General features: G+C 48.9%; 7 protein-coding genes across 12 annotated transcripts in view; 4 read left to right on the top strand and 3 right to left on the bottom strand.

The window, feature by feature from the left end:
- Positions 1-15,001, top strand: part of TIE1 (tyrosine kinase with immunoglobulin like and EGF like domains 1) — a 24,650-nt gene extending 9,649 nt beyond the window's left edge. For both annotated transcript variants that reach the window (XM_070404962.1, XM_070404963.1), the window contains 22 exons: positions 1-46; positions 124-234; positions 1,563-1,718; positions 1,863-1,994; positions 2,158-2,298; positions 2,519-2,647; positions 3,370-3,515; positions 3,993-4,137; positions 5,197-5,355; positions 5,503-5,640; positions 5,835-6,131; positions 6,574-6,864; positions 7,206-7,396; positions 9,912-10,122; positions 10,296-10,406; positions 10,622-10,812; positions 11,788-11,901; positions 12,006-12,076; positions 13,223-13,263; positions 13,349-13,445; positions 13,528-13,627; positions 14,545-15,001. The exon at positions 1-46 is cut by the window's left edge and continues 272 nt beyond it. In XM_070404962.1, the coding sequence (XP_070261063.1) occupies positions 1-46; positions 124-234; positions 1,563-1,718; positions 1,863-1,994; positions 2,158-2,298; positions 2,519-2,647; positions 3,370-3,515; positions 3,993-4,137; positions 5,197-5,355; positions 5,503-5,640; positions 5,835-6,131; positions 6,574-6,864; positions 7,206-7,396; positions 9,912-10,122; positions 10,296-10,406; positions 10,622-10,812; positions 11,788-11,901; positions 12,006-12,076; positions 13,223-13,263; positions 13,349-13,445; positions 13,528-13,627; positions 14,545-14,616 (3,090 nt within the window). In that variant the 3' untranslated portion in view covers positions 14,617-15,001. The remainder of the gene's footprint in view (positions 47-123; positions 235-1,562; positions 1,719-1,862; positions 1,995-2,157; positions 2,299-2,518; positions 2,648-3,369; positions 3,516-3,992; positions 4,138-5,196; positions 5,356-5,502; positions 5,641-5,834; positions 6,132-6,573; positions 6,865-7,205; positions 7,397-9,911; positions 10,123-10,295; positions 10,407-10,621; positions 10,813-11,787; positions 11,902-12,005; positions 12,077-13,222; positions 13,264-13,348; positions 13,446-13,527; positions 13,628-14,544) is intronic.
- Positions 15,002-24,820: 9,819 nt separating this feature from the next.
- MPL (MPL proto-oncogene, thrombopoietin receptor) lies at positions 24,821-39,802 on the top strand. Its single transcript, XM_070403270.1, has 12 exons — positions 24,821-24,899; positions 25,013-25,178; positions 25,484-25,662; positions 26,170-26,459; positions 26,869-27,031; positions 27,278-27,404; positions 32,246-32,427; positions 32,591-32,733; positions 36,305-36,464; positions 36,618-36,714; positions 39,222-39,309; positions 39,515-39,802. The coding sequence occupies exons 1-12, from the start codon at positions 24,821-24,823 to the stop codon at positions 39,800-39,802; spliced, it is 1,962 nt and encodes a 653-aa protein (XP_070259371.1).
- A 7,589-nt stretch (positions 39,803-47,391) lies between these two features.
- On the top strand, positions 47,392-51,575 carry CDC20 (cell division cycle 20). Its single transcript, XM_070404958.1, has 11 exons — positions 47,392-47,504; positions 47,603-47,823; positions 47,936-48,087; positions 48,181-48,277; positions 48,417-48,545; positions 48,644-48,840; positions 48,955-49,049; positions 49,196-49,424; positions 49,567-49,692; positions 50,817-50,934; positions 51,322-51,575. The coding sequence occupies exons 2-11, from the start codon at positions 47,643-47,645 to the stop codon at positions 51,498-51,500; spliced, it is 1,503 nt and encodes a 500-aa protein (XP_070261059.1). The 5' UTR covers positions 47,392-47,504; positions 47,603-47,642; the 3' UTR covers positions 51,501-51,575.
- Positions 51,576-51,720: 145 nt separating this feature from the next.
- On the bottom strand, positions 51,721-56,582 carry ELOVL1 (ELOVL fatty acid elongase 1). 3 transcript variants are annotated; one of them, XM_070404960.1, is made up of 8 exons: positions 56,498-56,582; positions 53,875-53,934; positions 53,502-53,692; positions 53,244-53,324; positions 53,030-53,086; positions 52,837-52,942; positions 52,610-52,746; positions 51,721-52,425 (listed from the first exon to the last, which is right to left on the bottom strand). In XM_070404960.1, exons 2-8 carry the CDS (start codon positions 53,918-53,920, stop codon positions 52,204-52,206), a joined length of 840 nt encoding a protein of 279 aa, XP_070261061.1. In that variant the 5' UTR covers positions 53,921-53,934; positions 56,498-56,582; the 3' UTR covers positions 51,721-52,203. The 3 variants fall into 3 exon arrangements, with proteins under 3 accessions (XP_070261061.1, XP_070261062.1, XP_070261060.1); XM_070404961.1 differs by lacking the exon at positions 56,498-56,582 and adding an exon at positions 54,945-55,038; XM_070404959.1 differs by lacking the exon at positions 56,498-56,582 and adding an exon at positions 54,644-54,753.
- Positions 56,583-57,402: 820 nt separating this feature from the next.
- On the bottom strand, positions 57,403-73,802 carry MED8 (mediator complex subunit 8). 2 transcript variants are annotated; one of them, XM_070404957.1, is made up of 8 exons: positions 73,761-73,802; positions 71,778-71,896; positions 70,963-71,107; positions 70,321-70,461; positions 70,048-70,129; positions 69,037-69,285; positions 68,151-68,211; positions 57,403-57,544 (listed from the first exon to the last, which is right to left on the bottom strand). In XM_070404957.1, the coding sequence occupies exons 1-8, from the start codon at positions 73,764-73,766 to the stop codon at positions 57,436-57,438; spliced, it is 912 nt and encodes a 303-aa protein (XP_070261058.1). In that variant the 5' UTR covers positions 73,767-73,802; the 3' UTR covers positions 57,403-57,435. The 2 variants fall into 2 exon arrangements, with proteins under 2 accessions (XP_070261058.1, XP_070261056.1); XM_070404955.1 differs by lacking the exon at positions 57,403-57,544 and having other exon boundaries at positions 67,886-68,211.
- Positions 73,803-73,920: 118 nt separating this feature from the next.
- On the top strand, positions 73,921-127,131 carry SZT2 (SZT2 subunit of KICSTOR complex). Of its 2 annotated transcripts, none has more exons than XM_070404953.1 (72): positions 73,921-73,998; positions 84,361-84,486; positions 84,777-84,950; positions 85,244-85,414; positions 89,715-89,846; positions 90,615-90,756; positions 91,167-91,273; positions 94,472-94,682; positions 94,900-95,070; positions 95,515-95,749; positions 95,934-96,063; positions 96,890-97,032; positions 97,265-97,417; positions 97,560-97,674; positions 97,855-98,072; positions 98,173-98,388; positions 98,779-98,857; positions 99,072-99,166; positions 99,440-99,608; positions 99,804-99,918; positions 100,022-100,135; positions 100,348-100,518; positions 100,683-100,777; positions 101,002-101,125; positions 101,230-101,394; positions 101,484-101,688; positions 101,967-102,082; positions 102,204-102,450; positions 102,940-103,081; positions 103,223-103,315; positions 103,676-103,754; positions 103,864-104,157; positions 104,316-104,457; positions 104,613-104,720; positions 104,807-104,870; positions 105,102-105,287; positions 105,594-105,761; positions 105,848-105,935; positions 106,075-106,146; positions 106,349-106,550; positions 107,443-107,542; positions 109,392-109,521; positions 111,538-111,690; positions 111,774-111,876; positions 111,966-112,071; positions 112,157-112,268; positions 112,908-113,026; positions 113,133-113,297; positions 113,571-113,655; positions 113,897-113,971; positions 114,058-114,225; positions 114,584-114,717; positions 115,140-115,306; positions 115,425-115,522; positions 115,631-115,763; positions 115,882-116,012; positions 116,141-116,241; positions 116,314-116,490; positions 116,681-116,948; positions 117,051-117,130; positions 117,217-117,342; positions 117,459-117,658; positions 119,523-119,613; positions 119,853-119,933; positions 120,016-120,090; positions 122,532-122,745; positions 123,136-123,289; positions 123,438-123,560; positions 123,664-124,069; positions 124,189-124,305; positions 125,314-125,382; positions 125,516-127,131. In XM_070404953.1, exons 1-72 carry the CDS (start codon positions 73,972-73,974, stop codon positions 125,657-125,659), a joined length of 10,209 nt encoding a protein of 3,402 aa, XP_070261054.1. In that variant the 5' UTR covers positions 73,921-73,971; the 3' UTR covers positions 125,660-127,131. The 2 variants fall into 2 exon arrangements, with proteins under 2 accessions (XP_070261054.1, XP_070261053.1); XM_070404952.1 differs by having other exon boundaries at positions 113,807-113,971.
- On the bottom strand, positions 126,333-129,050 carry HYI (hydroxypyruvate isomerase (putative)). Its single transcript, XM_070404954.1, has 8 exons — positions 128,823-129,050; positions 128,636-128,747; positions 127,505-127,619; positions 127,223-127,301; positions 127,074-127,123; positions 126,906-126,975; positions 126,617-126,751; positions 126,333-126,495 (listed from the first exon to the last, which is right to left on the bottom strand). Exons 1-8 carry the CDS (start codon positions 129,019-129,021, stop codon positions 126,422-126,424), a joined length of 834 nt encoding a protein of 277 aa, XP_070261055.1. The 5' UTR covers positions 129,022-129,050; the 3' UTR covers positions 126,333-126,421.
- Between the last annotated feature and the right edge of the window lie 9,353 nt (positions 129,051-138,403).

Genomic DNA, 138,403 nt, shown 5'->3' with positions numbered 1-138,403 from the left:
GGGGCCCGACGCACCAGCGTCCTTTACGTGCACAACAGCCCTGGGGGTGAGTCTGGCCCCCTGTCAGGAGGGAGAGGAGGGGCTGCCCTTGACCTCTGACCGCACCCTCCATCCACCCCGCAGCCCAGCTGCTCCCCGACAAAGTCACACACACGGTGAACAAAGGGGACACGGCTGTGCTTTCCGCGCGTGTGCTCAAGGAGAAGCAGACAGACGTGATCTGGAAGAGCAACGGTAAGGGGAGCATTTGAGCTGGTCGGGCAGGTACACCCATAGATCTGACACCCCAACACCTCCATGGCCACCCCTTACCTACCCGTCATTCCCATATACCTGTTACCCCCCCCCCGCCCCCCCCCCCCCCCAGGCCAATCTCCAAGGCCCCGGATATGTCCTGGACCAGGTCCATGAAAACACCTGCATCCACCTCTAGGTCCGAGCTGTCCTCCAGCACCCAGAGGACGGTGGCATCATGGTCACCTGCCTACTCCCCTGTCACCCCCAAATTAGCATTATGTTAAGCCCTCCCCTATGACTCTCCCCTAGGAGCTAGCAGGTACAGAGCCCAGATGGCGGGGAGCAGCAGCCCCATGAGGAAGAAGAGAACTGGTAACCAAGTCCTAGTACAGGGACAGTCTAGATCTGTCCAGATGTGTGCTGGGGCCTGGCCACACCTGGGGAGCTCAGCCATCCCATGGAGGAAGCTGTTTTCCCCTACGGTCCCAGAGACCCTCAGACCCACAGCCTTTTGACTGCCTTTTGGGTCCCTGGACCCCTGAAGTCAAGGGGTTTGCCTCCTGAGCTCCAAGCCCTCTGAAGTGATGTGGATAGTCAGGTAGACCTGGGCTCCCTGGAGTCTCCATTCAGTCCTAAGCAAAGAGCCAAGCAGGGCATGGGGCAGGCACAATTGTCTAATATTAGAGTGTGCAGGTCCTGGAGGGAGAGCTCCTGAGAGAAATCCCAGAGTAGGTAACACCTGAACTGTGCCCTAAAGAAGGAATGGGAATTGGCCAGACAAAGGAGGGAGAGCAAAGGCAGGAAGAGAAACCAGCAGTTCAGGAATTCAGGAATGTTAGGAGGCAGGCAGGCTGTGGAGAGGTATGGGGCCAGAGGGCTATGCAGTAGCCAGAGGGTGAAGAAAATGATGTGCTAGGGCATTACCCTGAGGGCAGTGGAGAACTACTGAGGAGGTTAAGCAGGGAGCTGCAGCGGGCTTTGTTGCAAAAAAATACACACTGGCTGCTGAGTAGAGGGCAGATGGGAAAGGGGGAGACAGGAAGCAGAGAGACAGACCACTTAGGAGGCTATGGAAAGTGGGGACCAGGGTGGCGGGTGGCAGTGGGCCTGGAGGTGAGAGGAGACAGACTGAGCAGGACTGTGCTTTACTGGCTGATGGATATAATGAGTGGATGCTCCCCAGCTTTCTGGCTTTTGGGTACCAACACTTTCTGTGCTTTGATGTGCATGATGCACATTGATTCGGCCCGAGCAGAGATGAGCAGAGGGAGGGGACACCAGCTCTCACATGGTACTGAGGCCCCTGACCTGCTTATGCCCCTCAGGATCCTACTTCTATACCCTGGACTGGCATGAGGCCCAGGATGGGCGATTCCTGCTGCAGCTCCCAAATGCACAGCCACCCATGAGCGGCATCTACAGTGCCACCTACCTGGAAGCCAGCCCCCTGGGCAGTGCCTTCTTTCGGCTCATCGTGCGCGGTTAGGGGCTAGGAGCACGGGTGGGGCTGGTGTGGGAGGTTGGGAGCCCTGTGGGTACTTCCTGTAGGTCCCCAGGGCTGCCCCACCGCTCGGCAGCAGCAGTCAGGTGGGTGAGGGTCATCCGCTGAAAGCACATTCCTCCAGGCTGTGGGCCAGGGCGCTGGGGACCAGGCTGTACCAAGGAATGCCCAGGCTGCCTGCATGGAGGTGTTTGCCATGACCAGGATGGCGAGTGTGTATGCCCCCCTGGATTCACTGGCACCCGCTGCGAGAAGGGTAAGGAGGAGGGGGAGCTAGGACCTAGGTAGGAGAGGTTGCCTGGCTGGGGGAAGAAAGACCCTTGAATCATGGGGATGGAGCTTGAAGGATGAGAGAGTACCAAGTAGGTCCCAGACCCTGGGACCTACAGAAACCTCTACACCACATGGCCTCTCCCCAGCCTGCAGAGAGGGCCATTTTGGGCAGAGCTGCCAGGAGCAGTGCCCAAGTACATCAGGCTGCCGAGGCCTCACCTTCTGCCTCCCAGACCCCTACGGCTGTTCTTGTGGATCTGGCTGGAGAGGAAGCCAGTGCCAGGAAGGTATGCACTAACCCACTCTCCGCAGTCCCTGACCCAAAGAACTGGCACGAGCTTGGCCTGAACCCTTTACTCTGGCCCTGACTTGCACACCAGGCCCTCCACAGTCCCCTGCTCACCGGACCAGTGCCCTCTCCACCTAGCCTGTCATTACTCAGGCCCCAGTCGTGCCTTTGTTGCCCCCCTGACCTGTGCCCCTCTAACATACCCTTTCTGTTTCCAGCCTGTGCCCCTGGCCATTTCGGGGCGGATTGCAGCCTCCAGTGCCAGTGTCAGAATGGCGGCACTTGTGACCGCTTCAGTGGCTGTGTCTGCCCCCCCGGATGGCATGGAGTGCACTGTGAGAAGTCAGGTATGAACACAGGGGTCTCAGGTCCTTCAAGATAAGCCAGCCTTCACCAGACGCATCTCCCTGTTAATGCTCTAAGTCCTGCCCTCAGGGAGCTCATGGTCTGGGAGCAGTTCTCACCATTCAGTCTGTACCATCCGTATAGAGAGGAGCAGAAGCCCAGAGTGAGTGGTAGCCCAGAGGAGGCCCTGAACACTCTGAGGCGGTCAGAGAGGGCTTCTTGGAAGAGATGAGATCTGAGATGGAATATGAAGGACAAAAGAGAGATGGCTGGGCAAAGAGCATGGACAAAAGCTTGGGGATCAAGAGAGTGGAGTAAGGGGACTTTGGATGGCAGGCAATAGTTTGCACTTAATATGATGGGGACAGGAAGGAATTGTCAAAGAGGTACAAGGTAGTCAGATTTGTGTTTAAGAAAGGATCCCAGCTGCCGGGAGACCCCAAATGATTGTGCAGGGCCCGTGTTCTAGTCATGAGGCTGAGGCTGTGAAGGCCCTGGTTTCAGTATGAAAGGATCTTAGGAGGTGGGGGTGCAAGAGATAGACTCTGCGGCTGATCACAGGGCCTTAGAGGACTCACAAGGGACCTGGCTTTCAGGCTTGAGTGAGTGACTAGGCAGACGGCAGTGCCTCCACTGAGATGCATGACACAGGATGAAGGGCACTTTGGCGGTCATGTGTCTGCCCCTGTGATGGCTCCAGGATAAGTGTCTTTCCTCTCCCCAGACCGGATCCCCCAGATCCTAGATGTGGCCTCAGAACTGGAGTTCAACTTTGGGACGATGCCCCGTATCAACTGTGCAGCTGCTGGAAACCCCTTCCCAGTACCAGGCAACATGGAGCTCCGCAAGCCAGACGGCACCGTCCTCCTGGTCAGCCCCGCATCCCAACCCAGGGCCCCTGACCGCCAGCCTTACAGTTGGTCCCTCAGACCTCTGACCCCTTAAGGCTTTCTGCCAGCTCTACCCACTGGCCTGAGGAAGGTTCAAATGGGGTCAAACTGACTGTTGAGGGGCTGCCTCCTGGCCTCTGTCCCCTCATCAGTCTAGACTAGTGGTTCTCAACCTTCCTAATGCTGCGACCCTTTAATACAGTTCCTCATGTTGTGGTGACCCCCAACCATAAAATTATTTTCGTTGCTACTTCATAACTGTAATTTTGCTACTGTTATGAATCGTAATGTAAATATCTGATATGCAGGATGTATTTAGGCGACCCCTGTGAAAGGGTCGTTCAACCCCCAAAGGGGTCGAGACCCACAGGTTGAGAACCACTGGTCTGGACAGATGTGTACCTGCCACATGGATATACATTGTCTTTGGTTTGCCCCCTACCCCTGTCTCTCTTAGTCTACCAAGGCCATTGTGGAGCCAGACAGGACTACAGCTGAGTTTGAGGTGCCGAGTTTGGCTCTTGGGGACAGTGGACTCTGGGAATGCCGCGTGTCCACATCTGGTGGTCAAGACAGCCGGCGCTTCAAGGTCAATGTCAAAGGTCAGTGATGTCCATGGAGGATGGACACTAGCTGGTGCTACTCAGACTGGGCATCGTAGCAGAAAGGGCAAGGGCATCTCAGGTCACAGCCCAGGCAAAGAAGAGGGCATATGGTCAACCAGAGATCTAGGCTGGACAGTGCCAGAGTGGGAGTACCGCTCAGTCCCATCTGGAAAAGACATCCTGTGCCCCCAAAATGGGACACCCCCTGGCCTCACCCAGCTTCCTGCCTGGCCATGCTTGCCCTCTCCACCTCCCACAGACACACAGTGGCCTTTACCTCTCTGCCTCTGGGATGCTACTTCACCCTCTGACCCACACCATAGGGCACTCGTGTCAGGAGAGGGTGACCCAGAGGTGAAATGAGGAGGGAGCTGCCAGTGCCCAGGACTGCTCAGAACAGAGCATGCCCACCTGGTCCAGGTGTCCCTTCACCTTCTCCAGCACCATAAGCCTTGGCCATTCACACTCCCTGCCACCTCTTGGTTCTTCTTTCCCTCTGGTCCCCGCACTCCCTCTTCCCCATGTAAGCCCCAGACTTCTCAGTTCCCCCTCTCACTCTTCCCACTTGCTCACCATGCCCCTTCCACCACTCTGCAGCTCCCAATCACCAGGAAATATTAGCATGGCCCTAGGGCTCCACCTCTAGCTTTTCTCTTCTCACTTCCCCCAGGCTTTGTACCCAGACAATTTAGGTTCTAATCCTCACTCTACAAATTCCTAGCTTCATCGCCTTAAGCAGGTTACTTACCCCTCATAGCTTGTTTCTCTCTGTAAAGTGAAGATATCAGCTCTCACTTGACAGGGTTGCTATGAAGAGTAAATTAGATGATGCACTTAAACATGTATCATAGTGCTACATCCTTGTGCCCATGCTGCCCAGGGGGGCATAACTCTTTCATCCTTGGGCCCTGGCCACTCTGGTCATCTGTTGAAGTTGGCCTCCCCAGTCCAGATCCAAACCGAGACCCACGGTGTCTTTGTTGGCCTGAGTCCTCTCATGTTTCTGAGGACTGGGTGGGCTTTCTGGGCCATGCCTTACCCTGAGTCTCCTGGCAGTACCCCCGGTGCCCCTGACTGCTCCTGGGCTCCTGGCCAAGCAGAGCCGCCAGCTTGTGGTGTCCCCGCTGGTCTCCTACTCTGGGGACGGACCCATTACCTCTGTCCGCCTGCACTACCGGCCCCAGGACAGCACCAGGGCCTGGTCCTCCATTGTGGGTGAGTGGGGAGAGAGCTGGGGTGGGATAGTGGTACTGGGTAAGAATGAGGGGAGGGAGAGTGGTGTAAGGGGAAGAAAGGGCTGAAGGGAGAATGGTGGCTTCTGGAAAAGACCGAATGATGTATGCTGTTGCACCCCACCCTCAGTGGACCCCAGTGAGAATGTGACCTTAATGAACCTGAGGCCGAAGACAGGATACAATGTCCGTGTGCAGCTGAGCCGACCAGGGGAAGGCGGGGAGGGGGCCTGGGGGCCTCCCACCCTCATGACCACAGACTGTCCTGGTGAGAAGCCAAGAGTCACTCTTTCCTGTCCCATAGGGATTACTATCCCGTGCACTCAGGGTTGTCAATCTTATCACCTCCCGGGCCCCTGCCTTTCCCACTTGAGGTTGTCCCACCTTGCCCCCTGAGGATCACTGCACTGTCCAGCCCCAAGGACTCACTGGACAGTTCTGACCCTTGACCTCTGGCCCCAGAGCCCTCGTTGCAGCCATGGCTGGAGGGCTGGCATGTGGAGGGCCCTGACCGGTTGCGAGTGAGCTGGTCCTTACCCTCGGTGCCTGGGCCACTGGTGGGCGATGGTTTCCTGCTGCGCCTGTGGGACGGGGCACGGGGACAGGAGCGGCGGGAGAACGTCTCGTCCCCCCAGGCCCGCACCACTCTCCTGACGGGACTCACGCCTGGCACCCACTACCAGCTGGATGTGCGGCTCTACCACTGCGCCCTCCTGGGCCCTGCCTCGCCCCCGGCACGCGTGCTTCTGCCCCTCAGCGGTATGCTCGAGAAGGGGAGAAGGGCTCAGAGTGAGGAGAGGACAGGGGACACATGAGACCCAAAGGGACATGGGAGGTTACAGGACACTGGATGGACGTGGAGAAAACTCAGGGCACATGGAAAACATGGCATAGGAGGACCTACAACATCAAGCATACATGGACATGGGAGGACATGGGACAGGGGCAACACAGGGCAAGGGGGACATGAGGAGGACCTAGGACTCCTGGGATGTAAGGAGAATAAAGGGAAGCAGGAGCTCAAGGGTGAAGGAGATCATGGGGAGAGGAAGTCAGCCCAAGAGGGAAGGAGGAGGTTGGCAGGGTAGCTCCCATTCTGGGGTCCTCAGAGGGGACACCACTAGAGCGGATGACCTAGCTGACCCACGGCTCCATAACTTGGTCCTGTCTGAGCCCTGCCTTTCCATCCTCATCTCTTCAGGACCCCCAGCACCCCAACACCTCCATGCTCGGGCCCTTTCGGACTCTGAGATCCAGCTCACGTGGCAGCGCCCAGAGGCTCCGGCTGGGCCTATATCCAAGTACATTGTGGAGGTGCAGGTGGCTGGAGGCTCAGGAGACCCTCTGTGGATGGATGTGGACAGGCCCGAGGAGACAAACACCATCGTCCGCGGCCTCAATGCCAGCACACGCTACCTCTTCCGTGTGCGGGCCAGTGTCCAGGGTCCCGGTGACTGGAGCAAAATGGTAGAAGAGTCTACCCTGGGCAACGGTGAGAGAGCCGGGTCCATGGGGACTTCTAGGCCCTGGGATCAGACTCAGCAATCCCTCCCTCCACATGATCCTCTGCCTTGGAGCTAGGGCATCCCAGGCCCTTCCCAACAAGTGACACAAGTCCTGGTACTGGGGACCCTGGCCCTTCCCTTCTTATGACCTTCTATCCTAGTGCTGGGAAAATCATGTCACCCCAGTCACCCATGGGCCCTAGGCCTGACATCCCGGATCCCTCCCTAGTACTGAGATCTCTGACCTCTCCCTCTGTGTGACCCCATGGTGGCCTCTGGGTTTCCTGACCCAGGGGTCCCCATGATCTGCCCATCTTATTATGTCCAGGGCTGCAGAGCGAGGGCCCAGTCCAAGAGGTCCGGGCAGCACAAGAGGGCCTAGATCAACAGCTGATCCTGGCTGTGGTGGGCTCCATGTCTGCCACATGCCTCACCATCCTGGCTGCCCTCTTAACCCTGGTGTGCATCCGCAGAAGCTGCCTGCACCGCAGACGCACCTTCACCTACCAGTCAGGATCGGTCAGTCACCTACCTGTCCCAGCCCTGGGGCACATGCATGCAGACCCTATGTATATATGTTTCTACCTATGTACAGACAAGTACTTGTACACCCGAGCATATGTGTGTGTGTGTGTGTGTGTGTGTGAGAGAGAGAGAGAGAGAGAGAGAGAGAGGGAGAGAGAGGGAGAATTTGTTGCAGGTATAAAACTACACCTAATGACACCTAAGGGCATAAAATACCCATTTCTTTATTTCTCTAAAACTGAACTCAGCTTATGAGCCCATTGCTATTAGTGGTGAAACATTTCATATTCCTAATTCAAAATAACTTGGTCATGTCTATATTTCACTATGGTCATTTCAGGAGTCGCCCCCTTCTCCATGGGGGTGATCTAAGCCTACATAGCATGGTGATATTGTGGAGGGGCACCCATGCTGGCCTCTGTCCTGACAAGCCCTCCCCAACTTGGGAGCCGGCTTCCATCTGCATACAGCCATGGCTGATGGCCTCAGCCCTTCTCTGGCCTCCTGCCAACAGACTACTCATTCTGTGAACTACTCATCCCATCCTCCATCCTTCCAATCCCAGGGCTTCCATGGGGAGACTTAAGGACTCTGGGTGCTTCCCTGTACCCTGCAGAGGACAGCATATCCTACGACCCTCAAACCCGTTGTTACTGCCCTTTATACAGCTGTTTCTACCACCATAGCCTTCTGCTGGGCCTGCAGCCTCACCCATCGCTCCTTGAGAAAGGAAACACAAACCTCCACTCTTCCTGGCTTCTCTGCACACCTGTCTGAGTTTTCTGTCCTCCTGTAGTCCTTAGAAGTGAGGGCGGGGTGCAGGCTCATCTTCCAGGACTGTGTCCGCTCATCTTGTCACCTCCATTTCTCACCTCCTCCCACCTCGCTCCCTCTCCTTGCTCCTGTCTCCTCTGAGATCTTTGCCACTGTTGCAACTTATGACCTGAACTCTGCCCTTTTTCCTCCACGCCTGGGCTCTTGATATTTACAACCAAGCTCTGGCATTTCAAAAAAAGACCCTCTTCTCTCTCAAGGGCTAATCCTTGTGATAGAAAGCCTAGTGTCCAGAGCTATTGTCTCTGCCATGCTTTAAAAACCCCTTTCAGAGATTCAATTGGCTTCTTTGTTCAGGCTGCATGGGCCCTTCCCCTTCGGTCAGTGTGTACCAAAAGCCGCCACTGCTATGGTGGGGAGGGTAATGGGTACAAGTTGGGAAAAGGAGGTAGGAAAGCAGCTTTTAACATATGTGTTATGCTAACTATACCAAGATATACCCCTGCTACATGTGCCTATGTGGGTGGGTGCCATGTGTGCATGCACGTGTATATCCCCATGAGCACTGCCATGTGTGTATGCCTCTGTCCCTCTGCTTGTGCTCCTCCATGTGCACATGTCCATGTGCACATGTCCATGTGGACCTCTACATGGATGCACCTGCATACAGTACCACTGCTAGAACATGCATGTGCACACTGGTGTGTGCCTTCAGCTGTTCCTGTCTCATGCAAATCAGTGTGACCCATGTCCCCACCCCTTCCCCATCAAGCTGGGAGCTCCCCATCATGGCTGTCTTAGCACCTCTTCCAGTTCTCATATTGGCAGCTAACCTTGTCCTGTTCTACGGTTTCCTTTTTCTGCTGTCAGCCTTGCCCAGGTGGTCCAGCTCCTACTCAGTTGGGGGCAATGACAAACATTCCTCTTTGTTATGGTCTTTCTATCTTTAGGCCCCAGGGTGGTTTTAGAGCTATGGGTGAATGCCAAGTGGGTGGATGGTGATAACTCGGCTTCTACTGCTACGGAGAAGAAAGCTCCTCCACTGGCTTAGAGCTAGGAATGTGCTCAATAAATGAAACCTAGTCCTGGCCAGGTGGCTCAGTTAGTTGGGGGGCACCAAAGGCTTGCTGATTTGATTCCCAGTCAGGGTACATGCTGGGGTTGGGGGCTCTGTCCCCAGTAGAGGGCATGCAGGAGGCAGATGATCGATGTTTCACTCTCACATTAATATTTCTCTCTCTCTCTAAGAATCAATGTAAAAAAATAATTAAATAAGAAAGAAAGAAAGAACCCTAGCCCACTGCCCTAGGCTGAAGTCCTCTCCAGAGCATCCTTGGTTATAAAAAAGCCTGGTTGTGGGATCAGCTCATTGCTTCCCATCATAACTCATTCCAATTCCTTTCTATTTCAAATGTTAGATACATCATCCTCCCATTGACTTAGATTGTGGCTTCTAGTGACTTTACCTATTCCTTGTTCTTTCCGTGCCCCACACACCTGACCCCCAGGCTATAGCCTCTCTCGGTGGACATCTGTCCACCCAACGGCCCACCCATGGCTCCATCTCCTATGGTTCTGCCTCAGCATGTTCTCTGCTGTGTGTGTGTCCCTAGCTGGCCACCAGATGCCCTCTGTCTGAGTCTCCATTATCTAACCACTCTTTGTCTGTGGATGCCTCTTGCTGACCACATGTCTCTTGCATGGACTGTCTGCCCACTTGTCCCATCCTATAAAGGGTGAGGAGACCATCCTGCAGTTCAGCTCAGGCACATTGACGCTGACCCGGCGACCAAAACCACAGCCTGAGCCGCTGAGTTACCCGGTGCTGGAGTGGGAGGACATCACCTTTGAGGACCTCATCGGGGAGGGGAACTTCGGCCAGGTCATCCGGGCCATGATCAAGAAGGACGGGCTCAAGATGAACGCAGCGATCAAGATGCTGAAAGGTCTGCTGGGAGTGATCTTTGACCCCACCCCACCCCACTCCTGACCCTCTCCTTTGTCCTACAGATCCCAGGCCCCATCTTGCTCCCTCCAGTAACTGACCTCAGCCCTTACCAGCTCATGTCCTTTCTCCAGAATTATTTCTGGCAAAAGTGATAATGGATTCTTTACACAGAATACGCCTCTGAAAATGACCATCGTGACTTTGCGGGAGAACTGGAAGTTCTGTGCAAATTGGGGCATCACCCCAATATCATCAACCTCTTAGGAGCCTGTGAGAACCGAGGTGAGCCCCCATCTTATCACCTACCCCTTTTTCGAAACCCCCATTATCAGCCATCACCTCCTCCACATTAGTACCTTGCTGGGAGCTTCAGGTTACCTAACCATCACTATTCATTCTCCTCCATGCCTTATGCTCCCTATCTACTATTGTTAGGTACTTGCTGCCACCAGCTTGCTTGTATATAAACTCCCACCATGTATCTCCCCACCTCCCAGGTTACTTGTATATTGCTATCGAATATGCCCCCTATGGAAACTTGCTAGATTTTCTTCGGAAAAGCCGGGTCCTGGAAACAGACCCAGTTTTTGCCCGAGAACATGGAACAGCCTCCACCCTCAGCTCCCGGCAGCTGCTACGTTTTGCCAGTGATGCTGCCAATGGCATGCAGTACCTGAGTGAGAAGCAGGTATGTGTGTGTGTGAGTGTGAGTGCAGGGAGGGAAGGTGTGTTAGAGGGAGGAGGGGGGCCAATGGGCCGACCTCAGGAGATAAAATAAGCAGGCTCTGGTTGGATGTGGGATTGAGGAATTGAGAAAAGGAAATGACCACAAGTGCTGGCCTGGGGAGTGGGTGAGAGGACAGGACGAGAAGCAGGTCTGGAGGAGGTATTGCATTTGAAGCATTTGAGGAACATCTTGATGGAGGTGTTGAGTTAGCAGTTGTAGATACCAGCCTAGAACTCAGGAGAGAGGCCTGGGCTGGAGACAACAATCTGGAAACTGTCACCATTAGGTGGTGATGCTAATAGTAAGGGAGGGAGGGAGACCCATCAGGAGAAGGTAAAGGAGGAGCAGAGAGTGGAGGCTGTAACACAAACCCAAGGATACCCTGCTTGAATGAAAGGAGAGAGGAACAGCAGTAGTAGGGAACATGAGACTGAGAGAAGGCATTTTAAACGTAGGAAAGTTTTGAGTATCTTTGAAAGCAGAGGGACACAGCACAGAGGGAGGAGTTGATGGAAAGAGATCTCTGAGGAAGGTGGAGGGTTGAGTGGAGACTTGGAACTCAAGAGAAAGGGTCAATTTGGGAAGAGAAGGGCCTTCCCCACCCTCATCAATTAAGGAAGAGAAAGGTAGAACCATGCAAAGGGGGGAAATACCCACCATGGCCCCAGGAAGAGGGATACACCTGAGCTTGGCCATAGACATATCACAGAAAGGAAGGGATGACAGCAAGGCGCACCATGATTTTTCTCAGGCAGGAGTTGATGTTCCAGGAGAAGACCTGGGTGGGTGGGAAGAAGGGTAAGGGCTACTAAAGGCTCTGAGGGTAAGGGCTACTAAAGGCCATGAAAATTGGCTATAGGGTAGGACCCTTCACTGGCCCAGGATTCCTGGGATTACTCATTCCCAGTCTTCCCTGACTTCTCACTGTGCCTCCAGTTCATCCACAGGGACCTGGCTGCCCGAAATGTGCTGGTCGGAGAGAACCTGGCCTCCAAGATTGCCGACTTCGGCCTTTCTCGTGGGGAGGAGGTCTATGTGAAGAAGACAATGGTAAATCTCAGTCCTCCCTCAGATTCCATGCCTGGTCCTGCTCCCCGAGCCCTCTAAACAGGCCCTTCCTCCTCACCCAACCCCTTAAACCCACTCTCTCCCAGGGGCGGCTCCCTGTGCGCTGGATGGCCATTGAGTCCCTGAACTACAGCGTCTATACCACCAAGAGTGATGTGTGAGTGTGGGGCAGGAAGGGGTAGGAGGGCTTGGTCTCCCAAGGTTGCACACAGGCATAACCTGGACACATTTCATACATGTCTCGGGTAGTCCAAGGCCCCTAGGCTGTGTTCCAGGCGTGGCACAGGTGTGATGCAGGTGTATCTTGAGTATACCTTGGTGATGCCCAGCATCTTAGTGGGAAGGTAGGGGACCTAGCTGGAAGGAAATTTTGTCTTAGAAGGTGTTTTAGGGGTAGGATTGGGGTAGGGTAGTTTAGGGCAGTGTTTGTGTAAGAGACTGGGAGATGTCTTAGAGAGTAGAGAGGTTTGGGGTGCTGGTGGATAATGCCCTGGTCAATGGGGAGAGACCACTCAGGAATGTTCTTACCTTCCTCTCTAAAGGGCAGGGTCATCCCCATATGAGGGCCTAACCAGAACATGACCCCAAAGACTCCTTCTCTGTGCTCCCTACCTCCAGACAATCATCTTGGCACACTCCTGCCCCTCTCTCTGGGAAAAGTAGCCTGCCCAGCCCTCCAGTCATGGCTCTGCCTATTTGCCCCAAGCCCTGGCCTGCCTGGCTCACTGTCCACCACATGATCACCCCTCTGACCATCACTTGCCTACTTCCTTCTTCTGCTTCCAAACGCCCTAGATTCCCTCCCCCCACTAAAACTCCTACCCTGGCCTCACTTGGCTCTCACATGCACGGGGGTTGTTACACTATAAGAGCCAGTTAAGAGCAAGGGCTTTGGAGTCAGATTACCAGGGTCTGAATCCCAGTTCTGCCACTTACTCTTTGTGTGACCTTGGGCAAGCCAGCTAGCCTCTCATTGCCTCAGTGTTGCCATCTATAAAATGGGGATAAGGACAGTACCTATGTCATAGGGTTGGTGTGAGTGTTAAATGTATGAACATATACATTAAATGATCAGTGCCAGGCCCATAGTAAATGTGCGATAAAAATGTTAGCTATGATTACATTGAGCCTGGGCGGAACCAAGAAGGAATTTCAATGGAGCAGAGACCACAACTGGCCACGGCCAATACTTACAGAATAGACACGTGCAGAGGCTGGGATGGGCTACAAACCTGGGGTAGGTAGACACTAAAATGCTGGCCCCAGGGCCTAAAGGTAACTAAGTGCATCCTCCTCGTTTCAGCTGGTCCTTTGGGGTCCTCCTCTGGGAGATCGTGAGCCTTGGTGAGTCCCATCCCCCCACCCCCCAGAGTGCCCCACCTTACCCTTCTGGGGCCCTGGGCTGAGGGAGCTTCATCCCCTCCTGCAGGGGGCACACCCTACTGTGGCATGACCTGTGCTGAGCTCTATGAGAAGCTGCCTCAGGGCTACCGCATGGAGCAGCCTCGGAACTGTGATGATGAAGTGTGAGTTGCCTCAGCCTTGAGCCTGGTGACCCCATCACCCCAGTTGGCCCAACCCCTCATCTCAGTAATGTCCCATCTGCAGGTACGAACTGATGCGTCAGTGCTGGCGAGACCGCCCAAACGAGCGACCCCCCTTTGCCCAGATTGCGCTGCAGCTGGGCCGAATGCTGGAAGCCAGGAAGGTGAGGAGGCGGGGTGATGAGGCTAGTGCTCACCAGGCTCACAGGACTGCCCTTGCATAGGAGCCAGCATCAGCCTCTGGGTGCCCATCCTCACCACTAGTTGCCACCACAGCTAGACCAGGCCCCCTTTCCAGCTCTCAATAGGTTGGACATTAGGTCCTTCTAAACTTTTCCAAGGCCACTACTAGCCCCAGCAGCAAATCCCTCTCCAGGTCCCAGGTCCCAGACTGCTTGCCTGTCCTCCTCTGCTGACGCCATCAGCCCTTTCTCATCTAGGACACCTCTCCTCACCTGTCACAGAGCCAGAGTGCAATGCATGGGTGGTCAGCTGAGAATATGGATGGATGAATGGATGAATGGTACAGGAAATGAATGAATAGAATTAGCAGATAGATGATATATTCACATGATATAATCATGAATAAACACAAAGTTAAATAACTGAATCTTATAACCATGTAAATAAATTATCAAGTAAATATAAATGAAGAAATATATCACAATTAATGTAATACTTTTGTAAACGCAAGGAGTTCCTCATATGAATTAATGACTAAATAGCAATAGGAATTAGTAAAGTATCTTAAGAATTAAGGAATGATCAAAATAACCATGTAGATAGGTAAATTGTCAAAAATAGCTTTATAAATAAAATAATAAGTGAATGAATGAATGAATTGAATGAATAAATGAGAAAAAAATCCATTGGATGAATGCATGAAAAAATGAACAACTGTGTCAAGGGCCTCTCACCTGAGCCTCCAACTGTGGTGCAATGCCCTGCTGTTTTGGGCTGGTGGAGGATTCTTGAGTCTCCAGGACAAACCAGTGTCTTTCAAGATACCCCAACCACATGGAAGTCAGGGACCTCCAGGCCCCCATCCCTGGCCCCCACTAAAGTTTGCTCTGCTCCCCAGGCTTATGTGAACATGTCACTGTTCGAGAACTTCACTTACGCGGGCATCGACGCTACAGCTGAGGAGGCCTGAGCTGCTGTCCAGGCAGAACCTGGCTCTGCTGGTCAGAGCAAACCGCTCTCCAACCTGTGACTTCTAATCTTTGTAGCCTCAAGGATTTTTTTTTTAACTTAAGGAAGACAAGAGGGGATCCAGGGAAGGGGTGGGCTTAGGGGAATTGGGTCCTCATCTTTTGAAGTTGCTCCCCTGACCCCTGCATTACTCTTACAGCTGCCTTCACATCCTTCCTCCTAGTTCGCCTGCTCCACATATGTGCTCCTCTCCTACTCCCCACACTCAAACCTCTGCTTCCGCTCCTCCACCCAAGCCAGCACTCAAATCGCTAATGTCCCCTATTCAGCTGCTCCCCACTCCTGGCCTTGTAATCAGAAAAAATAAATGCTCTGAGAAGCTCCAACCAATGTGTTCTTTTTACTGCTGGCCAATCCCAGGGAAAAGCTGAACCAAAGACAGAGAAACTAGACTTTTCAGGAAAAGAAACACTTTTGTAGACCTGGTCCCCCTGTTGGGATTGCTTCTCCATGATGAGAGGTGTTCTGGAAGAACTATTTCACACCTATACCACCCCTACATCTTGGCCATATGAGAAGTCCAGTTTTCCCCTGATCTCTTCGCTACTCTCCTGCTCTATCACCAACATGTCTCCCTGTATCTCTAGGTAGCTGCCAGCCTAGCATTCTTTGCTCTGTCCAAACAGTCCATGTCAGGGTCATCTGCAGCCCAGCCTCAGCTCAAACTGACATCTCAGCACCAGACAGATTCTGGCCTGTCTGGAGCTCCCATTTTTCTTTATGTCTCTAGGCAGCCTTTCCTGGCTTGGTAGCCACCTTACTGCCCAGCATATGGGCCCCAAAAGAGGAAGGCATTTTCAGCCAGCCATAGTAGAACTCCTATGCCTTTCTCGGGGTCTCCAAGTGTGTTGGGAGATGCTCCCTGTCCTGAAAGCTAGTCCCATGTCCTACTCCATGCCATGTGGCCTTCAGGCTTGCCTGTCCTTTTGGTTTCTCACTGCTGGCCTCTCACTGATGCTTAGGAAACAACACTTTTCTTGCTTCACACATTTTTTTCAGTGAATCAGATGAAATCAAAGAACGCATAACATGGTATGGTGTTATAATTAAGAGCACAGATTCTGGAATCACACAGACCCATGTCTAAGTCCTTGCTATATCATTATCTGTGGGAAATTGGTCAAGTCACTTAATCTCTCTGAAAAATGGGGTTAGTAATAGCTACCTGACTATTGTTAGCACTAAATGAGATCACACAGGCACAGTTTCCACAGCACTGGGCCCCGTTCATAGTGCTCAATATCAGCAGATAATACATACAAGTGCAGGAAGATAAATGGGGTGGGGTAGGGGTTATCAGCATCTGCATTCCAAAAAGACCTGAATGGCTGGCGTGTGGAGCTGAATTTAAGAAGAAGAAATTAACTGGAGTAAATGGAAAGCTATGCAGGATGAGAGAGATGGGATTTGCTAAAGTGAAATTTCATTTCAGATACACTGCAGGGATATTGCCAGGCCACGGATGTGGGCATTACAAAGTTGTCCCTGATGGGGACCAATAAACAAACAAAGATGCCCCTGTGGGGAGACAGATATGTAAACAAACAAAAAAATAGAAGAGTATGCTATAGAGAGGGAGGGTACCTGGGTAGCACATGTAGGACGGAGATGGAGTCAGGAAAGCTTCTCCAGAGAAAGTGACATTTTAATATGGGCCATGAAGAAGAAGCAGGGCTCACCCGAGAAAAAATCCTGGCAGGGGAAACAACACCTGTGCCATGTGCGTGTTCGGGAGCTGCAAAGAGTTCCATGTGGCTGTAATAAGGGGAGAACATAGCTCTGTGAGGTGAGGGTAATGAATCCAGAAAGGTGTCAGGGGCCAGCCTGTGCTGGACTCCATAGGCCTGATACCGGGTAGAGGGTGTGTGGGAGGCAGCCGATTGGTGTTTCTCTCACATCGATGTTTCCCTCTCTCCTCTCCCTCTCCCTTCCTCTCTCTCTAAAAATAAATGAAAACATTTAAATCCTAAAAAAAAAAAAAAAAAGCCCTAGCCGGTTTGGCTTAGTGGAAAGAGTATCAGTCTGCAGACTGAAAGGTCCCAGGTTCATTTCCAGTCAAGGGCACATGCCCAGGTTGCAGGCTCGATCCCCAGTAGGGGGTGTGCAGTAGGGGGCATGCAGAAGGCAGCCAATCAAGGATTCTCTCTCATCATTGATGTTTCTTTCTCTCCCTCTTCCTTCCTCTCTGAAATCAATTATATATATATATATATATATATATATATATATATATATATTATATATATACACACACACATACATATATTACCATGCTAAGTGAAAGAAGCTAGTAACAAATGACCACATATTATATTTGTATATAACTCATATGAAGTGTCCAGAATAGGTGAATCTGCTACTTTAGGGCTGGGACAAAGATGGGGTGCTAGGAGGGCAAGAGCTAAAAAACTATGGATTTCTTTTTGAGGTGATAAAAAAGTCTAAAATTGTTGCATACATATGTGAATATATTAAAAACTACTGAATTGTACACTTTAAATGAGTGAACTATCTATACTAATAAAAGGGTAATATGCTAATTAGACCAGACATCCATCTGGACGTCCTTCTAGACAAAGCCACTGTGGTGGAGGCCGAGTCAGAGGCCGTTAGGGGCAATCAGGCCAGCAGAGGAGGGCATTTAGGGGCGACCAGGTCAGCAGGGGAGCAGTTAGGCGTCGATCAGGCTGGCAGGGGAGTGGTTAGGGGTGATCAGGCTGGCAGGCAGGCAAGCGGTTGGGAGCCAGCAGTCCCAGATTGTGAGAGGGATGTCCGACTGCCGGCAGTCGAACATCACCCAAGGGGTCCCAGATTGGAGAAGGTTCAGGTTGGGCTGAGGGACACCCCCTCCCCTGTGCACGAATTTCATGCACCAGGCCTCTAGTCTATAATAAAAAAGCATAATATGCAAATTGACCAAACAGCCGAACAGCAGAATGACCATCTGGACAATCACGCTATGACATGCACTGGCACCAGGCCAGCCAAGGTGGGTGTGATTCGATTGGTGGAGGGGGGCGGGCCACCATTGCCCCACCATCTCCCCACAGAGGGAGGCCCAGGCCACTGGCCAGCAGGGCAATCAATCGGGGGATGAGGGGGGCTCCATGATTGGGGTCTCTGCAGAACCGGGGAACCAGGGGTGTGTGGCAGTGGACATGGGCAGCACCAGGCCAAGGCTGGTGCAGGTGGGGGGGTGGGGCCGCAAAGCCAGGGCCGTGAAGCTGGCAGCTGGGGGAAGGAAGGCCTACCCTTGCACAAATTTCATGCATTGGGCCTCTAGTATCTCAATAAAGCTGTTAAAGAAAGACAGAATGAAGGCAAGGAGTTTGAATCCCACTTACTACCTGAGCCAATTCTCAACAGTGCAGGTGAGAAATGATGGTGTGGTGGTGAACTGGAAGAAATACATGGGTAAAAAAAATGGACAGGGGTTGAATATGGGAATGGAAGGAAAGGGTAGAGTCTATCTAGGTTTACTGCCAAGCTTCTGTTTAGATAACTGGGTTGATGGAGATGCCAGTCACTAAAAGAGCAAAAACAGCCGAAACCGATTTGGCTCAGTGGATAGAGCGTCGGCCTGAGGACTGGAAGGTCCCAGGTTCGATTCCGGTCAGGGGCATGTACCTGGGTTGCGGGGCACATCCCCAGTAGGAGATGTGCAAGAAGCAGCTGATCGATGTTTCTCTCTCATCGATGTTTCTAACTATCTATCTCTCTGCCTTCCCCTCTGTAAAAAATCAATAAAATATATATTTAAAAAAAAACAAAAAAATAAAATAAAATAAAAAAATAAAAGAGCAAGAACAACTAATTCTTATATGACACTTAATTGCCAGGCACTGTTCCAAGCACTTAGCCTGCATTAATTCCTGCAATCTTCAACAGCATTAGGTAGGTACTATTATTAGGTAGGTACTATTATTATCATTCCCATTTTACAGAAGAGAAAATAAGCTGAGAGAGTGACTTAGCCAAAGTCTGACAACTAGTAAATGGCAGAGCTGGGATTCAAACCTGGATATTCTGACTTCAGAGTCCCTCTCTTAGCCATAGTGCTATGCTACTTCTCTGGTACAGTGAAAAGGGTTCAGATTGGGGTATAATACAACTCCCAAATTCAACACAAATACACTGATCTCATGCTGCACGCCAGGTCCTGGGCTAAGGGCAGGACCCAAGGGGCACCCTCTCCCAACAGAAGATCCCCACATTTCCACTGTAGCCCCATCGCACTCACTGCCTCACTACAAACAAGGCAGCAAACTGCAGGTACAGAGCTACATACTCAGCCTCACCTGCCCACACCTGCCTAGCTTCAGTTCTCACTGCTTCTCTCTACAGCTATATTTTCACAGGCAATGCTCTGGGTTGGGCAGGGGGCGTTGGAGCAATAGACCAGTCCAGCAGCACAAACTTGTTTCCAGAGAAATGATGGAAAAGAGGAGAAAAGGCCAAGACACATCTCTCCAAGGATCATTAGGCCGGCAGCTGGGGGAGGCGAACCTGAGCACGCTGTCCAAGGCGCCTCACTGCATCCAGTCCTGGCCCAAAAAAGGGAACTCCCACCAGTCAGCCCTGAGTCATTCTCTCTCAGCCCCCAAGGAAGGAGTGATTTCCTGCATGGCCCTCTGGGCAGCTCAGGCTCCTCCTATGGGCTGTGCATCCTCTTATCTCAGTCCCAGCCCTCTCCCTGGTGGGGCAGGCCAACCAGAGTTGGGCTGGAGTAGGCTGGTCCTCCTGTTTCCTCAACAGGAAACATGGATTCAGGGTTCAGAGAGAGCCTGGCGGCTCATAAAAGCAGCTCCGAAACCAGGAAGTCTCATGGAGAATGAAAGATGGAGGGCTGACCAAATTGAGTCCCCTGCAGCTCTCTCGCTTGGGGTCACTGCTAGGCATCTACTGGTCCTTTTCCCATTTACTTAAATTAAGTCTCTCTGGATGCCTATTTTGAATTTAGCCTCATACTGTGGGAGAGACTCACGCCAGGCCCTGTGCTAAGCACATAATGTTAAATCAATGCATAAAATGAGGAATCAGAGGTCCTAGTCAGGGCGTCTATGTAGTAATTAAAGAACAGACTTTGGAGTCAAACAGACCTTAATTCAAATCTCAGCTCTGCTCCTTAGTAATGACTTTAGACAACCCATTTAATTCATCACAGTCTCTATTTTCTCTTCTATAAAGTAAGGAAAAGGGCACCTAATAGAGTTATTGTGTGATGAAATGAGACATGCAAATGTTTATTAATGGTAGCTGGTAGGATAATGGTAGGATAGGAAATCAGGGAAGAAGAGCCTAACTTGGAGGAGTGAATTAAAATGACAATCCCCACTTGTTTAGCTAAGGTGGAGACAGCATGGCTGTTTATGTACGAAAGCACCTCAACAGAGGCACAAAAATTTTGAGGGGACACAGAGGAAGGACAGGTTGTAAGTATGCAACCCAAATGCCCTCAAGGCAGCCTTATATTCAGTTAGAACACTCAGTCCCTATTCCACATTCTCAGGGAAGTCCACACCCTCCCCTGTTTTTACTAGGACTCTGTAAGGGTCTGCATCCTCATAATCATCTCTCAACCTGAATCCCTGCTTTTGCTAAATTATTTTATTTTATTTTATTATTGGTTCCAGTACTACAGATGTCCCCTATTTCCCCCCTCCACCCAGCCCTAGCCTCACCCCAGGCCTTCCCCACACTATTGTTTCTGTCCATGTGCTATGCATCTATAATAATGAAAGCATAATATGCTAATTAGACCGGACAGCCGACCAACCTTCCGGACGTCCTTCCAGACGACCTTCCAAATGAAGCCTGGGCTGCGAAGGCCGAGGCAAGCTGCCGAGCCCCTTGCAAGAATTTTGTGCGTTAGGCCTCTAGATTGTACATATATGTTCCCCTCTAAGATCTCTCAGTCTGTTCCATGCATCCATGCCCCTTCCTAAATTCTTGATCACTAGGTTGCTCACTTTCAATGGCTGCCATCCTCTCTCAACTCCACAGGTATCAGAAAAAGTATTTTTCCCTGTTCCCAAATCATCATGAATATCAGGTATTGTGTATAGGACATTTTTACTGAATGTCTGGGGTATTCATGAGGAAGCTAAGCATTCACAGAAGAGGGTGTAAAGTTAAAACTGAATATTAGGCATCACTGGTGTAAAATTTCCCCCCGACAGTCCTCCTACTGGAATTTCTCTCTGGTGAAGCTTCTTCTTCTCCTCAGGTTGCTGTCATTTACTAGCCCTCCTCTTTCTCAGGAGTTAGCACAGAACATGCCAAAAGTCCCATCAACTTCATATTCAGCAAATGTAGTTCTATAACACCTTCCTATCGAGGTCATGCCCAAAGGCTCACCATGTTGCTTCTGATCACAAGAGAGCTACTGATGCCTCTGAAAGGAATGTGAAATTGCAGTTGTCTTTTTAAATTAGCCTTTTCCTCCAAAAGACTCTCTAAGAAGTAGTGACTTGGGGGCTGATCTTGAATCAGAAAGAAAGTTCTAGCAGGCTGAGATTGGAGGGTTGTGCCTGGGGAAGCAAGGAAACAAGGCTCTGTGGCAGGATGAGGGAGAGACTCCAAGAACTGGGAGATGAAAGGTCAAAGGGCTGTGTTCTAGCATCTCGAGATGAGTCTCGTGTGGATTCATGAAAGGATTTTAAGCAGAGAAAGAATAGAAGCAAGTTTGAGCTTCAGAAAAAGGACAGAGTAAGGAGATACCATTTGTTAACTATCAGAATGGCAGACTTAAAACAGCACTGAGAAAGGTGTGGGGAAAGTAGCATGCTTTGACACACTGCTAGAGGAGTAAATGGAACAAGCATTTTGGAGAGAAGTTGGGCAATTTTAGGAAAGCGATGGGGAGATGGAGACTCCAAGTGCCTGGAGCAACCTATCTCGGACTTTCCGACTGGATGAAAACACAGGTGTTGGAAATCTGGGGAAATGGTGAGACAAGGGCAACGGCTCGAGAGAGCCAATTCTCTTCTCAGTCACTGTTCAGTGACATTATGTTAGCAGCTTGAAATTAGCCATGGTTGGGTATTTACACTGCAAAAAGCAGCAAATGCTACAAAACAAGACTTCATCTCTTCCTGCCCCCAGAGAGCAGTTTAACAGCATTCCACTTACTGCCCGAGCCCATCCTCATCCAGCAACCCCTTGAGTTCTTTCAGCAATGGCTGCACTTTGACCTTACATGCCAACAGAAAGCCCAGGCCTGCTGCTCTGGGCTGGACCTTAAGAAGCCTACTGGACTCTAAGTGGTCTCCCTATGCCTAGTCCAGTTCCTGCTTGATATTCTAAAGAAGTAGAGGACTGGGGAAGGCACCTCTTTCCAGCTGTGTGGGAGCAGAGAAAAATGGGGAAATGACGGGACAGGTAGCTGGACCTCCTTCCATGCAGGAGCAGAAGCCCTCATCTCAACTCTGACAGTCACAGACAAGCCTCTTGTCTTGTGGGCTCTGCACCCTTAACCACTACTATACCAGCTTCCTGTAGAAGTCACCGGACTTGGTAAAAGCTGGATGCTGGAGTGGAGGGAGAATGAAGAATTGAAGATCATTGTCAGATTTCAGGCTTAAACGGCCAGGTAGGCTATGGTGAGATGTGAGCATAGGAAGAAGAAGAAAAGATCTGACAGGGTGTATTGGAGTTAGTAATCGTTTTGGGCGGGGGGGACTCGGTGAGTTGAAGTGCCTGTGGAACAACAAACAGAGATGTCTAAGAAGTAACTTGAGAATTTTAAGATCAAGAGAGTGATAAAGACTTGGGAATTACTGCTATATAGATGCACATGAAGCTATGAGATCACTCGGGCAATATAAAGGGCAAAGCAAGGCTATCTGGGGAACAGCAACATTTAAGAGAAAGAGCAAAGAAAGAAAGAAACGGGGTGGGGAGTAGGAGGAACTAGGAGAATGTGATACATCGCAGAACCCAAAGAAGGAGAAGAATATCAAATGTTGCGGAAAGGTTGAGTATGATAAGGATTAAGATGAGAGACACAATGAGGTTATTGTGGCTGAGCCAGAGTAAAGACAGTGGTAGGAGGTGAGATTTAAGTAGGCATGGACCAGGTCAGGCAGGATTTTGTGTGCCAGTAGGAGGTGTCTGGATTTTATTCTAAGTGCAGTAGGATCATTAGAGGAATTTAGCAGGGGAGCAAAGAAATACGATTTGCAGTCTAAACATAGCCCTACATTACGTGGAAGACAGATGAAAGGGGTGGAGTGGAGACAGTTAGGAAGCTATTGCAGTCATTCAGACTTGGACTAGGATGGTAGGAGAAGAGGTGGTAAAAAGTGTTCAGATTCAGGATACATTTTTAAAAGATATCTGGGTACTAATGAAAAAAATAAAAGATATCTGATTGAACTCAAGATAAGAGAAAGACAGAAACCAAAGAGTACTGAGATTTTGGGTTTGATCAACTGAGTAGTGTTGCCATTTATAGACATGGATAAGACTAGGAAAAAATAAAACAGGTTTAGGCATGGGAACCAGAATCAAGAGTTTTATTTTGGCCATCTTAAGAATAATACGCCCATTGGACATACAAGTGGAGATGCAATCTAAATCTGGAAGAAAGTTAGACATATTAATTTTGAAATCATCAGTATATACCTAGCATCAAAGCCACGGGCCTATATGAACATTAAAGCTGTCTTTCCTCTCTCACTTGACCTGACAGAGGTTGGATGGCCATTGGTTGGGGGCTGGGAGAGGCATCCAAAATCATCCACATTGGGCAAAGGCAGCTGGTCTTTGAACCTGAGAGCTGGACAGGAACCAGGACTAACATGGTTCAGAGACTTCGTGCAAAGAAATGATGCCAGAGAAACTAAGACCTCACAGGAAGGCTGAAGGATTTCCATTCCCCTCCTCTTCCTCCCCTCCCCTTAAGGTGCCATTCCATTCCCTGTGGACTTTACAAATGTTCTATGTTAAAAGCATTAATTTGGGAGGAAGAGAGAAAGGTGATATTAAGGACACTCAAACCTGTAGAGCCAGCAATGGGAGCTCCAACTCCCTGTGGGAGTTTATGTGGCATATTACCCCCCTCCCCTGCCCCAGCCTGCAAGAGTCAAAGCTTCTGAGAGTTGACATAAAAGCCACCCATAGTTACAGCCCTCCAGGAGGAGGCCTGGGCTTCATACAAGGGGTCATGCCCACTATTCTGCTGCTAATGTGAGGAAGATGAGCACGAGCTGAAGAGCTGAGACCAACCATCCCCTGATTTCAAGCCAACTAGATAAAAATACTGAAGACTAGTGCTTCTCTAACTTTAATGTGTATTCGAATCATCTGGCAATTTTGGTAAAATGCAGATTCTATTTTGGTACATCTCGAGTAGGGCCCAAGATTCTGCATTTCTAACAAGTTCCCAGGTAATGCTTTTGCTGCTGGTCTACTGACCACACTTTGAACAGCAAAGAATGAGAGGCAGCTGTGGAGCTACCCACAATGAAAGGGGCATGTCCAGTTCCAGGGAGAATGTGTTCACTTGTGCACAAAGTCACAGAACCTATTAAAATGGAAATAGCCACCATTTTGTTGTGGTTGTGTGGCAGGTGGTCATTTCTTGGCACTACACTTTCCAAGAGCATCACATGGTTGTTAAGCACTTGGTTTCTGAGCTTTACCTCTGAGTAGGCATATGATCTGAGGCAAGCCTTCAACTTCTCTTCATCTTAATTTGCTCACCTCTCTAATGGGAGTAATAAGACTATTGTGAGGATTAGCTAAGTCAATAGATATGAAGCACTTAAAACATGGCAGCACAGTAAGTGCTCACTGTTAGTAAATGTTACTATTTTTGTTGATAACACGCCCTTCTATAATAGTCAACTTAGACACACATGGACGCTGAGTCTCCTTTTGATACATGGTCAAATTATAACCCCCATCTCACTCCTACCAAAAAGCCTGTATCCTCTCTTTCAAGTCCCTCCTACCCGCTTGTCCCCTTCCCCCTCCCCTGGCCCCTGGCCCCAGTGTGGTCTGGATAGGCCCCAGAGGGGCAGGGACAGGGACAGGACGTGGGGCTGTATCTGACAGGAACCTGAGGGGCTGGCCCGGGAGGGGATTGGGGCCCGGCTTCCTGAGGGAGGATGGGCTAAGGCAGGCACACAGTGCCGGAGAAGATGCCCTCCTGGGCCCTCTTGGTGGTCACCTCCTGCCTCCTCCTGGCTCCCCAAAACCTGGCACAAGTCACCAGCCAAGGTGAGGTGTATGGAGGGTGGATCTCACCTATAGACAGGAAGAGGGAGCCCTGGGAGGGATGCAAGTTAGGAGGCTCCCACTGGTCCCCTATCTTTCTCAAACATGCCTGGAAGGACCCAGAGCCCAACTCACCAGCTGTTCCTCAGATGTTTCCTTGCTGGCCTTGGACTCAGAGCCTCTGAACTGTTTTTCTCGAACATTTGAGGACCTCACTTGCTTCTGGGATGAGGAAGAGGCAGCACCCAGTGGAACATACCAGCTGCTGTATGCCTACCCAGGGTATGTGCTGGGCTGTGCCCCACTCCCCTGCACCTGTCCTGTTCTTACCTCACCTGAGCCCTGCTCCAGTAGCTTCCCTGCCTTTGGCCCCATAAGAGAATTACTTCAAGTACATGCCTTCAGTAGCCACTTAATGAATTGATGTGCTTTGGATAGATCGAGCTCAAGCCTCTACATAACCCCTCATCCAACCTATCCCAGGCACTGAGAAAAAAGAGATAGTAATGGAAATAGAAGTAGGGCTTGGGGCCAGCCTGGGTCCTGAGGGTGGCTGGGTAGGTAGGATGGACTTCCTCTGCCCACAGGGAGGAGCCCCGTGCCTGCCCCCTGAGTCCCCAGCGTGTGTCTCCCTTTGGAATTCGATATGTGTGCCAGTTTCCAGCCCAGGATGAAGTTCGTCTCTTCTTCCCACTGCACCTCTGGGTGAAAAACGTGTTCTTGAACCAGAATCTGACCCAGCGGGTGCTCTTTGTGGACAGTGTGGGTAAGGGCCATCCTCCGTCACCTTGGCCCCTCTATTTGCTGCCCCCAGGCTAGATCATAGAGTCAGACCAGTTGGTGCTCTTTCAGGACAACATGCATGGCCTCCATTACTAGACCCCCAGAGACACCTCAAGACACCCTATCATTCCTCCCAGCCTTGGCATCGAGACCTAGACTTCGTTTCACATCAGAGATACTCTGGCCTTCCCATCATTAACCTATTCATTTACACACTCATTCAACAGTGCCAGGCACTGTGCTAGGTGACAAGTATACAGAGATCCCTGCTCTTGATGAAAAGAGATCCCCACTCTTGAGGAGCACTGAGTCTAACTAACTTGGAATGAGGTCACTGTTCTCATGAGGAAAGGAAAACAGGATAAGGAGTCTCCCTGCCCTGCCCTCCAAGAGAGCCAATCCAGCCTCTAGCACCCCTCTCTACAATCCATGGGTTAAACTGTAGACTGTGGCATTCAGACAGTTCTGATGTGCTCTATCTTGCCCTCAGGAGTACCAGCTCCCCCCAATATCATCAAGGCCATGGGCGGGATCCAACCAGGGGAACTTCAGATCAGCTGGACGGCCCCAGCTCCTGAAATCAGTGATTTCCTGAGGCATGAACTCCGCTATGGCCCCAAGGATCCCAGGAACTCCACTGGTCCCACAGTCATGCAGTTGCTGTCCACAGAAACCTGCTGCCCAGCTCAGTGGAGGCCAAACCCAGCCCCAGCTCTGGACCAGACTCCATGTGCACAGCCCCAACAGGATGGATTAGAGCAGACCTCCCTAACTAGAAAAGTATTCTGGTCTTCTTCCACTCCACTTCCTATCTCCTACCCCGAATTATTTTGCCCCAAGAAAGGACAGGCCATACTTTGGGGATACTAGATTGGGTTGGTCCTCGGGGAGTTAGTACAAACTCTGATTGGTCCTCAGGAACTGTGTCTATTTAGGGATCTTCCACTCTGGGTCATTCATACCAACAAAGTTGAGAGCTTCAGGCCTCCGAATTAATGAGGACTTCCCTAAAAAACCCTGACCACCACCTGAAAACCACTGACCTGGCCTCCAGTCTGTGTGCATATCTATCCAGTAAGGAACTGAGTATCTCCTCACAGGCATGCTGTGGGGCTTCAAATATAAGAGATGGAGGCTGTCTTGGCTGAGAGGCAGACCTAGATTCTGAGACTGGGATTCTTCTCTCAAGGCTCCGTCTCTGACAGTGATGAGTGGAAGCTGCCTCATCTCAGGGCTCCAGCCTGGGAATTCCTACTGGCTCCAGCTGCGCAGCCAACCTGATGGGGTCTCCCTCCATGGCTCTTGGGGACCCTGGTCCCACCCTGCGACTGTGGACCTGCCTGGAGATGCAGGTGAGTCATAAAGGAATAGGGAGATGAAGAGGAAATAAAAAGGTCTTTAGGGAGGCATGGGCTGGACATGGAAGCTCTGATAACCCTGGTCCTTCCTGATGACCTCAAACTTGCAACAGAGAACTATGTTCAGGGAGAAAACAAAGAATCGGAGTAAATGTTCCAAGTTATATATGTTAAGATGATCTGGATACCATATAGAGTAGAAGCCTGTGGGCCCTAATGTGACTTCCTTCTCTGATTCAGTGGAAATTGGACTACAATGCTTTACCCTGGACTTGAAGAATGTTACCTGTCAGTGGCAGCAACAGGACCATGCTAGCTCCCAAGGCTTCTTCTATCACAGCAGGCCATGGTGCTGTCCCAGAGACAGGTGAGAGTTAAATTGCTGGTTGAGCTTGATGTCATGGGAGAGAGGCACAATCTTGCCAAAAGAAGGGAGAAGTTGTTCTTGGTCCTCTTCACTCCCCTCCCTGTCCCAAAACCAAATGGCCTCCATGCTCTCATCCTCCAATGGGTGTTTTATCTTCTCAACCTCTCCCCATCCCCACTGGGAATGTCTTGGGTTAGTTCAGTTTTAATCATGTCACCTGGACCACTGCAACAGCCTATATTCTCATTCACCTCCAACTCATCCCCCATGCTGCTGACAGAGTGACCTTTGTCAATCTCAGATTTTGCCTGGCCTTCCCTTACTCAAATATGTACTGCAACTTTCACTATCAAATCCAATCAAAACTTTGCCTGGTCTTCAAGAAATTCCACCAAACATCTCATTGATTTGTCACCCCCACCATACCCAATCTATAATCAAGGCTTGTTGATCTTGCGTATTAAATATCCTAATACAGGCCACCATCAACTCTCACTTGGGTGCCTGAGAATATTCATTAACTGATCACCTCTTGAATCCTCCAATCATTCTCCACACAGGAGCTGCAGTGATCTTTTAAAAGTGAAAACCTGAACATAACACTTCCTACTTAAAAATCTTCAATTGATCTTAGGATAAAGAATTCTATCATGCCCTTAGAAAGTTCTAAAGACTCAGCCCTTACCTCAGCCTTAAGCCTCTGGTTATACTGTGCTGCCTTTTGCTCTCCATGCTCTGGTACTGGTCTTCTTGGGTTCCCTCTTATTTGCCATATTCCCTCCTGCCTCTGGGTCTTTGCCCATGCTGTTTACCCAGCTCTCCTGCCTTTACTTAACTTCCACTTATCCTTCATATAGACCTCAACTCAAATGTCACCTCCTCAGGGAACCTTCCCCTGACCTTCCAATAGCACTACTATACATCCTTGTTGTACCAGGTTCCTCTCCTTCTTAAGTACTTACCATAGTTACAATTTTACATTTATAATTTATGTGGTTATTTGGTTGATAATAAAATGTTCTCTCAGCCCTGGCGACGTAGTTCAGTTGGTTGGAGCATCATCCCACACACCAAAAAGGTAGCGGGTTTGATTCCCAGTCAGGACACATACCTAGGCTGCAGGTTTGATCCCCCATTGAGGCACATGTAGGAGGCAACTGATCAATGTTTCTCTCTTACAGCAGTGTTTCTCTCTCTCTCTCTCTCTCTCTCTCTCTCTCTCTCTCTCTCTTCTCTCTCTTCCTCTCTCTCTCAAATCAATAAACATATCTTCAGGTGAGGGTAAATTTTTTTTTTCGGACAGAATTCCAGTTGGAAAAGGCTGATCTTGACTATACAGGATCCATGAAGGCAAAGTCAGTGCCTGTTTACACTCACCAATGTATTTTCACCTATCACAGTACCTGGAATATAGTAGGTGTTCAGTAAAAAATTGTTGAATGAATGAATAATGAAACACTATTCACAGTTTTAATGTATTTTTCCAGTTTTTCTATACATTTATATATGTCTATACATAATCATTTTCAGCATAAATTGCACATATCTGTATGTGTATATATATATTATATATATTATATTTACTTTTTTACTTAAAAATATGCCTTGGAGATCACTGAAAAATGCAACTCATTGTTTTTAATAACTGCATAGATTTCCATGTATACAGGTGCCTTGAATGGATTCAAGGATGACAAAACTGAAGTTATCCTTTCCTCCACCAAAACCTGCTACTCCTCTTATTGTCCTCCATCCTACCACCAGCTCAATTTTTCAGGCCTGAAACATGAAAATTACCCTGGACTTCTGCCATTTCTATACCCTTAAAATCCAATCAGAAATACTTATTTCTACCTCTTCAGTATCTCTTGAATCCATCTACTTCCCTCAACCCCCATTGCCACAACCCTATTTTCAGATCCTCATCACTTTCCATGTGCAATGTCCTAATGGATTTCTCTCCTACTCTACCCTCACAAATCCTTTCCTACAAACTGCAGTTAGAATGATCTTCCTAAAGTATAAAGCCAATTGTGACAATTCCTGTTTAAAATCTTTTTAAAAACATTCATTTTATTGCTTTTTTTTACAGAGAGGAAGGGAGAGGGATAGAGAGTTAGAAACATCGATCAGCTGCCTCCTGCACACCTCCTACTGGGGATGTGCCCACAACCAAGGTACATGGCCTTGACCGGAATCGAACCTAGGACCTTTCAGTCCGCAGGCCAACGCTCTATCCACTGAGCCAAACCAGTTGGGCCCTATTTAAAATCTTTTAATGTCTCTGTAGTTACTACATGATTGAGTTCAAGCTCCTTAGAAAGGCCACAGGGCCATCCATGACCGTGGTCTGGCCTCTCACATTTACCACTCACCACCAGGGTGATAAAAGCATTCTACACCACTTCAAATTTCCCCCAAAGCATCATATCTCTTATCTGTGCCCAAGCATGTGCCTCAAATGCCTGTTTGTCCCCTTTGCCTCCTATTTATAGTCCAAGACTCAGTTTAAGCACTGCCTTGTCCAGGAAGTATTCTCTGACCCTCCCATTTTGGGGAAGATCATCTGCCTTGATACTCCCCAACCAGCCTGTGCACAGCACAGAAAAATACCATCTGTTTGTTTGTCTGCCTCTCCCACTGAAATGAGAGCTCCTTGAAGATTACTTCTCTATGTATTCATAGGGCCTAGCACAGTGCCAGGCACACAGTTTCAATAATTTGGTGAATGCATGAGTAAACATAAAATACATAAAATGATAAATAATTTTCGTAATAACTAGCCACTTACAGGTTAGCCACTTACAGGAAGTCGACATGACATGATTCATTTGTTTAATAAACAATTATCAAGCACTGTGCCAAGCACTGAGGATAGAATGACAAATAAAACAGAAAAGGTTCCAACATTTGGGGGACTTAAATTTTAGTGGGAGGAGGGGAGGGAGTGACAAACACGGTTATAGGATAGAGACTAAGTGGGAGGATGGGGCAGGGCTGCTAATTTAGACTGAGTGGTCAGAGAGTCTCACCAAGGTGACAGACAAATGAGCTAAAACCTAAACGGCAAGAAGGAATAAGTCAATGAAAATCTAGAGCCAGAGCAATCTAAGGCAAAGTGAAATGCAAAGACTGCGTTTGGCATAACTGTAGCAGAGAAAGAAGGCCTCTGTGAATGAAGGGTGGTAAACTGGTATGAGAATTATAGAACAAGAAAATGGTGCGGTAGGGAGGAGCTAAATCATATAGAGTACTGAAGGCCCTGGTATGTATGGAGTTTGGATTTTATTCCAAGTGGGATGGAAAGCCATTAAAGGATTTTAAGCGAAAGAGTGACATAATATGATTTACATTTTAAAAAGATATGCTTCTTGCTCTAGCTGGTTTTGATTCAGTGGCTAGAGCGTCAGCCTGCAGACTGAAGGGTCCTGGGTTCGATTCCAGTCAAGGGCACATGCCTGGGTTGTGGGTTCGATCCCAGAGGGTGGGGGAGGGGGGAATGTGCAGGAGGCAGCCGATCAATGATTCCTTCTCATCATTGATGTTTCTATCTCTCTCTCCCTCTCCTTTCCTCTTTGAAATCAATAAAAATATATTTTTTCAAAAAGATCTGCTTTTTAAAAAAATATTTTTATTGATTTCAGAGAGGAAGGGAGAGGGAGAGAGAGATAGAAACATCAATGATGAGTGAGAATCATTGATTGGCTGCCTCCTGCATGCCTCCTATTGAGGATCAAGCCCCCAACCTAGGCGTGTACCCTTGACCGGAATCGAACCCGGGACCCTTCAGTCCACAGACCAACGCTCTATCCACTGAGCCAAACTGGCTAGGGCAGATCTGCTTCTTTGTGAAATTATAAAGAGGTGAGAGTAGAAGTAGGATCACCAGTTAGACATATGCATTAATCCAGGCAAGAGATAATGGTGGTTGCATCTAATGTGGCAGTGGTCAAGATAAAAACAAATGGGCAGATTTGTGATATATCCTGGACATTATCAGATCAACATTTTGGAAGCAAATTCTGGTAGCTGTGTGGAGGACAAATTGAAGGGAGTGGCAAAAATGGAGGTGGAAAAGCCAGTGAGGAGGTTGTTGTAATAATCTAATAGGACAATAACATATAGAGGTGACTAAGAGAACTGCTGTATGAGAACAGATTTTTGTTGTTGTTGTTGTTGTTGTTGTTAATCCTCGCTGGAAGATATTTTTCCCATTATTTTAAAGAGTGGTAGGGAGGGGGAGAGAGGAGAGAGAGAGAGAAACATTGATGTGAGAGAGCCACATCAATTGGTTGCCTCCCACTGGTACCCCAAATGGGATGGGAAACCTGCATCCCAGGTATGTGCCCTTAAGTGGAATTGAACCTGTGACCCTTCGGTTCTCGGGCTGACACTCTAACCACTTAGCACACCATCCAGGGCTGAGAACAGGTTTAAAACATAGGATGTTTTTCTGCAGAATGATGACGGCTTTTTAACCTTTAAAACAATCCTGTGAAATAGGTATTATTAACCCGTTTTACAAATGGGGAAATTGGGACAAAGATAAACCAAATAATTTGCCCAGTTATACACCAATAAGCCAAGACCTGAACTCTAGATAGCCCATGCTATTTTCATGTATCATCTAGCTCCTTTCTTAAGAGGAAGAGGCTGGGGGGCACCAAAGCAAATGTCAGAAAACAAAACATTATGGCATGAAGACAGAGCAAGCCTGGGGCCCACCCAAGAGAGGAGTTAGATGATAATCCATGCAGGGCATCGCTCCTGTGGGATGGAGAATATCAGGATTGGTCTCTGAGACAGGCCTAATTCAATGATTCTACGTGGCTGATTCTTAGAGACCCCATCTGGGAGAAGTGTGAAGAGGAGGAGAAAAATCCAGGATTACAGCCCTCCCAGGTCTCCCACTGCCACTTCAAGTCACGAAATGACAGTGTTATTCACATCCTTGTGGAGGTGACCACAGCCCAGGGTGCTTTTCACAGCTACCTGGGCTCCCCTTTCTGGATCCACCATGCTGGTAAGAACTTTCTTCCTTTCTGCTCCCCCACAGCCCCTCTCCCAACTGCATCTGACCCTGTGCCCAGAAGCACCAACTCTTGACACTTTTGACCCATGGCCCCGGTGGCATGATGTCTCATGCACAGAAGGGCTTAGGCCAGTCCCTGATGACATCCCTGTAGTGCGCATCTCCACTCCAAACTTGCACTGGAGGGAGGTCTCCAGCGGGCAGCTGGAATTGAAATGGCAGCACCCATCATCCTGGGCCGCCCAAGAGACCTGCTATCAGCTCCGATACACAGGAGAAGGCCATCAGGATTGGAAGGTAAGACCAAGGAACAAATGCCCACAGACCTCACCACACAGGGTATTCCTGAGTTTCATCATGCCTGTTATCAGGGGTGAGGACGTCCGTGTGTCCATGTCTAGGCTTGCGTAACTGTGTTTATATGATTCAACTGATATCTTAACTTCTCTTTGGCATCTGATACTGTTGACTACTCCCATTTTATATTTTCTCTTCCCTTTGCTGCTGCGATACCTGTCTCTCCTGATTCTCATGCTCCCTCAGACCAAACCTCATTTTCCTTTCCTGGCTCTTCCTTTTCCACCCTTCCTTGATATGTTGTGCTTCCTACAGGCCCATCCTAGATTCTTTTCTAGATAAACATAGTATAGGCTTTCCTTAGGAGAGTGCTTCAACTCCATGGTTTTAACAACCTTATATTAACCATCCCAGACTTACCATATGGGAACAAACTTCTACCATAGGCAAATTACTTAAACATTTGAAGTCCCACTTTTCTTATTGGTGAAATGAGAATAAATATATCTACCTTCCAGAGTTACAGTAAAGATTAATTATATAAATGTCTAGCACACTGTCTGACAGATAGAAGGTACTCATGTACATTAGTTAAATCTTAGTTTCTTTCTCTACTTTTATTCTTATTTACCACCTACACAGTATATACGACTTCTTACCAGATAGATCTACCTAAAGCCCCCAGAGGCAGTTCAGACTCATACAGTAGTTTCCCCTTATCTGTGGGAGATATATTCAAAGACCCCTAGTAGAGGACTGAAACCATGGACAGTACCAAAGCATATATATATATATATATATATATATATATATATATATATATACATATACTATGTTTTTTCCTATAAATACATACATACACTTTATGGTTTCTCTTTGGCATATCCAAATTACCAGCATCACTACTCTTGCACTTTGGGGCTATTAAGTAAAATAAGGGTTACTTGAACACAAGCATTGCAATACTTTGACAACTACATAGGGACTATCAGGCAGGACACAGGGATGATTCGCATCTTGGGTGAGATGGAGCAGGATGGTGTGAGCACTCATCATGCTATTCAGAATGGCAGGCATTTAAAAACTTACAAATTAGCCCCAGCCAGTTTGGCTCAGCGGATAGAGCTTCGACCTTCAGACCAAAGGGTCCAAGGTTCGATTACAGTCAAGGGCATGTACCTTGGTTGCAGGCTCCTCCCCGGCCCGGGCCCTGGTCAGGGTTCATGCAGGAGGCAACCAATCAATATGTTTCTCTCACATCGATGTTTCTGTCTTTCTCTCTCTCTCCCACTCTCCCTAAAAATCAATGGAAAATATCCTCAGGTGAGGATTAACTGTAGTAGGGAAGCCACTACAGTTAGGTACATTTAAAAAAATAAAATAAAAACTTACAAATTATTTATTTCTGTAATTTTTTCATTTAATATTTTTAGAACATGATTGACTAGGTAACTGAAACCATACAGAGTGAGACCATGAATAAGGAGGGACTACTATATATTCAAAACTTAACTCATCTACAGTAAAGCACGCAAATATTTTTTAACTATGCGGTTGATTAATTTATACATGTGTATACACCAATGGTCGGCAAACCACGGCTTGCAAGCCACATGTGGCTCTTTGGCCCCTTGAGTGTGGCTCTTCCACAAAATACCACGTGCGGGCACGCACGTACAGTGCAAAGTTGACTTAAAACTTTAAGTAAAGTTTATTAAGTTAATTTTAGGGAACGTTGTGGAGTGAAAGAAGATGTAGTGTCGAGGATTGAGAAAGGTATGTTGAGATGGTTTGGACATATAGAGAGGATGAACGAAAGGAGATAGACAAAAGAAGTATACAAGACGAGTGTGTATGGGAGAGTTGGAAGGGGTTGACCTCAGCGAACGTACCTCAATCAGATTGAAGATGTTTTTAGTAAAGGCCAGCTTTAGGAGTACCTTAATTAAGTTAATAACAATGTACCTACCTATATAGTTTAAGTTTTAAAAATTTGGCTCTCAAAAGAAATTTCAATCATTGTACTGTTGATATTTGGCTCTGTTGACTAATGAGTTTGCCGACCACTGTATACACCCATGTAACCATTATCCAGACCACAATATGTTATTTCTAGCACCCTGGAAACTCCTCATACCCTTATAGTCATAGGACCTCCCTTCCAAGGTAACCACTATTCCAACATTACTATTGATAAGTTTGACTGTTGTTGAACTTGATAAAATGGAACCATACAGTATTTCTTCCTCAAACTTATTTCTCCTCTGTACCATCTCTGACAATGGCAGCACCACTTACCCAGTTACCCAAGCTTGGAATCCTCCTCGATTCTTCTTCCTTTTGCCTTGTCTCTCCCCCCTAATTATTAACAAGTTGAATTTATTGTACTAACAGTTCTCCAATCCCTCCTACCACTGCCTTAGCCTCCTCTTTGACTGTCCAGCCTGCCTTTCCAGTCTGCATACTGAACTACTCTGTAGTCCCCAGTCAAGCAACTCAGACTGTACTAAATACTCCTTTGTGCTCCTGGTGCCTTACTTATATCGTTACTAGAGGCCCAGTGCACAAAATTCGTGAAAGGGGCTTGGCCCTCCCAGCTGTAGCGGCCACAGCAGCTGCCTCGGCCCTCATAGCCCCAGCTTCATCTGGAAGGACGTCTGGAAGGTTGTTCAGCTGTCCGGTCTAATTAGCACATTACACTTTTATTATTATAGACTAGAGGCCCGGTGCACGAATTCATGCACGGGTGGGGTCCAGCTGGCCTGCCCTGATTGGCATGGGGGTGAGGGGCAGGTAGGGGGTGGGGCTGGCTGGGGGGAGGGGCCAGCTCCACCCACTGGTTGAACTACCTGTCAAACTCCCGGTTCAGGGGACAATTTGCATATTAGCCTTTTATTATATGATTATAGCACTAATTACTTATAATTATTTACTTGTTTGCATGTCTTCCTTAGTGGACATGCAAGAGACCATGTTTCATGTACCTTCTTCCCCAGTGCTAGCCCAATACTTGGCATATCACAAGCAGTTCATAAAAACTTGCTAGATGTTTAAGTTAATAAAGCTTCCCTGCTTTTACACAGGATATTTGTGCCCTCTGCTTGGAATCTGTCCTTGCAACCCCAACACTAGCATAATTCTGGCATCCTCTGCTGAATGCGTGTGACTTGCAAAGGGTCCTTAGTATTTGAGTGCCTGGGATTTCATTGCTTCTGACAGGTCATGTGTCCCCGTCAGTGTTCGTGCACCAGGATCTCTGTCAGGGTGTATCGTGTGTATCTGTGTCAGGATGAGTAGTTCTCCGTGCAGATGAGGTCTGTGTGTCCGGGTGTCAGGGCGCTTCTCTCGAGGTGGCTTGCCTCGGGCATGGTGAGGCGGCAGGAAGGGGGAGATGTTCTGTCTCCAGGTTTCCGCAGGGATGCGTGTTTCCTGTCCGTGAGGCATTTTGAGGGGATCCCTTGGGTTTCAAAGTGGCAGGGTTTTGGTCCAACAAATGCCGATCTCTTAAGGACCGGATGCCCGCCCATCCGCACCTGAAGCATAACCACCTTCTCGCTTCTCCTCTGCGCAGGTGCTGGAGCCGCCTCTGGGGGCCCAGGGAGAGACCTTGGAGCTGCGCCCGCGCTCCCGCTACCGGTTACAGCTGCGCGCCAGGCTCCACGGCCCCACCTACCAAGGCCCCTGGAGCGCCTGGTCCGCCCCAGTGCGGGTAGAGACCGCCTCCGAGACCGGTGAGGGCCCCGCCAGGGCAAAGGCTGTCTGCGGCTGCGCAGTTGGCGGGGCGCCCGCACGGCGCACGCGCGGCGCCTGGGTCGACGAGGGGCGGGCCTGGGGGCGGGGCTCCGGCCGGCGTGGCAGAGGTCTGACTCCTTTCTTCCCCGTAGCCTGGATTTCTCTGGTGACCGCTCTGCTCCTGGTGCTGGGCCTCAGCACTCTCCTGGGCCTGCTGCTGCTGCGGTGGCAGTTTCCTGCGCACTACAGGTACCGCCCTGGACCGGCCGGAGACGGGCCGTGGTCAGGGCGGGCCGGAGGCCTCGGAATAAGCATGCCAAGCTCTTGGACACCCACTTTCTGGACAACTGCATGTCCACACCTGTGGCTTCAGCCGAAGGCTTCCTGCCGGTCTTCCCTGGGAGTCGCACTGCTTCCTAACACTCTCAACATGCGCACTGTCCTGGACACTCACACTGCCCCACCTCCTGACTCCTCATCTCAGGAGCAAAGCTACTGTCCACCTGCCACCCGAGCCAAAACACTTAGGTGCCTCCTCCTCCTTATCCAGTCTGATCTGGTCTGGTCATTCCACCTCCTAAGCCTCGCTCAAACAAAGGCTCCTTTTCTCTAGCCCTACACACACTACCCGACTCACTGAAACAAAGCCTCTTCTCCCTCCAATTTGTCTCACCCAAGCATTCTTGCTAAAATGCACACGTGAATTTATCATGTACCTCTTTAAATCTCTATATCGCTCCCCAGGATAGAGTTCAGATTCTAGAATGACAAGCAAAGCTCCGCCAGATCTGGCCCCTGCCAGCATTTCCATCTTCTTCCATCTTGCTCATCAGTCTTGCCAAACTGTTGATGATTTCCTCCACAAGTCAAGTGGTTTTATTTCTCAGTGCCTTTGCACATTATGTACCCTCTATCTGGAATATCCTCCATGGATGACTAATACCTATTTATCTTTAAATAACTTTCTTCACCAACTCCTGGGAAACCTTTCCTAGCCCTCCCCTATTTGCTACTCTCTTTGTACCCCATATACAGACTTCTATCATAGTACCAGTAGCATTTTACTACATTTATTTCATTATGTCTTCCCTATATCTTATTTGGTTATCTTTAAATCCTCAGTACAGCCGAAACCGGTTTGGCTCAGTGGGTAGAGCGTCGGCCTGCGGACTGAAGGGTCCCGGGTTCGATTCCGGTCAAGGGCATGTACCTGGGTTGCGGGCACATCCCCAGTGGGAGATGTGCAGGAGGCAGCTGATCGATGTTTCTCTCTCATTGATGTTTCTAACTCTCTATCTCTCTCCCTTCCTCTCTCTAAAAAACTAATAAAATATGTATTTTAAAAAATCCTCAGTACAGTGTATGCCAGATAGCACACCCTTAAATAGATGTTATTAATAAATGACTTATTTATGTGGGAAGACTAAGGTTAAGGAGAAATGTCATTGGAAGTTATAAACAGAAAAGATAGAATGCATACCACCTCAGTCTTTCAATTGGCAACATCTTTTGATTCTTGAAGACTCAGCTCAGAAAGCAACTCCTCCAGGCAGCTTTTTTGATGGTCCTAGGCTATCATCTCTCTTTGAACATGCCTGTCTTTGAACTTTTAATATGCAGGTGGGAATGTAGCCTCTATGCAGGTAGCCAGATCCAAGTAAAAAGGAGAAAAGGAGGAGGTGGTGTTGCTGAACCAGACATACTCAGCTCCTTTTCCCCAGTTTACCAGATAACTCACTCCTTCTCCCCTGGAGAGATATGAGTGAGGTTCACAGAAGAGGTCTGAAATGTTGTTCAGCTAAAGTCCCTCCATGTGGAAATATGAGCCTAAAGAATTGGAAGTTCCCCAACATACCTTAATCCATACTCTTCCCAGATAGATCACCTTCCCCAGTAACTTAATAATAAGCCCCACTGGCTCTCTTCATTCATTCACTAAGCTAATTACTTGAGCACCTATTATGCGCCACACACTATTCTATATACTGGAAATACAGAAGTGAGCAAATACACAAACTCTTTGCTCTCGTGGAGTTTACATTCTTCTAATGGGGTGAGACAAAGACAAATAGATACAATAATAATAAATACATAGCCCTAACCGGTTTGGCTAAGTGGATAGAGCATCGGCCAGGTTCGATTCCGGTCAAGGGCATGTACCTTGGTTTCTGGCACATCCCCAGTAGGGGGTGTGCATGAGGCAGCTGATCAATGTTTCTCTCTCACTGATGTTTCATCGATGTTTCTAACTCTCTATCCCTCTCCCTTCCTCTCTGTAAAAAAAAAAAAAATCAATAAAATTTAATTAAAAAATAATAAATACATAATAAGTCAAGTGTTATAAAGAAAAATAAAGCAGAGCAGAAGATAAAGTAATGGGGAAGGGAGGTGGTACTGTTTTAGACAGGGTAGTCAGGGAAGACCTCTTTGTCAGAATGGCATTTGAACAGAGACCTAAATGAAGCGAGGGAATAAATTGAGTGTTCCAGAGCAAAAAGAAAGCACAAAGGCCCTGAAGCAGAATGTTTGAGAACACTCTGTACCGCTCCTTTTTTGAATCTCCACACCATTAACGTCCCTCCCCCACCAGAGGTTTCCTTTGCACCTATACTCTTACTTTTATTACCTTGACTACACTCTTACCTCTCCAAGCTTTACTTGCCCACCTCAGAGCCTTCCCCACTGCCCCACCTCAATGTTCTCCTCCCTCCCAACTCACTCCCATGACTCAGTCTCCTTTTTTCCTTCTCCCCCAGGAGCCTGAGGCATGCCCTGTGGCCCTCACTGCCAGACCTACACCGGGTCCTAGGCCAGTACCTTAGGGATACTGCAGCCCTGAGTCCGGTGAGTGCACTCCTCTCCCTACCACCCACCACTAGTCCTACAAGGAGCTGGATCCTTGAACACACAACAACCTTTCTAAGACCATTGCCTACCAGTATTCCATCGTCCTGGGCCTACCCCAAGCCAGACCCTCCTCCCTACACAATCCGGGTCTTCTCGCACAGGACCTGCTAATCCAGCCCCCTTTTCCTCTCATCTCTCCCAGCCCAAGGCTGCAGTCTCAGATGTCTATGAAGAAGTGGAACCCAGCCTCCTTGAAATTCTACCTAAGTCCTCAGAGAAGACTCCCTTGCCCCTATGTTCCTCCCAGACCCAGATGGACTACCGAGGATTGCAGCCCGCTTGCCTGGGGACCATGCCCCTCTCTGTGCAACTGCCCACGGCTGAGTCGGGATCCTACTGCACCACTCACATTGCCAACCATTCCTACTTACCACTGACCTGTTGGCAGGCTCCTCACTCCCAGTACCCTGGACAGAACCAAACCCTTTAGTAGACCTTTCTTCCCACCCTTTCTACCTACCCCACCCCACCCCACCCCACCGCCACACCATACACATCTCAGACCTCACTTCCATCCTCTTTGTTGACCCTTGTAGCTGGGTTTCACAACACTGATCTTGCAATACTGCTGCTGACAAAAATCCAGGAGCCTCTTTCCTCAGGCAAGGTTCATTTATTTGACTAAGCTCTAATTTCCACCTTCTTTCTCTCACCTCTTTAATGCCACACTTCCCCACTTCTCATTTGCTTTTTGGACTACTTCAATGAGTACTTCTACTGCAAATTTGCTAATGAAACTGCCCAGGCAAAGTTCATCTCAAACTTTCTAATTGCAAGATCCAATAGGATCTTGTTAACCCTCCATTTATCTGATCTCTCTGTGGCATTTGCCACAGTGACTACTTGTTTCTCCTTTAAATTCTCTCCTACCTTGGCTTCTATGACATCACGGTCTCTCCTGGTTTTGTTCCTCTAGTAGTTAAGAGCACAAACTCTGGAGTCAGCACTGAGTTCAATTCCTGTCATTCCACTTACTAGCTGTGGCCAAATAAAGTCTTTGAGCCTTAGTTTCTCATCTATAAAACAGGGGTAATGGAACTCTATAGAGTTGTGAAGAGGATTAAGTGAGATAATCTAAGCACAGTGCCTAGGATATAGTGTTTCATATATCTGAATGGTCATAATTATTCTTTCTTGTTCTCTTAGCCTGGCATCTCTTCTACTCCTTTTTAGAAGTCTCTCAAGAGTCCATTCTTTTTATTTATTTTTTGTTTGTTTGTTTTAGTTAATCCTCACCCAAGGATATGTTTCCCTTGACCTTTTAGAGAGAGTGGATGAGAGAGGGAAAGACAGAGAGAAACACATCGATTGGTTGCCTCCTGCAAGTGCCCCCCCCAACCAGGGCCTGAGCCAGGGAAGAGCCTGCAACCAAGGTACGTGCCTTTGACCAGAATCGAACCCGGTCCGCAGGCTGACACTCTATCCACTGGGCCAAACTGGCTAGGGCTCAAGAGTCCATTCTTAACAGTCTCTAATTCCACCCACTTTCATTGCCTTTACTCTAAGCTAACCCAAGTTCTTGTCTCCAGCCCATATTGCTACTACAGCACCTGTGATGACTATGCAAGCAGCTATTCACTTGTCTGTCTCTGCTACTAGATTGTGAGCTCCTTGAGGGCAAAGGCTCTGATTTGTCTTCCTCCACCCTCTGCTTGCCCCCTCACCCCTGCCCCCACAGAGTAGCGCTCGGTGCATGGGAGTAAGCCTTCAATAAATGTTTTCTAAATGAATTAAATCTTTCTGGACACCATCACCTTAACCCCATGCCAACCTCCCTCAGCCTCTAAGGCAGCGGTTCTCATCCTGTGGGTCGCGACCCCTTTGGGGGTCGAACGACCCTTTCACAGGGGTCGCCTAAGACCATTGGAAAACACATATATATAATTACATATTGTTTTTGTGATTAATCACTATGCTTTAATTATGTTCAATTTGTAACAATGAAAATACACTCTGCATATCAGATATTTACATTACGATTCATAAAAGTAGCAAAATTACAGTTATGAAGTAGCAACGAAAATAATTTTATGGTTGGGGGTCACCACAACAAGAGGAACTGTATTAAAGGGTCACGGCATTAGAAAGGTTGAGAACCACTGCTCTAAGCAGTAAAATGTGCTTCAGCCATTCTGGCTACGGATTCTCCTGATCCATTCAAATTCTCAAACAAGGGTGTTTTTGATTTAGTTTTGTTTGTTTGTTTGTTTGTTTTTTCTGGCTCCAAACATACCCATTGTATCAGTCAGGGTCTTGGCAGAAATAGACGGCACACTCAAACTGGGTATCTTGATGAGAGTTTAATAAAGGGAATATTTATAAAGATGAGGCAGGATTTATGAAAACCATCAAGGAACAGTGCAATAACCCAGGACTAACAACAATTGGGAGCTGGTTCCACCCCTAGGCATCAAAGGATAAGGGGAGAGAGTAGTTACTAGACCTGGGGAGAGTAGCTGTGAAAGAGGGCTGCTTGGCTCTCCATTAAGGTAGAGATATACAGCCAACCCATGGAGACATGGCAGGGAGGGAGCCAGGGGAATAAATAGCTCAAGGTCACTCTTCTCTCACCCTCTGATCTCTGTATTAGTTTGCTAGGGTTGCTGTAACAAAGTACCACAAACTTGGTAGCTTAAATAACAAAAATGTATTGTCTCACAGTTCTGGAGGCTAGGAGTTCAAGGTGTCAGCAGGGTTGGTTCCTTCTGAGGCTGTGAGAAACAATCTGTCCCATGCCTCTCCCCTAGCTTCTGGTGGTTTCCTGGCAGTCTTTGGCGGACCTTGACTTGGGAGAAACATCACCCTTATCTCTGTCTTCATTTTCACATGGCATTCTCCCTGTGTGTGTCTGTGCCTAAATTTCCCCATTATATAAGGACACCAGACATACTGGATTAGGGCCCTCCCAAATGACCTCATCTTAACTAATTACATCTGCAATGACCCTATTTCCAAATAAGGTCACACTCTGAAGTACTGGGACTTAGGAATTCAACATATGAATTTGGGGGACACGATTCAACCTATAATATCCCCCCATTGGTGGAACCCAAACAAAAACTAGAGCCCAAGGAAATCCATTGACACAGGCCATATGAATCATCTTCACAGGGCACGGGCAGGGTGGAGAAGGATGAAGAGTGGGTCTGAATGGGACAAATGGATGACATCCAGTATACTCATTTTCCATCATTCCTTCCCCTAGTCATCTTCAAGGCTCCGACTTTATTCCTAGGGACTCAAGACAGGGATGAGGCCCAAACCAGTGAACCTCTCACCTTTACACCCACTCAGCCATCATGTCCTGATCACTTTTACTTCTATATATATTTTTTATTGATTTTTTACAGAGAGGAAGGGAGAGGAATAGAAAATCAGAAACATCGATGAGAGAGAAACATCGATCAGCTGCCTCCTGCACACCCCCCACTGGGGATGTGCCCGCAACCAAGGTACATGCCCTTGACCAGAACTGAACCCGGGACCCCTGAGTCCGCAGGCCGACGCTCTATCCACTGAGCCAAACCGGTTAGGGTCACTTATACTTCTTAAATTCCATTTCCTCTATCTCCACTGAACTACATACAGCCTTTTAACTAATATCTTTGCCTCTTTTAAAATATATATTTTTATTGATTTCAGAGAGGAAGGGAAAGGGAGAGAGAGAAACATTAATGATGAAAGAGAATCATTGATTAGCTGCCTCCTGCACTCCCCCGACTGGGGATCGAGCCCACAACCTGGGCAAGTGCCCTGATCTGGAATTGAATTGTGACCTGATTCATAGGTCGATGCTCAACCACTGAGCCACACTGTAGTCTCTCTTTATATCTCTCCAGTTTCAACCTGTATGCTGCCTCCAGATTGATCTTCCTACTAATCTCACTCCTTACCTTTGACTCTTTAGAACCTGATTTCTTTCTCTTCCACTATTTGCTAATGTGAGGATTAAAAATGTTAACACAATGCCATGCATATAGTTAATACTCAGTGTTTATTGAGCTATTTTTAATATCCCAACTAAGTTCCACCCCCTGAATATCACCTATATTTTATTCCTTCCATATCCTCTGCTTCCCTAGATTCAAGTCCTTCAGGTGTGAGTTCCCCGCATCTAACCAGCTCCTCAGCCTCTAATTATCCATCTTAAAAGCCTTGTTCTCCTTGCCTCTAGCCTAAGAGGAAGTGATGTTTCTTTCCTAGACTGGAAAAGCTCCCTGTGTTTTCTACCCCATTTCTTCCTGGGGAAGGTACCCAGTTTCCTTTGTTCTGTCAGCTGGCCCTTGCCTGGCCCCTTTCACCTCCCCTGACTCTTGCCTTCACCTTCCAAAAGACATAGGCCTCGCCCTAGTCAGTTTGGCTCAGTGAATAACGCATCAGCCTGTGGACTGAAGGGTCTTGGGTTCAATTCAGGTCAAGGGCATGTACCTCTGTTGCTGGCTTGATCCTCAGCCCTGGTTGGGGCATGTGTGGGAGGCAACCAATCAATGTGTCTCTCTCTCATCTATGCTTTTTTCTTTCTCTGTCTCTCTCCTCTCCTATTCTCTCTAAAAATCAATGGAAAAATATCCGTGGGTGAGGATTAACAACAACAAAAAAGACATAGTACTCTTGGTGCTATTATTCCCTCAAACTCCCATTGCACTGCCCCTTTTCCACTCCCAGATTTCTCACACAAGTAGGCCGTGCTGCTGCCTTCGTATTCTCCCCACCCTTCTTTCTTCGACCTTTCCAATTGGAACCCGAGCACCCACTCTCCTGATCCCTCTTTCTCCATGGTCACCGATGATTTGTTTCTCAATAGCTATATCTGACCTCTTCTCTCATCATTCTGCTTAACTATTTTACATCATATTAGAATTCTTCCCATTTCAAGGTCCATGTCAGTATAATCTGGCTTCTTTCATTCCTTTATTTTAAAATTATGAATTCCTGAGGTTGTACCCTTATTTACCCTATCCTTATTCTCTGCAGTTAACCCTACTCCAGAAGCTGCAAACTGCTGGCCATGCCCTCAGATATGTTTTGTTTGGCCCTTCCCTACACAGAAAACTCTCACTGATAAAACAGATCAAGTCCAAACTCCTTAGCTTAACATTTAAGGCCCTGACCAGCCTGATTCTAGACTACATTTCCTATGTAAATGGGACTCCCCATTTAAAATCCCAGGATATCCAACTCCTTGTTTTCCAAGGTAATTGGAAATAGAGAACATAAACACTTCAAAATCAAAGGTAACAATATTAAATTTGGGCTAAGAGCACCAGATTTTTCTCTGTCATCATCAGAGTTCACTCCACTACTTATTTTTGTTTGTTTGTTCGTTGGAAGCTACCCATTGTCTTCACTATCAGAGACATGTAAACAAGGAGCCCGGAATGCTGGTGAACCTTGAGCCCTGGCAAGGGCCAGAGCTATGCATCAATTGTTTAGTTGAGACAATAGTGGCTCAAGCAATTTCCTGACCAAATAGTCTCAGAGTAAATCTTTACTGACCTTTAAGATAGTCTGTCTGTTACCGGAATTGCCTGCCTGACTAAGGGCTATATGTGTATCCAAAATTGAATAAAAGGTTGGCAAGGTGTGGGCACCAGTGGAAGTCCTTCCCCTTGCGTTGGGCTTCCCACCTGGCCCCGAATATTTCCAAATTATTATTTCTTGTCTCGTCTCTGTCATTGTGTGTGGCCCTTCTCCAGATCCTGAACCTTGAACCACGCAGGACGTGGCTCACACATTTGTTTTGTTTTGTTAATTCTCACCAGAGGATTTTTTTTTCATTGATTTTTAGTGAGTGAGAGGGAGGAAGGGGGCAGAGATGAGAGAGAGAGAGAGAGAGAGAGAGAGAGAGAGAGAGAAACATCCACATGAGAGAGACACATTGGTTGGATGCCTCCCACATGCACCCCAACCACCCATGGTCAGGACTGAACCTGAACCTGCTATCCAGGTGTGCTCTTGACCGAGACCCTTCAGTGTTCAGGCAGACGCTCTAACCACTGAGAAACACTGGCCAGGGCATTCCACTACTTATTATTATTGGCTGTGTGCCTTTGGGCAAGTTTCTGACCCAGTTTCTTTTTCTATAAAAGGGGCAAAATTATGTCTTATAGGAGTAAGGATTAAACTCAATAATGTATGCAAGCCTTTTAAACACAATAGTTAGCAGATGGCCAATAAATGGTACCTATTATTATTTTTATTATTGCTGTTTCACCTCTGAGCACATTCACACAATTCATTCAAGTCATTATTAGAGCACTGGATTAAATGGATTTTGAACCTGGATTTCCACCAATTTGTGTGAACTCTGGCACATCCCTTCCCTGGGCCTCTGTTTCTTCACCTATAAAATATGGGTGTTTCCAAGATGGGGAGGGTGCACCTCCACAGTGGATCTCTAAAATTCCTGACACCTCTAAAGCCCCATAAGATTAAGCCACAATGTCTCCCTCAGGGCAAGTCCAACCTTACCTTCTACATGGGCAGGTCTGAATCCTGATTCTTTTTCTTGACTATAAAGAATTCACCCCTTTCAGCTTCATTTCCCCTGATTGTAAAACAGCAAACAAAACAATTTTAAAAACAAACACATGTACTACTTCTTTCCTAGCAGTGTTCCTGTTGTAGGCGGCAGGAATAGCACCAGGTGTATGACTGGTGGGGTCAGACCACATCTGGGTTCAGCAACCTCGGTACTTGGGTTCTGGCTAGGAAAGAATTAACTCCAGGCCCAAACTGTAAGAGAACATTTATTGGGTCAATTACAGAAGTAGAAAAGTAATTCCTAGAAGAAATGGGCTTCAGAAACAAGTTATAGGTGTAAAGGAAGGGCCCTTGGAGCTTGGGAGTGAGGAAGCTAATGGTAAGGTGCCAGGGGCAGGGAGATGGCGGGGAAGGAGAAGGGAGAGGGAAGAGCGTGAGTGTGCTCCTAGGAGGGAGAACACACTGGGGTCCTCCGTCCTGAGGGTTTTAAGGGCGGAGAGTGTAGGGGAGGTCCCAGGGGAAGATCTCAATAGAATACTCAGCAGTTTTACAGGTGTGTCCTTTCAGAGTCGTGGTCTCCACTGATTGGCCGGCACCAGGGCAGAGGGTCATTGTCATTATTCAATGCAGCCAGCTCTGAGGTCAGCCTTGGCATTGCTTATCTGGTGTTGTTGCTTTTCTGGGCCTGGAGTTGAAATACAACTGAGGCCTAGGTGCTATCTCTAGGGAGGACCGGTCGGGGGCTCCATCCATATGCTAGGGGAGGAAAGGTCATCCCGGGGGTGACTTCCCACCCGACAATTGTCTATTGCAGTGCTGGCGAACCTATGACAAGCGTGTCAGAGGTGACACGCGAACTCATTTTTTTTGGTTGATTTTTCTTTGATAAATGGCATTTAAATATATAAAATAAATATCAAAAATATAAGTCTTTGTTTTACTACGGTTGCAAATATCAAAACGGCACCAGAGTTAAGTTAGGGTTTTTTCAAAATGCTGACACGCCGAGCTCAAAAGGTTCGCCATCACTGGCTATTGTTAGGCACCTGTGGCTTTACACCCCATGACCTCCTTCCTGAACCTGGCCCAACGTGCTTGCTCTGCTCGCGTCTGCCTACAGCACCCCTACTCTCACCGGGCCAACAGCGGATGAACCCTAACTCCTCCGGCCTCCCTTCCGTGAAGCCTCTCAGCCCTTTCAGACCCCATCCCGCCCTCTCCCTCCACCCTCTCCCTTTCCGTTCTCTAAAGGGGTCAGTGCTTCAGGTCGTTCCACAGCGCTCTGCACTTGGGTATCATAAATAAGCCCCACAGGGAGGGTTTAAATGTGCAGGGCGGGTGAGGGGAACCTGAGGAATGAATGGAAGCGAACCGGCCGGGCGGAGGCAGCGCGAGCCCCGCCCCCGGACGCTCCCCGCCCCTTCCCTCTCGCTTTCCGACACAAATCACGTGTCCCGGCTGAACTCTCGTGAGATCTGCGACTTGCCCCGGAAGACCCGCCCCCAGGGCCGTGGAGGCCAATGGGAAAAAGTGACGGTTACGACCGTTGGGTTTCGAAGAAGCCAATGACTGCCGGGAGCGGAGAGTTTAAGACGCTCGGGCCTGCGCTTCTCAGGTCGGTCGGGGATCGCACCGGCTCGGAGCTGACGGTGAGTGGCGGCGGGGCCCTGCCGCGGTGGGCCCGCGGCCGAGGCGGCCCTGGCCGTGGGGCCGGCCTTTCCGAGCACGGACGCCTGTCTTCTTCCAGGGCTCGGCGGGCACCTTTCCCCTGCGGACGCTTCGCTCCCATGGCGCAGTTCGTGTTCGACAGCGACCTGCACTCCCTGCTGCAGCTGGACACCCCCATCCCCAATGCGCCCCCCGCGCGCTGGCAGCGCAAAGCTAAGGAAGCCTCGGGGCCCGCGCCCTCACCCATGCGGGCGGCCAATCGGTCCCACACTGCCGGCAGGACCCCGGGCCGCACTCCGGGTCAGTGGGTGCGGCGGGGCGCGGGGAGGGAGGGCGCACGGCTGACAGCGGCCTGCGGGTCCCCGCCCTCGGGAGCCGAGTGGGACTGTCTGCGTCCCTCTCTCCACCCCAGGCAAATCCGGCTCCAAGATTCAGACCACCCCCAGCAAACCTGGCGGGGACCGCTATATCCCCCATCGCAGTGCGACCCAGATGGAGGTGGCCAGCTTCCTCCTGAGTAAGGAGAACAACCATTCGGAAAACAGCCAGACGCCCACCAAGAAGGTATGAGCCCCCGAGGGACTTGGGGCCAGGGGCCCGCCTGTGCACTTCGCCCCAGGCCATCCCGCCTCACCCACCACCACCCTTCTGTGCCAGGAACATCAGAAAGCCTGGGCTTTGAACCTGAACGGTTTTGACGTGGAGGAAGCCAAGATCCTTCGGCTCAGCGGGAAACCACAAAAAGTTCCAGAGGGTAAGACCTCTGAGGTTCACGGTGTTTGGAGGGAGGTGTCTGCCCTTCCCACCTAAGACTGAGGCGGGGCGGGGAGGCTTATCGGCCTTCCAGGGGAGGTTTCGGGTCTCCAGGGTCGAGTCTCCCTCCACTGGGACAGGTTACGAGAACAGACTGAAAGTCCTCTACAGCCAGAAGGCCACGCCCGGCTCCAGCAAGAGGACCTGCCGTTACATCCCCTCCCTGCCGGACCGGATCCTGGACGCCCCTGAAATCCGCAACGACTATTGTAAGTGCGGCCTGCGCCTTGCTGGGTGGGTGGGAAAAGAGGGCCTGGGCACCAGGCAGACACGGCAGCGTGTGTCCTTGCCGTTGCCCCTCTGGCAGACCTGAACCTGGTGGATTGGAGCTCGGGGAATGTGCTGGCCGTGGCGTTGGACAACAGTGTGTATTTGTGGAGCGCCAGCACTGGCGACATCCTGCAGCTGCTGCAGATGGAGCAGCCTGGAGACTATGTTTCTTCTGTGTCCTGGATCAAGGAGGGCAACTACCTGGCTGTGGGCACCAGCAGTGCGGAGGTTCAGGTGAGGCTTGCCCCTGGGCTGCAGCTGTGTTGTCCCCAGACCCCGGGAGCTTGCCCAGGAGGAGGATGCTGTGCCAGGGCCCAGTCTCTGATGGTTGTGGTCCTCTCTCTCTAGCTATGGGATGTGCAGCAGCAAAAGCGGCTTCGGAACATGACCAGTCATTCTGCCCGAGTGGGCGCCCTGTGTTGGAATAGCTACATACTGTCCAGGTGAGTGGTTTTTGCTAGTCTGTTGCAAGATCAGGCTATGATTTTTTTGCCCTCCCCCAACTGTACATCCCTGAAGGGAAGCAGCTCTGCCCTACAGTGGCATTTGGCGCTGCCACAGGACCTGATTCCCATCTTCCTTCTTGCAGTGGCTCACGCTCTGGTCATATCCATCACCATGATGTTCGGGTAGCAGAACACCATGTGGCCACACTGAGTGGTCACAGCCAGGAAGTGTGTGGGCTGCGCTGGTCCCCAGATGGACGACATTTGGCCAGTGGTGGCAATGATAACTTGGTCAATGTGTGGCCTAGTGCTGCTTTAGAGGCGGGCTGGGTTCCCCTGCAGACATTCACCCAGCACCAAGGGGCTGTCAAGGTAAGAGGGGCTCAGCTGGGGCCTCCGCAGACCCTCACCCAGAACCTGGGGAATATTACAGGGAGATGGGATGCTGGGATTGGACTAGGTTAGTCTAGGACCCTCTATAACTCCCTGCTGACTCCACTTTTGTCCCATCTAGGCTGTAGCTTGGTGTCCCTGGCAGTCCAATATACTGGCAACTGGAGGGGGCACCAGTGATCGGCACATTCGCATCTGGAACGTCTGCTCTGGGGCCTGTCTGAATGCTGTGGATGCCCACTCCCAGGTAGTCTTTTACCTATTCTAGTCTCTCACTTCTAGATACATTCTTACTCTTTACTTCTTCCTGGGCAACTATGTCCTCTTCAATGGCTTCGCTAAGTCTGTACCCTGATGATTTCCAAACTTCTAAATCAGCTCTCACTCAGGCGCTCCAGATCCATATTTCCAACACCCTGTGGCCCATCTCCTGTCCCAAGTCCTATAGGTGGCACCAGCCTAATAGGTTCCTAATTAAACTTGTTACTTCCCTTTGCCTCCCCAAAATGTGTCCCTACGCCTCCTCCTCTTATATTCTTTTTTTAAAAAAATATATTTTATTGATTTTTTACAGAGAGGAAGGGAGAGGGATAGAGTTAGAAACATCGATGAGAGAGAAACATCGACCAACTGCCTCCTGCACACCCCCTACTGGGGATGTGCCCACAACCAAGGTACATGCCCTTGGCCGGAATCGAACCTGGGACCTTTCAGTCCGAAGGCCGATGCTCTATCCACTGAGCCAAACTGGTTAGGGCCTCTTATATTCTTTGAGAGGACAGAACCTACTTAGAAATCTGAAAAAACCTAGAATCTTTCATCCTCCTCACCTAGTCACCAAGATAGCAGTTTTACCTCAAAATGTCATTCACAAGTGTTTCCTCCCCTCAGTGCACTGGTCTCAGTATTCTTAGCTCCTCTAGTCTGTCCTCTACTGTGGTCTGGGTGGTATGTTACTGTCCTCCTTAAATCCTGCAATGGTTCCCCATCACCTACAGCATATAACCCAAATCCATTAGAATTTGATGACTTTGCTGGTGAGTCTCCCTGCAATGACTCCAGCTTCACCTTCCATTCAACACCCATTCTGCCCACCTTCATTCTAGATTTGGGCTTTTGGGCCAGAGTTCAAATTCTGGCTCTGTCACCTACTAACTTAACTTGCTTGTGATCTTAGGCAACTTGCTGAACTTCCTTCTGCTCGATTCCTCATCTGTAAATGGATAACAGTTATAATTCTCAAAAGGCTTTTGTTAGTATCATCGCCACTCAAGTCTGAGTGACCTGGCAATGTTCCTAACTCTAGAACGGACTTACTTCTGATTTGAGTAGTCGGCTCTATGCTGTATCTACACCATCCCCTCTCCACAGGTGTGCTCCATCCTCTGGTCTTCCCACTACAAGGAACTTATCTCAGGTCATGGCTTTGCCCAGAACCAACTGGTTATTTGGAAGTACCCAACCATGGTCAAGGTGGCTGAGCTCAAAGGTATGTGCTAAATGACAGAAGCCAGACACAAAAGACTACATATTGTATGATTATTTATATGGACTATCCAGAAGAGGCAAATGCAGAAAGATAAAACAGACTAATGGTTACCAGGGGCTGGAGGGAAAGGGTAATGTGTGCCTTTCTTCATGGAGTGATGAAAATGGTCTGGAATTATAGTTGTGATGATTACACAACTTTGTGACTATACTAAAAAGCAATGAATTGTACAATTTAAAAGAATAAATTTTATGGCATGTAAATTAGTATCTCAAAGCTGTTACAAAAAAAACAAAACCCAAAAAAGGTAGGTTGCCCTCAAAATTGGAGAGTTGTAGTATGTCTACATTCATGTGCTGCTCTTACTTTTTCCTTTCTCATGCCCAGGTCACACAGCCCGGGTCCTAAGTTTGGCCATGAGTCCAGATGGGGCCACGGTGGCATCAGCAGCAGCAGATGAGACCCTACGCATGTGGCGCTGCTTTGAGTTGGACCCTGCACGGCGGCGGGAGCGGGAAAAGGCTAGTGCACCCAAAAGCAGCCTTATCCACCAAGGCATCCGTTGAGGACCAACTCATCACTTCAGTTTTTATGTTTGCTTTTTTTATTTTTCTAATAAAGTCATGTCTCTCTTCTCCTTGCATGACCTCTGTCTCTGGCTTTCTCAAGGGGCTCCTCTCCTGTGTTTGAGAGCTAGAAATGTCCATCCTGTGGGAGCCTTGACAGGGATAGCAGGCTTTGTACCCCACCTCCTCCACTTACATATACGTACACACACAGCCTCAGTAGTTTCCTCTGTCACTTTTAATGAAGACATGAGTGAGCAGCCTCCATAGGCTGTATTCCCAGGCCTCCCACCCACTCGGACGTATGGGTGGGAAGGAGGGAGCCTGGGTCCGTAGTGACAGATTATTGCTGACCTCTTCAGTGTGAGGAAAAAGGCCACAAGACCCTGGTGGGGGCCAGTCCTGAGTGCTTCTCTCCCAAGTTTAAGGCAGGGAGGGGGAAGTAAGCGTCCAGCCCTTTCAGCCCCCAGCTCGAGTGGCAGAGGGCAACGAGGCCACGTCCCTGGGGCTGGCTGGGACAAGTGGGTGAGGAACGGAAGCTGTGGTCCCTGTGTACCAGCTGTGGGGAGGGGAAGGCTTGTCCCCTGCTCAGTCCTGACCACATAATCCCTGGTCACAGGTGTAGTTGGGGAGGACAATGATGGATGCTGCCCAAGGTGCAGTCCTGAGGCACTTAGGTGGGCGCCTAGCAAGAGCATGGTTCTCAGTTGGCCTTGACTTTGGCAGTACCTGGAGCTCCATTTTGCTGAACTACACGGGGCAGCCGTTTGCCTTTGGTGTAAGAATGATACCAGAAATTGGAGAAGAGCACGAAGAAGATGGTGCCGTACATCCAGATGAGGTGGATGATGACTGGGTACTGGTAGTTACAGCTGGGCATGAAGTAGTACTGGGAGATGTGCAGTGAGACCAGAACAAACTGGATCTAGGATAGAGAAAGGCAAGGGTCAGAGGGAATACTGAGAGGGCTGGAGGGAAAGGGGGTAGAGAAAGACTGAACACTGAGGGGGGAGGGGGGGGGGATAGTGCCAAAGGTGAGAGAGGTTGGATAAAGGAAGGATCCAGACTAGTAGTATTGGGATGGTATAGACCAGGTCCAGGCCCCTCACCAGCTGGATGGCTGTCATGTGCTTTTTCCACCAAAGGTAGGGCTGAGCCACAGGGCCAAGGGCAGATAGTCCATAGTACAGGTACATGATGACATGCACAGAGGAGTTTATCATGGCATGGAAAGAGCCCATTCCTCCTGTGGATGGACAATGAACAGGGTCAGGAGAGTCGAGCCTCTAATCCCCAGTGCCTGCCCCTTTTTCCCCCAACGGCGTTCACCACTCACCTGGGGCAATTCTCACTCCCCACCACCAGCTCCAGGGAAGCACTGAGTGATGGAAGACATGTAAGAAGGTCACCTGTCCATCTTTTTTCCGGAGAATAAAGATCACCTGAGCAGAGTAGGGAAAGGAGTTTCAGAGTCAGGGCCTCTCACTCCGTTCTCCCCCACCTCAAGTTCTCATTTCATATACTCTCACCGTGTCCATGAGTTCAATGAACTTGGAGAAGAGGAAGAGCCAGGCCACACGAACCATCTGCAAGAAGTCAGGGCAGCCTTAGGAGCCCGCCCCTCACTACTAACTAGAGCCTCCCTAAACTGGCCCATGAACACAGATCACACCCAAATTGCTCCTATCCCCAGGTTGTTTACCATGTAGGCACCCCCTCACCCCCCAACTCCCTCCTATTTACCCTCAGTGCCTCCGGGTTGTTGGAAAAGTCCACAGGGTCACAGCGCCAGGTGTAGCTACTCAGCCAGCCAGACATCAGGAACTAGAAATGGGATGTGGATTAGACCACCAGAATGCCCTCCCTCCCCCCATTCCCTCCCGTTTTCTAGTTGAAGAGATGGCTCTGAGCCTTTCTGGAAAGGAGATGCATGCTCTGGCTCTAAGGCCTGCCCCTTACCCTGCCAGCAGAAATTAAAGCCTAGGCATCCCAGGGTCCCACCTCATAGACAATGTAGAGGGAGAGTGCCACCAGTGAGAAGTTGTAGACAACCATGAAACCACGCAGTTGGAAGGGCTTCCGATTGGCCATGATTCGAGGCCCAAGTGAGAGAACGAAGTACACATAAGTCAGGAGAATGGAGGTCATTAGCAAGGGGGACCCCATCAAAGGGTAGCCCTGTATCCGGGGATCTGCAAATAAGGATCAAAGGAGTCAGGAAGTGCACAGGGTTCAAAGGGTCCCAATCAGGTGTACAGATATGAGGTCAGGTCACAAAGGGTCAAAGGGGTTGGGAGGGCTTTCCATTGGTGACAGCCCTAGACCCAGAGATCTCAGGACAGGAGGGAGGTGGGGCAGGTGGACAGCATCTTACCCCCATGCTTCATCATGCTCTGGTACACGTTCACAAGAGCTTCCATCCTAGTTAACGACTCTGGGGAGGTATGGAAGGCGGGTGTCAGCCAGGGCTGTGTTCTCCCATCTTACCCCTGACCCACAGACAGGACAGAGACCAGACAACTCCCGATACTCATTGCAAAAGGATATAACAGAGAGAGAAAGGAATTGCTGGGGACTAGGGGTAGGAGGAGACAGTCTGGCGGGGGCATCTGCTTCCCACACATCCTGCCTGCCTGGGAAGGGCTGTTCCACCCTTCCTCTCCACACCTTCCTCTCTTCTCTTCATTCTCTGCTCTTCTCTGGTGGTTTTTATTTCATGACCTCCCCTCCCCTCTTCCTCCACAAGAAAACTCTCAATTTTGATCTCTTTCTAGAAAGTCTTACCTCTCACTTACAGAAAATTCATCTCCCGAATGAACTGCCTCTCCCTTCCTCACCAAAGTCTCTGGCCTCTCCAGCTCTGGGTCGTTCTTCTCTCCAGGGATCCTCCCCTTCAACCTCTCCTGGCCCATTACGGGATGCCCTTCTCCTGGGATTGTCCTTTCCAGGACTCTCCTCTCCCGAGGGTCCCTCCTTTGCCCTGCCGGGACTCTCACTTCCCAGCCCTTCCTGCCCATCCTGTCCCTTCTTGGTTGGTCCTTCCTGTCCCTTCCGGGACTCTCACCTCCCAATCCCGCCTGCCCCTTCCTCCTTTCCCCTGCTGAGACATTCCCAGGCTCTTCTGAGCCCTCCAGAGCTCTCACCTCCAGCCTCTCGGCTCCTCTCCGGTGCTCTCCTCTTGCCCTTCCTCTCTGGGAGCCTGGCTCTTTGAGACTCCTGCCCTGGCAGCTCCACCTGTCTGACTAGATCTGGCGGCAGCCCCGCCCTCCACCCACCCCCGCTGCACTGCACATGGGGTGGAGGGTGGGTCCAGGCCACAGGTCAGTGCCTGGAGGAGCAGGACCCACGAGGATTGAGAAAGCCAAGTAAAGCTGGGACTCACCGTCTACCCACCCTCTCTAGATCAGCCAGATGGTCTAAGGTTTTAGGTTTTGAATCACAAACCTGCTGAGGCTCCAGTCCCAGCCCAAACCTTGGAGCAAAGAGAACTGCAGAAAACCCACACCCGGCATCTGCTAAACTAGCCATAAATTCTCAGTTTGTCCTACTTTAAATGGGTACTATCACCCTTCTCTCCCAGGGAGGGGCAGGGAAGCCAGTGGCATGTGAGGAGGTGGGGACGTGGGGGAGGTCTCAGGAATCTTCCCCTCCCTCAGGGAGGAGTCTAATGATCTAGGCCCTCTCCCCCTCTGGACCTCAAGGAATGACGGAGGAGGGCTCACTGGGACACAAAAGCCAGACCCAGGGGAGCCTGGTGCTCTGAAGAAGTCCCAGAGGGATAATGCAGTCCCTGAACAGCCCGGGCAGCAGATGCTCTGAGAGCAACCTGCGCAGGTACTGAGTGAAGAACACACCTGATACATCCACCGAGGCCGCACATGCACCCCTCACACACACATGCTGGGCACACATCCCACAGATGCTCCCCCAACCTCCATGTCAACCCCCAACTGCCCCACCATCGTCAGGCTCAAGTCCTTCCATACACACATGGTCTCACACACACCTGCCTCTCACACAGCTCTCCCCTCACCCACCCAATGACCATATCGCCAAGGGCTAGCACACATATGCACACATGGAGCCTACACAACTCCTGCCGGCAACAACTGCCCAAACAAGCCTCCGTGGACGCTGACATGCATAGTTTCTAATACTCAGACCTGCTCCAAAAATACATTCACTCTAGTGAACACACCCTAAACACTCACACATCCTCCTAGGTCCTGCATTACCATGTGCAAATGCTTAGGCTCACACATACATGAGTCACAGATAAATGTGGTCACATACATAAGCTCATACAGCCCACTTAGCAGAGAATGCATATAAAATCACCCATACCACATGCTGACACACACCTGTCCTCGGTCAAGCATACAGATCTCTTTTCACAGATGACAATCATTCATTCATTCATTCATTCACAATCATATTTTTGCTGTTTGCCTATTCTGTGGGAGGGCCTACCAGGAGAGGGGTAACATGTGCTCTAACACACAGTTCCTTCCTGACCCATGAGTTTGCCAGCTTGTTATCTCTCTCAACCACCACACTCACATGCACCCTGGAGGTCAGGAGTGGCTCAAGGTTCTGGAAAGGACCTCTCTCCAAGCTAGAGAGGAATCTGGGTGTGTCCCCGCAGGGGAACTCGGTTCTTCCTTTTAAGATGGATGGAAGGGAAAAGGAAACAGGCAGAGGAAGGGGGAGGGGAAAAGAGGAGGGAAGAGAAGGGAGGAGGGAGGGAGGGGACAAGAGGGAAGAGGGATAAGACCTAGAGGTTGTGGAGGAAGGCCTAGGTTTGAGTAAATGGGGTCCACGCACGGGAGGGCGGTTGCTGGAGAGGCCCAGCCCCAGAGAGCTGGGACCTCCCACTCACTCTCCCCAGGAACAGCCTCGCCCACAGCCAGGGAAGGGCAGGGCCGGGCTGGGCCGGGCGAGCCAGGCAGGGGGCCCCGGGCACGTGGAGCGCCCGCCCAGGAAAGGTCCAGACTCACCAGTGGGGGGCCAGGCAGGCAGCAGTGGAGGGCTCGGAGGGAGCAGGGCCAGAGAGAAGTCCCCAGGGCCAGCCTGCCTGCCACTTCCTCATCTGCTGGGCCGACTTTCTGTCACCAGAGGGGGAGGGGGCGGGCCGGGTGGGGGGCGCTTGCTGATTGGGTCTTCGGCTGAGGCAGGAGGGGCTGTCCAGCCTCAACTGGGCTCGGCCCGCAGGGCGGGAGCAGGGGCGGGCCGCCCGATCCCGGGCAGGAAGCACGCCCAGCCCCGACTCCCCACCCCTTCCCTCGGCATCACTCAGCCCGCCGCTGTCAGCTCGCGCGGCCTGGCAAGGGCCGCCAGAGTCGTACCCTGCTTCTTCCTGACGTTCAGCCCATGAATGGCCTTATTCTGGGCCTTCTGGTGATTAATCCGCCAACACGACCAACACATCTGCGTGGGCAGGCGGGCCCACCCAGTTTAGGACCCTGGGAAAAGTTCCAGGGCTCAGCCCTTCCTCAAAGAGCCCCCCTCTAGAAAGGGGGAGACCTGAGCGGCCGTGAGCCACAGTAGCAGGGAGGTCTCTGTAGGAGGGAGCAACTGGGCATGCAAGCCTTCCCTCCGAGCCCATACGTCCGCATGAGCCCTAGCATTAGGAGTCGCTGAGGATGTCGTGGTATGGAGGTGGGAAAATACAAGTGGCTGGGGTACAGCCCCTCTGCCCTGTACAGACCGGTGGCAGGTGGTGTGGTCTGAAATGTATCGAGTGAAATGAAACCCTTGTTACATGCTATGCACATGTGTGTTTTGTGTCTCACTGTGTTTGATATTATATGATATTTATTTAAGAAAGCACTAAACTGTAATAAAGCATTTAATTTGCTTTTTATTTAAACACACACACACACATACACACACACAAGTGGCCTGGGGCAGGAACAGGGAGTGAGTCACTGGCTGGCTAACTGGCCTTCCAGGCAGTGAAAGGGAAAGAAGGAAAGTGAAGCTGGCTGTGGCGGTGGCTGAATATAGTAGATCTTGAAGGTCGAACTGGGCACTTTGACTTTATTCTGGAAGCAGTGGAGAAACAGTGAAGATTTTTGAGGAGGCTATAATCAAATAATTCATCAAATATTTATAGACAACCTGCCATCTGCAAGGTGCTGGTGACACATCCGAGAATAAGGCAGAGCTGTCCCTGCAGGAGTTTACCATCCAGTTGAATCACTTCACTCGCAGCCAGTATGAAGAGGGCATTGGAGAGACCAGTGAGAGATACAGCCTGACCTAAGAAGATCTGGAAATTGATGGGAATGGAGAGGCAGACGCTGTGAGATTTCCCCGAGTCAACTGTCTATCCAGCTTTCCCTCTTCCACACTCAACTGGACTGAATTCTTGGGGGTGACTAGGTTTTAGTGAAATGAAATCTTTATCTTCAATAGCTCCAGGAACAGTGCTTTGCATATAATGATCTAATAACTGCTTATAGGATTGGATGGTGCAAATGCAGATAGAATAAGGAATTCAGAGGAGACAGTGGTTTGGAAGAAATAATATGTTCCTAAATGGTTGGATGTAGCTATACAGTGGGGCCTTGACTTACGAGTTTAATTCGTTCCGAGACCGAGCTCATTAAGGAGCTCCTTAAGGAGCTCGTTAACTCAAATTACTCTATCAACTCAATGCAAAAAATCGGCCGAAAGATAGCTGGTATCTCAAAAAACTCGTTAGTCGGGACACTCATAAGTCAAGGCCCCACTGTATAGAAGTTCAGTCTTAGAGGGAAGAGGTCAGAACCAAAGTATACCTATGACCCAGCCCATTAGTACCTGCCCTTAACAGGAAATGGCAGAAGAATTCAACTATTCAAAAGGCTCAAACTTCAAATTGTGCACTAAGGCATACCTGATCTGGCTCTCAGTCTCCCGTTCCACCTGTGCCATTCTCCTGGGCCACATCCTGTGCTTTAACCATTCCCCAAAGATGTCAGCATCTTTCATACTCCCCACTTCTCCAAGCCTTGTTCCCTGGCTCAACACAAGATACAAGGAGCTCTTCTAGGCAATAAATCGTTCCCTCTCCCCTTTTTCATAACCTTACTACTATGTAATTATTTGTATCACCCTTCCCTCCACCCCAAGTTCTTCTCAGCAGGGGCTATGTTTTAGTTGTCTCTATCTCCAGCATCCAGTCCAGCACCTGGCTCATTTGACCCTCTATGTTTGTTGAGTGAATATTAGAGTGAATGAAACAATGTGAGAAAGGGAAGGAGGTCGAGGGACCAAGAGTCAAGGAGGGGAGGATAGTAAGAATTCGAAAGCCTTTCTACTTCCTTGGAGTAGCAGTATTCATTGAGTCAATAAATATTTATTGAAAGCCTAATGTGTTCCAGGCATACTTCAGTGGCTTCAGGATCAGAACTATCTCCAAAGGCTTGAGTTAAAATCTTCCAGTTAGTACCTGTGTGACTTTCTGTAAGCTGCTGACCTTCTAGAAAATGGGGACAACAACAGTACCTATCTCATTGGATTGTTGTGAAAATTAAAGAGCCCGGACAGTGTTGCTCAGTGGTTGAGCATCGACCTATGAACCAGGAGATTACGGTTCAATTCCCAGTCAGAGCATATGCCTGGGTTGCAGGCTCAATCCATAGCTGGGGGGCATGCAGGAGGCAGCCGATCAATGATTATCTCTAATCATTGATGTTTCTCTCTCTCTCCTTCTCCCTCTCTGGAATAAAAAATATATATATATTTTAAAAAAACAAGATTAAAGGAGATAACCCACGTGAAGTTCTTAGCATTGTTTCTATCTCAACATTTAGTAGACAAGGTGGGGGGGTAACCAGTATATCAAGAAGGTATGCATGTGTATGTAGATTCATGAGCATTCATTTAACAAATATTTCCTAAATGCTTACTGTACAAAGCACTTTTCTGAGAGTGCTATTGAGAGGTTTTGGATTCAGTGTCTATCTAGAGATGAACTAGAGAAGAACAAAGCAGACCATTATTGACAACGAAACTATCCCAGAGGCCAATCATAGTAATAGGGAACTTCAACTATCCATGTATTCACCTGGACCACATTGGCAAAAAGACCATGGCAAGCCCTCAGTAAATGCTGATTTATTACATGAATGAACATGCTGAAAGACTCACTTCATTTGATTTTTATCCTCGTCCTGGGAAAAAGTATCTTCAAATATCTGATATGGACCACTTAACCCCAAGTCCTACCAAATGGCATCCCATGGCTGTGGGATTCCTGTAAAATACAGTCTAGTGGAGAAGAAAGACACATAAATGAATAATTTGAGTAGCAAGTGTTATGTATTCCCACAGAGATAAAACCAGAGATTATGAAAGCATAGGGGTAGGGGCGGGGGGCACTGTACTCCAAGGTGGGAGTTAGTTCTTGAAGGTTTCACAGAAATGACACTTTTGCTGAGCATTAAAGGACACTTTATAGAAGGCAGGGAAAGACATTACAGGCAGAGGGAAGCATGTGTTTAAAGGCACAGAAGCTAGACATGTGGCAGGTTTGGGGAGCTCTAGGTAGTTTGGTGTGGCTCTAGCTCAGAGGGCATATGGGTAAGGGCAGGAAATCTAGGCTGGAGTCAGTTTATGAAGAGCCCTGTATTCCATGGTTTGAATTTTATTGTTTATCTTTTTCTGTCCTGGCTGCACACTAGAATCACCTGGGGAGCTTTTAAAATATCAATGCCTGGCTCTCACCTCCATATTGATTCTGATGATTTTTTAATGGGAAGAGGCTTGAGTGTGTTTATGTACTGTGTGGAAGGAAACAATGGGCTCCAGCATACACCTCACAGACAGAGATGTGTGAAAGGAAGAGTAAGTTTGTCAATGGACCGGGAAGAAATGGAAGTTTGGGACCTGTGGGGAGGCTAGGTGGAAGGCCTTGGAGGTCAGAGGGTTCAGTGAAGGTTCCCACACCAGGGGCAGGCTGATAAACTGGAGGGGTCTAGGAACTCACAGTTTTGTTTTGTTTTTTAATTTAAAAAATTTATTTATTGATTTGAGAGAGAGAGAAAGAGAAAGGCAGAAACATCAATCTATTGTTCCACTTATTTATGCATCCATTGATTGATTCTTGTATATGCCCTAACCAAAGATAGAACCCGCAACCTTGGCATATGAGGACAACACTAACCAACTGAGCGACCCAGCCAGGGCCAGGAACTCACAATATTGATAAGGGTGACAGGAAATCAGGTGACAATTTCCCCTGCGTCCCATCCTGTCTGACTGCCTCCTCACTCACTGCTCTCTAAGGGGCCCTTCTCCATCCTCTTTCCCCAGAAGGCATGGATTTACTTTCTCCATGGGTTTAGTCTGAAAACTGCCACCTGTATAAACTCTAACAACTCTATCATTATTTTAGGCTTTATATTTCAGCAGAAAAATCAAAGGAAAGTGGAATCAAACAAACAGGAATGGCAATAAGTAAAAAATAAGGTATATCTATATGGGAGTGAGTGAGTGAGCAGGTGGAGCAGTGGAATAGAGTATGGGAGAGGCGGGGTGGGGTGCGGGGGGGGGGGGGCGGGTAGTGGTGGTGGTGGCGATGGGGATGTTGTCATCTAAGAACAATGGAAACTAAGGGTCTAGGCTGAGGGACAACAGGAGTGTCAGGTAGCCTCGTAAGGGCTGTGTCAAGCTTCCCCATGCCCATCTTGTAAAGGACAAAGGGCACTTTCTACACAGTACTCACACGGGGGAGTTGAGGGGAGTGCTGAGTCTGTGAGGACAAGGGAGCCAAGATGAGGGTGAAGGGTTTGTCAGTTAATCATTCTACATGTCCCTGGGCCTTAGCCAGATAGAAGGTATACACTGCCTAAGGCTGGGGCCTTGGCTGAGGAAAATGGAGCTGGAAAGACATCTGGCTGGCAGAAGGGAGAGGCTGTTTGCAAACACTCAGATCATCTGGAATTTGGGGGTTTGCCTGGACTCTTGAGAGGTCAGGGACAAGAGTAAGTAGCCAATGCCATGGGTATCAAAGAGTGTTCCCTGAACTGATCATTGAAAAAGAAACTCAGAAGGAAGAGGGCTGTGATAAAACCTGCAGGAAGAGCTCTGGAGAGAGAAAAGGGGAAGCTTTGGGGCAGGAGACAAACTAGGGGAGATTCTTAAAATGGAAGAGTTAGCAAGATCTGGAAGATGTGTGAGAAGAGCCGAAAGGGTAAAAGAGAAAATGGAGCTTACTATTCAGTACTTTCTCTGGCAAGCATGGGGCCAGTTGCTTTCCAGGTGTTCTTATGGTTCAGTCTTGTAAGGTACTATTATCACTGCTTACCAGATGAAAAGAATGGGATCAGAAAGGGTGAAGGATCTTTTCAAGGTCACATAGCAAGGTGGAAGCAAATAGGTATTCTAGGCTGAGGAAAAGTGTGGATGAAGGGATGGATGGAGGAAAGCACAGTGATTCTGTTTGGTTAAAGAATAAGGTGAATGGAAGGCCTACTTATGATAGAAGGTTAAAAAATAGGGTGGCCCCCTATCATGAAGTGTTTTGAATGAAAGAATGAGGACTTTTTCCCGGCCAGTGTGGCTCAGTGGTTGAATATTAACCTATGAAACAGGAAGTCACGGTTCAATTACTGGTTGGATGAGGCATCCAATCGATGATTCTCTCTCATCATTGATGTTTCTATCTCTCTCTCCCTCTCCCTTCCTCTCTGAAATCAATAACAATAAAAAAAATTTTTTTAAAGAAGAATGAGGAGTTTCATTTGTATTGGGTGTGTCCCTGATTTTTAAGAAAGGGGGTTGGTATGATCCCCATTGCTCTTTACAAAGATAAACCTGATGACAGTAAGCTATATTATCAAGAGAAAAATGAGGAATGGAGACCATATGAGAGAACAGCTGAGAGGCACAAATGTGACACAATGAAGGCCTGAACCAGAGCAATCAGAGTGAGAAGGAAGAAGAGAGAGGAACCAGAACTGACAGCAATGTTAAGCTGATAACCCAGGTGAAGCAGGATGGAGGCCAGGGCAAATAAGTAAGGACAATCAAGGTGAGAACTGATCATAGTTGCAGAGAGATCTGTGAGTGACGCAGGCCCTGTTTAAAAACAGAATGTAGGCAGACAATGGAACTAAGTCTTTACCTGGTTTGGACAGGGAAGAAACATAGTATAGGAGGGATGAAATAGAACATTTCAGGTGAAGGAGTTTGTCATTTGGTCTCAAATAAAAATGATGCAATTTAAGAGACCAAACTGGGCTCATTAGGAAGAGTATAGATGACAACTAAGTGGAAGAAAAAAAATTCACAAAACTAGATTTGAAAATGTCTTATCACATCAGATAAGTCAGTGATTTGTATGCATGAGGTGCTAAGGAGACACCATGGGAAATGAAATGAGCATAAAGGGTGTCTCTGAGGCCAAACTCCTGAGATGTGAGCACAGACAAGCTGCAGAGGAAAGAAAAGGTTACTTCCTCAGAAATACTGGTCAATCATTGATTTAAGCAACAATTACTGAGAGCAGAGTTCTAGACACTACCTTGAGGATAGGTAATATTTATTGAGCTTCTACTATTGTCAGGCACTATTCTAAACATTCTCTCTATATTAATCTATTTAAACTTCATAGCAAACCAATGAAATAGCCACTATTATCCCCATGAATTAAAAAAAAACACCTGAGGCACAGAGAAGTAAATTAACTTGCCCAAAACCACACAGTTAGTGTCACAGCTAGGATTCAAACCCAAGCAGTCTGGCACTAAAACCTGCTTTTAACCCAAATGCTACATTACAGATGCTGTAATACAAGACACATTGTCTTGCCAAAGAGCACACAATTCTCAGGTGGAAAAACTGGGATTCAAACCCTGACAGTTTAATGTGCTTGAACTTGGGGGACAGTAAAGGGCAGCAAGAGCTAGACTTAGTATGTACAAGGTACAAATGTGGAGCATAAAAGAGGTAATTGACCTTACCAGTGGGAGTGGAAAGGAATTGAGGACAGATTGGGTTGTTGGAAAGGTTCACAGAGGAATGACTCATGAGCTGAATTTTGAAGGCTGATTGGGTATTCATCAGACAGAATGATGGGGCAAAGTGTTCCATGCAGAGGAACCAGTGGGAATAAAGAAATGAAGGCTGGACCGGCCGGAGTTGCTCAGTGGTTGAGCATTGACCCATGAACCAGGAGGTTAAAATTCGATTGCCAGTCAGGGCACCTGCTGGGGTTGCAGGCTTGATCCTCAGTAGGGGGCATGCAGGAAGCAGCCGATGGATGATTCTCTCTCATTACTGATGTTTCTCTCTCTCCCTTCCTCTCTCTGATATCAATAAAAACATTATAATTTTAAAGAAATGGAGGCTGAAAAAAGTCTGTATACCTGGGGAATAGAGTGAGTGATAGGATAATATAGAAAATAAGTCAGGGGCTAGATCACACAGAATCTTATTTGCCTTTGCAAGAAATTTGAGCTGTTTTCCAAACTTTTCCAGTGAAGTAAATGTAATGGCAAAAAAATAAAAATAAAATAAAGATCCCCAGGGAATCCGGTGGCTTACTCCGAAGCCCTTCAGACTACAGTCACGCGCCACACGACATCTTGGTAAACAGACTGCATATACAACGATGGTCCCATAAGATTAATAGCGCTGAAAACCTCCCTTTGCCTAGTGATGTCGCAGCCATCATGTTGTGGTGCAATGCATTACTCATTTGCTTGTGGTGATGCTGGTGTCCAGAGTTGGTAAAGTCTACAGTAGTGCACAGTCATGTCCTAGGCCAGTGATGGCAAACCTTTTGAACTCAGCATGTCAGCATTTTGAAAAACCCTAACTTAACTCTGGTGCCGTGTCACATATAGAAATTTTTTGATATTTGCAACCATAGTAAAACAAAGACTTATATTTTTGATATTTATTTTATATATTTAAATGCCATTTAACAAAGACAAACCAACCAAAAAAAAATGAGTTCGTGTGTCAGAGGTGTCATAGGTTCGCCATCACTGTCCTAGGCCTTCACATTCACTCGCCACTCACTCACTCACTGACTCACTCAGCAAATCCAAACTCCATTCATGGTAAGTGCTCTATACAGGTGAACCATTTTTTATTTTTTATACTATTTTTACTGTGCCTTTTCTATGTTTAGATACAAGTGCCTACCATATTTAGTATAGTAACATGCTGTACAGGCTTGTAGCCATACAGGGTGGCAAATCCCTTCCAAATGTTAGCCCCTATGTGTTCAAGGCTAAGGCCAGAGTTATATCAAGCCTCCCCAGTTAGGCACAGTGAACTGTCAGGACTGATGAAAAAAAAGGGGGGGGGGGGGGCAAAGTCACTGGCCCTACTTCTGGCCTGCTGCTAAAATTCAGTAAGTTATCCCCCCAAATCTGAAGCAGATGAAAGAAAATGTACATCCCTCAGTAGTTTCTCTGGACAGTAATCAGGAGTTGACCCAGGGTGGGCGTTTGGAAGGATTCAGCCTCCGTCCTGCCTGGTGCTGGGATCAGCTCATACGGCTCCTGTGTCCACAGGGCACAGAGAACACATTGTCCATAGGAGGATTATTCCGGACAAGAAGCTCAGACAAAGGGAGAAGTTGTTCCCAGCTGCCTGGGGGAGGTGAGATGGGGGTGGGAAAAGGGACCAGCCTTGCACTAGGGCATTCCTACAGAGTTCAGCTTCTTTTCCCCAGCAGCAGGATGGGAGGTGGGCACTACACAACCTCTCCATCTCAGTTCGAACGCCAGGACCCCTTATGGAGTTGGAAGGAGCACTTAGCTACAACCTACCTATCTTGGCTGTTTCCCAAGAAAGTACAAGGTTAACTGAAGTAAGCTAGCTAGCTAAGACAACAATAAACATCAGAAGGGGAAGAAAATGGGGTGACTGGGGCAAAGATCAAAAGGGAGGCTCAACAATGACCCAATCCCAACCTTAGGACAGAGCTGGAGAAGGAGAGGTCCTAGGCAATGGGTGTCAGACAGTGATTCAGTGAGCTCCCACCTTTCAGGATGAAACTCAGTGCTGAGTAAGATCTTGAGATTTCACAGCTGCTGTTTTCTCCATGCTAGATACAAACCTGGAAGACAATATCATTCGCCAGGGGCCCCAAAGAGGAGAAACCAGAGCAGTCAGAAACTGAGAAATATTACCAGAGTAGGGCAAGAGAGCTATCTTTTGCAAATCCTAAATTTGAGCACATCATGTCCTCTTTTTTTTTTTAAATATATATTTTATTGATTTCAGAGAGGAAGGGAGAGGGAGAGATAGAATCATCAATGATGAGAGAGAATCATTGATCGGCTGCCTCCGCCACACCCCCTCACTGGGGATTGAGCCCACAACCTAGCCATGTGCCCTTGACTGGAATCAAACCTGGAACCCTTCAGTTCGCAGGCAGATGCTCTACCCACTGACCAAACCAGCTAGGATCATCATGGCCGCTTCTTCAAAGGAAACTCCATATATATTCCCCCCTGAGGGAATGAGTATGTTAGGCGTGGGAGATACATACTCTTCACTGAGGTGGTTATTGGGTTGTATGGGCCCCATAGTTGGCGATGCTACATAGGTTGTGCGCTCCAGAGGATTTGGGGGTGGGAGCGGGCTTGGAAATGAGAGCATGTGCTTTCAAAGTTTAGAAGCTGGAGATGTGAATGCCTCCAGAATAAGCAGTATTTGTTTATGGGCACAAGATACAGGTCAGGTTACTGCATATGTTCCTGTTGGGGTAGAATATTTCCATTTTTGGAGGACAAGGAATCCATTTCAAATAGTAGAGTGGGAATAAAGTCAGTATTAACCACAGACAACAAAGAAACATGGCTTTGGTGCCTTTCAGCAGAAAGGAATCTTTTGGTGGAATAAAGAATAGCATTACCAAAAGTTTGCTTCAGGGATTTTACAGAAGCACAGCATAAACCCTAGGCCAGTGATGGCGAACCTTTTGAGCTCGGCGTGTCAGCATTTTGAAAAACCCTAACTTAACTCTGGTGCCGTGTCACATATAGAAATTTTTTGATATTTGCAACCATAGTAAAACAAAGACTTATATTTTTGATATTTATTTTATATATTTAAATGCCATTTAACAAAGAAAAACCAACCAAAAAAATGAGTTCGCGTGTCACCTCTGACACGCGTGTCATAGGTTCGCCATCACTGCCCTAGGCAATATGAGAGTTAGCTTTGACAACACCAGTAGGAAGGGAAGGGATAAGAAGATAAAGAACACCTGAGTGAGCTGACAGAGTACTAAGTGGGAGAAAGGTCTGGCTTTGCCTCAGAGCCAATGACATGGCTCCCTGTGCTGCTGTGTGATATGGTCAGTGTACTTTGTGGATACCATTTCTTGTCTTGATGGAACAGAAATGAATGTGACATCTGGGACCACTTTTCCAGTCCTCTGCTGCCACAGCCTGGCAGAATTCTGCCTGTCACTGAACAAATGCCAAAGTACTAGATGTGATGAAAGAGAACAGAAAAAAGGCAGCTAGAAGGCTGTCCTCATAACTCAGGACTTTTAGATCAAAGCTAATCAAAGATAAAACTTTTTAGGGAGAACAAATTACAATTACCTTGAAGCAACCTCGAAACTCTCATAAATTGCTGTCAGATATGCCTGACATATGACCATCAAAATTTAAGTAACTTTATTCAGAGAAAGCCTTTGGTCCACTTCTGCTGATCCAACACTTGCCCTTGCCCAAAAGGAGTGAGAAAGGCAACTTAGACTAGAGACTCAAAATCACTCTGCTCTTCAACTTAAAAACGCAGGCAAAGGTACTGGTGGCTACCAATTCCCATGATTGATCCGGCTCTTCCTTGAAGCACAGGCTCATGGAGAGCAGAGCAGGCCCAAGCTTTACCAAAGCTTTAGGTAGATCGTTCACCCCAGCCCAGAAGCCTCATCGCCTAGCCTGAAGACATGGCCAGGATGGAGCCGGGCAGAGACAGTGTGCCTCTAAGAACATAGAGGCTGCCAGTTTCTAGCAGCACAAAATAAGCAGACTTTCCAACAGAACAGAGTGGTCCATGATCCTGTGTTCATCAGCTCACCACTGACATGAAGCAGTATCAGATCAGGGTCAGTTCTGGATCAAGGACTGAGGAGGGCAGTAGGGAGAAGTGGCTGTAGAAACTATCATTTATTAAATACCAATTATTTCATACTAGAGGCCCAGTGCACGAAATTCAGGCATAGGTAGGGTCCCTAGGCCTGGCTGGCAATCAGGGCCAATCAGGGCCTTCTGGCTGCCGGTGGGGCCTTCCTTCGTTCCCTGCCACCCCCTGGTGGTCAGTGCATTTCGTAGCCAGTGATCGAACTCCCAGTCTCTCGGTCGAACTCCCAAGGGGACACTTTATATATTAGCCTTTTATATATATAGACACTGTGCTAAGCGTTTTACATTCATTTTCTCATTTAATCCTCATAACAACCTTATGACATAGAGATTATTATCATTTACAAATAAGAAAACAGGCTCAGAAAAATTAGGTCACTTGCCCAAGGTCACACAGTTAGTCAGTGGCAAAGCTGGGATTTGTCTGTTGCTGAAAGCCCATGTCCTTTTATTGTACCCATCTAGGTCAGTTTGAGCAAAAGGCAATTTCACTGCCTAGCTCTACAAAGAGCATCTGGGAATCGAGGTCGCTGGCCACACTCACCGCTGGTAGGGATGCAATGAAGCTGACTTGATGTTGGTTTTTATTCCACTTGGCATTTTCCCTAAAAGGAACATAAAGAAAGACACTTGACGCATGGTAAGACTTTTATGATAATTCAGAAATGTGGTCTCTTAGGTTTCCTTCTGCCACCCTCTCTATCAACTCAGAACCTCTGTAGCATCTGAACCTGGACGCCAAAGCTCAGAGGCGTGGTTGCACACCAGCTCTCTCCCTAACGGTATCTAGGAGGCAAGGGCTGTTTGGGGGCAGATGAGGTGGTGGGAGGGATCAGACTCCTGCTCACCTATTCCTAGAAAAGATAGCTAAATCTGTGTGACCCCCATTCACAGGTAAAAGAATATATTTTTATTTTAATTGTCCCTTTTCTCAGACAGTGTAGAAGAAAATATCTCTTCTAGTTACTTGCATCTGAACTCCTCCAGACTGTTCTCATCATCACTAAAAGTGAGCAGGAGACAGAATATGGAGAAAAGAATACATGTAGCACTGGGAAACTTGCTGCTTATCAATTCTCAACCCACCTACCAAATGGTCTTAATTAAGGTCTGACCACCGGTTTCTCTAAGAAAAAACCCCTCACATACCTAATATCCAGAGTAAATGGAACAGAAGGGTAGTTGAGACAGAGGTCCAAGATAGGGGTTGGAGGTGAGAACAGTTTCTGCTATTCAAAGTTATTCTTCATTCTCTGGAGTTTGTTAGCATCTCAAATGAGATTTTTACTCTTAAAAATTGTTTTCTGGGTCACAGTCCAGGAGAATGGGAGAAAATCTCCAGCTCTGGGGAGGCTGAAGGCTCAGACAATTCAGCTTATTCCCACTTCCTTGCTCAGGGTCTGTCACCATGTCAATCCCTGCCACCTTACCTGGTTGACCTGCTTGGGCCATTTGCACCCCACTGAGAATTGATTGCTGCTGGCTTGGAGCACCTGTCATCTGCACCTGCTGTAATCCTGAGGCTCCTGCAAGGATTGTTCCAGTTCCTGGCTGGCCTGGCTGGCCAGATCCACTGCTGCCTGAAGGTCTCCAATTAGACAGCCCTTTTCCAAAGGCAACAGCTGCCACCAAGGCATTGGTGTCTGCAGGGTTAAAGGTCTGCTTGTTTGGCCGGAGACCTGAAGAAAAAGGTGAGTGAGGACCCTGAAGTATTCCTCTGACCCTGGACTGAACCTAGCAGTAGGAAGACCAGTATGAGTACCAGGGCTTAGAGTTCTGACTTTAGCAGCATCTAGACTCCCTGGTAGCCCAGAGGAAGAGTCAAAGAACCTCCACAACTATCTCAGAATTCTCCCTTTTCACTTTGCCCATTTCCTCCATCTGTTCTAGGGCTGGACTTAAACACAAAAAGCTAACAAAATGGATGTATACCCTTTCCTAAGCAGCTCATTCTTATATGTCCTCACTTTGCTACTAACCACCATTCCTATAAAAGTGATCTTACCCTTCTTTCCTTCTCCATTTTTAAAAAATTTATTTTTATGTTAAATCCTCACCTGAGGATATTTTTTCCATTGATTTTTATAGAGAGTGGAAGGGAAGGAGGGGGAGAAAAGAGGAAAAAGTGAGAAAAACGTCGATGTGAAAGAGACATCAATTGGTTGCCTCCCACATGTGTCCCGGTAGGGGCTGGTGATGAACCTGAAACCCAGGCACATGCCCTTGACTGGGAGTCGAACCTTCAACCCTTCAGTGATAGGGACTGATGTGCTAACCACTTAGCAACACCAGCTAGGGCACTCCACTACTTATTACTATGGCTGGTGCCTTTGGGCAAGTTTCTAACCTTTTTCTATAAAAGAGGAAAGAGATCTGACTTATGGAAGTAAGGATTAAACTCAGGGCTTTCCTTCTCCATTTTGCCACCGATCCCTCCATACCTCCACTCTCTGATTCTCGTTCCTCTTTGCTGATTTTCTCCAAAAGGTTTGAGCACATTTTATTTAAACTCTGGATCTGCTTCTGTAACACACAAATTGGTAGAGAGATTAGGGCAAGCAAGAAATGATTGTGAGGAAGCTGCTTTCTTGTGCTCTTCTAGGGGCAATTTATATGCAATCAACTGTGCATCCTATGAGACAGCAATAGTAAAGCCTAGCTTCTCATGTGGGACTTGGGGGATGGGGGGCAGCAGGGCAGTGAATCAGTCCAACCTGAGCTACATCAGCACCGATGCGGGCAGCATCTGTTGTCAGTTGCTTCTCTTGCTCTTCAACCTCAGGGTCAGGCTTGGTTCTCAGATGGTCAGGGACTACCTCATGGCTGAAAACAGGTACTCGTCCTTCCGTCTGCCGCTGTTAAACACAGCTTTTATTAATCACCCTAGGCATTCCAAGAAGATTCAATCTGGACCGATATATAGGTCCTGTCACAGGCAAACAGTGCATTTTCAGGAAAAACACAGCCTAAGATGTATGATACTTAGCTTCCTAGGACACCTTACCCCTCACTCCATCATTCATTTCTGTTTCCTCACACTCCTATCTGTACTAGACACAGGGGCAAATCTCTCTGCTACATTTTAATCAAAGGCTAAAATATACAAAGTCACAAAAGAACACGCATTTTGCTCGAGACAGGTGTTAGATGAGAAAGGCCTTTGCCTTGGTGGCAAGGTCCTCAGGTTTCTTTGGGAGTAGTCTCCAACTCCAGGACAAAAAGCAAGGCCTCCAAAATGCAGCCTCACTTTTTATTGCTCCACATTCAGAACCTCTACAATAACCAGCCAACGACTGTACGCTAGGTCCTTATGAAAGAACTTAATTTCCCAAGTTGTACCCTTCTCCTCCTCTTACCATAAGATCTTCATCACGGTCTGGGGACAACACCAGAGGGATGATGACCTGGTTACGGAACAGTGGTGTCTTTTCATGCTTCAAGACCTTGTTCAGAGTGTTCAACTGTCCAGAGAGCAAGGCAAAGCTGTCCAGGACAGAGGGCCTGGTGGTAGTAAGAAGGTGTCAGAATATTCCCAGTAATGTAGCCTCAAAGGGGTCCTTCAGATTAGGAATACTCAGACTCGCCCCCCAAAAGACTCCTAGCCCTAGAGCTGGACTGGGTAGGAACCAGCGTGTCTTATAGGGATTGTGGGGTTAGAAAAGAGGGACACACTTTCAGTTTCGGACAAAGATGGAGAAAAAAGTTCATTTCTTGAATGGGGTGAGGAACAGTGGCAAAATAGGAACCATGCCTACACTGTTATCACCAAAAGTTCAGAAACGGAGTAAAAGCCTCTTTTCTGGCCTGGAAATAAGATCTATATTTCCAGAGTAGGTTGGATTTAAAAGGCTCACCAATATCTATGGCAAGAGATCCAGTATGACCTTTGTGTTCCCACTATAGTGGGAGGATTTCTTTTCAAAGAAGTCAAAGGGTGAGAATCAAAAGCTAGAAAGAGCCTAGATTGGGAAACTGGGCATTTCTCTACTTCCTTGTCATGGAGGCCCTAACTTATACTTCATTTGTTAAATGTTGGGAAACCTAGCTCTTACCAAATCATAAGATGTTTGCAAACTGATAAATGGTTCTATCACTGGAGGTGCCCTATTCACCAGGAGGCTTGGCCCCCCCACCCATGCAGCCCTCCCCAGATTACCCTGGCCATCCTTACCAGGTCAACCGGTCATACTCGTTCTCTAATTTGTAAATGAAACTCCCCAGTGAGTTCTTCAGATCAGCCACTTGACTCAGCAGTGCATCTAATGACGCTTCAAGCTGCTTCTCCTCCCTCTGCACCAATAGGAACAGGTTGGTTACCCAGATGAGTGTGAGTATGACACATACAAAGGAAGGCTGAAAAGCCAGGAGGACAGTATGCAACACTATGAAGTAACACAGGATCTCACTGGCATAGGAGAGCCAGGTTGTTTTCTATCTTTGGTATTTGGGTTACAGACAGCATCAACTCTTAGACCTTTCAACTCATGCATCTGACCTCGATTCTTTCTACCAACTGACTCCTTTCTCCATCATTTCCTAATTCATGCCTGGTTTTTCTCTATACTACGTATACTCTATTCGAGTGATGGCGAACCTTTTGAGCTCAGCGTGTCAGCATTTTGAAAAACCCTAACTTAACTCTGGTGCCATGTCACATATAGAAATTTTTTGATATTTGCAACCATAGTAAAACAAAGACTTATATTTTTGATATTTATTTTATATATTGAAATGCCATTTAACAAAGAAAAATCAACCAAAAAAATGAGTTCGCGTGTCACCTCTGACACGCGTGTCATAGGTTTGCCATCACTGCTCTATTCTCTCATTGAGAACTTTTCTCGAGACCTAATGTCTGGGTTTATTCACTTTTGTGTACCTCTGCAGCATAGGTACGACTCTGTTCTAGAACTTGCCTTGTAAGCCAGGCTGTTCTTGCCAATAGCACACAATCTCTGAGAAATCTACCTATACAGGAAGGTTTCTCTGACCACTGGCTGGCCTTGGACCACCACCGCACCCCTGCCCCAACTCTTCATTTGCCCTCAGCATTTGATGTTTCAACCTTCTCCTTGCTGAATTAATCTGCACTCATTTTATCTCTGTGCCAACATTCCTGTGCCCCTTTCACAGGCTTATAAACATTTACTGACAGACGTCCAGGTGCAAGAAACTATGACAAATGAACAACAAAACAACATAATGAATGGGGAAGGCCTGGGGTGGGGGTTGGGGGGGGGGGCAAAAAGGGAGAAAATGGGAGACATCTGTAATACTGTCAGCAATAAAATAAAAATAAATTTTAAAAATGCAAATGTCGCCCCAGCTGGTTTGGTTCAGTGGACAGAGCATCGGCCTGCGGACTGAAGGGTCTCGGGATGATTCCAGTCAAGGGCACATGCCTGGGTTGTAGGCTTGATCCTCAGTAGTGGGCGTGCAGGAGGCAGCAGATCAATGATTCTCTCTCATCATTGATGTTTCTCTCTCCCTCTCCCTTCCTCTCTGAAATCAATAAAAATATATTTTTTTAAAAAATGCACACGTCCTAAGCACCAGACAAAAAACTGTAAATGCTGGGGGGGGGGGGGGGGGAGGGGTCCTGCAAAATAATTTTTTTCTATCTATAGCCTCCAGTTTTACTTTGGGCACAGGTTGGGAAATCGTCTTGCAAACTCGCCCATGTGCAGGGCAGGAGCCACCCACGGCCTCGGATTATAATTAGTTTAGCTTTTGGCCACAGGGGTTCCACAATTTCTTCATCCCTCGGGCTTCTCTCCCATTGCAAATTCCCTGTTATTTCGGCATCCAACGGCCGGCCAACCCGGCACTTTCTTGAGTCGTCTTCCTTAGAATGCAGCTCAACCTTCCCAAATTACAACCTGGTCCTTTCCCATAACCTAGCAAATCAATGCTGCTTCCTCCCTCCCGATTTAGCCGTGGTTTCTCTCTGGTCAGCCGGGCTCCCAACCCATGTCATCTCCGCCTCTCCTCCCCCGTAGGCCTCGCCCCTCCACCCCACGTTCCCTTAAGTGTCAGCCTCGGGCTCTGGCCCCTACTCTCAGCTTCAACTCCTCATTCTCTCCTGGTCAGCCTACTCTCGGGCCGGTTAACCGAAACTAAGTGGCTATACCGATAGCCCCAACCAAATACTCACCTGCATAGCGGGGGCAGTGTCTGCGGCAACCACCTCCTCTTCCGGTTTTCAAGTCGACGAGTCACGCTGAGAGGGTTGCTTCCACCAATCAGAGAGCTCATAAGTTGTCCCGCCTACTCACTTCCTGTTCCTGCCAGGTGCGCGGCAGCCGGGTCAGGGGTCACAAGCGGAACATCTTCCCTGGCCCGGGCCGGCGCGGGAGCGCTGTGTGATGGCTTCGGAACGCCCGGAGCCGGAGGTGAGGGGCGGGCGGGCGCAGCTCTGGTCCCCGAGATCCGAGGGCCCGGCGGCCTGGTCCGGCCGTGGCCTCCTCCGGGTCTTGGGGCGACCGGGCCAGCCCCGAAAGCCTGTCAATTGAGCCTCCTTCCCGAGGTCCGCAATTTCCTCGAGGGGAAACTCGCTGCTTTGTGTTGTTTACTGAAATTTCATCCACGTCGCCGACTCTAAGGCTCTTGGGTGCTTTGACCTAATAGTAGTATTAAACCCTTTATTTTGATTTTCTGTTGCAGTTTCAGGGGGCAACAGGGCGATAGACTTAGTTTGCCGATTTCTGCATTTCTTCAAACATTGGAATCCCATAAACAGCATGAAATAATTTATTTCTAGCGTTCATGCTTAGGGAAAGCAGTTTTGGTGTCGTGAAAATATTTTTGACTCGGAGTGAAACCTCGTTCCACTATTGAGCTAACTTGGGGCAAGTTTTGACATCCCAGATGTTGTTTCCTTCATAAAATACCCATCTCGTGGTGTGTTGTGAGGACCACAAGTATTAAACCAGAAAAATGCATTTGAGGTATCAATTAGGTGGTAAGGACCACGAAAGGAACGTCATATACCTTGTGTTATTCAGACTCGTGCAAGGAAGGTGGCAACACCCATTCTCGTTTACAGATAAAGGAAATTGGAAAGTGAGGGAGGTTAAGTACCTTTCTCAAGTGCCACTCAGCTGGCGGGTAGCAGAATTCTGGAGTTAGAAGCTCCGAGCATAAAATTGCTCAGATTTGGAAGGAGCAACATCACTAGGGGAGGTGTCCAATATTACAAGAGAATATGAGTAGGTGGGAAGGGTGAGGGGTGTGTGTGATGACACAAATAATAGTCATTCCTAAATGATGACTGCATACCAGGCATCGTCCTAAGCACCTTACCAATACCAATGAATGCTCTCAACCCTATGAAGTCGTCACTATTGCCATCCCCATTTTTCAGTTGTGGAAACAGGCACAGAGAAATTCAGAGAAACAAAGTTGCACAGCTAGTAAGTAGTAGAGCCAGGACTCCAAAAACAGGGGGCCTGGCTCCAGATCTTATGTTCTTAACCATAATGTTTAATAATAATAAATACTTATAAATAATAAAGTAGCCATGGGATGGTAAATCTCCAGTTCACTAGGATTTGATGTGATGAGACTCAGGATTAAGTAGGAAATTATGCCTTATTTAAAATAATCAGACATATTCACAGGAAGAGCCCATGCATCAGAAATACCAGTATTGAGAAAAACCATGAAATAATTTATAGTCTATTTTGTTATGGATTAAAACAAGGAACTAAAAATGGGGAAATACAACATACTTTCTAGGCAGATAGTCTTAAACAGCATTGTCCAGTAGAAACCTAATGCAAACTATCTATGTAAATTTCCTAGTAGCCACATTTAAAAAGGTAAAAAGAAACGGAGAAAAATTAGTCATATATTTATTTAATCCTATATTTCCAAAATATTACTTTAACTTATAATAAATATTTTTAAATTATGAGATATTAACATTCTTTTTTTGTACCAAATCTTTTATATACATATATATATATATATATATATATATACATATTATTGATTTTTTACAGAGAGGAAGGGAGAGGGATAGAGAGTTAGAAACATCGATGAGAGAGAAACATCGATCAGCTGCCTCCTGCACACCCCCCACTGGGGATGTGCCTGCAACCAAGGTACATGCCCTTGACTGGAATCGAACCTGGGACCCTTCAGTCCGAAGGCCAATGCTCTATCCACTGAGCCACACCAGTTAGGGCTGTACCAAATCTTTAAAGTCTAGTGTGTATTTTACACTTCAGCACATATCATTTTATACTAGCAACAACACTTCAAGTGCTTAATAGCCCCATACAGTAGCAGCTACCATATTGAACAGTGCAGATCTAAAGTAACAGAGTCAAAACACACTCCTGGGAATCTCATTCAGCCAAAGATTAAGCATTTGTTAAGTTCTCGATTTGCATTTCTGAAAATGTTATCTCAGGAAGTAAAGGGGGTAAAGAATTCTTCCGCCCCTGGGCAGAAAAGTGACTGACCTTTAGGGTTGATACCACCCCTAGAGAGAACGTTTGGGCATAGTCAGATTTAAGAAATCATTCGTTCATCAAATACTTAAAATATTTTGAGTGCTGTTATGGATCCAAAATTGTACTAATTATCAGGGTGGATATGGGGCAGTGTAAGACACATTCCTTATTTTAATGGAGTAAGCAAACATTGAATTATGATAATAAGTGCTGCAAAGGAAAAATACAGAGTGAATGAGTATTTAACAGCAGTTTTTTTGTGTGGTTTTTTTTTTTTTTGGAGGGACTGGTTCTTTATTTTAAAAAGATACTTGTTCAATTTTCAATATCAAAACGTTGCACTATTGGTTTCTCTTTCTCCCAATTGGCCCCCAAAGGGACCACACCAAAGGAGAGTACATTTAAGCCAATAAGCTTTAACAACAGTTCTTAACCTACTTTGTTAAGAAATGGTGGGAGCTGAGGTGGATCAGGAAGTTGCTTCAGAGGAATAACATTTAAGCCTTAAGAAAGAGAAGACTGAAGGAATAGTGAGAATTCTGAAGTGAGAAGGAGCTTGAGCCTTTGGAGAACTGAGAGGAAGCAGCTGCTAATGGCTACAGTGTGACAATGAGAATAGCTAACACAGGTGCTTGCTAAAGGTCATATAATACTTCTCCCCCCCCCCCCCCCCCCCCCCCATGAAATAGGTACTTTTATTATCCCCCTTTCACAGATAAGGAAACTAAGGCACAGAGAGTTTACATAACTTCATCAAGACCTTCCACTGATAAGCAGCAGAACAAGCATTTGATCCTAGGGATTCTAACTCAGGGGGAGATGGGTGAGAGATGAGGCTGGAGAAGATTCAGGTTGAGGCCATACTAGAGTTTCAGGACTATGTCATGTATAGTGGTAAGGAGGCTTCAGACAGTTCAAGGGGGGGTTGGGGGGGGAAAGTCTACATTTTTCATGGGACTCTTAACAGAAAACAGCACAAAGCTTGGATTATATCTCAACTACAAAGAGCCAGGTGCAAAAATCAAGTTAATGAGATGGGAATGTTTCCTTTATACTGATATACATGATATGCAGTACAGTATCTGATGATGTTTTATTCATCTTGTTATAAATGGTATGTAGGCCTCAATAATTGTTCCAAAGAATGATAGGCTTCCTCTATCATTGTTCTGACTCTCCTGTTTAATTACAATATCTTTATGAAATAGATATTCTTATCCACATGTTATCAATGAAGAAACTGAGGCCTGGAAAAATTATGTAACTTGTCCAAGCTCACCTAGATAGTAAGTAGTAGAACCAGATTTAATTTCAGATCGATCTCTTGACTCCAAAACCCTGCTTTCTCTTTGCCAGACTCCTCTAAGTATAATGCACTTCAGACTCAGGAGGATTAAATATTAGGAACTTGAAGCTCTGTATGAGTGTAGGCACTGTGAGAACACCACGGATTCAGGGATTCTCAAACATTAAAGTGGAAGAATCACTTGGGGAGCTTGTTAAGTGTAGATTCCTGAACCCTATCCACTCTAATTCAGTTGGTTTGGGGTGGTGCCCAGGAGTCTGCATTCTGATAAGGACCTCAGGTAATCCTGATGCAGCTGGCCCTTGGATCACACTTTGAAAAATACCATTGGAGCTGCTTAAATCTTTTTTTAAAATAAATATGCTTTTAGAGGGAGAGAAACATCATGGATAGGCTGCCTCACACCCCCTACTGGGGATCGAGCCTGAAACCCAGGCATTTGCCCTGACTGGGAATCTAACCAGTAACCTCTTGGTTCATGGGTTGATACCGAACCACTGAGTCACATGGCCGGGCTGCTTAGATCTTTTTAAGTCCTCTGGTTCTGATAAATTACACCTTGAAAGTGAAGAAAACATAAGGATGTTTTGAAAATGTGGTTGTTGACTTTGAAGGATCACATATAAGGGGGAATGTTGTGAGAAAAATTGTTCCTGGTTTCAAGATAGTGGACTCTGTAAGAACTGATTGATAAACTAGACTCCAGCTTGGCCTTGGACAGTCAGTCCATCATTCTAAATGATTTTAGAGACAAGGTGGAAAAATGGAAGCTGTATAGTAGTGTAATTAAGCAGCCTACTAACTAATAATCTAAAGAACGTTTTCTAATAGCACAGTGATCATGTATACCTTCCATCTGGTTTATCCCCCTCTCCCTCCTCACTTAACAAACCCTGTTTGACCTTCAGTGTCTCTTTCTCCTAAGATCCTAGCCTGGGACAGATTACTTAGTTACATGTTATCATAGAACCCCATTCTTATCCTTTGGTGAATTTACTCAGTTTATAATAAAATAATTAGAGTAGTGACTTGATTTTTTTTTCCATTGGGTAAATTTTCTGGGAATAGAGAATGCCAGTTTTTGCTTTCTATTGTATACTTACGACCTAGTGCTGGTATGTGGCAGGCTTTTCATAAATTTGTTGGCTGATAAATGAATGCATGCTCACCTTGCCTTTGTCCCCTTTGGACTTGGATGAGGACGATGGCATCCTGATCAAATTAGCAGGGAAATTAAGCTGTAAAGCAGTGGTTCTCAACCTTCCTAATGCCGCGACCCTTTAATACAGTTCCTCATGTTGTGGTGACCCCCAACCATAAAATTATTTTCGTTGCTACTTCATAAATGTAATTTTGCTACTGTTATGAATCGTAATGTAAATATCTGATATGCAGGATGTATTTTCATTGTTACAAATTGAACATAATTAAAGCATAGTGATTAATCACAAAAACAACATGTAATTATATATGTGTTTTCCGATGGTCTTAGGCGACCCCTGTGAAAAGGTCGTTCAACCCCCAAAGGGGTCGCGACCCACAGGTTGAGAACCACTGCTGTAAAGAGTCTTATTAGAAGAAAAAGGAGCCCTCTCCTAGCTTCACAATAGAATAATAGACTGAATTTATTGAATATAATAGGACTAATTGAATAATTGTATGTGTCCCAAAAGCCAGCTACATGAGGACAGATTTGAACAGCAGCACAAGAGAGAAAGTCATGGAGGTTTCCTGAGTATGGTATGATACAGCTTTTAAATATGTAAATAGAACCTAGGGAGCTCTGAATGTGTGACCTCACCTGGCTATTGTGTTCCATATCGGCCCCCACATTTTAAGTTGAGAAGTAGATCAACCAGAGTTCATTCATAGGCATATGATATAAAATAAAATAATGAGGAAATTTGAAGTCATGCTGTTGGAGACGTACTTAAAGAACCTGGAGATACTTATTAAGGAAAAGCAAAGACTCCAGGCTGTCATCAGATGTTTGATAGACTCAGAAGCAACTGATTGTTGCCTGACTTGTTATTATACTGATGTGTGCATTTGTGCTTTCATATGCCTTTGGGGTAGCTGCTGGTATTTTACAGAGGAGGACTAAAGCTCAAGCCCAGAGTCTCAGCTATCAAATCACACTTTCTTTCCGAACAAATCTATTAGAATGCACACCAGAACCTTCTCCCCAGATTCCAAGAACAGCAAAAATGAAGATAATACTGGAAAAGAACAGACTAGTAAAAAACTGGCTTAAAAACAAACAAACAAAAAAATACCACAGCTTTCATGAAAGCAAAGGAAAACCCCAAACAATAGATTTGCTAGTTTTTCCATAAAGTGGGTGATGAGGAAGGATGGAAACTCTTGAACAACAAAGAGCAGATGTTGATAAAAGTGGAAAAATTAAGAATAACTGGTAAATTGATTGTGAGAGCAATTTCTCTTTCATGCATTTATTCAACAAATATTTAATTAAATACTTAGTGTGCTTTGGCACTGTGCTAGTTTCTAAGGATACAGCAAAGAACAATATATAGACAAAGCCCTACTTCCCTGGAGCTTCTAGACCTGTAGGAGAAACAAACATTAAAAAATACATAAAGCCCTGGCTAGTTTGGCTCAGTAGGTTGAATGTCCTCCCAGGTACCCAGAGGTTGTCTGTTCCACTCCTGGTCAGGACACATGCCCAGGTTGCTAGGTCGATCTCCAAAAGGGGGTGTGTAGAAGGCAGCCAAAGGATGTTTTCTTCTCTCTCCCTCTCCCTTCCTCTCTCTAAAAAAATCAATTAAAAAATATTTTTAAAAGTGCATAAATAGCTTGCTCAGCACCTTTCCGTTCCCCCACTACCCTCCAAGCATGTTACCTTTGCCCTTCTCTCTCCTAGGCTCCAACGGCCCTTCTTTTGCTTCTGCAACTTGTTTCCTGAGCCTACGCAGCCCAGCTGGCTCACCTCTACTACCTCTGTGACTTTCTAAATAAACTTTCTCTTATAACTTGAATAAATAAATTAAAAAAATAAAAAGTACATAAATTCTTTTATTGTAAACTGTGGTGGGTGCTATGAAGAATTATAGACTGCTTTGTGAATACCCAACAGAGATACCTAACAGTGCAGAAAATCATTGCCAAGATTTTAGTTCTAGAAGATAGAGTGACCAAGTATCCCGACTGTCCTTATAGTGTTGACCCTTGGACATGTGCTCTCACTACCAAAGAAGAACAAAAGGAAAATAGTATGGAGGCTAGTGTTAAGATTTTCTCACCCTGAGAACAATTGTACTGATTATGATTAGTTCTAAATGTTAAGTTTACTTTGCTGAGAACATAGCGTGAATTCACTTACTTAGCAAAATTGTTTTGAGCATCTTATATGCCAGGCACTAGGCCCTGGGGATAGGATGATAAACATGAAGGACTGCTAAATTGGATATTCTTCCTATTTTGTGTGTGTTTTTAATTTATTTCTCTATTTAAGGGGGAGAGAGACACACATAGATTTGTTGCTCCACCCATCCATGCATTCATTTGTTGATTCTTTTTTTTTTTAAATATATTTTATTGATTTTTTTACAGAGAGGAAGGGAGAGGGATAGAGAGTTAGAAACATCGATGAGAGAGAAACATCGACCAGCTGCCTCCTGCACACCTCCTACTGGGGATGTGCCCGCAACCAAGGTACATGCCCTTGACCGGGATCGAACCTGGGACCTTTCAGTCCGCAGGCCAACGCTCTATCCATTGAGCCAAACCGGTTTGGCAATTTGTTGATTCTTGTATGTGCCCCTACCGGGGATCAAACCTGCAACCTTGGTGCTTCAAGACAATGCTCCAACCAACTAAGCTACTCAGCCAGGGTGGGATATTCTTCCTGTTCTGGTAATACTCTGAGCCCCAGCCTATCCTTTTTCAGATAAGAAGCTTGGCATGGATCCAGCATAGTCAACTCAAACACAAGCATGGTTACTAATATCACACCCACACCAGCTCAGTCAATCCTGAGGGAAAGGTTGCCCTGTTCCATGAGAGCATCCCACTCTGAGACCGTGGATCAGAGAAAGAGAGGGCAAGTAATTGCTGCAGGTTCTTTCGTTGCCAGTAGACTCCTTTTCTGACGTTAGGGGCTTGGCAATAAGACTAATTTGATGGGACTTTTTTAGGAGGTTGTGGTTAGAAAGTGGTGGTAAATATATTAATTTTTCCTAGCTAACTTGGAAATCTTTCTGCCACTTACTGGTTTCTGATGCTACCTTAGTCAATCCTGACACCTTCCTTTTTATCACTTTCTTTCTCACTTCCAATTAATCGCCAGTTCTTGTCTGTCTTATTCTAAAAATATCTTAAAGTACAACTAAGCTCGCTTGTCTCAAAGGTTAGTTGAAGCTGACTTTTGTTTGTTTTTTCATAGCAAGACTTTCTCAATGGAAGGCAGTGGTGATTTCACGCGGTAGCACAACTCCTTGTCTCCCCGAACATAGAATGGCTACTTTGAGTAGCTCTGGTCTAGATTACTATCATTTCCCATGGTCATTAAGGAAACTTTCTGAATCACATGGTATCCAGAGGGAAATTTTTTTTTTTTGGTAATTGTAGGAATGTTATAATTATAGATGCAGATTACAAAAAAGAGAAGGAATCTTGTACAATAGGAGAACAAACCATCCTCAGCCAAGTATTCCTGGTTATATTAAAGAATGTCTGTAACTTTTAAAACTAAAGAGGGGTGCGGGGAAGGGAGGGTGGAGAAGGAAGTATAGAAGTTTGTGTAGATGGGTTCACCGTTGTGCCACAGGGAAGCTTGGCAGTGCCTCAGTATGAGGTTGCCACAGGACATTTCCAGGGAGTGATCCAGATTGGATTTCAAGCCTTAGAGCAGTGATTCCCAAAGTGGGCGCTGCAGCGATCCAGGGGGGTGGTGATGGCCACAGGTGCATTTGGGGGCGATGAGTAACTGCTATTAAAATTTTAAAAAAATTAATTTCCAGGGGCTGAGTAATATTTTTTCTGGAAAGGGGGCAGTAGGCCAAATAAGTTTGGGAACCACTGCCTTAGAGGAAGGTCAGAAAGCCTAGGGTGGGAGTGGAGGGAACTTTCTGCTGCAATTCTGGCTTGGTGGGTGTTCCCTTTCTGGCTAGTGTCCCCTCCCCTCTCTAGTTGAGGCCACTGATCTGTGGGAAGGTGCTGGGAGAAGCCCCACTTCCTGGGACCAAGCCCAGACCCCAGCGCAGTAAGAGTCAGCCACTCAGCCTTGCTCTGACCATGACACAGTGGGGTGCTTCTTTCTCTAAGATCCAGAGGAATTTGTTTTATTAAATCTTCACCCAAGGATATTTTTCCCATTGATTTTTTTAGAGAGAGTGCAAAGGAGGGAAGGAGGGAGAGGGGGAGGGAAGGTAGATAGGTAGGAAGGGAAAGACAGAGAGAAACATCATTGTGGAAGAGATACCTTGATCAGTTGCCTCCTGCACTCGCTCTGGAGATCAAACCTGCAACCCAGGTATGTGACCTGTAATCGAACCTGTGACCCTTCAGTGCTCAGGCCAATGTGCAGTCCTCAGGCCAAGGTTAAATCCTCTGGCCAGGGTAGAAGGAATTTTTAAAATGTAGATATGTTTCTGTCCTGTTGGAAGAAAAGAGTTGGATAGCTTGGTCTAATTCAGGGCAAAAGCCAGAGTCCTAGCCTGGGTCTACCTCAGCCCAGAGAGGCAGAATTTCCCAGACCTGTGATCCTAGATGGTGTAGAGACAATACAAAATAATGCTGAATCACATAAAATCACTGTGTAAATTAGCATTTGTCTTTCTGATTATGTCAGAGTATCCTTTCTGCTTGTAAACTCCCATTTCCTTCTTATAACCACTTTAAATCTTTTCTGCTCATAAGTCTCTACTTTAATCCATTTATCACTCTCAATAGAAGGACTTTGCAGCTCATCAGGTGCCGGGAGCTGATCCATCCTTGCTGCTTGACACAGTTGCTGCAGGGAAGAAACATCTGCACAGCATATGTTTCAAGGGACCTGGCGTATATGGCATACTGTTCTTAATATGTTTGCTCCCCTTCTTGGCGCTATGTGTTTTAACCAAGGTCACCTCTCCGAGAAAGGTTGTTTCCCCAGGTAGGGATTTTCCCCTGAAGTTAGGGAGGGAATAAAACCCCTTAACTAAGTGCCAGGCGGGTAGTTAATCACTTTAACTACGAACAATCATGCTTAAGCTACATAATCTTTACTCGCTGGAATGGAGATAAGAAACGCCCTAACCTTTGGAATAGAAATTGATAGGATTAAAATCAACTGGTATAAATACAGATGTAACAAGACAACAGGACACAGAACCTAGAGACAGAACCTAGTGAGAGAACATGGCAAAAGATCCTGGACAGAACCTTGCTACAGAACTTGGCTGGAGAACCTATACAGAACATGGCAGGAGAACCTGGATAGAACCTGGATGGAGAACCTTGCTACAATCCCTGCTTTCAAGGAGCTTATAGTTTATAGGAGAAACTCACATGAACATTTGATAATGTGTAAAGGTCACTTCATCTATATAGAGATCTGGAGGGGGAATGGGAGCAGAGAGCTGAGGATTGAATCCTTGGGTACACCTTGCATGGAGGTGGGAGTAAACTTTTCACCTCTGCTGCCTTGCCTCTCACTTATGCATTGTGAGATCCTCGGACAAATTACTTGCACAGTGCCCTGGCCGGTTTGGCTCGGTGGATAGAGTGTCAGCCTGTGGACTCAAGGGTCCCAGGTTCGATTCCGGTCAAGGGCATGTACTTTGGTTGCGGGCACATCCCCAGTAGGGAGCATGCAGGAGGCAGCTGATTGATGTTTCTCTCTCATCGATGTTTCTAACTATCCCTCTCCTTTTCTCTCTGTAAAAATTCAATAAAATATATTTTTAAAAAATTACTTGCACAGTGACCTGTATATAGGAGGAATACAGTGAATTTTTATAAATTTATTAATGTCTCTTTGTCCCCAGGTGGAAGAAGCTGGGCAGGTGTTTCTGTTGATGAAAAAAGATTATCGAATCTCCCGAAATGTTCGCCTGGCTTGGTTCCTCAATCACCTGCATCAAACTGTGCAGGCCACACCCCAGGAAATGTTGGTGAGGCCCAGAGGATTTGAGGGCCCGGCTCAGAAAATCTGTTTTTTTTAAGAGGGTACTGGAAAGAGGCAGGAGGGGAGACTACCTCTGGGAGGGGCAAGTGACTTTGCCCACAAGATGATTCTTCAGGGAAAATTTTGTTTCATAATTTTCCAGATAGGAAAAGTATGTGTTGGGTTGTGGGAGGTGGAGCCAATGCTGTGTCATTTTGGCTCTGGAAATTCAGGCCCTGGGAAAAAAGGTGTGCCTCTTTCCTGACACTTTTCTTTCCTCTTCATCCTAATGGTCAGCTTCAGTCTGAGCAGGAGTTGGAAGTCCTCAGTGTCTTGCCCCCTGGGTGGCAGCCGGATGAACCAGTGGTCCCAAGGCCATTCCTCCTCGTACCTTCCACGCAGGTCACCTTCTTGGCTTGGCAGTATCGATTTGTCATTGAGCTGGACCTTAGCCCATCTACTGGCATTGTGGTAAGGAGCTGGGGAGATAGTGGGAGAAAGGATGGGGTGGGGGTGAGGAGGAGAGGGAAAGGCTTGGGAGAAATGAACAGTGGTTTCAGCCTACCACTGTGGAAGGAGACCAGCTAGGCTGAAAGGGAACTGTGGGTAAAGACAGATCCCATTCCAGTGGTGGCACTGTGTTTGGAGGTGCAATCAACCTGAAGATAAGAGGCCCACTGACCCATGAAAGCTGCTTGTCTCTGCCCTCTGTCCAGGGCTGCCTTTGCTCCCCCTTGAGAGATCTTTGTGTGCATTGCCCTCAGGATGATTCCACGGGGGAGATCTTGTTTGATGAAGTTTTCCACGCCCTCTCCCGCTGCCTTCGAGGGCTGCTTCGGCCCTTCCGAGTGCCTGGATCTTGCATCGACTTCCAGCCTGAGATCTACGTAACTATCCAGGCCTACTCCTCAATTATTGGCCTACAGTCCCACCAGGTATTGCATCCTTTCTCCAAGTTTGTACCCTCAGACCTCATTTCTGGTCGTCCTGTGACCAAGTCCTTATCCTGAGTCTACTTCCTGTGCCCAAGTCCCCAGCTCTGCTAGCTTCTTAAACCTGTTTCTTAGTCATCTCTATGACTCTCTCTCCTCTTGGGAAGAATCTGTTTCTCTGGTCTTAAAGAGCCTTCCCATGCCCAGCCAGGTATAGCTCAGCGGTAGAGCCTCGACCTAGGAGCCAGGAGGTCACTGGTTCGATTCCCAGTTAGGGCATATGCCCAGGTTGCGGGCTCGATCCCCAGTGGGGGGCGTGCAGGGAGCAGCCGATCAGTGATTCTCTCTCATCATTGGTGTTTCTATCTCTTTCTCCCTATGCCTTCCTCTCTGAAATTAATAAAAATATATTTTAAAAAAAAGAGCCTTCCCATAAGCTTTAGGTCAGTTGGCATTGATTGGACAAATTTCTCTCACTCCTGTAAGTCTCTGGTCTGGCCACTGGAGTCTGTTTTTTTCTGTGTGTCCTGACTCCTGGCACTAACCTTTGAAGATGGTCTTCAGGAATAGTTTTATGATTTTGAAATACAACCAATACTCAGAAACGTAATTTCTTCCAAGGACAGAAGCGAGTCATTTTCTCAGAGCCCTGTAAAGGGTTGGGTGTAATGCTGACCAGATAGTTACAGGGCTTATCCAACACCCAAGCAGGCTATCACAAGACACTCCTTTTGGAGAATGGCCAAGTCTGTTACTGGAATATCTGTTTTTGGCTTAGATAAGCATGACCCAGTTTCCCCTCATCTGCTCTTAACTACCCTCTCAACTCACTGGTAGGGGCTTACCCTGAAACTGTGCCTGATGGCTACATCGTCACCTTAGCTGGTTTTGAAAGACAGGGATGCAAGGAACAGCATCTGAGGGTCTTGAAATATGCAAAGCTTGCCTTAGCTGGTTTGCTCAGTGGATAGAGTGTCAGCCTAGGACTGAAGGGTCCCGGGTTCAATTCCGGTCAGGGCACATGCCCAGGTTGCAGGCTCAGTCCCCAGTCGGAGGTGTGCAGGAGGCAGCCAATCAATGATTCTCTCTCATCATTGATGTTTCTATCTCTCTCCGTCTCCCTTCCTCTCTGAAATCAATAAAAATATATTTTTTAAAAAAAGAAATATGCAAGGCCGTTGGTACACACCTGAATCCCAGCTCTCTGCCCTGGATTAAAGTGCTCTCCTAGTGCAGCTGTTAGGACTATTGGTTGTGGGCTCCATTCCCAGAGGCCAGATTTGGTAGGTGTTGAAAGCCAAGGCAGGAAAAGCATAGGTATTAGGTAATCACTCAAATGTTGGTTGAGTTTGGCAAACACAGAAGCCTGTTCTATTCCAGGTCTGGATTGGGTCCTGAATACATAGATGAATCAGACACTGTCCTTATCCTGATGGGAGGAGATAGGGTTAGGGTTTAATGGAGGATACTGATATTGAAGGAAATAATTTCAGTTGAATGTGTAAGGGCACTAGTAAGTTATGATTCGGGGGCAATGAGATCAAGGTAGGGGAGCATCCAACAAAGCCTGGATGTCTCTGCAGGAGTTGGAAGTCCTCATCTTGGGACAAAGAGGCATTTGAACTGTGTCATGAAGGAAGGATTGAAATTAACCATTCAAGGACAGGGAAACAGGCTTTCCAGACAGAGTGACCTGTGGAGCAAAGATATAGCTAGGAAACTGCTCTCATTACATGTTACTTAGTTTGACACAGTAAAGTTTGAATGTGGAGGTGAGGAGGTAAGGAGGAGACGGGTGAGGTAAGGGCAGGATTATGAAAACCTTTGAATGTCATAGCTAAGAACTAGTACTTATTCTATTGGGGACTTTAGTGTGGTGGGTGGTGGTGAAGGGCGCTGGGTCTTGAATCGCATTGCCTGTATTTGCTTCCTGACTGTACCACGTATTGGCTGTGTGCCCTTAGGCAAGTTACTTAACCTCTTTATGAGTCTGTATCTTTTCTCCAAAATGGGGAGAAAAGAGCCTGGAAGGAAGCACAAGAACACAGATAAAAACATCTAGCAAAATTTGAGGTGTATTAATATTATGTGGTGATTAACTTAATACATGTCAAGCAGTGCCTGCCACATAGAAAACATGCAAATCAAAACTATTAGCCATAGGTAGTAGGGAACCTTAGAAGGTTTTAAATGGATGGTAACAAAATCAGATTTGTGCTCTAGGAAGATCACACTTGTTTGTGGTCAATGAGGAAGATGGATTAGGGGACAAATTCTGGATTGGGGAGAAAAGAAGATTATTATAGCATGGGAGAGGAGATGAGGCCTGAACAAGGACAGCAGCTGTGGAGAGGAGAGGTCATATTTGAGCCCCAAGGGTCCCTTGGCCCTGAGCCAGCTTCCTCGCCATCTCTACAGCTCTCTCAAGATTTATCTGATATTCTTTAAAAAAAAATTAAATCACTTTACAATACATGTCCATTGAAGGAGAATTGAAAAATAATAGAATTAAAAGAAAAACAAAACTCACTTATAATATACCACTCAAAAATAACTATTAACATTTTATGGAATTTCCTTCTTGTCTTTGAGTATGTGTTTACCCTTCCTCACCACCAACCCTCATCCAAATAGAGGAGAAACATCAGGCTCATTCCAGACACACAATTTTACATCCTGTTTTTTTTAAGTATAATATCGGTGTTTTTCTTGCTTTTTTTTTTTTAAGATTTTTTATTGATTTCAGAGAGGAAAGGAAAGAGAGAAATAGAAACATCAATGATGAGAGAGCATCATTGACCAGCTGCCTCCTGCACAACCCCTACTGGGGATCGCGCCCGCAACCCGGGCATGTGCCCTTGACCAGAATTGAACCTGAGACCCTTCAATCCTCAGGCCGGTGCTCTATCCACTGAGCCAAACCAGCGAGGGCAGGTGTTTTTCCACATTACTAAATATTCTTTAGAAACATGACTTTTAATGGCTGCTTGACTTTATCATATTTTATCATTATGTATTTAGCCAAACCTTTATTGTTGGACCCTTAGGTTGACCCAGTTTTCACTCTTCTAAACAATACAGCTGTGAGCATCTTTCTCATCTTTTTATATCCCCCTGATTCTATTTTGCTTCTCACAGTCTGGCGTGTAGAGTGGTATAGAGTGCCCCTCTCCCCTCTTTGGGCTGTGCTCGCACACTTCTCAGTTCTGAATAGGGAATGAAGAGGGCGTTGTTGCACAGGAGAGCAGGGTTGGGGTATGTGAGACAGGTTGAAGGAGTCTGATAGGGAGAGAAAAAGGAGAGATCCCAAGGCCACCAGGGGTCGACAGCCCTATGTAACATTTTTAGGATGGGGGCTTTTTTTTCTTTTTCTTTTTTCAAATTATAAGAGAAAGTTTATTTAGAAAGTTACAGAGGTAGTAGAAATGACCCAGTTGAGCTGTGTAGGCTCAGGAAACAAGTTACGGAAGCAAAAGAAGGGCCCTTTGGAGCTTAGGAGAGAGAAAGGGGGGAATAAAAGGGGTATGGGAAAAGCAGGGAGAGCCCTGGATGGGAGCACTTATTTATGTTGGAAGTAGAAGAAAAGAAACCCCATGGAGAGAAAATGAAGGTATTAGAAGGAGGACCCAAGATTAGATGGAGAGATTAGCTTTAGGGGAAAGGAGAAGAAGAAATCTTTCCTTCAGAGCCTGGAAGGAAGCACAAGAACACAGATATAAACATCTAGCAAAATTTGAGGTGTTTTCTGTGGGTTGGAGAGTAGTATACCTTCATGGTTAGGGTAAGCTGGGAATTCCTATTGAGGGGGGAATTATTGAGAGTAAAGGGAAGGAAGGAGCATTCATTGGGGGAAATAAGAAGATTTTTAACTTAAAAAAAGAGAAAATTTCCAGACAGCCTCTGTGTGCAGTGCTTAGGAATCAACAAGAATAAAAAATATATGAGGTAGAATGAAAAAGGCGTTGCTAAGCTGAGATGGGGCAGTTTATGGACAAAGATGGAAGGAGTTGGAAGATCTTTTGTCGCCCCCATGCGGGGATATGGGGAAACCCAGTGTGGAGGACCTAAAGCGGAGGAAGGTTGTGAACCCAGATTAAGGTGACATGACCTGGGGGCAGTGAGCAGGAATACCTGGGCTGAGGAGTGATGGAGTAGACGATCTGGCGAGGGAGGAACTGGCTGTGGAATTAGCTTGCTTGGATGGGAAGTCAGGGTTGCCTAGAGGGAAAATAAATAGGTCAGGAGGGGTACTGCCCAGTATCCCCTGACCTTCATGTCTTGGTCTTTCCCTCGTGCTTCTCAGGTACTGATCCAGGGCTGCCTTTTGGACCCTTCCCAGCGGGAAGTGTTCCTGCAGCAGGTATATGCACAGCTCTGTCTCTTTGAGGATAAGGTGGCCACCATGCTGCAGCAGCAGTATGACCCCCAGAGCCAGGTATGTGGGAGACAAAGTATGTGGGAGACAAAGCAGCTGCCATTTAGAAAGAGCAGCTGTTAAGGAACAGAGGGGAGAGAGGAGGGGTAAGCCTAATACAGAGGGGAAAGAGAGTAGAAAAAAGAGCCAGAGGCAGAGTGAGCCAGGATTAGAAGTGCTAGTGAGTACCCATGACAGGTTCCCTATTGGGAGGAGGGCTCGGATACTCTTTCCAGGACACAAATTCTTGCTGGGAGAAAATGTGAAGGTTCTTTGCTATGTTTTTTTTTAGACCTGGATCTTCTCCCTTGATGGATCTGAGAAGGTGATCATGGATAGCTTTGACTTCTAGTTAGTACTTTATACAGTCAAGGACAAAGCTGTTTGGGCTCACTAAAATGCATTTTCATTCCATCCAATGTCCTAGAAGTAGCCAGACAGTTGGCAGTTCTATGTGTCTGAAACACGGTGTCATTGATGTATAAAATATTTCATAATGACAGTAGAAAAATATGGAAAGAGGGCCGTATCGGCAAAAGGTGGGGAAACCCTGCTCCAGTACAATCTAGTGCTACATTTGGTGCTGGACTCCCTGTCCATCTGAGGGTCAGTATCTGAACACAACTCGGGGAGGAAGCACTGTCAGGGTTTGGCTGCATAGTTGGGGGTTTGGGGTCTTCATACGATTGGGCCTGTATTGGCTTGGGCAGTGCTGCTGTAAATTCGGGCTTTGCTATGGATGTGGCAATGCTTTCTGTCCCATTCTGTCTTTTCTGTTACTTGGACCAGGCAGAGGACCAGTCCCCAGACTCAGGGGAGCTCCCTGGCCGGAAGATGGGAGTCTCCATGGTGACAGCTGATCTTGGACTGGTCAGTATGATTCGTCAGGGCATCTTGGCGCTGCAGTTGCTCCCCTCAAACTCTAGTGCAGGTCAGTAGAAGGAATGTTGGTGGGATTGGGGAAATAGAATTCAGGAAGGATTTGGGGGGAGCATTTTCAGCAAAGCTAGTTTCCAGGGAATCAGTGGGCCCCAGAGGAGAGGGTCTGTTTCCTTGTTTGTGAGAGTTAAGTGTGTGTTAGTGGATATCTCAGTACCCACAGCTCCGACAACCATCAGGAATCCTGTGGGAAGGAGTAGCACTCCAAGGACATCATTCAGGAAGAGACTGGTATCCAGCACTCACGAGAAAAAAGCAGGAGGGAAGGGGAAAGGGAAGGTGTTTGAATCTTACAAAACACATTTGTTGGCAGACACCAAGGTCTTCAGGGCTTCATCAGTGGAGTGCCTGGTTTTGACGGGTCAGTGTCCCTGGGTCTGAGTCTGATGTTTCCTTCTCCAGGTATCATTGTGATCACAGACGGGGTGACCAGCGTCCCTGATGTTGCTGTCTGTGAGACCTTGCTGAACCAGCTTCGCAGTGGCACTGTGGCGTGTTCCTTTGTACAGGTGAGGACTTTCTAGGATGAAGGAGGGGGAAGTATGGCATCTCACAAAGTGGGATGTGATGAGTTAATTTCTTTGCAGATGATGATTTCCCCAGGTAAAGCCAATAGCATAATTACATGTGTGTGGTGGGAAGAGGTGCCATGTCTAGAAAGAGGTAGGTGGCAGTGGTGGGAGAGGACTCTTGTCTTTGTCCTCTTTCCTTAGGATGTGGGAAACAGCATGTTATAGTAAAAAGAACGCAGAATTTGAACTCTGGCAGTCAGCACCACCTCATTAGATTAGTTACTACTGTTTTGTTTGTCAGGGTCAGCAAGCCCAGCTCTAATTAGCTTAGGAGGAAAGTGGTATATTCCGGGATCTGCAGTCGGTTTGGATTGATGAACTGTGGGGCAGGGGCAAAGAGCTATGAGAAACAAGGCTGGAGGCCAGAGCATGAAAAGCTGGTTCTGCTGTATTGAGTGTCAGCAAAATTCTGTGGGTGACACAGATAAATAGAAGGAAAGTCACTAGTTGGGTTTTTGTTTTATTAAGGTCACTCTTGATGCTGGGTAAAGGGCAGGGATGGAGGAAAGACCACTACTAATTGCAATGGTCAGGTGAGAGGATTAGGGCTTAAGTTAGGGGAATTAGGGTAAGAGAGAAGAGGATAGGATTGAGAAAATGAAAAGGTAGAATCAACATGACATGATTAGCAAGTGGTAAGGGGTGAGGGAGAAAGAAGTTAAGGATATCTTCAATGTACTGACTTCAGTGATATCTGGGTAGCTGGCAGAGCAAACAAAGAGAAGCAGTTGGGGTGTATTGAGGACAAGATGATGATGAATCCAGGTTTGAGCATGCTGCATTTGATGGGTCAACAGGATGGCCTTAGGCATGCCTGGCCTGAATCCTGGCTCCATTTACTAGCCTTGTGACCCTGGGCACATCACTTCTTGGTTGTATTTATTTGTAAATAGAGATTATAATAGTACCTTCCTTGTTGGATGAGAAGATGCATTTAAAGTGCTTAATGTAAAAAAAAAAATAATAGAGTGCTTAATGTAGAACATAACCTATGTATATCAAAGCCAAGTGACTGTCCGACTGGTAGCTATGAAGCGCAATGACCACCAGGTGGCAGGCGCTCCGGCTGGTAGCTATGATGCACACTGACCATCAGAGAGCAGATACTCAATGCAGGAGCTGCCAAGCTGTGGTGACTTGGCAGCTGTGGTTCTCGGGTGACACACCTGGAACCAGAGAGGAGAAAGTCTGATTCCAGGGTGCGTTGCCCTCTCGCAATCCGGGACTCCTCAGAGGATGTTGGAGAGCCAGTTTCGCCCGATCCCCACAGGCCAGGCCGAGGGACCCCACCAGTGCATGAATCCGTGCACCAGGCCTCTAGTTACTTAAATAGTGCCTGCTATTCATAGCAGTTAGCAGTTGGATATGTATATCTGATACTCAGGAGACTGCACTAGTTGAGAGCTAGAGAGTGAAGAACCTGGGGAAACACTAATGTTTAAAGGTCTTTCATAGGTAGAGGGCTGAGCATACAATGAAGGGAAATAATCAGGTGAGAACCAGGAGATTCTGATGTCAGAGAATTTAGAGTTTGGGGAAGAAGAGAGTAGTTAACAGTGTGAGATGCAGCAGAAAGATTATGTAAAATGAGGAATGAAAAGTGCCTTTGGATTTGGTGATTAGGAGGTCATGGGGATCTTTTTCAGGCCATTTCAGTGAAGAGATGTTGAGGGAAATGATTGCAGTGGGTTGAAGAGTGGATAGACTAGACGGAAGTAGAGACAAGTGTTGACACAAAGAATTTGGCTATTTGGATCAAGTGGAGAGTGAGACAATAGCCAGAGGGAAGTACAGGGTGGAAGGAGAGGGGTGTTTTACTGTTTTGTTTTGTTTGCTTTTTAAGCTAGAGGCTTAAGCATGTTCTAAGGATCCATGGTGAAACAGCTTGAAACTAAAGGAAAGAAAAGGAAGCCTGATAAAGTAAAGACCCTAAATTGACAGGAGGGCAATTGACTTAAGAAACATTTGAGGAGCAGGAGAAGGTCAAGTCTTTCTTTGAAAGCGGAAGGATAGACGTGAAGACGTAGATAAATTCTACCAAGGGCCTGTGATTGATTGTAGAAGGTGAAGATGAATACTGTAAGGGAAAGGAGGCCAGGGTGGGAGGAAGGAACAATATTGAGGACAGCATTGAAGGACTAGCTGGGTTGGGTGTCATATGTTTTGAGGTAGTATCAACCAACACAACTATGTGTTTTTCTCCATTTGGGATCCATTGGCATCCAATTTAGGGCTAGATCCTACTTGGGTTTTTGAGGTAGAAGCAGGAAAAAAGTGCAGAGGGCCAAGGAATTGAAAATTATGCTGATGAAGTTACTTGAACATAGGGACCTGACTGGGTTGAGAAAGGAGGATGAGGAGGCTGGTGATACACTTGGAGAGAACAGAGGTTCAAGGCCTGGCAGTCTTAATAAAGTCAAAGAGCAGCAGGAGAAGAAGGATGGAAGATAAAGGGATAAGGTTGTGCCCTGCCGGCTCAGTGGATGAGTGTCGACCTAAGAACCAGAAGGTCACGATTCGATTCCCAGTTAGGTCACATGCTGGGTTGCAGGCTCGATCCCCAGTGTGGGGCGTGCAGGAGACAGCCAGTCAGTGATTCGCTTTCATCATTGATGTCTCTGTCTCCCTCTCCCTTCCTCTCTGAAATCAATAAAAATATTTTTTAAAATAAAGTATGGTCTAGCAGCATTGGCTAGCTAGTAGCATTGGCATCACCAGGGAGCTTGTTAGAAATGCAGAATCTCAGGCCCCACCCCAGACCTACTGCATTTCAAGAAAATCCTCAGGTATTTTGTATGCACCCTAAAGTTTGAGGAGCACTTTGTTAGAGAGAGATTGAAGTCTCTCAGGATGGTGACAGAAACCAGTGAACCAGTTGCCAAAATCTTTAATGAATGGGGGCAGGCTGGTATTTGATTGAGGAAGAAGGGTGTGACCTGATGGCACAGGCTTCAGGCAGAAGGGCTCAGGGAAGGAAAGTAACAGCCGTCTGTCCTGGGAGAACACTGGCCCACTCTTCACACCGTGGTCCAGGGGATGGGAGCAGCCACCAACCCATTCTCTTCCGCTCTTATATGTACTTCACTCTCTGGTGCCTCTTTTTGAGCGAGGTCTCCAATTGCTTACTTTCTCCAGGTGGGAGGAGTTTACTCCTATGACTGCAGTTTTGGCCACGTGCCCAATGTGGAATTGATGAAGTTCATTGCAATGGCAACATTTGGCTCTTACCTGTCCACTTGTCCGGAGCCTGAGCCAGGCAACCTGGGTTTGACTGTCTACCACCGGGCATTTCTCCTCTACTCCTTCCTGCGCAGTGGGGAAGCCCTGAACCCTGAATATTATTGCGGTGAGAGGCTGACTGGGGCAGGTGCGGCAATGGGCAAGTGTAAGATGGGCTGAGATGATACGGGAATCTATCTAGGATGTGGGTTTCTGGGGGACTGAAAATATAACTAGGGCTAACTACTCTGGTACTGTTCTCTCCCCATGATTTCAGCATAGCCCCTCTCCCATATCTCTCTCCACTAACTGGTAACCACTGTACCCTTCTCCATCCTCACTAGGCTCTCAGCACCGACTATTTAATGAGCACCTGGTCTCTGCCAGCAGCAACCCTGCCTTGGCCCTTCGACGGAAGAAGCACACTGAGAAGGAGGTGCTAGCCGACCTGGTCAGCACCGTGTCTGTACGGCTTCGAGAGGGCTACAGTGTCCGAGAGGTCACACTAGCCAAAGGTAAGTGTTCCTAGGCCCTGCTGTATCCCACAAGTCTCTCAGACTTGAGTGTGAGAAGACCTGCCGAACAAAACAGAGGACACACGGATCACACACGGAAGTGTCATGTGAAAGATTCTGCTTGTCATTTGAGACAAATGGGTTCAGAACTGCCTTCAGGGCTTGGTTCTCTTAACATTTATCTGCTCAGCTCCATCTCCTTTTGCCCCAGGCGAGTCACCTGAGAGTGGTGTGATATCCTGAACTTGGCTTTGTTTCAGATTACCGCAAAATTTTGTTTGTGTCAGTTGGCAGGCTGTGGGGCCTGAAATTAGGGAACCATGCTTGGAACCTTTGGCCAGGCTAGAGTTCCATGAGGTAGGTGGGAGTTTCAGATAGGAATCAGTCCCAGGCCTGGAGTCCTGTGCCTGCTTCTCCTAACTCGCCCTCCTGCTTCCCCTGCAGGAGGGTCCCAGCTGGAGGTGAAGCTGGTGCTCCTGTGGAAACACAACATGCGCATTGAGTATGTGGCTGTGGCGCCCTGGCCCCTGGAGCCTGAGGGCCCTCGAGGAACACGGGTGGAAGTCACAATGGAAGGTGGCTATGACATTTTACATGATGTGTCCTGTGCGCTGAGGCAACCCATTCGCTCACTGTATCGCACCCACGTTATTCGGCGGTTCTGGAACACGCTGCAGAGGTGAGTGAGGTCATTGCACCCTAAGTGATGCAATTTGTTGTGTGGAGGGGCAGATGTGTGAACTTGAGGGGTGAAGAGAGATACCCTGAGCACCAGGCTTGTGTCCAGGGTCCCCTGTCCCTAGGGGCTCCCCTCTGTACCCACCAGAGTCAGTTGTGGCTCAGGATTGGCCCTTCACCTGCAGCATTAACCAGACGGACCAGATGCTGGCCCACCTCCAGTCCTTCTCTTCAGTCCCAGAACACTTCACGCTTCCGGACAGCACCAAGAGCGGAGTGCCACTCTTCTACATCCCTCCTGGCTCCACCACCCCGGTGAGTGCCTCTGATCTCATTACCCTCATTTTGTGCCCACCCTCTCAAGTCCGAGGCACCCAAACCAGAACCTCTTAAGCTTGAGAGCAATTCTCCTTCCTCCTTCCAAGGCCCTGGGGAAGGAGGAGGATCTGTAGAGAGACACTGGCTGTCTAGGTGGTGGTACCCCAGGACTGCGAGCCCTCTTGCCCCACCTCCATCTGGCATACTCTGGCCTCCCCCTCCCCCTTGCCCCACCTCCATCTGGCATACTCTGGCCTCCCCCTCCCCCTTGCCCCACCTCCATCTGGCATACTCTGGCCTCCCCCTCCCCCTTGCCCCATCTCCATCTGGCTCCATCTGGCATACTCTGGCCTCCCCCTGCCACCCATTTTTCACCATTAACAACTACTGTGAACTGTGCACTTCCTGAAGACCATAGCCTCTTTGTCCTGTGCTTTCCTCACACTCAGTCCCCGGGTGTCAGCCTGACATGGCTAGGCCAGGGGCCTTATGCTAGTGAGCAATTGCTTCATCTCAGGTCCTGCCAACACTCAGTGGCTTTGCTCCAGAGTCAGTGAGAGAAGCGTGGCAGGACTCATCTTTTGCCTGGAATTAGCTTTAAAAGTTCACCTGGGCTCATTCATCCTAATCTAGCCTTCACATTGGAGGCAGTTTTTACATCCAGCCCAGGCTGCGTTATGAGTCCCTTTAGTCTTAAACCACTGCTATCTCTGACCCTGTGAACTCCATGGTTCTGTGCACTGTGTGGAGGCTGTACCCTGGTTTTCTATGAATACTCACATAGGGCTGTCCTTCCCCCCGCCCCCCCCCCCCTCCCCGCCAGGTGCTCTCCCTTCAACACAGTGGGTCCGACTCATCCCATGCCCAGTTTGCTGCCTACTGGAAGCCAGTGCTGTCCATGGATGCAAATTCATGGCAGCGTTGGCTGCACATGCATCGCCTAGTGCTAATCCTGGAGCATGACATGTGAGTATCCTCTTAGGACCATAGTTGGGATGGTGGAGCAGGGGTGAGGAAATAGCGAAGATGGGGAAGGGGAGCAGCAGCTGAGCCCTTACCAACTGTGGCCAAGAAAAACTATGGCCTTTCTTCCTGCTCATTAGCCCCATATACTCAAATAGGTCCTAGAAGAGAGAGGTAGTAATCTGTTCAGATTGGAGCTGGGGGGTCTGACCTCAATGCTAACCCCTCTTCCCAGACCAATCCCCAAGCATTTGCATACCCCGGGCAGCAACGGCCGCTACAGCACTGTCCAGTGCAGGATCTCACACTCCTCGCTGACCTCTCTGCTTCGGGACTGGAGCAGCTTCGTGCTAGTTGAGGGCTATTCCTATGTGAAGCTGCTCTCCAGGTGGGCAAAGTGATGTTCCTTCACTCCTCCCCCACCATCTCAACTCATGTCTCTTCCTCTAACCCCAGACTGCATCCCTCCTTCCTCCTAAACTCATTTACAGCCAACCTAGGGCTGCCCACTGACTCCCATTTCTCCTCAGTGCCCCAGACCAGCCCCCCTCCTCCTTCTACATGGTCCGCATCATTTCCAAGGCCCCGTGCATGGTTCTTCGCCTGGGTTTTCCCATCGGCACACCAGCACAGGCCCGGCACAAGGTGAGCTGGCCCCAAGGAGTCTGGAGTGTAGACTGGCTCCTTCTCCCCAAACCCACAGGGCCAGGGCATAGCGAGAGGAACCCCCAGATTAAGTAAGGTTCTCTCACCTTGTCTGTGGGCCCCTTCTACCAAACTTGTAGGATTTGGGAGTAGGAGAATCTAATTGCATTTTTTCCTCAGATTGTGTCAGGCTTGCAGGAAGAGATCCTAAAGCTACGTTTCCCCCACCGAGTGCAAAGTAAGGAACCAACACCCAAGGTGAAACGAAAAGGGCTGGGGGGCATAGGTGGGGGCAACTCTCCCTCCAAGTCTCCCCCCTTGCTGGGGCCACAGCAGGCCCTCTCTGACCGGCCCTGCCTTGTGGTCCTGCATAAGCCACTGGACAAACTACTTATCAGGTTGGTACCGAGGGTGGGGTTGGGGCCTGGAGTACATGGGAAGGCTGTGGCTTAGCTGGGTATATGCAGCAATCGACTGAGAGTCGCCCCTTCTTCCCAGGTATGAGAAGCTGCCCCTGGACTACCGGGCACCCTTCTTGCTGACACTGGAGCCACCAGGCCCACTGCCCTTGGTGTCAGGCCGCTCAGCCTCTTCTAGCCTAGCGTCGCTGTCCCGCTACCTCTACCATCAGCGCTGGCTCTGGAGCGTCCCGTCAGGACTGGCCCCCGCACTGCCGCTCAGCGCCATTGCCCAGCTCCTCTCCATCCTCACTGAGTATGTCACCTGAACCTGCCAAACAACTGGGGGCAAGGGAGAGAGCCAGTGTAGACTCTGGGTCAGGCCACTGGCAGAAAGTCTCTGCCAGACACTGCCCATCTCTAAGCCTCAATCTCTTTGCTGCTGCTGTTATGCAGAGCATCCAGCACAGAGCAGGGCTTGCCACTGCCCTCCATCCGCCTCCTTCCACTCTTCTTATTTAGGCCTCTGGTCCTAATTGGACTTGTTACATTAGAAGGACCACTAGTGTTAGCAAGGCCACCAGCACTGAAGTCTACCTAGATGGCTGCTAGAAAGTGGGTGCATAAGTGGCATGGGGTTGGGATGTATACTCTGACCGTGTCTCCCATCTCATCCTGTCCTGCCCCCACCTTTATGGGGCTTCAGAGTCCGACTCTCTGAAGGGTTCCACTTCGCCTGCAGTGGGGAAGGAATCATCAACATGGTGCTGGAGCTTCCCATTCAGGTAGGTGCTGTCCCTCATCATACCTTCCACCTAGGCCTGTCACCATCCCAGGGGCCCTGACCTCTGAGCTGGGTTGGAACTGCTGGACCGGACCCGAGGCCAGTCCCAGACAGTGTGGCAAGGGGACTAAAGTTCTGAGGGCCAGAGCTGGGTGGGGCCAGATCTCTGTCTGGGCTGGGGTTTGCCCAGGATCTCCCATCCTATCTACCCTCAGAACGAGCCTCCGGGGCAGGCTGCAGTGGAAGAGAGGCACACATGTGTGGTCCAGTACATCCTCTTCCCCCCACACTCCACCTCCACCAAGGACAGGTGAGACCTGGCCCCTCAGAGGGTTGCCTCTCTCCACACTCCTCCTCCTCCCTGCTGTCCCCTGAAGCTCTGCCTCCCATACCTGAGGGAGTTGGGACAGAGGGTGCTGTTTTTAGATGCTTCATCAGGCAGGCGCAGGTCTGGTAAGGCCACATGTGACTTGTGGCTGCCCCGTGTTTCCACCACCTTCCTGCCCTCCGTGGACTGACTCCAACCATGGGGTTGTGGATTGGACTCTTCTCAATCACAGGCTCAGGCCCCTTCCTCCTTTAGTTTCTCAACAGATGATGACAACGATGTGGAAGTGGAGGCCCTGGAGGGAGACTCGGAGCTCAATCTGGTCACCGAGGTGTGGGTGGAGCCTCAGTGTGGGCGAGTGGGACCCGGCTCTGATTGCTGGAAGCATCTCCAGGACTTGACATACTCTGAGATCCCGAGAGCTGTGAGTGACCTTAGCAATACCCCCACCCCTTATAGGTGGGGGTCCTCCCTTTGGGAGTACCACAGCCATTGGGCTTTCTCATCCCTCTGAATCTGTGTTTTGAGTGTCTGACCGTGTGGGCTTCCTTGGGAGCTGGAGGCCCAGGTGTCTGGGACCAGAGGGGCTTACCCCTGACCTCTGCTGTTCCTCCCCTAGCTCCACCCTCGAGATGCTGCCTGCATAGGCTCAATGCTGAGCTTTGAATACCTGATACAGCTGTGCCAGAGCAAGGAATGGAGTCCCCTGCCCCCAGAGCCAAGGGTCTCTGATGGTCAGTAGGGAAGGGGCTCCTGAGGGGAGTGGGTAGGGCGAAGGCAGCACAGACAGAAAATCTGGTCTCAACGTGGGTCTTGTCTTCCTTCCCTCCCTCTTAGGATTGGACCAGCGAGGAGATGCCTGTATCCATGAAATACCTTTCCATTTTGACCTAATGGGACTGTTGCCTCGGTGCCAGCAGCTCCAGATGTTCTTCCTTTTGCTTTCTAGAGGTGGGTGAACTCTGTACCACGCACCCACACCTAGAGGGCTAGCAAGCCTGGGTGAATTAGAGCATAGAGAGCAGATGAGTCCGAGAACCAGCAGATGAGTAATAGGGCCAGAGGAGGCTTGGGAACTGCAGGAGGGGTGTGCTGGTCGGGGCTGAGCTGGGGCACTGGGCAGCAGGAGACTCTTGGTGCTGAGTGGAGTGTGTGTCGGGCAGAGCCAGAGGGCGTCCCTCTCGCCGAGGGGCCTTGTCCCGCCAACGACATGGTGCTGTGCCTGCTGCACAGCTGCCTGGGGCAGGAGCTGAGTGACCAGGAGATCCCTCTGAGCGCCGCTGACCAGGCTACCTTCTTGAGTGAGGTGCTGCGGCGGACCCGCTACAGTCCCGGTAAGCTCCCCACCTCTTCCCAAATATGACTCTGGCCCTGCCCCTTCACCCCCATCCCACAGGTGGTTTCTGTCTTTGGGTTTTGGTCTCCCTCTCTCCTCACCTCAGAGCCTCGCCTCTCTGCTGGTACTGCCTTCTTCCACTCATCTCTATCCTCGTTGCAGGTCCAGAGGGGCCACCAGTGGGGGGCCATGGGATCCTGAAGGAGCAGTCCGTCAGCTGCACTCAGACAGCTGGAGACTTGGTGCTTCCTGCCACGGTCAGCACTGGTTCACGTCCTTGAGCCCTTTTCATACTGACCTTCCATCACCACATATTCATCCCCCACTTTCTGTCACTGGAGACAGTAGGCCTCCTGCCGGTGACAGGATGCTGTCATTCAGCTTGGTTCTGGATCTTGCAAGCTATACCCTCCAGGGTGGAGGAAGGAAGAGGGGTTGTTTGCGCCTTACAGGTTGCTCTAATTTTGTTTCTGTCTTACAGAATGTGGGCCCTCCTGAAACTCTCAAGCCTCTCATCTCGGCCCAGCCCCCTCAGTGGCGCTGCTATGCAAGGCTTGTGACCCCCCAACATGTATTTCTGACATTCCTCCCAGCTACCTTCTCAGGTACCAACCACTGACCTTCCTCACTAGCCCCTCAGATACAAACCCTGAGCTCCCTCACTGGGCCGCCAGGCAGCTCTGATTGATGCCTCTCTTTTACTTCTCAGATGTCCAGCATCTGGCCACCTATGGCCTAGAGGGACCCTCTCAAGAAGAGACAAAGCCCAAGTTCGGGGATTGGAGTGGGGTCTCCAGCCTGAAAGTTCTGGGAGGGACTGGGGTCAGGGCTCCAAAGGCCCAGGTCCCTGTCCTCAGTGTCACCCCAGCCTATGGTAAGGTGCTGCCTCTTAAGTCAGTTAAGCAGGAGCAGAAGTGGGAACAAATAGAGGGCTTGAAGATCATGTGACACCTCTTCCCATAGACAGTGCCCCGAATCCAGGAGAGCTGAGCCCACCTTTTCATCGGGACCTCCAGGCTTACACTGGGCGTCAGGCTCCACAGACGGAGGGTGCAGATGGGCCCCGGGCCCGATGTCCTGTCTTCATCTATAGCTGTGCCCTGGAAGCGCTGAGGGAGCAAATGGTTGGCATGCAGCCCCCTCAGGCGCCCCGAGACCTCATCTTTCAGTGAGTGCCCTTAACACTGACCTAGATCATCCCCCAGTCAGGGCTCAGGTACACACTCAGGTCTGGACAGGCAGGTTGGTGGTCTGCCAGGAGCTCAGCTGCTTAGCCATGTCCTGCCAGCTCCTTGCTGGGCTTCCTTCAGTAAATCATTGAACTTGCGGGGCCATGAATACATTTGGCGGGGACCGGTGGATGATCCACTGGAATGTGGCTGGACGGTGAGTCTGAAGTGCCTCTTAGGGAAGTTGGCCAAACTCCCACTTCCCTCTCATTCTTAGGACTCAGTTTCTCGACCAGACCTCCTCCTCCTCAGCCTGGATGGAGCCCAGATACAAGGAGGCAGCCAACCATTGTGCCTTGTTGCAGGAGCATGCTCAGCGATGCTACGTCCGTGGTGAGCAGGAGGCCACTGGAGGGAGCATCAGGGAGGAGACATGAGGATTACAGGGCTGGGGACTGGGGACTGGGGAGGCAGTTCCAGAGCTTGACCCTCAAGGGCCCTTCCACTCTGTCAGGGCTGTTCCGGAGCTTGCAGCAAGCACAGAGTGTGACCTCCCAGGACTTGCTGATGGCAGTGGATGCCTGTGAGGAGCTACTACAGGAAGTAGACATCACCCCTTTTCTGCTCGCTCTCTGTGGACACATTCAGGGTTTGCCTCACGCACCCCCAAGTCCTGGTCCTCTCAGTCCTGGTCCCTTCAGCAGCAGCATCGAGGAGGCCCCTGAGCCTCGGGAACGAGCTATCCTGGCTTCTGAGTCCAGGTTAGGATTGTCCTGGAATAACGTGGAAGGGGGCACACAAAGTCCCAATAAACTGGGACCTTTCGATCCCAGGGAATGGCCGAGCAAGGTGGCACCCAAGCACCTGAGTGAGAGGCAGTAGTGCTTTGTTGCTGGCGTCCTGCCTCCTGCCCAGTTTCTCCCATTTGGCTTGGGGAGCATCCTCCCTTTTGGCTCTCCTGTCTCCTGTTCTGGTGTGGAGTGTTGAGCTGGGTTGGGGTAGGGAGTTGACAGTTGCTATCAGTGAAAGTAGAAGCTGTTCTGAGAACATTCATATAATAGCAATGATGCCCATGAACTACTTTGAGTTTCATAGGAGCAAAAACTTTATTGTGCCCACTGCTGAGTCCCCAGCTCACCCTTCCTAGAGACAGGCAGACACATGTGTGCTGCTCCCAGTTGGGAAGGAGGCTCTTCCAGGAGATGGTTCTTAAAACTTTAATGCCCCCACCCCCCACCCCACCCACTCAGCATAGAGACCGAGGACCTAAGTGAGCCTGAGTTTCAGAGCACCCGTGTGCCTGGCAATCCAGACCCTGGCCTGGAGATCTCTCTGACAGACGTCTGCCAGCTCAGAGGAGAGGCACATGATGTCCTTCATAGCCTCATCCAGGTAAGGGTAGAGGAGCAGAGTCCTGCCTGTGCAGCGGGTTAGTATTCTCTCCTGGGTTGAGGGTGTAGGTGTCTGTTGTAGGGTAGGGGCTGTGTTCTGAGGGATGGCTGACATCCTAGCCTCCTTCTAACCCCCAAACAGGAGAAGTTCCTGGAGATTAGTGGTCTCCACTTCCGCACAGTGCCCTCCAATCCCCACTACTTCTTCTACTGCCCTCCATCCAGCAGGCGAGAGGTGAGTAGCTTTCTCCTTTACCTTTCTCCTACCCCCGACCTGTAGCCCCAGAGGTTCTACTTGGCCCACTCAGATTCTCTCTTTTTTTAAAAATATGCTCTTATTGATTTTTTAGAGAGAGAGGACGTGAGGAGAGAGGGATAGAAACATCAATGATGAGAATCGTTGATTGGCTGCCTCCTGCACGGTGCCCTGGCCAGGAATCGAACCAGTGACCTCTTGGTTCTTGGGTCGATGCTCAACACTGAGCCACACAAGCTGGGCCCATTCAGATCCTCTTGACTCTGGGTTCCCTGAGTCCTGGATGTGGCTCTTGCTCTGCCTTGGATCAAGCTGTCTCTTCCTTTTTTTTTTGCCCAGGATGAGGGCCCCCGGGACACAATAGACAGAAAAGTCAGTGACCTGGAGTTTTCAGAGGCTGAACTCATGGGAGAAGAAGGTGTGTGGGGAAGTGGATCAAGGTGGGGAAGGCTGCTTCAAGCCAGGATTCAGGGGCCTCCACGGCCAGCCTTTCCCTTTCCTATTGAGCATGAGACCTGCATCTCTAGGAGACACATCTGCCTGCTGTGTGGTCACCGAGAGCGACCCAGAGCTGGAGGTAGAATACTGCGAGAGCCGGGAGCCGGACCTGGGGCCTGCTGGGCTAGACTCCACCTCGCTATCAGATGCAGACACCGTGAACCCTGATGAAGACTCCTTCAGTATCCTTGGGGGCGACTCACCCACTGGGCCTGAGAGCCTTGTGCATGACCTGCCACCGCTCTTCCTGCACCTCACATGCTCTGTGCGGCTGCGTGGGCAGCACAGTTCAGTACCCGTGTGCAGCCTGCCCACCTGCCTGGGTGAGATGGGGGTGCCCAGGGGAGGGCCACAGGTCCCAGGACAGCCTGCCTGCCTGCTTGGGGAGAGTCTTTGGCTATAACTCTTTAGCACTGAGAATTTGGAATCTATGTTTGTCCTAGGGTTCTCAGTAACCCCTAGCTTTCCTCCCCTCTCCCAGGCCAGGTGCTTTCCAGTCTGGAGGGCCCCCCAATTGGGGGCCGAGTACCCCTGAGGGACCTCAGTGTCACTTTGGATGTCTTTGTGCTGACCTTGCCGCTGGAAGTAGAGCTCCCCCAGACCTCGGACCCTCAGCACCACCGGTGTGGCAGCATGTTTGGTGGGGGGACCTGGGCCTTGGGGGAGGGGCACCATTAAGGAATCTAGGGACACTTGAAATATTTCAAGAAAGGATTGCTGAGGAGGTCTTGGGAGGATATTAGTTACTGACCTTTGACCTTTGCTCCTACCTGTTCAGGTCAACATCTGAGAGCAGTGTTTCATTCCCACGGTCCCCAGGGCAACCATCATCTTTAAGATCGGATGATGGCCTGGGGCCCCCACTGCCACCCCCAGAAGAAGATAGGTATTTCTTTTTCTCCTTTAAGAGTTTCTTGCTCCCCTTCAGTTTTATTTTCTGGAAACCAGTGTCTAACCCTTTCTTCCAATTAGGCACCCAGGACTATCCAATTTGGCCACACCCCACAGATTGGCTATTGAGACCACTATGAGTGAGGTGAGGGCCTTCCCTTTCCCAACCTAAGGGACAGCCCCTCAACACTATGACTGATACCCTCTCCATCATATCAGTGGGGTAAGGCACCCCCTTATCCTGGGATTGAAGTGAGAACTTCGTCAGTCTGTGAGGCAGAGTGTCTCCTAGTATTTTCTAGTCTGGGAATGAGTTGATTTCCAGTCAGCAAGGGAGGTGCCCTTTGCCACTTCCTGGATTGTCCTCTTACTCTAGATCCGCTGGTTGCTGGAGGATGAGATGGTGGGGGCACTCCGAAGAGGGGGCATCCCCCAGAGCCCTGCCCTGCACCGAGCGGCTGCCCACATCCATAGCTCTCCTGGACGCTCCACTTGCCTTCGCCAGACTCTGCCGCTGAGTTTTGTGTTTGGACCAGAGCGCTCCCTCACACAGTTCAAGGAGGTATGTTATCCTCAGAATAGTCCCTGGACTCCAGTACAGAACTGGAAAGCCCTCTCTTCGTTCGAGTCCATTGAATTACCCTTCTGCCCACCTCCTCACCACATTGTCTGTCCTTTACCCCATGCCCGGCAGCCCAAGTGGGACGAGACCTAGCTCCCAACCTTGCCACTGGCCCGCTGGACTTTAAGCGAGTCATTGAACCTTTCATGTAGAGGTAGTTGTGAGGGTCTGGTAAGGAAGTGTGGGGTGCCATGAAGAAGCAGGGCTGCTCCGGTCTAAATTGTAACTGTGGCTCCTGTTCCTCAGGAGTTCCGCCGCCTCCACCTTCCTGGTCATGTTCTTCTCGAGGACCCTGGCAGTGGCTTCTTCTTCGTGGCAGCTGGCCAACAGCCAGGTGGATCCCATGGGGTGCCCCCTTCTGTGGCCTGGGCTTGGCACAGCCATGAGGATAAGGCTGACAACAACGAAGAGGAGGTGAGTCTTTCCTGGGCCGACCTGGGAACGGCAGGGGTGGTGGTGGTGTGTGAGGCCTGGACTCAGTCCTGACTTCCTCCCCTCAGGCCCTGACAGCCAACCCCCAAGCCCCTGGCTCCCCAGAGGATTCTGAGGGACCCTCCCTCATCAGTCTGCCCAGCCTGCCACCGGGAGGTAAGAAAAGACTTGGGCAGCTCAGTCTGAGGCCAGGACACAGGACTTGTACATCCCTGGACCTGTTTCCATTTTTGGAAGGTGGTCCTAGGTGGGATTGAGAAGGTGCTCCAGGCCTTTCTTTTCCTTCTCTTCCCAGGGAGCCAGCCTGGGCCCAGCCAGGGACTAAGCCTCATGTCCAGTCAGGGCAGTGTGGACTCAGACCACCTAGGTAAGCGGGAGCAGTTTCTAACTTCCCAAGGGACAAGTGTTCCTAACTGTAGGCTGACGGGAAGTGGACGTAGGGCTGCACAGTGGAAAGTCGGGAATGGGGTGTCAGGGGGAACTAACCTGGAGGAGCCATCGAGCCCGATGTACTTTGGAGGCTCAGATGAGCCTAAGGATGGGGTTGAACTTCAGCACATTTGACACAGGTTATGATGGTGGCAGCAGTGGCTCTGACAGTGAGGGTCCCAATGAGACCCTGGGTGAGAAGGCCTCCTTCACATTGCGGACCGCACCTGAGCCAACACCTGCACAGCCTTCGCTCTCAAGCCTCCCTGGGCCCTGCCTGCCTGACTTCTGGCTCATCGTCCGGATACTGCAGGACCGTGTGGAAGTGTATGCACATGCACGGTAAGGAGGAGCCAGGGCTGCACCCTGACTCTGATGGTAGCCTCTTCTGCCTGGTCCCACTTCACCCTTCTTGAATGTTATTAAAGGGTAAGACATGGGACTGAGAGTTTGGGTAGGGATCTGACTTTTATTCTAAGGTTGGGTGCTCCTGACCACTTCCCACAGCTAATAGCAAAGCATGTCACTCTGCTTTCCTAAAGGAGTTGAAAAGCTGATGGAGATTGTGGCTCCTCGCTGAGCATTAAGTGCATCTACAGTTCAGAGCAGCTTCAGAAGTTGATCTATAAAAATAAGGAATAATGGATAATATTTAAAAAGTGCTTACTAAGTGGCATGCACTGTTTAAGCTTATTTAATCTACATAACATCCCTACAAAGTATTATTATTATAAGTGAAGAAACTCAAACACAGATAAGTTAAGTACTTCCCTAAGGTCACAGTTAGTAAGTGGCAGAGCCAGGATTCATACCTAGGCCTCTGGTTAAATAAATACTGCTCTAACCACAGAGGTGGAGTTGAGAGAAGGGAAGGCCATCATTCAGATAAAGTGTTTCTAACTTCCCAAGGGACAAGTGTTCCTAACTGGGGTCCATGCTCAGAACCCTGAGCCCAGTGACTTAGATACCATCTCTGACCTGCCAGTGATAAAAGGAGAGCTGTATGGTAGAAGCCTCAGTGTGGTACCCATATGGAGGCTGGTGGGGCAGGCATGGAGCCTAGGCTTCCAGAATTGCCACTGAAGAATTCCATCTTTCCCATTTCCCATCATGTTTACTTCCCTTTGTTCAACCTACTTCCTTTTCATGGTTCCTCTTGGCCCAGCTCCCATGACCCTTCCCCACAATTTTCTCCCCACTGCAATTCTGTGTCTGATCCACCCCTCCTTCCTAGGAGCCTGATTCGGGAAGATGGGGGGCCAGGCACTGAGTGCCGCCACCTGCAGCAGCTCTTGGTGAGGCGAGTTGGGGAGATCTGCAGGGAGGTCAACCAGGTAAGGGCAACCAGGGACAGGGCTCTCCAGGCATGGTCACAGCCCCAGTGAGAAAGGAATTTCCAAGACCTTGACTTTCAGAGGCTGCTGATCCATCTTGGATGTTTTCTTTGATACCTACTCATTTATTAGGATGCCCCCCTCCCAGACTCCCCACAAACTAGGGAACTCTCCCTAACCCATCCCCAGTACTGTGGGTTCCTCTCATCCCTCCAGGGACTATGAGATGTTCCTACTCATTGCACTGTGCTAGCATCTATACCAGTGGTTCTCAACCTTCCTAGTGCCACGACCCTTTAATACAGTTCCTCATGTTGTGGTGACCCCCAATTTCATTGTTACAAATTGAATATAATTAAAGCATAGTGATAATCACAAAAACAATATGTAATTATATATGTGTTTTCCGATGGTCTTAGGCGACCCCTGTGAAAGAGTCATTCGACCCCCAAAGGGGTCGCTACCCACAGGTTGAGAACCACTGATTTATACTCATAAAAGGGTAATATGCTAATTAGACCTGGAGACCTTCCAGACAAAGCCATGGTGGTGGTGCCGAGGCAGAGGCTGTTAGGGGTGATCAGGCTGGCAGGGGAGGGCAGTTGAGGGTGAGCAGGCTGGTGGAGGGGGTAGTTGGGGGCGAGCAGGCCAGCGGGGGTGGCATTTGGGGGTGATCAGGCTGGCAGGCAGAGTGGTTAGGGGTGATCAGGCAGGCAGGCAGGTGAGCGGTTAGGAGCCAGCTGTCCCAGATTGCAAGAGGGATGTCCGACTGCCGGTTTATTTGGACATTCCCTGAGGGGTCCCAGATTGGAGAGGGTGCAGACCAGGCTGAGGGACACTACCCCTCCATCCCCCCCACCCCCGTGCACAAATCCTGTGCACCGGGCCACTAGTTAGGGATATAATGGTGAACAAGAGGGAAAGCGTGACTCTCTCGGGCTTGTTTTGAGTGGGGGAGATAAACATTGAACAACTAAACCACACAAATTATTTTCATTACAATTTTGAAGACTTCTACAGAGGAAAAGTAGAGTCTGTTATGAGAGCATATAACTGGATCTGACCCTCTAAAGCAGAGGTGGGCAAACTTTTTGACTCGAGGGACACAATGGGTTCTTAAACTGGACCGGAGGACCGGAAGAAAAGCATGGATGGAGTGTTTGTGTGAACTAATATAAATTCAAAGTAAACATCATTACATAAAAGGGTACGGTCTTTTTTTTTTTTTAGTTTTATTCATTTCAAACAGGCCGTAGTTTGCCCACAGCTGCTCTAAAGCAATGGTTCTCAACCTTGGCTGCACATTAGAATCACCTGGGATGAGGCCCAGAAATCAGGATTTTAAAAAGATTCCCAGGTGATTCTAATGTGCAGCCAAGGTTGAGAACCACTGCTCTAAAGCAGAGGTCCTCAAACTACGGCCCACGGGCCACATGTAAATACAAATATTGTATTTGTTCCCGTTTTGTTTTTTTACTTCAAAATAAGATATGTGCAGTGTGCATAGGAATTTGTTCAGTTTTTTTTTAAACTATAGTCCGGCCCTCCAACGGTCTGAGGGACAGTGAACTGGCCCCCTGTTTAAAAAGTTTGAGGACCCCTGCTCTAAAGTGTCAAGGAAAGCTTCTTAGAAGAACTGATTTTTAAGCTGAGACCTGAAGGATGGTGAGCCCAGTGACTTAGATACCGTCTCTGACCTGCCAGTGATCACTGATGCTCTTTTTGACCTCTGACCCCCCCACCCCTGAGATAATGGGCATTCTCTCTGGCCTTCGATTACGTCTCAGTACCACCACCAGTTTATGAGGGAATCCATTCCAGTTCCTTGATACCTTGCTCCTTCTCCTAGCGGCTGTTGCTTCAGGACCTTCATGACAGTCACGTGTGTAACTCTCTCCTGGTGGCTGAGAGTGAAGAAGATCTGTGGCGCAGCGAGACCCCCTTCCACTCCTGTCAGCGGGCACCCCTGCCCAGCGATGGTAAGGTGCCACCCAGGAGCCTCCCTTTCCTTTATCAAAGACTGGGAGAAGCCGAGGGCAGTCACCATTGCTTGCTCATTGGTGGCAAGTAATACAGTGAGAGCGAGGAGAGGACACAAAGGATCACTAGACTTGGGTATTTCAAGTTCATCAGAGATTTCAGTGGAAGTACTTTCAGTGGAGAGACGGGAACACAAACTAGAGGAAATTGAAAAGTGAAAGGATGTTAGGTCGAGCAGAGAATAACTAATCTTTCAAGTGGCTTGGTAGTGAAGGGAGAGATGAAATAGATATGGCAGGAACTAACGGAAATGGAGGTCAAGGCAGCAATTTTAAACTATGGCAGAGACTGGAGCACATTTATGTTCCACAGCGGAAGAGCCAGGAGAGGGGAAAGGTTGAAGAATACTGGAGAGAGGGGTCATTGAAGGGGCACTGGCTGTCACCTGTCTTCCTGAGGGCCTGGTCCTGTCTTGTTTTCCAAAATGACCGTCTTTCTCCTACAGGGTAATAGACTGGGCAAGCGGTGGGTATGGGGGACAAGTAGGCCAGTTGACAGGTGAGAGAAGGCCAGCGGAGTGGAGCCTGAGACCCGGTAGGAGGTCTTTCTGATTGGCTGTCCCTCCAAACAGGCAGGCACAGGACCCCTTGGGGATTTCTGGTCATGGTTAAGGAACATGGTAATCTACTTGAGATGGTAATTGAGGTCTCCACACTTCTGCTCCCTTCTTTTATTCCTGATGACCTCTCACCCCAACTCAGAGCAGTGATTTTTCAACCAGTGTGCCACAAGAATTTTTAAAACATGCAATACCTAAAAAGAGATTAGGACCGCTAATCTCTTCTCCCTTAAATTGTCAAATTAAAAAAATGACAACAGCCAACACAACAATAGCTGTCCAGTGTGAATGAGTCAAAACTATACCTTTTTTTTTTTTTTTTGGTCAGGTCGGCAAAAAATATATTTTTTGGTGTGCTGCAGAATTTTAGCAATTAGTTTATGTGTGTCATGTGATGAAATGCCAGTCCTTTGTAGTTCTCCCTTCTGGTTTAAAAGTAAAATCAGACCACTCCTTATTTTTAACATTCTCAGCAAGTCTGTAGACGAACCTTCCTGGCAGCTCCAGAGAGTGCATCTCTCAGCACATCCTGGGATGTATTCCATATCAAAGCAGAATTCCTGTAATTAGTGGGCTTCCCGGGGTGTTGATGGCATCTTCTGCAAATTGAGCATGAGCAGGACAGCCCAGCACTTTCACTTCACAATGACTCCCAGCAGCCTGAGGTGGAAGACCAGGCAGAAGCCAGACAGAGCCCTTCCTCAGTTTAGTCTCTCCATGTGGTTTTGCTGAAACCCTTAGCAACCAGCATTCCATTCCAGACTCTGCAGCCTCCTGGGTTTTCTCTAACTGCTCACATCTGACAGCAGCTTCTCTGGGAAACCAAATTGCCACCTTTGGGCTACTGTAAGGTTCCATGTCAACCAGGAAAGGGTCAGACAAGGCATTGGACTGTGGCTGTGGACTCTTGCATATGTCACGCCGCCCTCTGGGTTCTTTGGGATAGCTATCCTCCAGAGCACAGGACACAGCTCTCCCGACTCTGCAGTGGGTGTGTACAAGTAGTCTATCTTCTGTTTAAAGGGGTTATTGTTGTAACTCCCAGTGAGTACACAGGTGGGGTGCATATTGCATCATGAGGTATATTGGGACAGGGTCAGGGTGCTGTGGCATTAACTTCAGGATTTTCTCTTGCTTTGCCTCCCCTGACACCTCTTCTTGGCTCCTTTCCCACATCTCCCTAAGATCGGTCTGAAAACCTTTGTACTATGACCTGTCTTCCTAGGAGCATGGTCCTGCCTTATTTCCCAAAATGACCCTCTTTGCCCTGCAGAGTAATAGACAGGGCTGAGGAGCCTGGGAAGGGGGGATGAGTGGACCAGTTCACAGGTGAGAAGTCTGTGAGGGCAGAGGGCTGTGTGCCATTTCTGATCCACGTCTCCGTTCCCCCCATCAGATTATGCTGCTGATGAGAGCTGTGCACCCCGAGGATACCTAGCAGCCACAATGCAGTTTGTCCCTGGCCATTTCTCCTGTGACGTTGTGTGGGGAACCGTGATTCGAGTCCATTCACGCCTCAAAATGGGGCCCAGCATGGGGGTCTCTCGTGGTACATGATGGCAGGAGAGGGCAGGTGGAGTGTATAGGGGGGTCTGGAGAAGGGGGTTCCCTGAGCCCCCGTCACTCCTACAGCCATCCAGGCCCTGCGCTCTGTGCTCAATGCCTTCTCCGTGGTGAACCGGAAGAATATGTTTGTTTATCAGGAGCGAGCAACAAAGGCTGTGTATTATCTTCGGTACGTAAGTCCTGCAAAGATGGGGTAAAGCGTGGTCCCTGGATGGTACAGGAGGCGGTTTGTCCAAAGACCTTGCCACTCTTTCCCAGGCTCCTGGAGACGTCCTGCAGTGAGCGGCCACCAGAAGGCGATGCTATGCCCCCCTCCCTCGCTCTGTCCCGAAGCCAGGAGCCCATCTACTCTGAGGAAGCCTCGGCATGTATCACCTTCACTCCCTGGGGCCCTGTTCTCCATCAGACTTTGCTCTCTGAAGCCGGGCCCTGACAGAGCTTTCTTACAGGGTCCTCGTTCTCCCCTCGACTTGGCTTCCAGCCGCAGTGCAGATGCTGCTCGTCCTGTGGGCCAGGTGGACAGACATATCCAGTTGCTGGTGCATGGTGTAGGGCAGGCTGGTAAGGACTGCAGGGAGAGGGTAGGGAGTAGCCAGATGAGGTTCCAGAATTCTCTGGGATTCTCTTAGAGCCTTCCTACTCCAGCTCATGCTATGCTCTGGGCTTCCTTCGAGTAGGAGCTGGGTAAAAAAGGACAGACTGCTGTGATATACAGGGGCCAGGACCTAGAGCTCATTGAAATGCAGCTTGGGGAAGGGGTCATTAAAGTTGACATCAGGTATCTGTCCCGGGTAACTATGGGTAGATAGTGGCCCCACTGGTTGGATACCAGGGGTGAGTTGGGGGTGAAGGTGGTTGGTTCAGTTTGAGATATGTTGAGCCTGAGGTGTCTATTAGGCAAATGGATTTTCCAGCTAAAGTTTATGGCCCAATTAACGTGTGTACTAGGTCTTCAGTTAAGATTGTTACATATGAGGTAGAGATATTGTTGTTATCCCCATTTTATGGCTAAGGGCACTGAGGCTTTGAGAGGTAAAATTCACTTGTCCACAGTCACACAGTGAGTAGCTTGGCAGAACTAAAACCTAGTGCTTGTTGCCTCTGGTGTGTGGGAGAATGTTTGCGTCTGGGGTTAAGGGCTGGTTTGGGGTAGCTGGGTCCTCTGCAGGGTCTCCACCTTCCCACCACGGCTATATCAAGGTCCCGAGATCACAGATGAGCTAGTGCGGGTTCTGCGTCGGCGCCTGGATGAGGCTACCCTGGACGTCATCACAGTCATGCTTGTTCGGAACTGCAAGCTGACACCAGCTGATGTAGAGGTCAGCTCCCTCCCAGACTCCAACATCCTCCATGGCAGCCACAGATGCAGGACAGTCTCGGCCAGAACCTCTCCATCCAGCTCTGACTCCCCTTCCCACTCTGCAGTTCATCCAGCCCCCTGGAAGTCTCCCCTCAGAGGTGTTGCATCTGGCCTTACCCCCCTCCTGCAGGCCCTGGCTTCCGGCCTTGGCCTGGTACCTGCGGCAAAACCTGCTTATCTTCCTGCACTCTCCCAAGTACACAGACAGCAATGGCCGGAACCACTTCCAGGTGAGGTTTCACCCACCTCATTCACCACCCACACGCACCCAAGTACCCTCCCCCTCCCCACACACACACACACACACCCTTCCTGTATAATTTTTATACAGATGCCCCATGTATACCTTGTCCCATGGGCCTGCGTACACCCCCTCCCCCCACATAGACCTTTATTATCCACCTGTGTCTTCCTGTGCTTCCCATTCCCCACTGTGGACACCCATTCCCTGATGGCTTTTGTCCATTTGCCTGGTCTTAGTTCTCTGGCTCTTCTCTCTCCAGCATCCATTCCCACCACAGGGCAGCCTCCCCGACTTGGACATTTACTTGTATAACAAGCCTGGTGGACAGGGCACCGGTGGCAAAGGTACAGGACAGGGCACTGCCAGGTGTGGGAAAGCCTTTTCTGTGGTGGCTGCGAGGGCCTTTCCCAGCCTTGCAGCTAAGGGGGGTTTGGGGAGGTGAGGAAAGGGGATCTGGAAGTCCCAGACCTGAGTTTTCCTGTGGATTCTATCTAGGAGTTGCCTGCATCACTCTATCCTTTGTGGATGAGGGAGGGGCCCCCATGTCACTGGCATCATGGCCCCCCTCTTCTCTGGGGCCCCCAGATCTACTGCGAGAGGAGGAATTTGAGCAGCTGACCACGGTCACTCGCTGCCCAGTCCTGCCGGACAGTTCTTCAGGTGGGGCAGCTTGGTCAGAGGAGGGGTGTTCAGTTATGCTGTAGGAATTAGGGGCACCCTTAAGTGACCCTCATTCTTTCCTCCAGCTCAGAGTGGGGCCCCACGGCTTCGACTAGATGTGTGGGAAAAAGGGAATATCAGTATCGTGCAACTGGAAGAGAAGCTCCGAGGAGCAGCTCGTCAGGCCTTGGCTGATGCTGTCATGGAGCTGCAGCTACTGCCAGCCTCCCTGTGCACAGAGGACATGTCCCCAGGTATGTGGGGGCCAGAGAGCCTCACAGGTCCAGGCAAGATGGTGTTTCAGGTGGGGGTGCAAAGGTGGGATTCTGGAAGACATCACAGAGGCCCCATCTGAAATACACATTCTTAATTGTCCCTTACCTTCCCTGCGTCAGCAAGTCCCTGGCAGAAATGTGCCCAGGCTTAGGGTCACCCGCCTAGAGTGGGAAATACAGCAACTCCACCCAAAATTTGCAGCCACGCTCAATTGCATATGCTGGCATTCACTAACCCACAGAGAAAGTGTGAAATCACTGTCATATCCTGGGGCTAGGTTTTCTGGAATGGGGATTGATGGCCAGTGACAAAATTTGTATTGTCTGGTGTCCACAGGAAGTCTCAGGAGTGGGTCCTTGGAAACCAAGAGCCCTGCAGGCCGAGCTAGCACCTTTCCCCCTGGGCCTGCCCCCGGGGAGCCTGTGACTCCCCCCAGCAAAGCTGGCCGTCGTAGCTTCTGGGATATGCTGGTAAGGGGGGAATGGGAGGAGGTGATGAAGTTGGCATCTACTTTCCTGCCTGCCTCCTAGCTCTACCTGCACTCCCCTGCAGGCCTTGCCTCGCATCTCCTGTTATATAAAACTACCCTGTCCCTTGGGTAGGAGCTTGCAGAACGTAGCAAGTTCTCTGACAGAGAGAGCTTCAGCTTATTAAGTGCCCTCCCTTCCACGTTTCTTACCCTGTCCTCACAACCTGCAGGATAAGCAGGGCTTTGACCAGTGAGACAGCTGGGCTGGAAAGTTGAGTAGCTTGCCCAAGGCTGCTCAGTCAGCCTGCAGTGAAACCAGGGCCTGAACCTGAGCCTCCAAATCCTCCAGGCTCTTGTTACTATTCCATCCTCTACCCTGTTCCCCTTCCCAGTAGCCCTCCTCATTCACTGCATTGCCTCCAGAATAAAACAGAATCTGGGGACTTGGGTTCCCCCAAAACAACTGATGACATTGTCCTGGATCGACCGGAAGACACTCGGGGCCGGAGGCGTCACAAAACTGAAAATGTTCGGACTCCAGGTGGAACCGAGCGGGCATCGGGCCCGGATTCTGGAGCCCAGAGACAGAGGTGTGTATGTGTGACGTGTCAGGAGGGTGTGGTATGAAATCATAGTTGACAACGGGTTTATGTAAACACATACATATCAAGTATCAGTGTGCGGTTCATTCTCCTGCTGTGTCTTCAGACGCCGGACCACGCAGCTAGAGGAGGGCGAGGTGGGGACCCTGCAGCCTGTGTTCGCTCGGGTTACTCAGCGCTGGATGGAATTCATGGTTCAGATTGGTGAGACCCCAGCCCCCCTCCCCTCCTCAACCTGCCCTCCCCCTTATACACACACACACACACACACACACACACACACCGACCAGGACTTCTTTGCCCCGGATCCAGGTTGCACCTCAGTGTCCAGGAGCTCCACCCACATGGTGTCCCGGTTCCTCCTTTCGTCCATCTTGTCTGAATTCACCACTCTGGTCACCTCAATGGCTGGAGACACCAGTGTCCGCATCTTTGAGCAGCATTTGTGAGTTTGGGGTCTCATAGAGGCTGAGCTAGGAGAGCTGGGGGCCTAGGCTCAGGAGGTGATTGCCGGAGATGAGGCCATGAGTGGTCTGCCTTCTGAGCGTCCTCCCTCCCAATAGGAGTTCAGAGCCAGACATCTTCAGTCCTTGTTCCCTTGGACAACTGGGCCCAACACCCCGCCCTGCAGCTGAGCGGCACCTGCTGCTTCTGGGAAGGAACTTCTCGCAGTGGAGGAGACCCACCCAGCAGGGTGAGGGCATGGCCTAGGGGAGCTGGGTTTGCAGTGACTGAAGGTAGTCTCTGATCTTGCGGGGGACAGGATGGGGTTGAGGGGGACCTGCCTCCAGGCCCCCATTATGACCCTCCCCCACCCTGTAGCTCCCAAAGCTTTGCAGCGCTTTGAGCCTGGAAGCGACGGGAGCTCTGGACGAAATGCCCCCCGGCAGAGGTTCTTGCTACTGGAGGTCGTGGATAAGAAGGTAGATGTGGGTCAGGGGCTGGGTCGGGGAAGAGGTTCTGTGATCTCACTGACCCTGACCCCTGACTTCCAGCTGCAGCTGCTGACTTACAACTGGGCTCCAGACCTAGGGGCAGCATTGGGCCGAGCGCTGGTTCGCCTCGTGCAGTGGCAGAACGCTCGTGCCCACCTCATCTTCTGCCTCCTCAGCCAGAAGCTTGGCCTCTTCCATCATTATGGCCAGTTGGACTTCCCAGTGCGGGATGAGAAGGTGCCTGCTACTCCACTCCCTCCTCTAGCTCTGGCTCCAGGGTTTTAAGGAAGTACTGGCTCGGAAGCAGGGGAAGGGGACAGACTAAAAGCAGAGGTAGTGGGGAAGGAGAGACAGAGAGGAAGCCAGGGCAGGAGAGAAGGTCTGAGGACAAAAGCCAGGCACCATTGTGAGGCTTCATCTTTCTCAGGAGCCAAACCCATTCCTACTGCCGACCGTGGAAGCAGAGACCCTCATCCGGAGTGCAAGCCCCCCACTGAGCCGTGAGCAAGGCCGGCTGAGTGGGTCCTCTCGGGGCGGGGGCCCCCTGCCCCTGGACACATTCCCCTTTGATGAGGCCCTGAGGGATATCTCAGCTGCCCGCCCCAGCTCCTCACTTGGCCCTGTGCCCAGACCCCCTGATCCCGTCACCTACCATGGACAACAGTTCCTGGAGATCAAGATGACAGAGCGCAGAGGTGAGGGCACTGGGTGGACAGTGGGCAGGGGCAGACTGTGGAGTCTGGGAGGGAAAAGGGCAGCAGGTCCTGGTGGCCACTACTGATGCTTCCCATCCCCAGAGCTGGAGCGGCAGATGAAGATGGAGAACCTGTTTGTAACCTGGCAGCAGCGCTCCACCCCTGCCAGCATGCCCATCAGTGTGAGTGGCCCGACCCCCATCCTCCAGGAGCATCCTCTGACCCTTCCCTGGCCACCACTCCAGTGTTCACTGCCCTGTTTCCTCAGGCCGGGGAGCTGGAGACCCTGAAGCAGTCATCCCGCCTGGTGCATTACTGTGCAACAGCCCTGCTCTTCGACCCAGCTGCCTGGCTGCATGGGCCGCCGGAGACCTGTGGGCCCCCCGAGGGCCAGGTGAGGCTCAAGACTCCTGGATTTCTCCCCTGGGATCTCCCTTCACAGCGACCTCCATTCCTCCACCCCTGGTGGTTGACAGTGGGTAGAGCCTTCCTTAATATCCACTCCCGCAGCGGCGCCATCGCCCCGAGGCAGGGCCTGGGAGCCGAGAGGCCCCCACAAGCTGTGAGGCCTTGGATGTGCCCCTGCCGGGTGCGCGTGAGGAGCCTTGGCTGAAGGAGCTGAGCCTGGCCTTCCTGCAGCAGTACGTGCAGTATCTGCAGAGCATGGGCTTCGTGCTGGTGCCACTGCGGCCCCCCTCGCCTGCCCGAAGGTGAGCCCATCTCTTCCTTTCCGCCTCCTCCTTTCCTTCCCCTCCCCTCCCCTCCTCCACTGCAGGTGAGGCTCCACCTGTCCTTCCTGTCTTCACATAGGTCCCGTGAGGACAATTCGGGCCCTTATGCATGTTCACCCCGCTAGGCCAGCACACACACACACACGAGGATCTTGGACACTTCCTTGCAGCCCTCGCTCACATCCTTAAACCTCTCACTCTCAGGGAACTCACAGAACTGTGTACGTTCTCACAGAGCTTATGCCCAGGTACATTACATCTCATGTGCTTACATGCTGGTGTACAGCCATGCACATGGATCTGGTACACACTCCTAAGCGTCTGGACCTGGGCCTTAATGATTGCTGTCCTGATCACCCCACTGTCCTCTCCTGAGATCTTACATGGTTCATGACCCAGGAAGTCCCTCACTCACCAAGGGTAGTGTCTTTCTCACCAAGGACCCCTGCACTGGACCTGCTGGCATCACTGCACTCAGGCCTGTTCTTGGTCCTGTTCATTCACTGGCTACTAGAGTCATGGAAAGTCGGCAGCTCCTCTGTCACCACCGTCCTTCCCCCCAGAGCTCAGTGACAAGTTCACAACCACCTTTTCCTCTGTATTGAATCTCAAATCCCCATTTCTGTGGCCCTGCTCTGTGTTCTTCTCAACATCTGAGCCTCCAGATTCTGTGTTCCCACCCCTTCCCAGCGGATGATGGGAAAGTATCTGTTCATGTTACAGTTACTTTTGTGTCTCTGGATTTGTGAGTTTATTTTCTCCCTCCTCTATCTCAAGTTTGATGCACTTTCAAGTTAATAAATATAATTGTGTCCTTAATCAAGATCCCACCTTGGACCAGAAAGCCAGTTCCAACCCTTAGTGTTTGTAACCAGCTCTCCACCTCCCAGGCTGCCCCTCTTTTCCAGGCCTTAGGAAGAGAGGCAGGCCTGTGCCGCCGGGACCCTGCCCCTCATTGCTCAGTGACAACTGGAGGAGAAGCTGCTCAGCGTGCTGCCCTCGGCCAGGAGCTTCTCTGAGAGACTTGTTTGCTTACTTTCTATTTATCAGAAATCTAAATTCCTTTTTAAACAAAAGATACACTAGCTTAAAAAACATATTTCTAGAGCAAAATGTAAAGTCAGGCCTTTCTTTGTCACCAGTCTTTAAGTATCACCAGTCACTAGCTGGTCTTGTCCCTGTCTTCTTAAGGGTGAAATGGCACATTTCTTTTCACCATAGGCTTAGGCACCCCCTTCCCACCCCTAGCAAGAGTTCTGGTGCTTTGTACCTCATAAGTGTAATAATTGGGTCCCCTTGGCCCTTTCTGTTTTGTCCTTGTTCACAGTCCTGTCCCTGCTTCTCTTCTCCCCTTGCCTCTGAGTCGAGAAGTGAAGAACAGTGGGCCTGTGAAATGCTGGGAGTACCATTCCCCAGTCAAGAGAGAACTGCTTTTCCCTCTCAGAGGAAGGTTCCTAACCAGGGCTTCAAGCATCTCCTTGAATTTTCCCAATGAAATCTTAGACATACAGTCCCCTGGCCCCTCCCGCCTCCCCTGCTGCCCCCAGTAAACAGATCTCCCTGCCCTCATGGGTGTCTCAGCAGCCTCTCTGGCCCTACCTTCATCCTCTCACTGGTAGAGAAAGGCCTGGCATCCATCCCTGCACTGAGCACTGCTCACTTCCCCTTAAAACAGCAGTTGCTAGAGAGCCTTGCCACTTCCTCACCGTGGTGTCCCGAGAGGCCCTCTCTGGGCTGTCTCCTCTCCTACAGACAAGTCCACATAAAATGGATTGAGTCAGATAGCTGTGATCCTTCACCCGCTGGCTGGCTGCATCTTCTTGTCCCTCTTCCTTTCCTACAGCACCAGCCGGCCGCGGGCCATGGCCATCCTTGGAACAGAGGGTCGGAGCTCCTTCTCCTGCCCCAAAAGCAAGACTGATGGGAGCCCCAAGGTAACATGTCATTACGTACCTTCCCCAATAGTGAAATCAGTGACGTCCCAGACACCAGTGTCACTAAGCCTGAATTATTTTCCCAAGGCCCGAGTCAGTGACCCTGGGTGATGACTAAGGTTGTTGATCCCAGCCTGACACCATTAAAGTCACCCGCCCCAGAGACTTCCTCCCTGCTGATCTGCAGCCGGTGAGCCTCCAACTCTTGCCCCTGAAGCCATCTTTTTTTCTTTCTTCAGAGCACTGGGTCTCCGGTCACCACCTACCACCTACAGCGGGCACTGCCCGGAGGCATCATCCTCATGGAGCTGGCTTTCCAGGTGAGCAGGGGGAGCACTGAGTGAGGAGAGCCAGACCCACCTGTCTCTTACCCTCCTGACCTCACCTTCACCCTCTCTCCAGGGCTGTTACTTCTGTGTCAAACAGTTTGCCCTAGAGTGTTCCCGAATCCCCATGGGGCAAGCCGTCAATTCTCAGGTATGTGATGTGGGGGGAATATGGGGTCTCAGGTATGGTCCATGCATCCCTGGTATGCTGTGGCCAATAAGAAGAATGCCGGGGCAGTCTGGCTGAGGGGTGATCTGGTGCTGTGGGCTGGCTAGGTCAGTGGTCCTTCTGGTGACTGGACCATCGACCAGTGTCACTCTGCAGGTGGTCCAGAGTTGTCTTCAGCTGTAACAAGAGGGCAGAAGGCAGTCCAGCACAGTGGCTGAGCTTGCCGTGGTCATTGGGCACTGACAGCCTGGCACTGTGTCAATCCATAACCATAGATGGTTAGTGCAGACATTTGAGCATAGTGGCTAATCTGACACATGGGTAGGTCGGTGCCATGGGCAGTCCTGGCCTAATCTAGAGCTGGCAATAGCCTTTGCATCGCGTAGAGTCACTAACACTTAGAATATGGGCTAGAGTTCCCACCCACACAGCATACCCACCAGTTATTATTCAGGCCTGTCTGCCTCAAAGCAGGGCCTCTGCACCCCCTGAGGGCCAAGCATCAGGAGTGCTCAGTGAGTGAGAGGTTCAGTGAGGTCAGGGCCCTGAAGCCCTCAGTACTTCCATGATTCAGCTTCGTCGGTGCCCCATGTCATGCGAAGGCCCAGGCCTTCCTCATGCCTCCCATTTAGTTTCCGAGAGATCAGGATCTCCCTGGGTCCAGTCTGTCACCTTCCAGCACAGACAACACAGATTCCTCTCCTGTCTGGATAGCTCCTATAAGCCCATAGATGGTTGCCTTTGACTTGCTGTGGATACCAGTCCAGTAATCACAGGATAATGTGATCCAGGAAAGCTTGGCAACTGTGCAGGAACCTCCTGGAGCCTGTGTGCTCAGAAGGGAGCTGTGGGCCGCAGGGATTTTCACACTGGGCTGTTGTATTAATGGGAAGGACCCCCACCCCTCCCCCCCATTACTCTCAAGCTTTCTGAACTCCTGGCTTCCCTGCTCCCTGGTCTCTATCCAGCTTGGCTCTCTGCCTCTACACATCTAATCGCTAACCCTACTTGGGTTTCTAAATTGCTTTATTATTGTTATTGTTTAAGTGCTTAGTATATATACTACAGTGGAGTTTTATTTCTCTGGTACAGATCAGGAAACTGAGGCTCATGGACATTCATTAATTTGCCCCAGGTACAGAGCTAGTTGGGGGCAGTACTGACTCTGAGGCTCCTCCCTGGCTGTGGAAGTTGTTCACACTGCCTCTAGCTTTAGGGAGACCTTTACTTCATCTCCATGGTAGATAGGAAACTAAAGCAGATAATGTGACTTACCCAGCATCGTGCAGCTACTCTGACTCCTAGGCTATTCTTCTACAGTCATTTCTCCTTTCCTGTTAACTCCTATGCCCAGGGCCCCCAAGGAAGTGCTCATGTAGATCCTGCCATTCCGGCACCATTGATCCAGTTGTTAACACTTTCACTAACGGTGATTTCCACCAAGAGAAGCTCAGCTCAGTCTCTCTACCACCCTTCAGTCACTCACTCACAGGTCAGTTAGAGGAGGCCCCCCCTGGCCTAGTCATGGCAGGATGTCCTCGACCAGTGATGGCGAACCTCGTGAGCTCGGCGTGTCAGCATTTTGAAAAACCCTAACTTAACTCTGGTGCCGTGTCACATATAGAAATTTTTTGATATTTGCAACCATAGTAAAACAAAGATGTATATTTTTGATATTTATATATTTAAATGCCATTTAACAAAGAAAAATCAACCAAAAAAATGAGTTCGCGTGTCACCTTTGTCCTAGACAGAGCTTTATCCAAGAGAAGTTAGCCAGGTTTGAGGACCAGGGAGGGCAGCATCCAGGCAGAGAACAGCAGCAGGTACAAAAGTGTAGAGACAATGTGATGTGCTTGGGAAGAATGAGTATTTTGATGGGAAAATCAAGCTGGAGAGATGGGAAGGTGACGGCAGAAACTTTCGAATAGTAAATAATTACACACCTGGCCTACCCTGACCACCTTGTTTAAAATGGCAACTGCTTTACTTCTTGATTTTCCATAACACCATCTTCTAACCTACTGTGTACTCATTTTCTCTGTCTAGTGTTTATTGTATTATCTCCCCACCACTCAAATGTAAGCTTCCTGAGGGCTTGGGTTTGTTGGCCAGTGTATCCCCAGCACCTAGAATGGTACCAGGTAGGCACTCAGCAAGTATTTGTTGCATCGCTGAATCTATGCCAGACTTTAGCAGACTCTGGGCTTCAGAATAAAAAGTCCCATCTCTCAAAAGGGTCAGTTTCATGTTAACAGGGTTACAATACAGTATAAAAGAGAATATAAAGAGGAGGGCATCCCTGAGCTGTTCAGGCAATAGGGTGAGTCCTGAGCTGTCTTCTCCCATGGAAGAGGAGGAAATGGGAATGTGCTGGGCAGCCTGTGCTACCATTTCCTAACCCAGCCCCTGTGCCTCCCCAGCTGTCCATGCTGTTCACCGAGGAGTGCGACAAGGTGCGGGACCTGATGCACGTGCACTCGTTCAGCTATGACTTCCACCTGCGCCTTGTGCACCAGCACGTGCTGGGCGCCCACCTGGTGCTGCGGCACGGCTACCACCTCACCACCTTCCTGAGGCACTTCCTGGCCCACCACCCTGATGGGCCCCACTTTGGTCGCAATCACATTTACCAAGGTTGGTTGGTGCCCAAGGGCAAGCCAGTGAAGCTGAAAAAGAACAGGCCACAAAGGTGTGGGCCGACGGGATCACTTCCTAGGGCCAGACTTCGACTTTCTATCCCATGTTGTTAGTTGCCTCATATCGCTTGGACCCTGCCCTCACGTCTCTGTCTTAACTTCGTCACAGTCTGTTTCATATCAAAGTTTAGATCCTATGTTGTATATCCTGCCCTGCCTGTCCTGAGCCACTCTGTCCCATCTTGATGTTCTACAGGACCTTAGGAGCTCCCCAGAAAAGCAGGGCCAGTCTGCTTGTCAATCAGAGCCTTAGGACCTCCTAATCCCCCAGCCCATTCGATCAGTGTGTCTATCCCAGGCTCACTGTCTCCTGTAACTTGCCCCTTAGGGACCCTGGAGCTCCCCACACCGCTCATTGCTGCCCACCAGCTGTACAACTACGTGGCTGACCATGCCAGCTCCTACCACATGAAGCCACTGCGGATGGCTCGGCCAGGGGGCCCAGAACATAATGAATACGCCCTGGTGTCAGCATGGCACAGGTATGGAGGAGAGGGGACACCAGCGTGTTCTCTGGTGGAGCTGCGGTCAGGACCATCCTTACAGTTGGAGACCTGTGTTTTCTTGGGCAGAAGGGGTGAGGTTGACTTCATTAGGACCTCAGGCTGACATCTCATCCCCACCGCACAGCTCCGGCTCCTACCTGGACTCTGAGGGGCTTCGTCATCAGGATGACTTTGATGTGTCTCTGCTTGTCTGTCACTGTGCTGCACCCTTTGAGGAGCAAGGAGAGGCTGAGCGGCATGTTCTGCGGTCAGCAGATCCCCTACCTTGAATGTGCCCATTGTCCAGCCTGCCCCCTGCCCTTTCCCTGTTTCCTGCTGTAACCGCCACTCTGGCCCCCTCCCCATTCCAGGCTGAAGTTCTTCGTGGTGCTCACCAGCCAACGAGAGCTCTTTCCCAGACTAACTGCTGACATGCGCAGGTTCCGGAAGCCACCCAGACTTCCCCCTGAGCCAGAGGCTCCTGGGAGCTCCCCTGGTAGCCCTAGGGAGGCCTCAGGGGTTGGTCCGGTGCCTGGCCCAGCTCCTCTGTTCCCTCCGCTGGCTACAGAGGTGGGCGTGGCACGGGCGCAACTGGCTCAGCTGGTACGGCTAGCTGGAGGCCACTGCCGCAGGGACACCCTCTGGAAGCGCCTCTTCTTGCTGGAGCCACCAGGGCCTGATCGGCTGCGGCTAGGGGGGCGCTTGGCCCTGGCTGAGCTGGAGGAGCTCCTAGAGGCGGTCCATGCCAAATCCATTGCGGACATTGACCCCCAGCTGGTAAGGAACTGTGGGTTCCAGAGGGGCTGGGATGGACGTTAGGAATTCCATGGGCAGCCAGGGTGGAGGGTGCAGGGTGGCTCTGGGACAGTAGGTCCAGGCCTGTGGACCTCCCCCAGGACTGCTTCCTGTCCATGACGGTCTCCTGGTACCAGAGCCTGATCAAGGTTCTCCTGAGCCGGTTTCCCCAGAGCTGCCGCCACTTCCAGAGCCCAGACTTGGGAACGCAGTACCTGGTGAGTCTCCTTGACCCGCCTCAAAAACAAACCTTCCTTGGCTAGAGATCCTCAGGGCCAAGTTCTGGAACCTTATCGGTGGTTGGTCTTAGAGGCTGCAGTCCCAGAAAGGACCTCTTGGGCTTTAAGCCGTCTTATTCTCCCCAAAGTGTGGCCCTCACACCAGCAGCACCAGCAACCCCTGGGAGCTTGCCAAAATGCACTCGGGACCGACTTCAGACCCCTGACTGAGAATCCGCCTCTAAGCCAGATCCCCAGGGAACTGTGTGCACTGAAGCTGAGAGCACTGCCAGGGAGGCCAGGGAGAGAAGAGCTGTGGTGATAGGCGCACATACAGGGGGAGTAAAAGGTTAGAGATGAGCCAGTGAGAGCAGTGGTCCAGGAAAGGACACTTAAGAGCAGACTTCACAAGAAAAAGTAGGAGTTGGTTTGTGGTGATGGGTCCTGCAACCTGGTACCTGTGGGGAAAGATTAGTTTCAAGGTGTTCTGAAGAGACATCGATCGGGATTGGCACTCAGGAGAGAGATCTGGGCAGCATCTGTATGGACAGGGGGTCCCTGCAGCCCTGGGAGTGGAAGAGATTGCCCAGGGACCGACAGACAGGAGGGGACAGTCCAGGGCAGTCAGAGAGATAAAACCTGGGATAGCACAGGAGGCAAGGAGGGGCCTGTCAAGGGTAGAGAACTCTCCGTGGTGGTTGGGCTGTGGTGCCAGCTCTGTGCAGCCTCCAGATAGATGACTTCAGGAACCTCCCAGGCAAGCCCCCTCCCCTTCACTCTGATGAGGCTAGACAGGCTGACCAGGGCCAGTGAGGATGAGGACTGAGATTGCGTTTGAAGGTGAGGTTCTAGGTGACCGTGGAGTGAGTGCAGGTGGGTTCGGGTGTGGTGATGGAAGCAGCCCTTCTTCAGACTGGTCCCCCCACGTCCAGGAGGCCCTCAGGAGGGTCTGTGCTTCCTCAGGTGAGACGAACCTCCCTCCCCATCTCATTTTGTCTTCTGCTGCAGGTTGTGTTAAATCAGAAGTTCACTGACTGTTTTGTGCTAGTGTTTCTGGATTCCCACTTGGGAAAGACGGTGAGAACAGGGGGTGTGGGACTCTGTGTCAGCCTGGTGGGAAGCTGTACCCCAAATACTGCACCCGAGCCTGCTGAGGTTGGGATGCCTACCTGCCCTTCTCTCACCGGTGGACCCCCACTGTGTTCCCCAGTCTCTGACAGTGGTTTTCCGAGAGCCCTTCCCAGTACAGCCCCAGGACAGCGAGAGCCCTCCTGCCCAGCTGGTCTCGACCTACCATCACCTTGAGTCTGTCATCAACACAGCCTGTTTCACCCTCTGGACCCGTCTCCTCTGAGGAATGGACCGCTGGATGTCGCTGTTCCTCGAATCATGATCTAGAAGATTACCCACTTGAAGCAGGACTGACCAGCCCTGTGTGTCCCAGCACAAGCCTGGACACTGAGGGATACCAACAGCTTTGTGCATCTCTCTGCGGGGTCTGTAGCCCCAGCCTGGCAGCAGGGACTACCCTCCCTACTCACAGGGCTCTAGCAGGTCAGGTCACCTCCCTGAAGTTCTCATCTCTCAGGCCCCTGGGCCCTTCCAGAGGGGACTCCTTCCTGCTCACCTGGTGGAGTCCAGGAATTCTTCACGAGGTGGCAAGCGCTCACCCGAGGGCTCCTCTGCCTGAATCCCGCCTCCGAGTCACCCACCTCCCACCTTGAGCTCTCTGGTCCTCACTACCCACTGAGACATCACTGATGGACGTTGCCATTGAGATACGACACCTGGGCTCCAATCCCAGCTCTGTCTTTGAAGCACTTGAGCCTGAGCAAGTCCCTTTGCTTCCGACCCCTGGGGTCTCAAATGTACGTGAGGAGATGGACTCAAAGCTCTCCCTTCTCCACAGCAACACTGCAGACTGGAGGACTCAGACGTGAGCTGTGTGTCCCTTCCCAGCAGGAGGGAAGCGATCAGAGAAAGCGAAGGGTTAGACACTGTGTGTCCCAATAACATACATGTATGAAAACGTTCAGCAAGTTGTCTTTAATTCCAGAGGACACTCAGGATGCTCAATTCACTGTCCCAGAGAGGCAAGTGGGTGGACTGCAGGACCTCACCGGCCAGCCTGTGAGCGGCCCCGCCTATCCCAGTAGGAACGTAGCCAACTCAAGCCCTCCACTGTGTCTCCTGAGGGGAGAGTGGGGCAGCTGCATCTCAACCCATGAGGAGGAAAACAGCTCCTGTCCAATACCTGACCCCAGTTCTCCCGTTCCCAGGGCCAAGCCTGGAGCCTCAGCCCGCCCCTCACCTTGAGGCTGGTACTCGCAGCCTACAAAGCCGTTGTAGCCTTCGTCTTCCAGCAGTTGGAATAGATAGGAGAAGTTCAGCTCTCCAGGGCTGCCAGGGTCCCCCCGGCCCGGGACCTGTGCCACCTGCACATGCCCTGGGGACAGATATGGGCAGATGTGAGGCTCAGGCCTGAAGGACAGGTGTGTGTGTGTATGTGTGTGTGTGTGGGGGGGGCAGATTGGAAGAGTGGGAGAACAAAGGAGGCAGCACAGCAGATGAGGAAGGAGCAAAGAGAGGGACCCTCTCACCAACGATGGGCAGGAACTCGTGGATGTTTCCTGTCAGATTCCCATCCATGATCTGCCAGTGGAATATGTCCTGGGCAGAGATTACTACAGTCAGCACTGCCTCAGGCCCCACCATGCTTCCCAGTTGGAGAGCATGGGCCCTGAGAAGCACTCCTTTTCTTCACGTACCATTTGTAACTGGAGGTTGGGCCTTCCGACCTTCTGTAAGATGGCTGCCGCTGGAGAGAAACGGGGTGGGGGGGGGGGGGGGGGGCGTGACACTCAAGGAGGGCACAAGAATCAAAGGGACAGGAGGCAGCACAGGGCAGGGGTCCTACCCTGCTGGGGCGAATCCAGGAAGTACTGGGGGTCGGTGATGCGGGTGTTAATGGGCTCCAGCAGTCCCACGAGGTTCTCCTAGCACCGTGTCGGATCTGTGAATAGAGCTCTTCCCCCCAGGTTTGGCCTCTATCTTTGTCACTGACCAAGCCCCTCACCAGTCCCTCTGACCTCGGCCAGTGCCCAGCCTTATGCCGGGCTTCTCTCTGCACTGTGCACCCCCCTCCTGCACTCGGGCACGTTCGTGTAAGTATGTGTGTCTGTTTTCACTGTCATCTCACCCGAGCCAAAACCCCGGCTGCGTGCCTCAGGTTCTCCAGAAAAACTGTCTCCATTTCACCCCTGACTGCTGCTCGGTCAGCACCCTGGGGTACTCGGCCGGCCATCAGGTGAATCCTGTGGGGAAAATGGGACCGGAAGGGGCTGTGGAGTCCACCCCAGAGCAGGGCCTTTGCTCCCTCAGCTCCTCTTCCAGCTGCCCTCCTCCCATCCCCCAAAGGTCTCTGGTCCATACCACTTGGCCCTGATGCTCAGGCCTCAGACACACCTGTGTCGGCTTTGGCCACGCCTTTTCCCACAATCCTGAGGGTCAATCCTCCTGCCTCAGAGTCCAGTTCCTCACTTAGCCCCTCCTGTGCTTTCAGCCTCCTTCCCTTCTCGGCCTTGAAACATGCTGAAGTCTCCCTTTTTAGACATTTTGACCCAAACCCTTCTTGAGAATTCGATGCTGCTTTGTCTCTATTTCCTGAATGTTTTTAGCTGCTTCTCGTCTGATTTCTGACCCCACCCCACCCCTACCAATAGCGACCCCTTACTGCCAGTTCCTTCTCAGCCTATTTAGACCCGCAGGATTTGACATTTGATCAGCCCCACTTAGAGCCTTCCACCTCCCATCACCACCTGATCTTCCTCAGCCACATCCAGCCTCTTGAACTTTGCTGAACACACCAGGCCGCCTCTTGCCTCTGGCCACAGCATCCCTGCCTGGAATGCTCCTACATCAAGCAAATGCCCACTCCTTAGGACCCAGTTCAACATCACACCTGTAGGAAGCTTCCTCTAATCCCAGACAGGTGCCTCCCCTGCTCCCACTGCCTCCGCCTCCGTGCATTGACCTGTTCTCAAATGTATCCCTCCTCCGTTTTCTGTTTACTTTGCTATCTCCCAGGTCGGACTGAGCTCCCAGCATGGGATCCCAGCAGGGGAGAAGCATGAAAGAGTTGCCAACTGAGAATGACCCACAACAAATATGAAAGGCAATTTACAAAGCACCGGGACTGCAGGGGTGTAGAAGCGCCAGCGCGCTCAGACTTCTGAGCCTCTCTCACAACCTGGCGTCCTCATCCCCCACCCCCCAAACACGTGCGGCAGGGTCTTGGGTCTTAGAAGGGGAAGAGGAAAGGGCAGGATACCTGGGACAGCCCAGAGCCTTAGCGTACAGCACCGCCTGCTCCAGCCCCTCGCGGAAGGCCGCCTGCCTCCCGGGAACGGCCCCCAGCCCCATTTCCCCCTTCTCTCGGTCTCCTGCAGAGAGAACGGACCTCAGCGGCCGGCTCAGGCGCCCGGCCCCCACCTCCCGGCCCGGGCCCCACGGCGCACCCGGAGGCGTGTTGATCAGCACCAGCTGCAGCCCCGCTTCTTGCGCCGCGCGCGCCAGCGCCTCCGGCGGCTCCGCGTACGGCCAGGCGACCTCGGCGGCCTCGAAGCCCGAGCTGCCCGCTGCCCGCAAACGTGCGGGGAGGCCGGGGAGCTCGGGGAACAGCCAGGACACATTGGCCGAGAAGCGCAGCGGAGCCATGACCGGCTGGGGGCGCGGGGCGCGGGGCAGAGTCCGCGGGGCCGGAAGGCGGAAGCGCGTGGGGCGCTGGCGGGGTCGCGTCCGGAGCTCGCGGAGGTGCACTGCCCCGGCCGACCGACAGGAGGCGCGCTGGAGCCGCGAGTCAGGGTCGTGAGCTCTGGGCAGTTTTTGGTAAGAAGAGCAACGTGTTGTAAAAACCGTGGACAGTGCAGGAAAGTGAAATATTTCAAAATAGGAGAAAGGGAAGCGCAGGGAGAGGAGAGAGGGCCCAGCGAGGGCAGCGCGGCTAGGAGGCAGGCAGAGAGAAGGTGGGGTGCCCAGTGGCCCTTTGAGGTTGCAGTGGCAAGTAAGAAGCCAGCCAGCCTCCAAGGCCATTAATATGAAGGAATGAGACTTTAGCAAACACTTACTAGTATTTTTCCTCATTGTAAAAATGGCACCTGTTCATTACAGAACATTTGAAAGCTTATAACCAAGTAAGAACATTTAAACCACCAGTTATCACACCAATCACCCATTAACTTTCCCTTACAGATTAAAAAAATTAAAGTGCAGTTTTTTCTTAGAAAATTTTGATCATACTTTACATGTGGTTTTATAGTCTGCTTTTCATTTAATATTATTATTATTTTAAATCTTCACCGGAGAAGTAAGGATATTTTTCCCATTGAATTTCAGAGAGATTGGAAGTGAGGGGGGAGTGGGAGACAAGGAGACAGGAGAGAAACATCAATGTGAGGGAGACACATCAATTGGTTGCCTCCCACACGTGCCCCAACTGGGAGCAGGGATCAAACTTGCAACCCAGTTATGTGCCCTTAACTGGGATTCAAACTGGGACCCTTCCAGGTGCAGGCCGAGGCTCTAACCACTGAGAATGCTGGCCAGTGTGTCATTTAATATTATTTTGTGAGCATTCGTCATGCCATAAAATAAAATTCATCTTAGTAAATTTAAAGAACTAATTGGCTTTATTAAACAATTCATGGATCAGGCAACATCTCATCTAGCAAGGAGAGACCCACAGGAGTGACACAAGATGAAAGACTTTTTTAGAAAGGAGGGTGGGGCAAGGAAGTGTTGACCCTGAGAAAAATATACTTGCCAAAAAGGACTCATCGTAATTGGGCTCAAATTCATAACCAGAGTCTAGTAGTCACTGTTTCTACTGCATTTCAGGGAAAACCACACACCCCACTGCCAAGCATTGGTTGACTCTCACCTGAGTCAACCCCTATAAAAGAGCTTCTAGGATCAAACTCAACCAATAGAACTGAGATTTCCCCCATCCAATCTTCACTAACCAATTAGAGGGGCTCCATTCCATCCAATCAAGACAGTACTCTTGGGACCAATCAAACTGTGATGATTTGGAGTCCTCATTTTCATGAGAAGAACCAATCCCGGACTGAGGTGGGAACTCTTCTCTTTATAAGCCAGCTTCCCCCTGTCTCCATTGAGCGCACTACCAGTTTCTGCTGAAGACTACGCCTTCCCCTGCTGAAATGCAACCCAGGATTGTAACACCAAGGCAGGCTCGCAGTCATGCTGTTTCATGACTGAGCTGTCACAGAGTTCTTTCACAATTGAGCTGTTTTCATTGAATAAAGCCTCTCCCTTCACCACACCCCAAATTGGAAACTCCTGTTGGCATTGATGACAACCTTCTGTTGACGAAAGTCATTAGCAGAAGAAAAATGAAAGTTTATTGGAGGAAAGTACAAGTTCTGGGTAACCATGAATTATTGGCTGAGTTGTAGTGTTTTCCATTGGCTGGGTTTGTTGCTGGGCAAGAAGAAAATCTTCCTCCTTCGTGGGTGGTAGATACAGCTTCCTCTTGGAGACACAGGTATGTCTTTTCCTGTTTGGGATAATTGATGAGGAGTGGTAGGGGGTGAGAGCCTCCTCTCCACACAAGTTTTAGCTGAGGTTTCCTTCATTTTCATGCCTGTGTTCTTCAATGGTCTTCAAAAGCATTGCATTAGCTGCTCATTGTTCCACGCCCAGACAGCCCGGAATTTATCATACTACTCTGTTGATGGACATTAGGGTTTTTCGATGTGTGTGTGCACACTATAAAAGCACTTTAATGCATCTCTCAATCCTATCTCTGAATTGTTTTCTTGGGTTCCTTGTGTAATGATTACAGTGTTTGCCTGCCCAAAGTACTTTACAGTCCTGTGCACATAAAGTTGTTTAGATCAACAAGGAACCACATATATGACAGTGGTCCCATCCTATATAATATAAGTCTACTATGCAAATTGACCGAATGGCTGAACAACTGGTCGCTATGACATGCGCTGACCACCAGGGGTCGCGTGTGGAACATGGTGGGCATTGGCAGTGGGCGACAGAGCATGGAACATGCAGGTGGCAGTCGCAGTGGGATGGCGGAGCAGGTGAGCAGGGGCGCCAGACCAAGGCAGGGCGCAGGTCACTGTCATCTGTGAGTCTCTGGTGGTTACTGAAAATTCTTTGCTCCTGCGTGCTACAGTCCTGCCCAGTGCTCACACCTGCTGCTGGTGCTGGCCCCAATCGCTCTGGGCAGTCAGTGGGTAAGATCAGGGCCAGCACTGTCAGCACTTGGGACCAGGGCCGGCAGTGGGAGCAGGGCTGCCAGCAGACAGGGGACAGAATGCTGCCATGTGAGGGGCTGGGCAGAGGCACAGAGGATGGGCCAAGACCCACCCTTGTGCCCATGCAGCCTCACGGCCCACAGTTCCTTTCAAGGTGCACGAATTTGTGCACGGGGCCCCTAGTAAGATTATAATGGACTATAGGCAAAAAGTTAGTTTGTGATGTTGAAAGAAAGTGCTGGACCCAACTATAATGTTGAAGTTACTACTAGCTCTCTGTGATATGAGGAGGCTCAGCATGCTGTCCACCCACCATGTGCCTTCCTGACACTGGGGCAGGCAGTTGGCAAGGGAGTAAGTAGGGAGGACTAAGGAGGAGGGGGAGCTGGGAGCCTGCTGCCCATCCACACTTGTTCACACCATCCCTGCACTCACAAACACAAACACTTGTGTGCACAAACTCCCCTCCCTCCATTTCTCTTTCTCTCTCTTTCCTCCCAGTATGAGTCCTTTTCACCCTGCCTCTACTCTCCCTCTCTGATTGGGCAGATTCCTAAGGTTGGAATTACATGGTCAAAAAATAGTAATACGTTTAAATTCTTCATGGCTGAGCTAAATTGCATTTCAAAAATGCTGTACATTTATTCCCCAACAATACATGAGTAGAAATCATCTTGTCTATTTTCTGTGCTAGCTTTGACAGAAGGAAGCTCAAAGTGCAACATTAGGAACACCCAACACTCAGCCTCCAAACCAAGGCAGGCCCAGGCTGATCTCAAAGTGGTTGGCAGTTTCCATTTCAGTTCTGCCTGTAAGAACAGGCTGCCACCAGCTATTACAGATCACCTGACTTCTTGCCCGTTTGCAGCTGGCATTATACTTGGCACTTTGACTTGTCCTGGAACATGTTTCTTGGGTGTGGTCCAATCAGGATGTGACCTCACCGAGGCTAACAATTTAATCAATCTGAACTTCAGCACGTTTACAATCCAATGTTGACCAAACAGAGGAACATCTAAAGGAAGTAATTTCTTTATTAATCCTTCACTGTAAATCTCTGAGCATGAAAATTCTAAGACTTTAGAAAAGCACCATCATCTGCTGGGGTTTGTAACAGGAACAAAATTTGTCCCATTCTCAGTGGTCCACTCCTTCTTTACTGTATACCCTTTAGGGCAGCAGAGATGGTGTCTGAACTAGATAGGCATGACTCACTTTCCCCCTTAATTCCCTTAAAAACATCTTCACTTAATATACCAAAATTAATACAAAAGGAGAACAATGCACATGAAAATTATTTTTTTTATTCATCGTTTGACTATTTATACCTTATACCACTTTGTAACGTAGGCATTACACTAAATTATTATTAAAAATCTTCTTTTAAAAAAATATATTTTATTGATTTTTTTACAGAGAGGAAGGAAGAAAGATAGAGAGTTAGAAACATCAATGAGAGAGAAACATCAATCAGCCGCCTCCTGCACACCCCCGACTGGGGATGTGCCCCCAACCAAGGTACATGCCCTTGACCAGAATTGAACCTGAGACCCTTCAGTCCACAGGCCAATGCTCTATCCACTGAGCCAAACCAGTCAGGTCTATTATTACAAATCTTGATTCTTTGCAGTTAACTCCTAACCAAAGAATTTGCACAGGTATGACAATTAGTTAAGATAGCAATAATTTGTAAATAGTTACATGGATAATGGCTAAACTTGGAGTGTACAGCTGAGTCTCATTTGATCATTGGATTGCACCTGCCAATGTGGTAAAAAAAAAATATTATAACCCAAATGAAAAGGAAATAAAAATCTCAATGAAATTCCATTTTATACCTCCCAGATTGGCAAACATTTAAAAGACAGACAATATCAAATATTGGGTAGGGTTGGAAACAACTAGAACATTTATTTACTGGAGATAGGAGTATAAATCACTTCAACCACTTTGGAAAACAATATACGTTGTCTCTTAAAGCTGGACATTCATATGCCCTTGATCAGCAGTTCCTCTCCTCGGTGCATTCCCTGGGTACACTTTTGCACAAGTATATCAGGAAATAAGTTCAGTGATGTTCATTGCAGCACTATTTATGTAGCAAAAACATGGAACTAACCCAAACCATATATAGATGACTTGTGGCATAGCCATACATTGTTGTTTATAAAAGTGAAGAGACAGCTGGTGGCTCAAAGGATAAAATTGAGTTTGCTTTGTATTAAAGTAATATACGAAGAGCTTAGTGAAGCTTCGGCCAAATTGAAAATATCGGTGTGAACACATCAAATGGATAAATCTCAGAAGCATAATCTTGAATGAAAGAAGCAAATCACAGAGAAATATATACAGTATGATTCCATTTCTAGTCAGTCAAGCAAAGAAAACCAAATAATATTTTGTGTAAGACACATACATCTGTAAAATTATGAAAAAGAGCAGGGGAATAATGGTCACATAATTCAGGATGATGGTGACCTCTGCAGGGGGAGGGATGGGGGTGAACATTGGAAACTTCGAAAGTACTGATCATCCCCTTTCTCTTACACTGGATGGTGTGGTCCTGTATCTTCATTTTATCACTATTTTTTATATCTTCTATTTTATAAATATCATTTTATGTCTGTTTCATATTTTATAAAAACAAAATGTAAAACGTCTATATGCATTACTACCACCTGTTAGCACATTTTATCTTAACATCTTTTTTTTAATGCCTTTCATCTTGAAATATTTATTTATTGATTTCTTTTCAAAAAATATGTTGTTGTTGATTTTTAGAGAGAGAGGAAGGGGGAGGGATAGAGAGATAGAAACATCATCAATTGACTGCCTCCTGCACGCCTCCTTCTGAGGATCAAGCCCACAACCCAGGCATGTGCTCTGACCGGAAACTGAACCTCGATCTCTTGGTTCCTGGGTCGATGCTCAACCATTGAGCCACACCAGCCAGGCTTAACATCTTTCTTGTTGTAGTATCATCATAATCTCAAGGTGTTTCTACAGACTCAGCTTATTTGTATTCAACTGTAATTACCACTGTTTAGATTCAACGTGTCACTGCTCAATTTAGTGGTCTTTTATTGCATTACCTGCTCAGAACCGATGGTTGGCAGCCTGTAACATGTACCAATGATCTCTACCTCCTGAAATCCCCTCCTCTTGGACCTAGCAACTCATTTCTAATAAATAGAATACAGCAAAAGTGGTACAGTGTCACCTCAGAGATGAGTTACAAAAAGGCTGTAGCTCTGGCCTGGGGCACCCTCTCTCACTCCTTCGATCACTTGCTCTGAGAAAAAACAACTGCCATGTTGTGAGCTGCCTACCCTATTGTCAGACCTGCATGTCAAGGGACTGATGTCTCTGGCCAACAGCCAGCAAGGACCTGAGGCTGCAACAGCCATGTGAGTGAGCTTGGAAGCAAGTCTGCTCCTATTGAGCCTCAAGATGATTGTACCCTGGCCAGCACCTTGATTGCAGCCTGTGACAGACTAGGTTTGAGTCAGAGACAGCTGAGCCACACCCAATTCCTGACCTACGGAAACTCTTGGATAATAAATGTTTGTTGTTTCAAGCCACTGAGTTTTGGGGTAATTTTTAGCAGCAATAGATAACTAATAGAGGATCTCTTTCTTCTTCTGGGTATAGTTCCCTTGTTTGGGGGAACTATGTCACTTTCATTACTTGTTCACCTTAAGGTGTAAATGAGTGGTGCCATCTCCTTATATGATTCTCTCTTTGAAGACACAATGATTGGTCAATGAGTGGACACCTGACCCATGATGGACCAACCACGGCACCTGTTGTAGACATTGTAGGTTGCCTACCCAACACCTGTTCCCTCCTTTCTCCTTCCTGATAGAACCATATCTCATGGGGACAGTCAGCCAGAGAGAATAAAGCTCATGTACAAGCGAAGTGGCAAAGAAAACTCAAGGGAGGCATTGTGTTCAGCACTTGGAACCTCTGCAAGGGAACCAACGAGGCTGGCCTTCATTGCTTCATCTTTTTTTTTTTTTTTAAATAATCCATTCTATTCTCTTGTTTTGTTTTTAAATATATTTTTATTGCTTTCAGAGAGGAAGGAAGAGGGACAGAGAGACAGAAACATCAATGATGAGAGAGAATCATGGATCAGCTGCCTCCTACAAGTCCTCCACTGGGGATCGAGCCCACAACCCGGGCATGTGCCCTTGACCGGAATCGAACCTGGGATCTTTCAGTTTGCAGGCCGACGCTCTATCCATTGAGCCGAACTGGCTAGGGCTGCTTCATCTTAACTCTTTCCAAAAACAAGATGGACCAGAACTAACTTGCTATTCCCATCCCAAGATCCAGCATTGTGAACATTCAAGAAACACTTGGTTCTCTTAGTTAAAACACACACACGCACACACACACGAACAATTTAAAATCTGAACCCTGGACACTGAGGCTATGTATTTATATCATTTCATTAATTTATATAATTTCTTATAGCTTGTAGGAATAGGCTAGATGACCCCACAACATCTTAGGGATTTCAGTGTCTAAGAGGGAGTCTTTTTAAAATATATGTATTTTTTTTTAAATATATTTTATTAATTTTTTACAGAAAGGAAGGGAGAGAGATAGAGAGTTAGAAACATCGATCAGCTGCCTCCTGCACACCTCCCACTGGGGATGTGCCGGCAACCAAGGTACATGCCCTTGACCGGAATCGAACCTGGGACCTTTCAGTCCGCAGGCCAACACTCTATCCACTGAGCCAAACTGGTTTCGGCAAAATATATGTATTTTTATTGATTTCAGAGAGGAAGGGAAAGGAAGAGAGAGATAGAAACATCAATAATGAGAGAAAATCATTGATCGGCTGCCTCCTGCACACCTCCTACTAGGGATTGAGCCCGCAACCCTGGCATGTGCCCTGATCAGGAATCTAACCATGACCTCCTGGTTCATAGGTCAGTGCTCAAACACTGAGCAACACCAGCCAGGATAAAGGGGTCTTTATCTTTCAAAGTCATGAGTTTCTGTTGATGTTTTTTTATTTCATCCAATCTTCATTAAGTGCTTTTCTATCTTGCTCTAATACAAGAACATTTTCCTTTCTATTTCACGTTCTTTTTTGAGCTACCAGTCTTTTTTATCATTTCTCTACAGCTTGCTCAAATCAGATTTTATATATCATGTTATATATTTTCACATCCAACCATGTGTTCAGTTGCAGTTGCCTAGATTTAAGAATATCAACATTCAAGTGTCACTCTATTATGTATTTTTTTGAGCCATTGAGCCCGCATTTCTAAGGCTTTGGATTTTTAACTCTCCTACTTTACTCAGTTTTACCAGTAATAGTCCATATCGCATGGATTCATGAGAGCTTGTAACTGTGTCAAGAAGAAAACTAAATCTTTGGTTAAATTTTTCCTTCATAGGTTTCTATTGTATCCGAGCATGTCAGAGGAGTATCTGCGGCACGTCTACATTAGGGCTCTGTAACTAAAATTTCAGCAATTCAAATAGAATCATCTAACACAGTGTATTGAATGGCGTCATTATACAGAACGGCATTGCATCACCCTACGAAATGTGTGCTTGCGAGAGCGATCATCTATATTCTTGGAAGAAAATTGTAATATTTTCCCTTCTCTGTTATACACCCTTATCTTTAAAAGGAAGTGGAACTTTATCTTTAGTTTCTATTCTATTACTGGATGGTTGGATCACACCCGGAGACTCTTCTTGCGCCGCTCCCTTCTATATGCATGCTGTCAGTAACGCGAGATGATTCTTGCAGCCTTAACTAATGGAGTGTTAACTAATTACACACCCATCCACATGCAAACTTTAAACTTAGTTAAGTATAACCAGTGTGGACTCAAAGGGTACAAGTGTGAATATTCAAAAAGTTAGATTTTTTTTTCTTTTACATTTGGAATTTTGAATAAGCTCAGTAACCCTGACTATGGAATCTTCTTCTCTTATTTAGTTATTACACTTATGAATTCTTTTGATGATGTTACATATACACTTTTTGCAACTTACTTTTTCCATATAGCTATATATTTATATAGGAAGTCTTTCCTGGGGGGGAAAAATATATGTAAACTCAATCTACCTTACTGTCTTTCTCCCTTTCTTTGGCCATTCTTTTTACTGCATTTTATTCCAGATTATGCCGATTTTGTCATTCCCCTATTGATAGACAGCAAGATGGTTTCCAATTTATCACTATTACAAACAGTAAGCACCCTTATATATGCCATTTTGTGTGTGTACAGATATGGGTATTTCTCCAATACAGATCCTTAGAAGTGGACTTGCCAGGCCAAAGAATCTGTACAAAGTTCTAACTCACTGTCATATTGCCCTTCAAAAGGCTTTGTCAATTTATATTTCTACTAACAGTCTATGAGTGCCTGCTTCCCGACATCTTTTTTTTTTTTTAAGGTATCTTTATTGATTTCATAGAGGAAGGGAGAGGGAGAGAGAGATAGAAACATCATTGATGAGAGAGAATCACTGATCACCTGCTTCCTGCATGCCCCCCATGAGGGATGGAGCCTGCAACTGGGTCACGGGCCCTGATGGGGAATGGAATCGTGACCGCCTGCTTCATAGGTCAGCGCTCAGTCACGGAGCCACACCACGTGGGCTGCTTCCCTACATCTTCCTCAGCACTGGGTCACATCAGCCTTTAAGATCTTTGCCAATCTGAAGGGGTAAAAACATTTCAAAAAGCAAATTCTTGATCATTACTGAGGTTGAACATTTGTCCAGATGTTTATTTGCCATTAATATTCCCTCTTTTGTAACTT

This window comes from Myotis yumanensis, unplaced genomic scaffold (genome assembly GCF_028538775.1).
Source record: "Myotis yumanensis isolate MYYU_CA2020_CCGP unplaced genomic scaffold, mMyoYum1.0.hap1 SCAF_2, whole genome shotgun sequence".
In the NCBI taxonomy this organism is placed as follows: domain Eukaryota; kingdom Metazoa; phylum Chordata; class Mammalia; order Chiroptera; family Vespertilionidae; genus Myotis; species Myotis yumanensis.
The sequence above is the reverse complement of the archived record's forward strand: the minus strand, read 5'-3'. Positions and strand labels throughout refer to the sequence as shown.

Coding starts and splice junctions, on each gene's coding strand:
- MPL (XM_070403270.1), top strand. CDS start 24,821: ATGCCCTCCTGGGCCCTCTTGGTGGTCACCTCCTGCCTCCTCCTGGCT. Junction 27,405..32,245: donor TGGTGCTGTCCCAGAGACAG/GTGAGAGTTAAA, acceptor GCTGATTCTTAG/AGACCCCATCTGGGAGAAGT. Junction 32,734..36,304: donor AAGGCCATCAGGATTGGAAG/GTAAGACCAAGG, acceptor TCCTCTGCGCAG/GTGCTGGAGCCGCCTCTGGG.
- ELOVL1 (XM_070404960.1), bottom strand. CDS start 53,920: ATGGAAGCTCTTGTGAACGTGTACCAGAGCATGATGAAGCATGGGG. Junction 53,325..53,501: donor CCCTCTACATTGTCTATGAG/GTGGGACCCTGG, acceptor TCCCATTTCTAG/TTCCTGATGTCTGGCTGGCT. Junction 52,426..52,609: donor ACATGACAGCCATCCAGCTG/GTGAGGGGCCTG, acceptor TCTCTATCCTAG/ATCCAGTTTGTTCTGGTCTC.
- SZT2 (XM_070404952.1), top strand. CDS start 73,972: ATGGCTTCGGAACGCCCGGAGCCGGAG. Junction 104,871..105,101: donor TTGAGACCACTATGAGTGAG/GTGAGGGCCTTC, acceptor CTCTTACTCTAG/ATCCGCTGGTTGCTGGAGGA. Junction 116,242..116,313: donor TGGAGGTCGTGGATAAGAAG/GTAGATGTGGGT, acceptor CCTGACTTCCAG/CTGCAGCTGCTGACTTACAA.
- HYI (XM_070404954.1), bottom strand. CDS start 129,021: ATGGCTCCGCTGCGCTTCTCGGCCAATGTGTCCTGGCTGTTCCCCGAG. Junction 128,748..128,822: donor GCTGATCAACACGCCTCCGG/GTGCGCCGTGGG, acceptor TTCTCTCTGCAG/GAGACCGAGAGAAGGGGGAA. Junction 127,302..127,504: donor CAGCCGGGGTTTTGGCTCGG/GTGAGATGACAG, acceptor ACACGGTGCTAG/GAGAACCTCGTGGGACTGCT.
- CDC20 (XM_070404958.1), top strand. CDS start 47,643: ATGGCGCAGTTCGTGTTCGACAGCGACCTGCACTCCCTGCTGCAGCTG. Junction 48,088..48,180: donor GCCAGACGCCCACCAAGAAG/GTATGAGCCCCC, acceptor CTTCTGTGCCAG/GAACATCAGAAAGCCTGGGC. Junction 48,841..48,954: donor CCAGCAGTGCGGAGGTTCAG/GTGAGGCTTGCC, acceptor CTCTCTCTCTAG/CTATGGGATGTGCAGCAGCA.
- MED8 (XM_070404957.1), bottom strand. Junction 70,130..70,320: donor TCGGTGCTGATGTAGCTCAG/GTTGGACTGATT, acceptor TGTGTGTTACAG/AAGCAGATCCAGAGTTTAAA. Junction 68,212..69,036: donor GGCCCAAGCAGGTCAACCAG/GTAAGGTGGCAG, acceptor TGTTCCTTTTAG/GGAAAATGCCAAGTGGAATA.